The sequence below is a fragment of the Sorghum bicolor genome, chromosome 9 (genome assembly GCF_000003195.3).
Source record: "Sorghum bicolor cultivar BTx623 chromosome 9, Sorghum_bicolor_NCBIv3, whole genome shotgun sequence".
NCBI lineage: Eukaryota > Viridiplantae > Streptophyta > Magnoliopsida > Poales > Poaceae > Sorghum > Sorghum bicolor.
In genome coordinates, this window is record NC_012878.2 from 5491268 (window position 1) to 5614362 (window position 123095).

The 123095-nt window shown below is 43.6% G+C and overlaps 11 protein-coding genes, 1 long non-coding RNA gene and 1 other non-coding gene across 20 annotated transcripts; 6 read left to right on the forward strand and 7 right to left on the reverse strand.

The window, feature by feature from the left end:
• On the reverse strand, nt 14780-20600 carry LOC8071195 (GDSL esterase/lipase At1g09390). Its single transcript, XM_002440603.2, has 5 exons — nt 19735-20600; nt 16205-16390; nt 15940-16094; nt 15527-15797; nt 14780-15346 (listed from the first exon to the last, which is right to left on the reverse strand). Exons 1-5 carry the CDS (start codon nt 20204-20206, stop codon nt 15099-15101), a joined length of 1332 nt encoding a protein of 443 aa, XP_002440648.2. The 5' UTR covers nt 20207-20600; the 3' UTR covers nt 14780-15098.
• LOC8071196 lies at nt 23564-28973 on the reverse strand. The gene is made up of 7 exons (XM_002440604.2): nt 28828-28973; nt 27513-27643; nt 27335-27408; nt 26765-27241; nt 25497-26015; nt 25190-25402; nt 23564-24873 (listed from the first exon to the last, which is right to left on the reverse strand). Exons 2-7 carry the CDS (start codon nt 27604-27606, stop codon nt 24127-24129), a joined length of 2124 nt encoding a protein of 707 aa, XP_002440649.2. The 5' UTR covers nt 27607-27643; nt 28828-28973; the 3' UTR covers nt 23564-24126.
• Nucleotides 33454-37733, reverse strand: LOC8071198. Its single transcript, XM_021448460.1, has 5 exons — nt 36951-37733; nt 35731-36270; nt 35529-35588; nt 34698-35114; nt 33454-34229 (listed from the first exon to the last, which is right to left on the reverse strand). Exons 1-5 carry the CDS (start codon nt 37545-37547, stop codon nt 33747-33749), a joined length of 2097 nt encoding a protein of 698 aa, XP_021304135.1. The 5' UTR covers nt 37548-37733; the 3' UTR covers nt 33454-33746.
• On the forward strand, nt 41721-45525 carry LOC8071199 (dihydrolipoyl dehydrogenase, mitochondrial). Its single transcript, XM_002439291.2, has 2 exons — nt 41721-42066; nt 43969-45525. The coding sequence occupies exons 1-2, from the start codon at nt 41815-41817 to the stop codon at nt 45217-45219; spliced, it is 1503 nt and encodes a 500-aa protein (XP_002439336.1). The 5' UTR covers nt 41721-41814; the 3' UTR covers nt 45220-45525.
• Nucleotides 49649-53723, forward strand: LOC8080918 (macrophage erythroblast attacher). Its single transcript, XM_002439292.2, has 7 exons — nt 49649-50100; nt 50284-50478; nt 51856-51978; nt 52469-52654; nt 52907-53040; nt 53153-53339; nt 53428-53723. The coding sequence occupies exons 1-7, from the start codon at nt 49810-49812 to the stop codon at nt 53527-53529; spliced, it is 1218 nt and encodes a 405-aa protein (XP_002439337.1). The 5' UTR covers nt 49649-49809; the 3' UTR covers nt 53530-53723.
• LOC8080919 (ubiquitin-40S ribosomal protein S27a) lies at nt 54239-55005 on the forward strand. Its single transcript, XM_002439293.2, has one exon. The coding sequence runs from the start codon at nt 54349-54351 to the stop codon at nt 54814-54816; it is 468 nt and encodes a 155-aa protein (XP_002439338.1). The 5' UTR covers nt 54239-54348; the 3' UTR covers nt 54817-55005.
• LOC8080920 (probable GTP diphosphokinase CRSH1, chloroplastic) lies at nt 58981-61763 on the forward strand. Its single transcript, XM_002439294.2, has 4 exons — nt 58981-59391; nt 59846-60778; nt 60981-61259; nt 61369-61763. Exons 1-4 carry the CDS (start codon nt 58996-58998, stop codon nt 61504-61506), a joined length of 1746 nt encoding a protein of 581 aa, XP_002439339.1. The 5' UTR covers nt 58981-58995; the 3' UTR covers nt 61507-61763.
• Nucleotides 68802-71173, forward strand: LOC110430533. Its single transcript, XR_002447883.1, has 3 exons — nt 68802-69201; nt 69279-69443; nt 69613-71173. It is a non-coding gene; the product is annotated as an uncharacterized LOC110430533 (long non-coding RNA).
• LOC8080921 (peroxidase 5) lies at nt 71074-73025 on the reverse strand. Its single transcript, XM_002440607.2, has 3 exons — nt 72669-73025; nt 71858-72310; nt 71074-71728 (listed from the first exon to the last, which is right to left on the reverse strand). The coding sequence occupies exons 1-3, from the start codon at nt 72876-72878 to the stop codon at nt 71318-71320; spliced, it is 1074 nt and encodes a 357-aa protein (XP_002440652.1). The 5' UTR covers nt 72879-73025; the 3' UTR covers nt 71074-71317.
• Nucleotides 77487-81535, reverse strand: LOC110430090 (sulfite exporter TauE/SafE family protein 3-like). 7 transcript variants are annotated; one of them, XM_021447046.1, is made up of 7 exons: nt 79974-81535; nt 79787-79891; nt 78680-78710; nt 78531-78604; nt 78359-78433; nt 78138-78190; nt 77487-77895 (listed from the first exon to the last, which is right to left on the reverse strand). In XM_021447046.1, the coding sequence occupies exons 2-7, from the start codon at nt 79802-79804 to the stop codon at nt 77844-77846; spliced, it is 303 nt and encodes a 100-aa protein (XP_021302721.1). In that variant the 5' UTR covers nt 79805-79891; nt 79974-81535; the 3' UTR covers nt 77487-77843. The 7 variants fall into 7 exon arrangements, with proteins under 7 accessions (XP_021302721.1, XP_021302716.1, XP_021302717.1 ...); XM_021447041.1 differs by having other exon boundaries at nt 78680-80838; nt 81133-81535; XM_021447042.1 differs by having other exon boundaries at nt 78680-80522; nt 80679-81535.
• Nucleotides 86514-89120, reverse strand: LOC8071200 (peroxidase 5). Its single transcript, XM_002440608.2, has 3 exons — nt 88270-89120; nt 87460-87912; nt 86514-87087 (listed from the first exon to the last, which is right to left on the reverse strand). Exons 1-3 carry the CDS (start codon nt 88492-88494, stop codon nt 86674-86676), a joined length of 1092 nt encoding a protein of 363 aa, XP_002440653.1. The 5' UTR covers nt 88495-89120; the 3' UTR covers nt 86514-86673.
• Nucleotides 103692-103765, forward strand: TRNAR-UCG. Its single transcript has one exon. It is a non-coding gene; the product is annotated as a tRNA-Arg (tRNA).
• LOC8071201 (myosin-10) lies at nt 105117-113763 on the reverse strand. 2 transcript variants are annotated; one of them, XM_021447812.1, is made up of 18 exons: nt 113462-113763; nt 112522-112728; nt 112271-112369; nt 112124-112176; nt 111375-111471; nt 110409-110482; nt 109988-110105; nt 109520-109630; nt 109008-109084; nt 108369-108435; nt 107841-107906; nt 107058-107165; nt 106754-106884; nt 106543-106609; nt 106373-106440; nt 106196-106289; nt 105889-105959; nt 105117-105794 (listed from the first exon to the last, which is right to left on the reverse strand). In XM_021447812.1, the coding sequence occupies exons 1-18, from the start codon at nt 113603-113605 to the stop codon at nt 105452-105454; spliced, it is 1995 nt and encodes a 664-aa protein (XP_021303487.1). In that variant the 5' UTR covers nt 113606-113763; the 3' UTR covers nt 105117-105451. The 2 variants fall into 2 exon arrangements, with proteins under 2 accessions (XP_021303487.1, XP_002440654.1); XM_002440609.2 differs by having other exon boundaries at nt 112271-112366; nt 113462-113761.

The window sequence follows — 123095 nt, forward strand, 5'->3', positions numbered from 1 at the left end:
TGTATTGTGTATGCTATCAGGCTTGTTATTTTGTGAACCCATTTTGTTTAGGCTTGAGATTTCTCTCATCTCTCATACCTTTTCTTTTGTTATTCCACAGAAACAGAGGGTAGGGATCTCAGAGAGAGTAAGGGTGGGATGTGAAAACTGAGACAGGTAGTGGAGCTACTAGTGCATCTCTCCAGCAACTGCACCGTTTCCATGCAAATCACCGGTGAGTGATAAGAGAACCCCGCTTCTATTGGCTGCCTGTTGTTTCCCTCGATTTGTTTTCGCGTTGACTCATCAAGCTCTCCCTGCCTGCCCTACCAAAACAGCACCAGATTGCTGGGGGTTAGCTTGTTCTTTGTTTGAAATGTGTATGTTTAAGGAACTAGTAAACCATTTTTTGATTTTCCCAACAATATAAGCTTACCAATGGCTTTAAAATCAATATGAGAAGACATGGTATAACTCCACTGAAATGTGTGTTCTCCAATTGGTGCCTCAGCATTAATTTACATAGGAACCCAATAATTTTATCTCACTTGTCACTTTGAAGTATTAATTACTGTTTATACATATATTTGAATTCGTCTCGATTTGAGTTGCCGAGCAACCAGCAGAAGCTGCTCGCTCAATTTAGTGAACACACAACTGCACAGCTACTGTTACGGTGCTGGGCTTTGCTGCGGAGGTTGTAGGGAGGAGAGTGGAGAGGTTGAGGGCGTGAGCGTTGACGGCGGCGGAGAGCCGTCGCTGGCAGAGCAGGAAGACGTACAGGGAAACAGGGAAGGGGTGCTGGGCGCCCAAGGGTGTCTTAGACACAATCCCAGGCTGCCTGATTCATTAACTTGACTGGACTTTATAGTCCTATTACAATCTAGGTAACAAACGCTTAACAAACTCTGATTCCTTTATCAAACCTGGACTCTAACCCAAACTCTATCATATCTTTCCAAAATCTATCTAATCTTATCTATCTCAAACTCTAACAAACTATCCAAATTCTAGCCCTATGCGCCAGGGCTCAGCCCCCTTGCTGACGCCGGCGCTGGTAGGTGTTGCCCCCCCCTCGGGAAACAGCTCGTCCGCGAGCTGGAAGGAGGGGTAGGCTTCTCTGAAATCTGGAACGGGCTCCCAAGTAGCATCCGATGCCGGCAGACCTGACCATTCCACGAGAACGTGCCATACACCGCGACGAAGTTCAGAACGCAGCACCCTTTCTGGATGAAGTAAAGGCCTACCATGACGAAGAGGAGGCAGAACTGGTTGGGACGACGGCGGTATGCCCCGAAATGGTTTGAGTACCCCGACATGGAAGGCATCATGGATACGAGCGTCATCTGGAAGCTGCAAACGGTAGGCCACCTCACCAATGCGTTCAAGCACTTGAAAAGGGCCAGCGTACTTGGGTCCCAACTTGCTGCGTCCCCCAGGAACCAAGGACTGCGTATGACGGTGGAGCAGACGTAGCAGAACCCATTCCCCAACAGCAAACTCCAGGGCACGGTGATGAGCATCATAAAAGCGCCTAGCGTACTGTTGTGCCTGGAGAAGCCGACCGCGAACCTCTTCCAAGAACTCATCACGCCTGGTCAGGAGAGCATCAACCACCTCAGTGCGGGCATGTCCTGAGGTATATGGCAGCAAGTCCGGTGGTGGTCTGCCATAAACCACTTGGAACGGCGATGTTTGCAGCGCCGTGTGGTATGCTGAGTTGTAGCAAAATTCAGCCCATGGCAACCAGTCAAGCCAATCACGGGGACGGTCACCAGTCAAACAACGGAGGTACATGGTGATCGTTTTGTTCACAGCCTCTGACTGCCCATCCGTCTGTGGGTGAAAAGCGGTGCTCATGCGCAACTTCACCCCCGCATGTCGAAACAAATCCCGCCACACATGACCGGTAAACACTGGGTCACGATCACTGACAATGGACTCCGGAATGCCATGGAGACGCACTATCTCCTGGAAGAAGGCACACACGACCGAAGAAGCCGTGTAGGGATGGCCCAAAGGAATGAAATGGGCGAACTTAGAGAACCTGTCAACCACGGTCAGCAGAACACTTTTGCCATGGACCTTTGGCAGGGCCTCGATGAAATCCATGGAGATGTCCGCCCAAATGCGCGACGGCACCGGCAGGGGCTGCAGCAAACCAGCAGGGTGGAGTGTTTCAGTCTTGTTCCGATGGCACACCGCACAAGACCGCACGTAGTCCCCTACGACGCGGCGATCTTGCTCAACGAAAAACTCCGAACGAAGCCGGAGCAAGGTCTTCTGCACTCCCTCGTGGCCTCCTGTGTGAGCGAGCTGTAGAACATCTTCGAGGAGGCCTGACGAGGCCGGAACGAAGACACGCCCTTTGTGGAGCATGAGCCCCTCCCGAACAGTCCAGGCCTCACCATGCGCCCCGGACGCCACCGCATCGCGTCGGGCTCAGAGTACAGCATCAGCCTCCACCTCCCTGCGCAGTTCATCAAAGAGCCGAAAGGTGGGAACCGAAACAGCCGCATAGCAAGCCATTGTCGGGCCTGCAAGTGCAGCCAGCAGTGGCTCTTCGCCGTCCCGCCTAGAGAGCATCAATGACGATGTTGGATCGGCCTGGACGAAATTCGATCCTGAAATCATACCCAAACAGTTCGCTTATCCATTGATGTTGAGGAATTGTAGATAACCGCTGATCCAGCATAAACTTGAGGGCGTAATGATCTGTCCGGACAACGAACGCCTGCCCCCATAGATAGGGTCTCCAATGTCGCACGGCCTGAACGAGGCCGATAAGCTCTCTCTCGTAGGCCGCCACCTTGAGATGACGGGCAGCAAACGGCCGACTGAAGAAAGCAATCGGCGCGCCATCTTGGTGCAGCACTGCCCCGAAGCCGGAGCCCGAGGCGTCGCAATCGACGATGAAGGTGGCAGCGAAGTCGGGCAGGTGTAGAACTGGCGCCGAAGTGAGAGCAGCCTTTGGAGCAGAGAAGGCCAAATCGACCGCCTCCGACCACTGGAATGCGTCCTTGCGGAGCAGCTGCCTCAAGGGCGCTGCAATGATGCCATAATCCTTGATGAAACGCTGGTAATAGCCGGCCAGTCCGAGGAAACCGCGGAGGCCGCGTGCTGCACGTGGCCGCGGCCAAGACTGCACGGCTGCCACCTTGGCGGTGTCCATGGCCACACCCTCGGCCGTGATGACGTGGCCGAGGTAGCGGACAGCAGCAGTGGCGAAGGAGCACTTGGACCGCTTGAGGTGGAAACGATGAGCGCGAAGGACGACGAGGACGGCGCGCAGGTGCTGCAGATGTTCCGTCCACGAGGAACTGTTGATGAGGATGTCGTCGAAGAAGACGAGCACGCAGCGGCGAAGGAACGGCTTGAGAACGGAGTTCATAAGCGCCTGGAACGTCGATGGCGCGTTGGACAAGCCGAAAGGCATAACCAAGAACTCGAAGTGGCCATGATGCGTGCGAAACGCCGTCTTGTGGACATCTGCAGGGTAAACGCGAACCTGGTGATATCCCGAGCGCAAATCCAACTTGGTGAAGAACTTTGCGCCATGCAGCTCGTCCAGGAGTTCCTCGACAACCGGAATTGGGAATTTGTCCTTGACTGTCGCCGAGTTGAGAGCCCTGCATTGTTTTTGAGGCGTCGCCTAGGCGTCGCCTAGTCGTCGCCTAGGCGACAAGGCGTGGTAGAGGGCCTGGGCGTCGGGGGCGCCACGACCTGCATCGGTATGGCGTCCGCCTAATCGAGTTAGGCGTCGCCTAGGAGAAGAATGGCGTCGGGCGGACGCCTACAGCCCTGCCGCGGACGCCGGATGTCGATTCGCGGGGGAAGGGCAGCAAAAGGACCGCGGCCCCGCGGGAAATCGACCGCGCGTCCGCACTGAAAGGGCGTGGGAACTGTGAGGGCGCGGAACTAGATAGGCCCTTCGCGCGGGAAATCTGCCGCGTGCGGCATTTACCGCGACCGCGAGTGAGGGCGAGGGGAGAGGAAGAGATAAGGCGGAGGCAGAGGCGGACATCGAGCTCCGCTTAGAAGAAGAGAGAAGGCGACAGGCGGACCTCGAGCTCTGTTTGGAGGAGGAGAGAAGGCGATAGGGGGACCTCGAACTCCGCTTGGTTGCTCCTCTGTTCGTCCACCGGCCGGCCAGCCGCCCCTGCCACGGAGCCAGCGCTGCATCTCCGCTTGGCCTCCGCACCTGCCGTGGAGCCACAGTCCGCATCTCTGCTTGGCTGCTCGTCTGTTCGTCCACCATCTGCCTGTCTGTCTCGTATGCTCCCTGCCTCCTCTCTGATCTCCTCTGCAGCTCTGCTTCCCTCCTCTTCCTCTGTTTCTTTCCCTCTTCCCCTCTTTCTTTCCCTCTTCCTCTGTTTCTTTTCCTGTTCTCATACTTTGTTATATTAGAGACTAATTGGTTTCTATTGAGTGATGAGAGATTTCAGATTTGCTATTTTGCTACTTTATGTTGTGCACTAGCACTCTGGTAGCATTATTTATTAATTATGGTATTACATGCTAACACTTGGCAATATTAAGGTATGATTTGCTTCTGAATTTTAGTAGTATTATATATTAAGATTATCATATGGCGTCGCCTAGCGTCCGCCATAAACGCCTAGGCGTTGTGAAGGGGGTAGGGCGCCGCGCGTCGCCGCAGCGCCTCAAAAAGCCCTGTAGTCGACGCAAAAGCGCCAAGTCCCATCTTGTTTCTTGACCAGCAGGACTGGAGCGGAGAAAGGCGAGGTACTGTACTGGATGAGTCCCTGTTGCAGCATCACCTCACACTGCCGCTCCAGCTCGTCTTTCTGCAGCTGTGGGTAACGGTATGGCCGCACCGCCACGGGCTCTGTGCCGGCCTTCAGATGAATCCGGTGGTCGCAGGCTCTAGCCGGGGGCAGCCCCTCAGGCTAAGTGAAGACATCCTGGTAAGCGTCCAGGAGCTGCTCCAGAAGGGCGTGTTCTCCCTTGTCGGTGTAGAGGTTGGCCGAGGACAGGGCCACAGATGGGGCAGTGCAGGGCGCACCCACTCCTGTCCACACCACCCGGCGGCCCCGGAGGGTGAACGCCATCCGTAGCGTTGCAAAGTCCCAAAGTATAGGCCCAAAAGCACGCAGCCACGTGAGGCCTAGGACCATGTCGTAGGGCGCCAACGGAATCGAGAAGCAGTCCACCGTGAAGCGTTCGTTGCCGATGAGGAGCTGAACGCCGCGGGCGAGCCCCTGACACGCGACGCGGTCACCGTTCGCGACGATAACATGGGCACCATTGCTGTCTGTGAACTGCAGGCCTGTGCGGCTAGCAGCATCTGGGTTGATGAAGTTGTGCGTCGACCCTGAGTCAAGAAGAGCCGTGAAGTCGTGGGCGCCGATCGTTACACGCAGCTGCATGGTGTCGCGCACCCGGATGCCTGTCACCGTGGACAGTGAGATCATCGGCTTCTCTGGGTCGAACGCTGGCTGCTCGGTTGGTGGGTCGTTGTCCGGCTCATCGGGCTCCTCGACGATATAATCAGGCACCTCCAGATAGAATAGGCGGGCGCATTTGTGCCCTCGGACGAACTGCTCATCGCAGTTGTAGCAGAGGCCGAGCTTGCGACGTTCAGCCATCTCCTCCGGCGTGAGACGCTTGTAGGGGCGCGCAGCCGGCGTCGGAGGCGCCAGTGCAGAGGAAGGCGAGCTACTGGTCGTTGCCGGTGCCGACAAGGCTGCTGGTGGACGTCGCGTCGGGCGTTGGGGTCCTGGTAAGGTGGGCAGCAGGACTGCATTGCGACGCTCGTATGCCCGGGCCAGGCGCATAGCATGCTGGAGGTCCTGGGGATCCTGGAGCTCGACGTCCACGCGGATGTAGTCCGGCAGTCCACCCGTGAATAGCCGGGCACGCTGCGGCGAGGAGAGATCGCCTGCGTGCGCGGCCCGTGCTTGGAACGCCTCCATATATGCGTCGACGTTGGATCCGAACGGCAGCCGCGCCAAGTCCGCCAAGTGATTAGTGCTGATGGCGGGCCCGAAGCGCTGCTGGCAGTAGCGACGAAAGTCCGGCCACGATGGCCGGCCGATGTCGGTTTCCAGGACGAGGTACCACTGTTGGGCTACCCCTTTGAGGTGGTATGACGCCATCCAGACTTTGTCCACCTCGCGCGTGAGTTGGCCCCGGAAAAATTGCTCACATTTGTTGAGCCAACCCAGCGGATCTTCCTTGCCGTTGTATGTTTCGAAGGAGATCTTGTGATACTTGGGGACGGCGGCGGACTCCCATGCCGGCTGAGAAGGCGCCATGTGGGCAGAGGCTGGCAGTGGCAGACTCTGCGTAACCGAGCCAAACTGCGGGATCGGCGACGGAGAGTGAGGGAATTGGATGTGTGTGATTGGAACTCCCATGGGTGGTGGCGCCGGTGCGGACTGCTGTCCCTGCAGAGCTGTGGACGACTGCTGCAGTGCAGGGAACACCGACGCAGATGAGTCCTCGGCAGCCGTCGTGACTTCCGTGATCAGCGGTGCCGAGGTCGCCGGTAGTTGGGGAACACCCCCGAACCCCGGCAAGCCGAATTGGGGGTACCCTTGCTGGCCGTCCATGGCCGTCAATCTGGCGCCCTGGGCAGACAGCTGATGGTTCATGGCTGACATCTGCAGCTGCATGCCGTTGAACGCGGAGGTGAGTCGAGCGAGCGAGTCGGCGATGGAGGCGAGCGTGGGCGGCTGGGACAGTGGGGTGGTGGGGAGGAGAGCGCCGGTGGTGGCGGTCAGTGGCTGCGAAGCACTCGTGGCCGCGGACACGCTGGTCGACGGCGCGAGCGGCGCGGAGGCATCCCCGGTCGTTGCCATGGAGTCTGATACCACGTTGTTACGGTGCTGGGCTTTGCTGCGGAGGTTGTAGGGAGGAGAGTGGAGAGGTTGAGGGCGTGAGCGTTGACGGCGGCGGAGAGCCGTCGCTGGCAGAGCAGGAAGACGTACAGGGAAACAGGGAAGGGGTGCTGGGCGCCCAAGGGTGTCTTAGACACAATCCCAGGCTGCCTGATTCATTAACTTGACTGGACTTTATAGTCCTATTACAATCTAGGTAACAAACGCTTAACAAACTCTGATTCCTTTATCAAACCTTGACTCTAACCCAAACTCTATCATATCTGGACTCTAACCCAAACTCTATCATATCTTTCCAAAATCTATCTAATCTTATCTATCTCAAACTCTAACAAACTATCCAAATTCTAGCCCTATGCGCCAGGGCTCAGCCCCCTTGCTGACGCCGGCGTTGGTAGGTGTTGCCTACCATAACAGCTACTAACTTCTGATATGATCCATGACTGCACGCCATCCAAAAGGCAAACTAAATGATAAACTGAGGCTGAAATTCCCTGTTGATCAGTTCTGCCTGTCAGCAAAGTCACTTGTTGTCTACCAATAAACCATGTCACCGGACTCACAGTTAGGTGGCTCCGGTCGCATATAGTTCAGCCTTGAAGATTCCTCAGTAATATCAGCTCAAAATCAACAGACACATGAGTCTGCAGAACAGTAATGTTAGCCATCGCCTGATCAACAGCAAAACAGCAGTCCAGCATGTTTCAGCTAGCACTGTCCATCCATCATATGCATCTGAGCATACAGGTCCTTTGCAACTCAGGTTCACCTGAAGTTGCAGGTCACAAACCAAAACCTGAAACATTGATGTTGCAGGATTATTCACAGAATACTGAATCCAGCCAAAATTATTCAAACTTGATGCCGCATGCCTCACCATAGTCACTAGGGTATGTTTGGTTTTGGGATATGAGGGACTGGGTGGATCCATCGCTATTTTCTGGACACCATCATGTTTGGTTGAAAGGCCGGGTCTATCCTAATTTTTTGTTTGGTTGGAGGGATGAAAAGGGATAGGAATGTCTCCATTTTAACACCATCAGCCACATCCGTTAGCAGGTCCCACATGTCATGCTCTTAGCCTTCTTCCTTTGCTATTCTGAACAGAAAATGCCGCCTTCCCCACATGGCCCGAAGGGCCTCGCCAGCGGACACCACGCCGCCCTGCCCTTGACCTCCACTCCTGTGTGGCCTCGCCTTGCACATCCACGCAGCATAGGCAGATCACAACTATAGCAACTTCCATCTTTCTACGCCTCATAGTAAGAGCAACTCCAGGGCCCCTTCTTGAGCCTCTATAGCTAAATATGGGGGCTCAGGTAAAAAAATTTGCTCCAGCAGGGCCCCTACTAGGGTCCCAAAATTTAGTTGGGCACCCAAATTCTACACCTAGACCCCATTGTGGTGGAAGAATGGGGGCTCGGGTCTAGGCCCCCATCGTATAGCAATGACAGGTTCCTCTCCGGCGCGCTCGCCCGGAGCACCTCCCCGCCCGGCCATGGCACAAGTGCGAGCCATCTGCCTCCGCCACGACCGCCTAGAGCTCCTCCTGTGACTTGCCCACGCCTGGAGCTGCTTCCCCAAGGCTCCGACGTGAGCACATGCAGCCGCCATGGATCCCGCGTCAGGGAGCCCCTGCAGCTCTCTCTCTCTCTCTCTCTACCACCTTCGCAACGGCCCCAGTGACTGCTTCGTTTGGCGCTCCTCCTAGTGCTCGCCTCGGAGCAGCGGCCCCAACGACCGCTCCTCCCTAGACTCAAGTACTCAACGCGATGGCCGGATCGGGCAGTGCCTGCGGCGACCGCGGTGGCCGCGGCGCAAGGCCCATGCCTGTGTGGCCACTGGACGCACGAATCCAGCCTTCCGGACGGTCGGTGGCTTCTCCAGTCCCTGTGGGTTGTTCACCAGTCCCTTTGCTCAGTCCTCCATTTGCGGTTTTTTTTATCCACCGGTTCCTATACAGAGGAAGGAGGAGGAAGAAGAAAGAGTAACACTTGGGTCCCGTCTATCATCCTCTACTGGAATAGATATGGGGGTTTAAATTTGGGTGCTGCTGTTGGAGTAAAAGTAAAAAATACAGCACCCAAAAGTAGGGAGAGCACCCAAATCAAAAGTAGGGGCCCTGATTTGGGTGCCCCTGCTGGAGTTGCTCTAACACAATATATTACTGGATTTGGCTTCCCTGAAAGTGTTTGGCGAAGAACAACCCTTGATAGGTTGTCGAAAAAGAACAACCCTTTATATTTCTGACTGGAGGAAGTGTTTGTTTGTACTCTAGAAAGGTTGCAATTTGTCTAGTACCTTGTGTTGGAGGTACAGAGTGTTTTGTTCAGCCTGGGATAACACACCCATGCGACTGCTCTTTCATATATAGGAGATAAGTAGCACATTGATTACATTGATGGCTCATTAGAGCATTAACTAAACAGCTAACTGCCTGGGTACTTGCACAGTCACTTGTGCTGCCCAAGGCCTTAATAGCAGAAACATAATTAAGCACAGATAACTAAGTGATAACTGGGAGCAGGACTTAACTTCTACAGTTCTCCCCCTAAGACCTGCTTCCCCCATCCTTGATCTTCATGATCCCAATCTTGCTTCTCATGTCTTCAAACTTGACCTTGCCTAAGGCCTTAGTCAGAATGTCTGCCAGTTGATCATTTGTGGCGACGAACTTAGTCTTGATGCTGCCTTCTTCCACACAATCTCTGATGAAGTGTTGTTTGATCCTGATATGCTTGCTTCTGTCATGAAAGACAGGGTTCTTTGCAAGTGCTATTGCTGATTTGTTATCCACTCGCAGCTCTACTACTTCCACTTTCTTTCCCAACAATTCAGCAAGTAACCTGGACAGCCACAGAGCCTGTGTTGCAGCAGTAGTCATGGCAACATACTCTGCTTCACAGCTAGATAAGGCAACCACTCTTTGTTTAATGGACTGCCAACTGACCAGATTGTTGCCTAGGAAGAATAGACAACCTGTAGTGCTCTTGCTTGAGTCAATATCTCCAGCCAAGTCTGAGTCACAGTAGCCAATGAATCTGGCTTCACTGGATGCCTTGGTGAAGTGCAGGCCATACTCCAGACTGCCTGCCACATACCGAAGGATACGCTTCACTGCCTGCTGATGCTCTATGGTGGGCCTCTCCAGAAATCTACTCACAAACCCGACTGCAAACGCCAAGTCAGGTCGAGTATGAACCAAATATCGCAGGCTTCCAACCAGCTGCCTGTACTGTGTTGGATCAACTTCCTTGGCTGTACTTTTCTTGCTCAATCTTAGCCTTTCCTCCATAGGGGTGGCTGCAGGGTTGCAGTTCACCATACCACCCAATTCCAGTATCCTTTTGGCATAGTGAGTCTGTCTGAGGGTGATGCCATCGATGCTCTGCTGTACTTCAATGCCCAGATAGAAGCTTAAGAGCCCGAGATCACTCATCTCAAATATTGCTTTCATTTCAGCCTTGAAGCTTTCAACATCCTGCTCTTTGGCCCCTGTGATGATCAAATCATCCACATACACACCGACAAGCAACAGATGGTTTCCAGAACCTCGCCTATAGATTGCAGCTTCATGGTTGCTTTGTCTGAAACCTTTCTTCTTCAATGTTGAATCAAGCTTTGCGTTCCATGCTCTTGGCGCTTGCCGTAGGCCATACAGGGCTTTGCGCAAGCGATACACCTTGTCTTCTTGTCCAGCAACAGCAAAGCCAGGCGGCTGGTACACATATACCTCCTCGTTGAGGTCTCCATTCAGAAATGCGGACTTGACGTCCATCTGATGAACAGACCAGCCCTCCTGTGCCGCTAGAGCCAATAAGACTCGAACAGATTCCATGCGTGCGACAGGGGCGAAAACATCATCAAAATCCACGCCTTCTTGCTGGACAAAGCCACGAGCAACAAGTCTGGCTTTGTGTTTGATAACATTTCCATGTTCGTCCTTCTTCAATTTGAACACCCACTTCAGGGTGATTGGACGGTGACCAGCAGGAGGCTTTACAAGCTCCCAGGTCTTGTTTCTCTCTACTGATCGCAGTTCCTCTTTCATTGCTTCGCACCACGCTGGATCTCTTTTGGCTTCAGTATGCGAAGTTGGTTCGCCAGAGTGCGTTAGATGCAGTTCTGCGAACAGGCGAGTTGCAGGTGGCGGTGTGGGCTGCTGGCCAATGATATTGCTGACAGTTCTGTAGCGAAGTGGTTCATCCTCGTGATAAGCATCCAGTCGATCATCATCATCCTCCAGAGGCGTGGCATGCTCAATCTGAGGACTTGGTGGCGGTGGTGACACTTCCAGCGCCGCTGGAGCAGAATTAGCTTGAGGATGAGTTGATGCGGAGCCCTCTGCTCCTTCAATTCCTATTGGGCTGTTTGGTGCGGGTGTTCTTGGTGAATCTGGGAGCAGAGGCGACGACGGTGACGCTGGTTCGCTCAACTCTTCTGACCAGACATACTCAACTGTGAATTCACTGCTGTTCACAACTGATGGCCCAGATTCCGGCGAGGACCAATCCCAGCCATGTTCTTCATCAAATACAACATCACGGCTGATCCTGACACGCCCGCTCACAGGCTCAAACACCCTATATGCCTTAGCTCCTTCTGCATAACCAATAAACACGCCGGCCTCGCCGCGGTCATCAAGTTTGCGCAGTTGACTGGGCTTCCTTGTGTATGCCACACACCCAAACACTTTCATGTGTCCCAGAGTTGGTGAACGTCCATGCCAGGCCTCATATGGGGTGATCCCCTTCAACGCACGTGTCGGTGATCGGTTCAGTATGTGGACTGCTGTCATCACGGCCTCCCCCCAAAACCGAGCTGGCAAGCCCCTCTGCTTAAGCAGTGCCCTTGCCATGGCCACTACTGACTGATTGCGCCGTTCAACTACCCCATTCTGCTGAGGTGAGTGGGGAGCACTGAAGTGCCTCTTAATGCCTTGTTCTGCGCAGTAGGTAGCAAAATCAGCAACTGTGAATTCTCCTCCATTATCGGTGCGAAGCACCCTGATTTTCTGACCACTCTCCGCCTCTGCGCTCAATTTGATGCGCTTGATGGCTTCTGCTGCTGCATCCTTGCTTGGTATGAGCGCTGCCCACATGAAACGGCTAGCGTCATCGACGAGCAGCAGGAAATATCGATTCCCTCCGGGTGTTGCAGGTGTCACTGGTCCGCAAAGATCGCCGTGCACCAGCTCAAGGGGCTGTTTGGCACGGTACTGTGTTGTAGCTGGGAACGGGCGCCTTCTCATTTTGGTGGTGACACAGGTGTCACACACCTGCTCTACATGGTCAATAACTGGGACACCGCGCGCCATCTCCTCCTTCCCAAGTCTGCGGAGTGCATCAAAATTCAAATGCCCCATCCTCTCATGCCACTGCCACGCTACATCTCCTCTGCGTGCTGCAAGACAAAGTGGCTGGGCTGCTTGAAGTTGGAGTGTGTACAATCTGTTAGCCCCTCTCTTCACCTTGGCAATCAAACGGCCAGTGTGTTCCCAGATACGTAACACGCCGTGATATATCTCCACCTTGGAGCCAGTCTCGTCAAGCTGACCAAGACTGATAATGGAATTTTTCAGGGCTGGTATATAGTACACACCCTGCAGCACCCTATGCTCACCAGTTCTTCCTTCGAAAGCAATCGAACCGATGCCTTTGATGTCAACCTTGGACTCATCTCCAAACCGGACCGTGCCTCGCACGTCCGTATTCAAGTCAGAAAAGAGCTCACGCCGTCCAGTCATATGGTGTGTAGCTCCTGAATCAAGGTACCACACATCTGCCTTTTCTTCATCGCCATTGGCACCAAGGAAGGCGCGGGCTTTTGGTTCTTCCAGATTCACCTCTTGAGCAGCATAGGTGTATGTCGGCGCGCACTCATCAAGATCAACGAGCCCATGCGCTAGAAACAGAGCCCCATTATCCTCGCATTCTGCATACTGCACACGACCATTGTGGCCGCCGTCACCGCCGCCTGCGCCCCCTCGGCCACCAGCGTGCTGGCCTTGATTGCCACCGCGGCCGCCGCCACGACGGCCTCTGCCCCGTCCGCCGCCGCGGTCACCGCCACCATCACGGTCACCGTCTCTGTCTCGGCGCGGATGAGGGCAGTCCCTTGCCCAGTGGCCCTCCTGGCCACAATTGTGGCAGGTATCGCCACAGCGTCCACCATCGCAGCCGCTGCCACGGCCCTTTCCTCGCCAGCCGCCGCGACCGCGGCCACCACCGCCGCCTTGGCTGCCGCCGCGCTGATTCTTTGAACTAGAGCCAGCAGAATCATCCCCGCCGCCCTTCTTCTCCTTCTTCCAGCGTGCGCGCCATTGTTCCTCAGTATACATGAGCTTGCCGCCGACGGTGATTGGCTCGGTAGGCGCTTGCTCTTCACGGTCATCAACAGCCTTGAGACTCCCAGTGGCTTCCTCAAGCGTGAGCTTGTCGAGGTCCAGAAACTGCTCAATAGCAACCACAATCTGCGCATACTTCGATGGTACTGTACGCAGATACTTCTCCACCACACGCCTCTCATCGATGTCCTGATCACCATGAAGGACAAGCTGTCGATGCAGAGTTGAGAGGCGGAAGGCAAAGTCTTCGACGCTCTCTCCTGGCTTGACACTGATGTTCTCCCAGTCGCGGCGGAGGCGCTGCAGCGTCGCGCGGCGGACCCTGTCCACGCCGATGCGCGCAGCAGCTATGGCGTCCCACGCCTCCTTCGCCGTCCGCTTGTCGATGAGCGGAATCCCCATCTCCTTGGGAACCGCTGCGACAATCGCCTCCATAGCCCGCTGGTCGTCGCGGAACGAGACCCGTTCTCCTTCAACTGCATCCCACAGATCGCGGGCCTGCATTCGCAGTTTCATCTCTTGGCTCCATTCGTGGTAGTTTGTCTTGGACAGCATCGGCCAGTTCGTGCCGCTGCCCGAGTCCCTGTATACGACCCTGTCGTACACAGGCGACTCCCAACGCCTGCCACCGCGGCCACGCCTGCGGGATGGCGGAGATGGAGACCTCCGGCGCGGGCTCTTGACCTCCTCCTCTTCTTCTTCATACTCCAGCCCCTCTACTTCTGCTGCAATCTCCTCCTTCAGCACCCGCGCGGTCCTTGCCGCCTCCTCTGCAGCGGCCGCCGCCTGCCGCGCCGCTTGGACTGCCTGCGCAGCTGCCTCCTCTGCAGCTTTCAAGCGCGCGGCCCGGCCAGAGGAGTCTTCCGCATTGCTGACGTCCTTGGCAGTCTTCCTTCGGCGCTCAGAAGATGTCGAGGCCATGGATGAGAAAGCAGGGAAGGGGGCTCGAGTAGAAGATGAGAGAGAGGTGTCTAACCTAGGCTCTGGTACCAATTGTTGGAGGTACAGAGTGTTTTGTTCAGCCTGGGATAACACACCCATGCGACTGCTCTTTCATATATAGGAGATAAGTAGCACATTGATTACATTGATGGCTCATTAGAGCATTAACTAAACAGCTAACTGCCTGGGTACTTGCACAGTCACTTGTGCTGCCCAAGGCCTTAATAGCAGAAACATAATTAAGCACAGATAACTAAGTGATAACTGGGAGCAGGACTTAACTTCTACACCTTGGGTATCAAAGGGAGGAGCATGTGGAGCAGGGGCCAGAGAGTTCTCTTTACTGAAACGTGGGCACATGCCCAAACCTGGTCCAGACTCACAAGTACAAACATGATGCATCACAGCTAATAATTGATCATCTCCATCATTGTTCTTTTTTGTGTGTTGGTTGTACGATTCCAATACACTTTGTTTCTGTTTTTTTTTCACCATTTGGATGTAGTGATGAGAATTCCAAGGAAAAAGCACGAAAATATTTATATTTAGATCATTAGATGTTCAAACATGCTAGACATTATGTTAGTGTGGAACATTGATAAAAACAAGTATCAATATGTTAGATATCCATCTCTGTTTGTCCCACAAATCGATAAAGATATGTCAGATACTCATCTCTATTTATTGACCCAAAATTCATAAGAAAAGAATAATACATGGTAGATGGTACAGACACCTGCATCGGCGCATCATCATGTACAGTACAACCATGTATTAAGCCCTAGGATATACATATGCCCCGATTGTACAAAAATAGAAGAAAACAAAAGGAAAGTCGTCTTCTGCAACGGCTGTAATGTAATAACCTCAGAATAATTAAACTTTGGTGTGGTCAGTTTTGTTAGTAGTTTCATTTTCATCATCCTTGATAGGCCAAACTAAAGGCCAACGAAGATGCTGCATCACCATTATTCATCGGATTTTGGTTTGGGGAGGAGGCTGGTCAGCTTGACCCTGGGAATGTTGTACTCGCCACTGAGCACTTTGGAAGCCACAATGCCGTTTGCAGCATCGGTAAAGTGAACCCCGTCCCAGCTTATGAACTTTTCGCCAAGCTTACACAGGTATTTGTCCGAAGTCATGCAGCTCTCCTTGGGGTCATAGTTGTAAGGGGGGCCTCCATGACCACAACATGTCATCAATGGCTTCTCAATCCCTGGGAAAACAACAATGAGAACCATGTTAGAACGCATGGAATAGAACGGTTACAAATTTGATCTGAGATCTAAAATTGTGTCATCACAATATATATTGCTCCTGATTTCAAAACTAATTGCTTTCATCATGAAAAAGGAACTGGCAAAGGAGCAGAGACTATATAACAGATTTAACTCACCGTATTTCGTGTGGTTGGCAACAAGATCATACTTGATAGCAAACATATCCACGAAGACGATCGTTGAACTCTTCAGCGTCAAGCGCAGCTCGTCCAGGGCTTCACTCAGTAGAGAATTGAACTTCTTGCAGACATTGTTGATGGTCGCGATGCACCCATGCTCATCGAGGTCGCTGTCGTCATCCCTCGGCATCGAAAGCTTCTGAGGCATGCACCCCAACGCTCCCGTCCCATGTATCCAGAACTTCCTGGCTCCGTTCTTGTGCAACCTCTGCAGTTTATTTATTTGCAATGGTACAAATGAATAAATAGTGTGTAAAAAGACTCTTGAAAGGAAATACTAGTTGGAGTTTAGAGATCATCAGATGTAGAAGCAGCAATGTACGTCGGTGGATCTGTGAGTAACATTTTACCTCGATGGCTTTCTTGATTTCAGCAATTACAGGGGGAAGCTTTTCGAGCATCGTATGATAGGGCAAGTGGAGAACACCGTTGATGTCATTGTGCCCGATGTCCATGAAGTATATAGCATCTGGGAACGCCTTCTCTTCGATTGGGGCAGCCTCACCTGGGAGAAGATGGGCAAGTTTGAGTGAAAGGTGAATGGTCCAGAGAAGAGAAAAAAGAGACAGTTGTTTGATTAAGAAAAACAGAAGCGATGAAGAAATTAAAGCAAACCTCTGTCGATGAGGTCGAGGCACCTCTCCTTGAAGAAGACGAACTGGTCCACTTGCACGTCCAGCGAGAAGGTGGTAGTTCCCGGCGTGGCCGTTGATCCGGCGATGGCGAAGTTGACGCCGTGGGTGTAGTTGGAGCCCAGCGGCTTCATGAACGGGCTCAGGTGCGGCGTGCCCAGGCTCTCACCTGAATGAATCCGAGTGTCAGCAAAAGCCTCTGTTAGAATTTTTTTAGGCCCTGTTTAGTTTGTGCTGATTTTTTAAAGCACCTATCACATCAGATATTTGAACACATACATAAAATATTAAATATAGACTATTTACAAAACTAAAAACATAGTTAGAGAATAATTTACGAGACAAATCTTTTAAGTCTAATTAGTTACAAATCTTTTAAGTCTAATTAGTTTATGATTGGACAGTAATTGTGAAATAAAACGAAAAAACTACGGTACCTACTAATTTTAGTACTTCTAACCAAACACCCCCTTAGCTTTAAAAAATAAAAAGGAATTGTAGCCAGCAGGCACAGAATGCCAGATTCCATTGCATGTAGAGGAATGTTGAGGAGATTATTTTCAGTCATTCGGGAAGGCAGGAAAGCTGTGCGTGCGATGCTTTGGCAGCACAGCAGCAGTGGCATCTGTCATCTGTGTAGTGTGGAATGCTGGAAAGCGCGTCAGAGACAGCGCACGCATGGTGGCCTCTTTTTATCAATAAAAGGAATGCACATACATATCGCTTGATAGAACATGCATTCCATGTATGCTCGGACTGAGCTGCATCATCATCATCAGATTCCAAAGGTGCGGTGCTTTCATACACTTGTGGTTAAATTACGTGCGAATTGAAGCTGCTTTGTTCACAGCAGAGAGAGAAAAAAGACCAAGTGGCCATGTGCTTGTTGCCTAATGCCAGCATTTCTGTTCGAGTCTTTTTTGTGACAGAAGAGGAGAGTACTACTACACTACAAGTGCGTGGACTGTTCGTCTGTACTAGTAGTTGTACTGATTACTAGTAGTGGTTGATAATAATAGAGTTAAGGAGCTATGAATAGGTTTGGAACTTTGGGCTCGAGAAGAATCGCAGACAGGTTGCGTGCATTGAATGGGAGGTGCCAAGAAATGATTGCAGTTGCGCACGAAGGAAACGAGAGATTGATGAAGCATCAGGGCCCCGCATCAGCTAGCTAAGGCCCACATAAATTTTGGCCTTGTTTAGTTCCAAAAAAATTAATTTTGTAAAATTTTTCAGATTTCCCGTCACATCGAATCTTTAGACACATGCATGAAGTATTAAATATAGACAAAAATAAAAACTAATTACACAGTTTGGTCGGAATTGACGAGACAAATCTTTTGAGCCTAGTTAGTCCATGATTGGACAATATTTGTCAAATACAAACGAAAAAGCTACTGTGTCCATTTTGCAAAATATTTTGGAACTAAACAAGGCCTTTCTTTTCATTCCGTCACATCGCAAATGCATAGAGCACTGAATATAGATAAAAATAATAATTAATTACACAGTTTATATTTAATTTATAAGACGAATCTTTCTTTTAAATCTAATTAGTTTATAATTGAACACTAATTGTTAAATAAAATAAAAAAAATTCTAAACAAGGCCTAATAACAAACGCTTGGGTGGCCCCGGCGTCGGCGTGCTCCTCGCCCAACATCCCAACATTTGTTGACTGGGCCTAGTACGCGTTGGGCGTTTGGTCGGTAGCCCAGGTTGGTTGGGCGTGTCCGGCATGTTAGGAGGGGTGTCATGTGTGGTAAGGTGAGGTGAGGTCAGGTGACGGACGGGTGGTGGGTGTGCGGTCGGTGTGCCCCCAAAGCCCACTAAATTACGAACGTTCACCCATGACAAAACAAACGATCAATTTCAGACATACCTCATTTGGAAAAAAAATTTCACTCATTTCTCTTTTTAGCAACCGGTCAGCAAAGCTCACTGCGCATGCACAACACTTCTTCCGCACAGCGGCACTATATTCATAACTTCTGAACGGTGTATCTTTTTTTAATTTCGTCTGCACTGATATGTTCTACGCGACGAGACGAACAAAACTAGATCCCACTTGCACATGTTTCAAAGATTTATTTTTCCTGCTACCAATTTATGTATATTAACTTACATCATATAACTTATGCCATAAAAGTTATAAAATATAACTTATGCGAAAAACTTAAAAATCTTAAGAGCTATAAAACACCTTTTATGTATAAAAGTTATTAAACACAAAGGAACAAATTAACTAACTTGTGCCAAAACTGCAAACACAAAAGTCATTAACAAACAAATAAATAAACCAAATTTTAGAAACAGAAAAATTATGAAACACAACTTATGTAAAGTTAGACATATAAGTTACATTTAAAACTTATAAGTTATACAACTTAATGAATGGCTTAGATGTAAAGTTAGGTGTATAAGTTATATTCAAAACTTAAATATACAAATTGGTATCACAACATATTAGTAGAAATATGCTAAGTTATATGTTATAAGTTATTCTTATAAGTTATAGCCTATAAATTATATACTATTCTATGATATAGATAAATTACTAATAAAATAAAATTCTTCGAAACATATGTAAGTGGGGTCTAGTTTTGTTCGTCTCGTCGTATAGAACACAGTAATGAAGACGAAAATAAAAATAGATATACCATTCAGAAGTTATAACATTTTGAAATAAATGTTTTGTTTTTTCCAACCTGACATCGTCGCTGACGTCAATACAGGGGAGGAGGTTAAACTCTATCGTTCGTTCGTTGTTGGATCGTTCGCTTGGAATGAATCTGCTGAACGACCGTATAAGTGGATTTGGGCGTTTCGTAGGCTCCACCGCCCGTGGAGTGGAGGCAGGCGCTGGGCAAGGGCAAGGACGCCGCCGCCGACGCCGACGCCAGCCACGGCAGGCGCGCGCAACTTGCGCCGGGCCTCCGTTCAAGTGACACGGCGAGCAACGCAGAAACAAGGCAGAGGCTGGCGGGCGCGCTGTCCGCGTCGAATGCTCGGCTGGGGGTTTTCACTGAAACCGAGCCAATATTCTACTATCACTAGCATTGATTGATTGTGTTCAGATTCTTCTTCCATTCCAAACATTCTTGATTATTCTTCCTCCTTTTTTTTCAAAAAAAAATTGACTGTTTGAACATGGATCGGGGTGGGTGGACATGGCCTCCTCCTCTCAAAACACGTGGGTTAGGCACGCAGGACGCACAGCAACACGCACGCGCACAGCCCGACATTGCTACGCCTAGGCCAGGACGACGCCTTGATAGCCCCGCTAATCCTTAATTACGAGCGCTAATCGCAACGGCAGGATGTCTGGGACGGCGGCTCTGCCTGCGCGGCGCGCGTCGCCGCCGGGAAGCGGGAAGCGGGAAGGAAGACGACCCAACAGTGGCCGGGGTGAATTCATTCGAGAAAGCAAAGCAAGGATGGAACGGAATCGAGTCGAGTCGAATCGAATCGAGGTGGGTGGGATTGGGAAGAGTAGGGGGGATTTGAACTCACAGATGAAGTCGAGGATGACGCGGCCGTCGGAGAGCCGTCCCGTGGGGTGGTGGAAGTAGGCCCTCCCTTCGGGCGGCGCGATACGGATCCCCATCACCGCCGCCACGCCGCCCGTGTCGGAGTTGGAGTCGCCGAAGTTGAACAGCACCAGCCCGTCCCCCTTCTTCCTCCTCTTCTTCTTCGTCGTCGCCGTCGTCGTCCCCTCCTGCGCCTGCTCCTCATCCTCCACCTCAGCGGCGGCTGCTGGGGCCGACCGCACCACAGCGCCGCCGCCGCCGCTGGTGGTGGTAGCGCTGCTACCGGCGGTGGCGGTCGCGGGGATTGCCGGGCCCGGCATGTACCGCAGCGTGGCTAGCACCACCGCCGCCGCCACCGCGCCCATCACGATGTAGTACTGCAGCCGCAGCGGGCCCATGGACCGCTTCAGCGCCCCGACTCCGCCTCCGCCGCCGCCGTTCCCCGCGCTCGCCATGGCTCTCTTCTCTGCGTGCTCTGGTGTGGTGCCGCGCCGCGCCGCTCGCCAGTGCCAGCAAGCCCCACTCAGGTTGTTGCTAGTAAATGAAGTCAAGTGATGTGCTGTGCCCTTGCTTTCTTTCTGATGATGAAATCAACTCAAAGGTGGCCAACACGGCTTGTATATATATATATGTATATATATATATATATATAGGAAAAATAGACTAATGGCAGAATTGTAGCACTAGAAGAGGATTGCTTCCCTTCCTATGGATTTCTTTGCTTTGGACCAAATTTCCGATGGATTCGTCGCGAGAAACATCAATCAATCAAGCATACTATATATATATATATATATAGCTTCATTCGTCTCTCCGCGGCTAGGTGGTATGGCGCGAGACATTTTTTGGTGTATATATAAACATGAAAAAAGGATGAGCAAGTGGAAACATCGATCGCATTGCACCAAACATGTGGGGGGAGTCGGAGGGAGTGAGTGAGAGTTGGTGGGGGGCACTTTTTTTAAAAAAAAAAATGCCAACAAATACACTAATCCATTGCTTAGCTTTTCCTCAAAAGAAAAAGGTGACCCGATTTAAAGGTGACGTTTATATTTATATAAGTAAGCAGCCCCTGTGTGATCATTCAGTAGTGCGGTGCAGCCAACATTAGATACTAGCGCAAGCTACTCCCTCTCGCATATCTCAAATGCAAAGTCCGTTTGTAGGACATTATTGTTGTGCTGGTTTCTAATTAATTCTTCTATATGCTTTTGACGAATCATAGAATAGTACAAAACACACTGTTTTCTTTTGGGTTTTCTGCAATGCAGTGTAACATCTCTTTTGACCTCATTAATAGAAGAGTATATATATATATATATATACAATCATGAGTAGTAATTTCAGTAGGGGGGCAACGCTCTCGTACGCGTCTCAAGAAAGATGATGTACTTCTTCATGTGCCAAAATTAAATCGTACGTGTTCCATGATATAGTAAATAGATACGCGGCAGCACCGACGACCTCCTCGTGTTGTCAATTTTTATATAACTTTTTCAGCGTAATCAAAGAGTAAAAAGTATGCTAGGTTTCCCTAAATTAGGATCATATCATAGGGAGTAGTATCATCATCAATCGATTTTTTGTGCTTGAAAACGAAGCACAAATCAGCTAGCTAGAATTGCGATGGAAAAGGCGCTTTTTTGGGTGGGGGGTGGTTGATATGCCACCCGATGGCCACGGACGTACGACGAACGACGCGACGAATTATAATTCTGGGTGTTTGGTGGCACGTTGGTCTCGGTAGCTTCCTTTGGGATGCTGCAACAGCGCAGATGGAACGACCGGGCCCGGCCGGGAAGACGAGAGGGATCGGAGGAGGAGGAGCCGACCCGACGCAACGGCGACGCCGCAGCTGCCCGCGGCAGGAACATCAGGACTCCATATGGATCGATCGCCCAGCGGAGACGAATGCAGCAGGAGGCGGCTGCTGCTCTCGCCACCGAATGGAATGGAACAGCTAGCCAGCACGCGCACTAGTAGCTGCTAGCATAGCCGACGACGACGAATGAAAAGTCACGACTGAAAATATCGTTTGTTGATTTATTGTGAAAGAAAAATATGATTGAATGGCTGGCATAAGTTTGAGCGAGAAAAATATCCATCCATCCAGCAGATCGAGCAGGAACATATTCTGCTACCTAACCCTCCTTCTCAATGGTCACAACTCACAACATTAAAATTCTTGTATGCTACGCAAGACCAATGACCAGTGACCATGCGGCCAAAATCGATTGACGACAAACTCCAGCCTCTCTCTTTGTGGCTATATGAAACGGAGTAGCTAGTGCTTTGCATTGGGGAAGGAAATCAATCAGGTGCATGCATGCCCCAGTGTGTGGCATGCAAAAACGAAGCTAGCTGCTCGATCCGATCCATGCATATGCCCTATCGCCTGCAAGAAAATGTCCACAGATCGATCGATAATCATACGATGGTAATGGTAAAGGTGTCGGTGATATGCATGGGTGCACTGCTGCCCCCGGCCGGCTGGCCGGTCACGAATGACACACCAACCCTTGGCGAAAAAAGCTAGCTAGCACGAGGGAGAGGGAGATCGATCGACGACCATCTTAGCTAGAGAAAGAAGCACCAATGCAAACCATGCAAAGTTGTTCCTAGTTATTACGTACCGACACAGCTTCTTCTAAAATCTCAATCAGGCAGAGATTATATATGTGATATTTAGTATATATATATATAATAAACAAGTCATGGCCATGTCATGTGCACTACATACAGGAGAGCATTAGGCCAAATGGCACTGGTACAAAATGGTTTATTATTATATTGTTATTAGTGTTAGGACTTAGGACAGGACCCGCGCATCATGCAATTCTCTGAATAATGAACCATCAGTAGTTGGTTGGCGAGTTGGTGTCGGTAGTGAGCGAAGAAGGGCACAAAAGGCCTACGTCGGTCTTTGACTGCACTGCCACTGCGCCTGATCTGAATCTGAATGCACACAACAACTGCTCCATTTCGAGACCTGCAACGCAATGCCGGCGCGGCCCCCAAGTCCAACGTCGCATGCAAAAGCGTGGATCAGAGTTCAGAGCTAGCTGTGTTTGTCACATCCAAACTCTGAACGGGATCACCACTAAGGTCGTGTTTGAATGTTGTCGGATTCACTTTAATCCATGTGTGTTGGTGTGAATTGTGGTGGAATTTAGTTCAAATTTCATTCCAATCCACCTCAACACATGTGGATTGATGTGAATCTGACTACATCCAAACAAGGCCTAACTTTGTTTCCTTTTCCTTCCCGCTGCAATGGAATTGACAAGGGCATAATACTCCTCCCATGGTGTAGGAAGGGCCCTGGAATGACATCCACTGACAAGTCTAAGATGAGATCCAAATCGTTGGCATTTCGTATGTGCAGATGCAAACGGTTGATGGAATGGTGGTTACCACCTCACCTCACCTAAGAGTGGTTAGCATCAGCAGACGATTTAGTACAGATATACTATTTACTATATAGACACCACCAACAAAACTAGTGGCGACCTTTATCCAAAAAAAAAAACGAAAACAAAACCTAGTAGCGAAGAGTGAAACAACCTGCACCTCCTGCTCTGCAACACGCTAGGGTAGTGAAGTCAGCAGGTTGGACTTGGGGCAAGTATCAGGTGCACCGTACAATATTCGTATGTTACACAGAAGCAGTATCCAACACCAGATTGCTGGCTGATGAACTGTTCAAATCACACGTTACATGCCATGCCACCACAACCACAGCGGATGGTGGTTGGTTCAACAGCCGTTCGGGGAAAAAATAAAAGAGAAAACAATCAAGTATCGCAATCAAGTATCTTCAGTCTTCGTCTTTAGTTATCTTACTCAAACGGGGCACCACCAAACCACCCCCCATTTGTAAATCATAAATCAGTCTCGCTCTCGAACTCCTGCCTGTCTATGTAGCTTAACCAATGCACGATGGGGACATGTTTAGTTTTAACAACAGAGTACGCGAACAAAGAGATACTTGAGATAAAGCATATGGTTCCAATCCAACAAAGAAAACATTTCAACAGAACATGTGGCTTACCTACTCCGCTATCCACTTCAACAGAAGTTTAAGCACATCACGACATCTTTTTTTCTCCCCCATTCCAGAGACTAGGGTAACCAAAAGGTTCTTCAGACATGGCAACTGAAGATTCAAAAGGAAGAACAGTGCTGAACTGAAAAGGTCAAAAGAAAACCTGAACCTTCCAAATCCTATTATAAGTGGTTCCTAGTTTGCCAGATTAAACTGAAGACCACTCACTCCATGGTTGCCACGAGCCTATAACGTCAGAAGCTCAAAATGAAACCGTGCTACTTACAAGAGACGCCTTGAGGTTAACAAGAGATGCCTTTGGACCTACTACTAACTGGACGTCGTAATCGGGACCAGCATTGAGCCAATAGCAAGCATACCAGGCAGGGGTTCTGAGCAGGCTTTACTTGTCGAAACGGGCGCAGGTGGACAGGCTTTCCCGACAATCTTTTGCTCTTCACACTGATCTCCTGATAAACTGTGCGCCAAGGTATTTTCACCACCTTGTTGATGCTCCTCAGGTGGTGCTTTTGACGAGGCGATGGCAACAGTTTCTGGATGTGGGTTTTCAGTTGGGGCGATCTGAACCTTCTTCCAGCATCGTTGTTCTCCATCCAAAGCATATTTCTTGATAGTAGGAGTCATGGGATGGTATGCTCGAGCTGGAGATGGTATAGCCTTCGCAGTATTCTTGTTTGTCTTTCCATGAGCCTGGGTTCCGTAGCAATACCATTCTTTCTGTCTGTTTGTGGTGGAAGCTATGCTAGTCAGGTTCCCAAAGTCTTGCCATGAAGCCTGGTTCTTCTCCAGGTTGAGACTCTGTAGCTTGTCAGTCAGATTGTTTGTCTCACTGGTAATTTTGTCCATCACTACACACTCAGATTTTGGCAGCACATGTCTGGAGGGACGAGGGCCATGCCATGCAGGTATAAAATGTGGTGCACTCCTGCGCAGCTTAAACTTCTGGAGTCTCCTTGCTTCCTTCTCCTCATGCACCATGAAGCTATCAAGCACACATCCGTCTGCTCTGGTATATTTGAAGAGTTCGAGCATAGTTGTTCCAGGAGTGTAGTGTATCTGTAAATGCAAGTATGGAACACAGGGTCAGGGTGCAAGGATGAGATCATAAGATAAACAGCAGATCAAACCTATTAGCTATTGCTATGCCAACTTCATCCAAAGAAACAAAACTTGCTAGTACGGTAATACCTAAGATTTATGTGACCCATTTTATGTGGAATCAACATTTAGGGTCTATACCGAAATACTATAAAACCAGAGAACGGAGCAGAGACATGTTTTCCTTTAATTAAAGAAACCAACCATAAACAGTGAAACAACATTCCCCCAACTGAACTGAAGAAAATTTAGTGAAATATCAAAGAGAGCTTGCCTCTTGTGTATCTCTGCTAGAGGTCACAGGCTTATCTTCATTGTTCTGCAGTAAGATACTTCGGAAAGTGGAGTTATGTACGTTTTTTATGATATGCCACTTTACAGGAAAGCTGCCAATCCATTTATCCATACACCAAAAGTCCATGTCATTTTGGTAGTCGACAGGGCCAACCATCTCAGCAACGCCACAGAAATTGTAACTTGCATTGACCTGCTAGACCATAATTTTGGACTTGGTAATTCAAGTTCAAGGACATGGAACTGAATGAAAGAGGTCAAATACCTTTAAATCAAGATCAACTCACCGAAAAGAACAGGAAAACTGGGCACAAGGTAGAACTACTTGCAGCTATCGCTTGAGCCTCTCTGAATGCAAAATCCAACTTCTGGCTTCCAATAGAGGAAGTTGACCACACACCATACTTGATAGATTTGTGAATGTCTGCCTCATCATAGGACTTTATCACAAAGAATTTTGCATTTGGATACACCACCTGGAAATCATGTCTGTTATAGTGATCAGACCTAATGACTATTTTACCCTCTGGGTTGCCGATAAGGAGCCTTGATGTATATGATTTTACAGTTATTTCTGGGGGCATTGAACCTATTGGCTTTTTTGCTTTACTTGTGTTCTGCTGACTCATGGAACTGAACCTTCGATTAGCATAGCTACTGGTTCTTGCATATGGTTGGGATCTCTCAGTTGACTGCATCCCACAAAGGTCAGATCCAACATTTGAAGCTTCGTTGTTGTACGACAGATTTGCCTGCAGTGAAGACCGGGCAGAAGGAGCAGCTGCTTGTGGAGACTGATGTGGTGCCTAATAATAGTCAGGAGACATGTCAAGATGCATAAAAAGATAAACAAGTTTAACTTCTTTTTTGCTAAGGATAGCAGGAGCTCTGCTGACTATATATATTTTTTAAAGGAGATAAAGTCTGTTTTCTAGAAAGCAATGTAACCATACATTGTCATGCAGGGGATATCAGCTACAAAGACAAACCAGAAGGAAAATATTACACAGCAAACGAACTACAACAACATCTGTAATCAAACAGAAACCTCTGCTGACTCTATTAGCGGGGGGGGGGGGGGTTTAGACCAAGCGATGGGGGCACTACAGCAACTACAACATTAGAGAAATAATGTAGGCCAACAGGTTGGCATTGGCTCATGTCACCACAAGAAAAACGTCATAACAAGATATTATACATGAAAATGCAGCAGTTTGGAAGCACACTACCATGACATGAGACATCTAAAGGATGAATAAGAATATATATGCAACCAGAAATCATTGGACTTTAGTATACTTCTACATATGCCGTCATAAATATGGAAAAAGCTACTAATTTTATATTTTCAGTTCAGAAACAACGCACATTCTTTTATCATCCATTCTAAGTAGCTATAGGGTTCAATTATCAATAAAGGAAAAAAGAAGAAAATTATGTACAGTAGAAAGAACTATAGGCATCAAAGTTGTTAATAGGATCATGATGTTTCAATGCAATTGACATAAAAGAGCAAGTAAAACTCAACAGATTCATAGTCAGGACAGCAACATACCCGTCGAGCACGAGGGACAGGGAGTCTAGCTGGCGCCCTGGCCCCACCTGATAATTGCCGCTTCCATGGAGCTGGCCTACGTGGTTGTTCCTTTGGTAGCGAAGTATGGCTTTGAAATTCCATTGAAGCAATAGTAGCTTGTTGTAGAGATTGATTCCATGCAACACCCCTTTCTGAGGTAACAGATACAGTTTGCCGAAGTCCACCAGGAACAAACAAGCCGTTGGTGTAACCAAGAGATTGAGCAGTGCTAGCTGGGGTCCTGTCTGCTGCAGATGGATGGGCAGAACAGTAGGGCATAGGAATTGGTTGATGGTATGTGTGCTCCACAGTTTCAGCGTGGTACTCTTGGGTTCTGACAAACCTACCATCGCCAATGGCACAAGGGTGCAAAGGGTGAGATCCATGGGGAGAATGTTCGATCCCATAGTTAGGCACAACATAATACATGGATGATGTGCCTTGCACCTTGTGTCCCTGTCCAAGGATCAGGAAAATGTATTTAAATTTGTACAATAGGAAACACCAAGAAAAGAAAGCAAAAAGAAAATAGCATTCTTTAAAACAAACCATGTAACTTTGAGCTTGATTGTCACATCTTGAACTTGTCTGTTGTTGATACAGCTGAGTAGGCACATTAATTCCTGCACTCATAAGATTCATTACAAGTAAGTGACACGTTTAAGTAACTGAACTTCAGCATGAACATACATCACTAAATGAAGACAGCATCGAGACCGTGATATACCAGTTGGGGCATAAAGAGGTGGATAGTAAGTTGTGGTAGCAGGAAAGCAGAACTCCTCTCCAAATATGAGATCATGATGCTCCGGAAGATCCATAGACACTGCAAGAAAAGGGAACTGGTGCAATCTGCAACTGCAAGCAGAATAAGAACAGTTTATCACAGCAGTCACATTCTCACATGTATGAAAAGCAATAAACTGAACCAACAATTAGGACACCCACAGTGAGCTATTATTATCATGTGCCTGTTTCATATTATTCAACAATCCCCTAATGTTCTCCAATTACATTTGTCAAAAATCTTGCAACTAAGCAGCAGGAGCATTTGCACCAACAAACGAACCGTTCAATCGGAAATTTGGTGTCATAAACTACGGCGTACAGTAATCCTAATCCACCCGTCAGAAATGTGACTGAAAACATAGTGTGAAGTAGTATGGGAAACTACCAGCATGCTGCAAGCCTCTATTTCCAAACAGACAAAGCAGTGTGTAATTTTAATCCATCCGTCAGATAATGTGACAGAAAACATAGTGTGTTACCTAGTAAATAAAACTACCAGCATGATGCATGCCTCTATTCCAATTTCCAACCCAAACAGACAAACACTGTAGCACTTTGATTTGTTTGTGGTAATTATTGTTCAACCATGGGGCTCAAAAGATTCGTCTCGTAAATTCCGACCAAACTGTGCAATTAGTTTTTATTTTCGTCTATATTTAATACTCCAAACATGCGTCTAAAGATTCGATGTGATGGAGAATCTTGAAAAATTTTGGGTTTTTGGGTGAAAGTAAACAAGGCCAAAGCAGTGAAACCACACCATCGGACTATGCGCAGGACCAAACCAAGCAGCATGACAAAGAGCATAACTACTAATGCTTCTCTGGGAACACCTAATTAAGGAGCATTGGTCGGACAAGCAAGCCGACCAAATTAACAAGGAAATCGGTCCCCACAAATCCGGACCCGCCGACACGAATAGCTTGCTAACCCTATGCAGTCCATCAAAACCCCAATACATCCCATCAAAACCCCAATACAAGGGTACAACCACTCCGATCATCTCGCTAATGCTCCTCCATTTCAGCAGCAAGGACCGCCCCAAAACCTACCACCCAAACCACCGCACCCAGCGGCGAACCCAGTAAGGACATGCATGGGTGAACCGGTGAACACAAGTACACCCGACAATTTTTTTTTTGCAAAAAGTTCAAAAGTCAGTAGTAGGCGTACGTCAAATAGCCCAATCGCTTAGGGTTTGGGTGCTCGGTTTCGCACAGGAAGCGGAGAGAAGGGGTGGGAAATGGGAATACCTGGTGCGTGCTCGTCTCCGGCGGAAGGATCGACGACGAACTCGACACCTGGCGTAGGGCGGCGGCGGAGAGAGAGCGCGCGCGCGCGAGAGAGAGAGGCGAGAGGGCACCACCCGGCCAACCCCGGGGTCCCGGGGCGATTGGAGAAGGTGAACACGACTGGCGTCCGGTGGTAGCCCACTCCAGTCGGGTGTTGTTCGGTCGGGCCTGGGCCCTGGCGGAGCGCAGCCGCACCGGGCTACTCCTGGGCCGTTCCTTTTTTTTGTTTCTCCCTTTGGATCCTGGGCCGTTCCTTTTTTTCTCTCCCTTTGGATCCTGGGCCGTTCCTTTTCGCGAACTATTTCTTTTACCGTTTCTTTTTTTTTTCAAAACCATTTATTTCCTTTTTATCTTCCTCAAAAAATATTTTTTTTAAAATTTCCTTATTATTTTATTTCCTGGTATACGTGAAGTTGCTCTTTTGGGCTCTTATTTTCTTTTTTAAAAATTACTTATTATGTTATTTTCTTTTTTAAAATTTTTTATTTCCTAAAAAAAATCTTTTAGGCTCTTGAGGCCAAAATCTAGAATACAAAATGACAACTATTTTTCCAAAAAAATTGGATAGTGTTTAGTTTCATTTTGCAGAATGGTGGGTCAAAATCTAAATTTTTTTGGGCTCAAATGGAACTAAACAGGACCAAAGTAGGATCTGATGCACTCACTGCAAAATGGATCAAACTAACTCACATGGGAAAGGATGGTGGCTCAGGCCTTGTTTAGTTCTAAAAATTTTACAAAATTTTTCAGATTTCCCGTCACATCAAATCTTACAGCACATGCATGCAGTATTAAAAATATAGATAAAATAAATAACTAATTGCACAGTTTATTTGTAATTTGCGAGACGGATCTTTTGAGCCTAGTTAGTCTATGATTAGACAATATTTGTCAAATATAAATGAAAGTGCTATGGTGTTTATTTTGCAAAAAACAAATAGAACTAAAAAAGGCCTCAGCCCATAAATACAGTGTTCAGTGGTATGAGAATGTAAAGAATCAGCCATGCCATTTGAACACGTAGTGGAGAAACAAATAAATGAAGAAATCAAGAAACATGATGAATCTGTTGACTCTAAACATCAAGGTAATTTTCTTCATATGGTAAATCCTCTAGCTTCGTATGATGATGAAGTATAAATGTTGTGGTACTAGGTAATGCTCCACTCAATTTTCATCTTCCCTGACAGTTTTATTTAAAAAACCTATTATATTAATCGTACTTGCAGCTTTCAAACACCGTGTTGAGTACTCTGCTTCTCCAACCTCTGGCCTTTTCTCTGGCTTGTTACAATGAAATGGTAGCCTTTCTCCAGCGGATCTATGGTGGGGAGCAGAGAGAATCAATGGGGCCTTGAGCGGAGGAGTGTGGTGCTATTCATGGTTGAGAGCTCAGTTTCACTAGTAAAGTTGTCTTTTTAGAAAAAAAATCATGAGCGACTTTCTAAATAAAGTTGAGCTGTTTTGATAAAGTTGTTTGGTAAAACAGCTTCACCAGCTACACATGCATGGATAAAAGAAAAAAATAGAAAAGAAAACAAGGATAAGCTACTTTTTTCAGCTTCATCCCAACTCATATCTTTGTGATAGGAGAAGAAAAATAGTTTCAACCATGAAGCCGTTTTGGAGAAGAGTGTTAAAAAAACAGCTCCCGAAGTTGTTGCGAGCTGTGACAAACAGACCCTAAGTATGCACGATCCCATTCAAGTTGAGCCAAGCCCCAAAACCACTTAAATTCTCTAAACCATTCAAAATAGATCCGTATACTGGTTGGAATAGTTTTGAAGATGCTTTTGTCTTTTTTTATTTGAAAAATTGATAAATACTTGACATAAAGTTTTCGAACCTCAAAAAATATTTTAAATTTTTTAAATATAGACATAGATTAGGATACGACAAATCATGTTTATTTTGCTGATTTTTAGCTGATGCTTATTTATTATGAGAGAAAAATATTGTTTCTTTGTTAAAAAATACTACTGAAGTAGTGCTAAAAAATAGAATGAAAAAATGAGAAAAGTATCTAGAAAAGTATCCAGGTAAGCTACGGAGTCTCATTTTAAGACGAATGGGAGCACATGGTGATTCATAGGATCATTGAATAAATATTTGAGTTGCAAGTTTTCTAAGTAATTAAACAACATGTTGTATGTTATGTTGCAATATGTTTGTGCTTTGCAACGGATGACAAGATCTCTAAGGAATGTATTTTTAATTTGATGTAGATTTGATGTTATTGTCAACTTAAAACGTGGAGGTCATATTTATCATTAAATAATACATATGGAACATTAATTAGTGAATAAATTATAAGTCTAATAAAGTTTATAGAAAGGGGAAACATAGACATTCTGCATGGACGCTTCTTAGCTTTTTTTTCTCTAGTTGCAAACGTACGAGCATGTTTATCGAATAAAAATATATATAAATATGGATAATTATTTTTTCTTACATTTAGATTTAGGGCATCTTTGATCATCTAGAACTAGTTATTAGTTGGAGCTAAAAAATAGTCCAAAAGTTTTTGTTTGAGCTTGGGTAGATTTTCATTGTCCTGGCGTCGACAAATCGTTAATTACACTGACACTCTCTAGGACATTGCACTCTAAATGCTCCATTTCTTCAGTGCTACCCACACCAAGCGCAACCAGGGCATGAGCTGCCTTGTTACAATCTCTAGGGACATGAATACAATCACAACTAATAAAATTTAAGGATGTAAATGACTTTAGCTCCTCAATCAAGGACACCTGACACCGAAAGATCTTCACGGTATGATACCCATGCTTGTTTAACCATCAAAGCGTCAATTTCCAGGATCAAATGACCAATCCCCAGATTGCTGGCGGCTTGCACTCCCTGCAGACATGCAATTAACTCCGCCTGTAAATCATTCAGCAGATGATTCACCCGCCCCCAACCGGCGAGAACGACATCTCCATCACTATCCTGAATTAAGAAACCCCATCCTCCACTCCCTTCGCTTGGTAAGAAGGATGCATCACCATTTAGTTTTAGCACACCCTCTGGAGGCCGAATCCATCGCCTAACTCTATGCACTTCTGGTATTCTCCCTGGAGGCTTCGACTCTTTTGTTTCCTCCACATATATCCTGATGGCTCGGCCGATAAACTGAGCTGGGCGTCTCTTATCAGATTCCTCTCTGTCTGTAAGTACTAGAGAGTGATGAACATTAGGCATCTCTTCTCCTGCTCTTCTTGCAGAATTTTTGTTACCACAGCTCGGGAGCTTCCCAAACTTTGTAATTCTTCACACTCCTCAGTTCCCTCCATACACTATTCGTAAGTTTGCATTTTAGAAAAATAGATGACCCCCACCCTCATCATAGTGGTTACATACAGGACAAATCGTGTCAATAACCATACCTCTTCTAGCTAGGTTTCTTCTCAATGGGTGGCTGTTATGAGCTAGTCTCCAGACGAAATGCTTCACCTTACCTGGACATTTTAATTTCCAGACTTTCTCCCACATTTGATCAATAGTTTTGTTGCTACCTCCCTGAGCACTTCCTTTATCCTACCGGTGCAGCAAGAATCCCCTGCACACCTTGTAAGCGCTTTTCACACTGAACAAACCTCGATCATCATAATGCCAGGCCAGCACGTTCCCCCTTCCTTCATTCACCGGTAGAGCTAAAATGAGTTTTGCGTCTTCTTTCCAAAATGTATCCCGTACAAGGTCCACATCCCAGGAACCGGTTGTAGGTCAATGGGATCATTGACATAAGTGAGAATGTTTCCCCTTCTCAGTGTGATTGGTTGTCTTGACCACTCTCTCGGTATCCATGGATCTAACCATATTTTCAGGTTTCTACCATCCCCAACCCTCCAAAGCATCCCCATTTTCATCACCTCTAATCCTCTTAAGATACTCCTCCAAGTGTACGACATATTCCGTTTTGGTTTGGCATCTAGAACTGTCGAAGCTGGAAAATATTTTGCCTTCATAATTATAGCACACAGAGATTCAGCTCTACTCCATAGGCGCCAACATTTGCCAACATGGCTAAGTTGAAGGCATGGATATCAACTAGTTAGAGGCTTTCAGGGGCTACCGTTAAAAATTAGCTGGCTAACAAATAGCCCTACGCATGAAAACGGCCTCTTTGACATCTTGATAGTATATTTATTTTTGTATTACAAATGTTAATAATATGTCTTCTATAAACTCAGAACATTATAGACTTCAGAATGAAGGGAGCAGTTGCTGATAGTGTTAACCGTGTTTGACCACGTACGAGAAAATTGGAAGACGTAACAGAGGAAATACCACCTGGCAAGCAGCAAACCAAATTGCCAAACAAATCCGTCTTCCTGCCATGCCTTGCACGGCTAGGCATTCTTTGCGCAGGTTACGCTAGCAAGAGTTCAACACAGGCACACAGTCCTGTCTTACAGCCTAGAGACAAGAGGACGATGCCAAAGCGAGAATGACACCTAACCAGTTAATGCCAAGATATAGCGGTAGCAGCAGGCGCGTGGCCGTCAAGCAAGAGGCGTTCAAGATCCGTGGCTTGCCTACCTGGCTTCGAATTCAGATACAGATGAATGACTGCGACAAACATACTTTCCAGGAAAACCCATACGTAACGTCGACCAGTCAGGTTGCTTCTAAGCAACCAATGTTCAAACAACAGCTGGACTGGCCATGTAGTTTCGTGCTCATCTCAACTATGCTCAGTCAGCAAATTTACAATCTGCAATGCTTTTTTTTTTTGGTGTATTTCCCTGGGAGCTCTGCCAGATCAGCCTTGGCTAGTTGGCTACCACAATAAATCAATAACTATGCATGAATAAATGAATCGAATTAGTTAAAGGAAAAAAAAGAAGAAGATGAATCTAATGTACAAACACACTGGGTCAGTTGGGTCGGATGACTGACAGGACGCCCAGGAACAGTAGCTTTGCCGGCAACAAGAAAACGACCAGCAAGTGGGCGTGCCTCCGGAGCTGCCTCAGCACATGCCTCCGGTCCATGGTGGCGAGCGCACCATACACTTCAATGGGCCACCGCAGGAGCCGCCGTCGCCTCTCCTTCTCCGCCCTCATCTCCTTCCGCAGCACCGCTCGTATCGACCTGAGATACGAGTGCACGTCGTGGTCTCTGTAGACAGTACCCTTGGGACCATAGGCACCGGCGTCCCTGAGGATCTCGAGAGGATGTGGGGAGTTGAAGAAGGCAGACAATGCAGATCGCAGTACTGAGGATGAAGTATCTGAATCCACTGCCTGTCCACCGATGAGGTACAGGCCACTGCCTGCTGGAAGAAGGTGGTGATGGGGGGACAACTTCTCATCTGGTTGCAATATAAACACCTCACCCATAGGAGCATACAACAGCTTCTGCAATTAAGTCACAGTAAAATGGGTTATACTAGTACCTACCTCTTTAGGTCAGAACTGCAACAGCTGAAGTCACAGCAGAAAAATAACAGTAACCAAGGATAGAATGCAGCCACAGCAAAGGCGCCCAAAGGCTATACTTGATCAATGATTTTTTTCTCTGCAAGAATACAATCTCACCCTGACTTGAGAAAGTTCACCGCTATAATGTACTGGTGTATTCAACATGTCAACCATAATTGCATCTATGACGATGCATAATTTTCTATCAAATAGGGAATTCAGATAACGAACATTCTATGATCTAGGTTCTTAGATGCATAATTTTCTACCAAATAGGGAATTCATATAACGAACATTCTATGATCTAGGTTCCATAAATATTGAATATGAAATTCAGATAGCAAAGATTCTATGATGCAGATAAAAGCAATGAAATTTGGGTAGCAAATACATATATGGATTTACCTGGTTCGTGAGGCAAGGGTGACTGCGGAAGTTTCCATTGACAAGCTTCAGAATGCTAGCAATATGATCCGGGTAGTGACAAGAAAATGCTCGAGGAACAATGTCCCGGTGCAATGTAATGGACTGCACGTGACTTTTTGGCAAACCAAGCTTTTGAAGCAAGTAATCACCACCACACATGACAGATGGTGAACCAAATGTTATGACAGGTAACAGAGAAGCAGCTGGAGCTACTCCTCTTATTAGGAACATCAGGTTCACAAGCAAAGCCAGGCTTCCACCAAGAGAATGCCCCGTGAATCGTAACTTTGCAGATTCACCATGACTCTTTAAGTGAGATTTGACATATGGCAGCATTTGCCTGTATATTCCTTTGGCAGCCTCATATATTCCCCTGTGAACGAGCACGTCAAGACCCTGTTTGAAAAACGAAACGTATGGAATTACATAAGGCAAGAGTTCCTTCTGTTAACACAAGATATGCTGCATATGTCATGAAAAATCATGATGACAAATGTAAGCAACTAAACCTATGGGGCCCTTCTGTAAAGATTACGGGAAGGCTTCTACTATTGAAGTGAAAAAACGAGAAGGGATGTGTAGTATAAGTTTCCCAATCCAGAATCTAATATCACAGAACTTCTAGGCTCCATCATATACTTGAGATGACTTGTTGGGCAGTTGGGCAGAACAGGATGCAAGAAATATTATTTGATAAACATTTTCTAGGCTCCATCATATACTTGAGATGACTTGTAAAATGTGAGACACGTGAAACTGTAAATCAATTTAACCAGCAATTTCAAACACTTGAGATGACCTACAAAGTACCTCAAATTTAATTGGTTCAAATAGAAGGTTTGCCTGCCATGAAGCGATTGTCTCTGAGCCCTGCAAATTTAAATAAAAGAACAATGACCAATCAGGCTATAAAGCTAATGGAAGGTACTAGTTTTACCTGAAAAAGGTAAAAAAAATGACTAAACAGTTTTCCCTGAGCCTCACATATAACACTGGCCATTATTTGCTCTACCTGAATCACAAAATATCTTGTGCTGTTTTGATTTTCATCACAAATGAACCATTCACAAGGGCAAGATCTTGAAGAGTTCAGGTCATCTGCAACCGCCTGCTTTGTTTCCTCCTTTGCAGCAACCATTGAGGTCATTGAATTTGTTGTGGCCACAAACGAAGCCTCATCCATAGTCAGACCTTCAGTTTGTGCATTTACAATGGCCTGTATAGTACGATCTCGCCTACTCTCATTCTGAGAACCAAAGGGAAGAACTTCCATGGCTCGAGACTGCATATAAGAAGCGGCAGATGCAGCAATTCGGTAAGCTGCCAATGGATTTATCCCTTGGCCACCTTGGTGTTCCTGCATTCTCTCATGTTCAGAGGTAGCGCCGTATGTTGACTCTTGTTCATAGGAATGTCTGGACGGTGTGCCTATGTTTGCATTCTTCCTGTCATTGGGATTTTGGTCTTCCTGGTTACAAGGGTTTGGAAGTTTTGCCCTCTCTTCAACTGACGATGTCACTAATGTCATGTTGTACTTCTGGAGATACCTTGGCTGAGATGGTGAAGAAGTAACAAATAAAATATGAGAACCAGGACACAGGAATATTTATCTATATGATGCAAATTAGACAGCGTGTAATACCAAATTAAACATGTTGTCCTGAGTAGGAGTACTATATTACAACAAAGTCCAAATTTCAAATTGATATATTACAATAATTAGCTTCGGATTGTAACCACAAACAGGAGAATTAGCAGACAATACCAGAAAGCACAGATGCAGAGGCCCGAACTTTGCAGATCAAAGGGAATCGTGGAAAAGTCAGAATGTAAGAATCAACAGACAACAGGGATGCTAAACTTTCCGTTAAACAGTACGTTTGTACTTCAGGCGGAACAAGAAAATCGAGCCTGATTTATTTATTTCTTCTATCAAATCTGATGCTAAACAAAAGTCAGATCACAGAAGATTTAAGAATTTCACGATTTCTCATTATAAGCCTTAATCTAGAAGGCAGAAATGCAACGTTAGTAACTCTTTCGATGAAAAAACAAATATCAAACCAAATTAACCCCATTTCAGAAAAAACCAACTACTACTACTACGAAGTCATTATTTATGAATCAGAAGCAGACTTTTCCCCGCACGATCATGATCAAAAGTTGATCAAATTAACAGAAGTTGCCACGAGATCGAACGAGAGGAAAGGTCCTTATCGCGCTTGTTGTTACCTTGATCCGGGGGACCATGTAGGCGAAGTTGCAGAGGCCGGACATCCTGGAGTACAACTTGGCCTCCGCGAGCGACACCTTCCGCAGCAACCTCGAAAACGCGGCCCGATCGAGCTCCGCCTCCGCGTCAGCCACCGAGCAGCCTTCCTCGCTGTCCGGTCCGGCGCCGCACCTCCCCGCGCGCCGCTGGCTACTACTCCCGTCCCCCTCGCCCTCGCTTGAGCCAGGAGGCACCGAGCCCTCGTCGCGCGACGGCGACGGCGGCGGCGACGACGACTGCACGCGCAGTATCTGCAGCACCCAGTTGCCGCCGCCGCCCCTGCCGTCCTCGGCCTCCGCGTCCACCGCCCGCCTGCGACGGCGATGATCCTTCGCCTCCTCGACGCCCGCCGCCGCCTCGGCCGCCGCGGCGGCGCCCAGGGCATTCTCGCCGCCCCCGCCGCGTCGCGGCCACAGGCCCACCAGCAGCGGGGAGTGGAACCCGGGGCCCGGGGAAGCGGCAGCGGCGGTGGCGTGCGGCGAGGGAGCAGGCGCGGCGAAGGTTGGCAGCGGCGGCGGCCTGACGCCGACGCCGGGCACGAATCTCAGGACGTCCATGGTGGTCCGGTCTGGGTGGCGCCTCCGTCCACCGTCCGTATCTTTTTGGGCGGCGAGAGATCAACCCAAACAAACGGGAAGGGAAATGGGAATTGGTAAAAGAAAGGGATGAAAATGAAATGGAAGTTGCGAGTCTCGTCTGGGTGGCGCAAAGGATCCGAGTGCAAGAGAAGAAATAGGAAACGTGGCGCGGAGGGGCGGGGGTGCGAGTGGCTATATACGGATACGGGGAGTAGTAGTATGACACGGGGATTAGGATTGATTGCGCACGTGGATGTACTCACTCATGGTGACCATTGCGTGTGGGTCACTGGTGGACGGTGGTGACGTGGCGTTTCTAACGAGAGTTTCGTGTGTTTCTCTCTCTCTTTCTCGTCGACAGTCAAAACGTTAGGGACGCCAGCTACGGGCCGCGTACACTATCCAATCTGTATATCTACGGATGTGTGTACGGCTATTTCCCGCTCAGTGGCGGACCCGGATTCGCTCAAGACTAGGCCAAATTCTCCTAGCGAAAGGTTGAAAACTACACCGTAATTTTTATATATGTGTGGTCTTGCAACCTGCGCATACATGAATCGCAGGTCTTGTTTAGTTCCTCTTAAAGCTAAAAACTTTTTAAGATTCTTCGTCACATTAAATCTTGCGGCACATGCATACAACATTAAATATAGATAAAAAAAATAACTAATTACAAGTTTGCCTGTAATTTGTGAGACGAATCTTTTGAGCTTAGTTAGTCCATAATTAGACAATAATTGCCACATACAAACGAAAGTGCTACAGTAACCTAAAAAGTTTTCGCAAGGGAACTAAACACGGCCCCTATATTTCACGCTCATCTCCTTATTTGACGATGACCCGTACACCATTAGATGAGGCAGTATTTTGTGCCCACGGCGTAGGGATGGGTTCATCAGCTGATAGGCGCTGGCGGACACCTGCTCGTAGGACTACAGCACAATGAGGCACTAGCAAGCGACGGCACCCACTACGAGCGGCGACGTGAGTGCGCGAGCATCAGAGCGAGAGGGTTGAGACGCAAGACTAGGACGAGACAACGAGAGAGGCGTCGGTGTTTTTTATCTACCTGGTCTGGTTGAAAGTTGTTAAGATAAATTCTGATAATTATTAAAGTGTATGTAGATTATATGGATCATGACTAGGGCCTTGGCCCTAGTGGCCTTAGGCCTAGATCCGCCAATGTTCCCACTTATGTTTGAAACGCTTCAAACACAAGAGATTTCATCCTATTCTTTTTTGCGAATATCACTCCAATTCGAAAGTGCACGTAGGGATAATGTGACACGTTTTTTTGTGTTGGGAGGAGAAATACACGAGCCTGTTTATTGGTATAAAAAGTCATAGTAATAAAAACTGTTTGCTAATTTATTGTTTGATGACTGGTAGAAAAAATACAGCTTATAAGACAACGGGCTACATACATAAACTAGTCGATGGATTTTGAGATGGAGGGTGGATATGTTTATTCTTTGGAGACGGTAAACTTTACCGTCTATCACATCGAATATTTAAATACATATATAAATATTAAATATAGATTATTTATGAAATTAAAAACATAGCTAGAAAATAGTTTGAGAGATGATTTTTTTTAAGCCTAATAGTCCATGATTAGACACTAATTACTAAATAAAATGAAAATGCAATACCTATTAAATTTTAATACCTCCAACTAAACACCTTGTGGCTCCTTCTATTAACGAGGATAACTTGTCTTGCTAAGTCTTTCTCAAAAGTAAATGCCTACATGCCCACATAATATGAGGTGAGTTCAAGAAATATGAGTCAACAACAATAAGTTAAGTCAATAGGTTAAGAAGTCGCACGGACTAAATGATGACAGTAACTAAATAGGGACTAAAAATATAAATGTGATTATCTAAATTTAAGTTTGATAAATTTAATATGTTTGGCTCTTAAGTCACAATAGTCGTCTCATTATCAATGAGCATAACAACTAATATACTAAAAATTTAATTAGTCCTAAGTAGGAGACACTATATATTAAGTTGGAGAGTTCAAAAAAAAAGTCTAGCCGGTTAAATTACGCCTAACCGATAGAAATGATATGACTTTCATGTTTCAATGATAACCATAAGTTAATAGCAAGTCATGTATCACTTGATTGCTAGATATCTATAGACTGAAGTGATAAATTGGTCGGTACATAATGTTTCAATTCAGGCCTTGTTTAGATGTGAAATTTTTTTGGATTTCGCTACTGTAGCACTTTCGTTTGTTTGTGGCAAATATTGTCCAATCATAGACTAACTAGGGTTAAAAGATTCGTCTCACGATTTATAGGTAAACTGTGTAATTAGTTTTTGTTTTCGTCTATGTTTAATGTTTTATGTATGTGTCGCAAGATTTGATGTGATGAGAAATCTTGAAAACATTTTGGTTTTGGGGGTGAACTAAACAAGGCCTCAGTCCATGATCTACCTTGATCACTATTCAACCTACTACGAATGTTTGCCAAGGAATTCACGAGATAATTGTGAGTTTCAAAACACTGGTAAAGCTTCTATGGAAAATGATCTTCAACGGGTAAAAAAAACTCCCATTATATTCTACTTATAGCATAGGTAAACCAAGATACTTCAGTTTTGGTAATTTGTCTCGCAATAAGGATATTTCTGACAAATTGCATAGTAGAATGGCTTGTTGGAACAAAAATGATTTGACTAAGTTTAAAACAACTCTTATGCGTGCATCTCAGCATAAGAAACATGTCAGTTGCCAATTTTTCAAATTTGCATTTCCTTACCAGCGTCAAAATACAATAAATTAAGTGCCACTAACTTAGAGATCTATTTCTGTCTATTTTAGTAGTATAAAATTGCTATTTTTCCACTGAAAAGGTTAAAAAACACACTACCCTTCTCTTAGCCTTGCCATACGAACAACTCCTACTAAATTCACATCTTCTCAAATCCAATTCTTGAATTATAGTTCCCAACTCTGTAATGGTTCTAACAGCTTCTTGCTGTTAATTAAGAAATGAGGTTGTTGTAAAAAAAAAGCAACAAAGGCCTTGTTTAGTTTCCAAAAAATTTTGCAAAATTTTTCAGATTCCCCGTCACATCGAATCTTTAGACGCATGCATGAAGTATTAAATATAGACGAAAATAAAAACTAATTGCACAGTTTGATCGGAATTGACGAGACGAATCTTTTAAGCCTAGTTAGTCCATGATTGGACAATATTTATCAAATATAAACGAAAATGCTACAGTACACATTTTGCAATTTTTTTTGCAACTAAACAAGGCCAAAGGAGGAAAGGGAAGAGGGAGGTTAGAGGATAAGGTCAATTATGACTAGGCGCTTGGCGACTAGAGGTTACACTTGGCCGAATCATACATAGGATTTGAGCGTGGATAAATGAGATAAGACATCTGAATCATGTAAAGCACTATGATGTACTGTTGGTTTAAGGAGAGGGACACTGCTAGGTGGGAGCATAGCATTAACCTCCCCTTCAACTTACCTAGTGAAGATGGATGATCCTAACAATGACAACCTTGGCATCTCCCTAAACTTGTTTTGCATGTGTATCTCTGGTTATATCAGGCATCGTAGCTACAATATTTTGTACAAAGGGTATACACGAACTTACGGTTTCGTACTAGTGTGTAGCTGTTGATGGATTAGTAAGAGTTAGTCACGCACGACATGCACACGCCTCAAATGATTGTGGTTGGATATTCCAAGGATGATGGCCATGTCGCTGCCACTGTCTCTAGCCGAGAACACTAGGCACGCCCCGAACAACAAATTGGTGTTCAACATTATGGTCACGCTATTACTAAACGTCACACAATGAATAACTCATACCCGACCAGTATTATTATAAAAGTGCATGCCATGTTGTCGTGATATGTCAATAAAAAAACACACATGGACATAGTTTTTTTTGCACCTAACATGTTTAGGGATTAAAAAAAGTATTTTCAAAGTTTATAGATCTAACACGACGAGTTCAGATATTGCTCGTTTATTTAACTCGAAATTATTTAGTGGCAATTTGCTCTTAAAATAAACATCTTCCCGTAGTCAACCCCCTCTTCTTGTCCGGTCGCATCCGTCCTGTTGACTGCTCGCATTTACAGCTCAGATGCCCTCTTCTTTCTTGCGCAAAAGGTCACCCAAGCTCAACAAAAAAAAAAGGTAGACTTAATCGACAGACGAAAATAATAATAATAAAGGAAATAAAAAGAAATCGAAGCGAGGAGCCCGCGAGATGGCGATGGCGAGCCTCGCGAGGAGGCGCGCGGCGGATGCGCTGCTGCGGCGGCCGCAGGCGGGGGCATGGGCGTCGGCACTCAGGGCGTACGCGACGATCGAGGACACCGACGTGGTGGTGGTCGGCGGCGGGCCCGGCGGGTACGTGGCGGCGATCAAGGCGGCGCAGCTGGGGCTCAGGACCACCTGCATCGAGAAGAGGGGCACCTTGGGCGGCACCTGCCTCAACGTCGGCTGCATCCCGTCCAAGGTACTGCCGCCCTACTCCTTCCTCCCTTTCCCTCTGTGCACTCCGTGCGCGATCTTGTTGTGGGTGGACGCGTTACTGTCGCGACATGGGATAATCGGAGCTTCTAGATTCATGCTTGCTCCTGCGTCAATTTGGGCGCTAGGGTTTGCATTTAAGTTCTGTTGCGTCAATTTTGCCGTTCTTAGTGGGGCAGTGGCGGAGCCAGGATTTTACGGAGCCTGCGTGACACAACGCCATACTAATACTAAGATCACTTTTAATGTAGAAACTACATAATTTCTATATTCATTAATTAGGATATCAACTAAGTAAAAAGATGCCATGATACTGCAATTAAAAGAAAGAATGAAATGGTTTCCTAACAAGAAACCATGCTAGACAGAACCAATACATGAATAATTTCTTAGGAAGTAAAAATGATATTATATTCTTTGTGGAATGGAGAGAGTAGTTTTTATATGTATTGTCTATATAAATTAACAGACGGAGGATTTGTCGTTTTTAGTATTGTTAGTGCTGTAACAAAGCTATGTAAAGTAGAACACATAATAAATATGTAATATACGAGAAAAAAAATTAGACAACTAAAATATTTTTAAATTTTAAAGTAAAATAATACTGAGTAGGGATGGTACGTAGCTATTATTACTTAAATCTCATCGACTATTTAAGCTAATGTGTTTCATTTGCACCAATAGAGGAGCCCGGCCAGGTGGCCGGGCCTTGGCTCCGCCAGTGTAGTGGGGAATCAATTTAATGGTTCATTCCAATGCTTTGCATAGTTCTGACCTCAGGTGCCGATTAGTTTAACTGGGAGATGATTGGGTGTTGGATTGTTCGCTTTATCATCGGTGCTGCTTTGCGCGAGCGGCGAGCATGACGAGGTTGTGCGTTGTGGGCCCTGCTGGTGAGGTTACCGAGCTATTTGCTGGTACATTTTAGAATTGATTGATTGTTCCATTGTTGAAATGTGTTGGTGAGGGTGCGATTTGTGTGACTTCTCCCTTGCATTTGGCTGTGGTTTGATGCAACGTTTGGATCTCATTTTGTATTAGGAACCATGCCATGTCTAGTTCATGTAGTAAATGCATTGGAAGCACGATTGGGTTCTTATGTGTTTAGGCCTTCTTATTTTTTTCGAAAACCATTTAGGCCTTATTGCAATTATGTATGACAACTCCAGGTGTTTGCGCGATACATTGCTGACAATAACCTGATCATAACAGGGGAATGTTTCTTTTTTTCATATACTGATAATGTCTTAAGAGTGATTTGTGTTCAGTTATTCCGTACTTTGTTATACACTATTGCTGCTATTGTGTTTCTTAGATACATTTTTATTGTTGTCCATTGCTTTAATTTGTTTGTAGATGGTTATCATTGATCATGTAGTTGGAAGGTTTGTCAGTAGCTCTTTGTTTCATTACTCAGAGTGGGGCAATTAGGGTGGCTTTTCCAAAACTAGAATTTTCTTCTTTTTTTTTTGAGTATCCAGAACTATGTGGAATCACCCTTGTTCTGCAGTGGTATTATATTTAACCTATAAAATGTCACATTTCGGTCTCTTTCTACTTATGGGCAGGAAAGAAAATGTCAACTGCAATTTTCAATTTACTAGTGGTGAAGCTAGATGCCAAATTCAATAACCTTCGAGTCCTTGAGAGCTTGAGTTTTGTGGTTTTTTGTTTCTGTTCCTATACTTTGTTCCTCTTCGAGTTTTCTCAGTGACTGTAGTAAACTTTTATTCAAGCTAACCATTTTGAAGTTGATTTAGGTGCTCAGAATCCCAAAACTTACTGTTGAGGTTGAGTAGTATTTCCCCTGAGTGCCTCATTGCAGCTAGAAGATTTAAATTTCTATTGCTTAATTAACAATGCTGACCCATGTACATCAAAATTCCAGGCTCTTCTTCATTCGTCACACATGTACCATGAGGCAAAGAGTTCTTTTGCACACCATGGTGTGAAGTTTTCCAATCTAGAAATAGATCTGCCTGCCATGATGTCGCAGAAAGACAAGGCTGTTGCTGGTCTTACAAAAGGTATTGAAGGCCTGTTCATGAAGAACAAGGTTGAATACGTGAGAGGAATTGGGAGGCTTGTCTCCCCTTCTGAAGTAGCCGTGGACTTGCTTGATGGTGGGTGCACTACCGTCAAAGGAAAGAACATAATCATTGCTACTGGTTCAGATGTGAAATCACTCCCTGGAGTTCATATAGACGAGAAAAAGATTGTATCATCTACTGGTGCTCTTGCTCTTAAAGAAATACCTAAGAAGTTGGTGGTTATTGGAGCTGGATACATAGGTTTAGAGATGGGCTCTGTCTGGAACAGGCTAGGGTCTGAGGTTACTGTTGTGGAATTTGCTCGTGACATTGTCCCATCAATGGATGGAGAGATTAGGAAGCAGTTCCAGCGAATGTTGGAGAAGCAGAAAATGAAGTTCATGCTCAAGACAAAGGTAATTGGGGTTGATACTTCTGGGAGTGGTGTTAAGTTAACTGTGGAACCTGCTGCTGGTGGAGAGCAGAGTGTGCTTGACGCAGATATTGTCCTGGTATCTGCTGGCAGAACACCATACACTGCTGACCTTGGGTTGGACACCATCGGTGTTGAGATGGACAAGGGTGGAAGAATCCTTGTTGACAAGCGCTTTATGACAAATGTTAATGGGGTCTATGCGATTGGTGATGTGATACCTGGACCCATGCTTGCACACAAAGCTGAAGAAGATGGGATTGCATGCGTCGAGTTCATCGCAGGGAAGGAAGGCCATGTAGATTATGATAGTGTGCCCGGCGTGGTGTACACCCACCCTGAGGTGGCCTCTGTTGGCAAGACAGAGGAACAGGTGAAGGAATCAGGCATTGCCTACCAGGTTGGAAAGTTCCCTCTATTGGCAAACAGCCGCGCAAAGGCGATTGATGACGCTGAAGGGTTGGTGAAGGTGGTGGCTGAGAAGGAAACCGACAGAGTTCTCGGCGTGCACATCATGGCCCCTAATGCTGGCGAGATCATCCATGAGGCCGTGCTTGCACTTCAGTATGGAGCATCAAGCGAGGATATCGCCCGCACATGCCATGCTCATCCGACGGTTAGTGAGGCCCTGAAGGAAGCCTGCCTTGACACCTACACAAAGCCAATCCATATGTGATTGTAGATATGATTTGAACTGTGAGCTCAAAGCACTTCCCAAGATTTTGGAATAATTTTGTATGGATGTGGTCTTGAAACATCTAGCTTTGTCATTTGTTTCTTCGGGGAAATAGTTACATTGTTAAATTCCCATGCTTCCTGGCTGCTGCATCAGATCGATTCGTAGAAACCTGGTGTGGGTTGTACACCTTAGACTAGGGTTTCATTTCTGTTCATACAACCTGGGAGAAGAATAACATAACCTGTTTGCAGTGGGCTTACCTGTCATCCCCTTCACTTTTTGATCCAAATTTGTCTTGTGTGAGCGGATTGTGGATGTGCTTCTAGGGGCCATTTTCTCCCCCTATAATCCTGCCTTGTTCATAACACAAGCGTTGACTCTGAATCAGCTAATGCTCTCCTACTACTAATTTTCAGTGAAATCATTTTGTTATTAGCAATATGTTTGCTGATGCTGAGTTTGCGAGTCTAGTGAGTGAAATGCTGCCTCTATTCAAATAGTGCTTGTTATGATAATCGTGTGCTTATATGTCTATATGAGGATAAGAGAGGACAGAACAACTTGACAGCATGAAAGCGAGATTGACGTAGCATCAGGATGAAAAGCGAGATTGACGTAGCATCGTCACATGTGCTTAGCTTTCTTGAGAGGGGTATTACCAAGGAAAAACTGGGCAACTCCGTTGTTTGACAGGGTAGTGGAGTTATTTTTATTGGGTTTGTTGGTAAACTGTAATACACTTCAATCACATGGGGATGGCCTTCAAACAACACCATTGAGCACTATAATTAGGAGACAAAACAAGTGGCACACGAACTAGCAAGGAGGTTATGCATTCTAATTCTAAACATAATTGTATTTGGGACGATGAGCCCCTAGTTTTATTTCTGAGGGCTCGTTCTATTTGGGTGAAATCGATCACGAATTGTTTAGATCGATGATATGTTATATAAATTTGTAAAGTAATCCTGGTAGGAATAAATCCAAGTTATAAATCTCTAGAAAATCAACGAGCCCTCAATGAATAAAGTATGTCGAATTGTTCAAAAAAGGCTATATTTGCTACTACTTTGTATTCTGGACCGCTATTGTTCTAACTCAGGGCAAATGTTAAGTGAGGCAAAATCTAGCATTTATTTCTCAGAAAATACTAGTGTGGATATGAAAGCAGAAATATGTGGAGTGCTAAATATCATGACGGAAGCCCTGTCGGATAAATATTTGGGGTTACCAGCTTCAATAGGAGCAGAAAAAAGCGACTGCTTTCAGTCACTTGATCGACCGAGTGAGAGCAAGGATATCTGGGTGGAAGGAAAAACTCCTTAGTATGGGAGGAAAAGAGGTGCTTATTAAGTCAATTGCTCAAGCTATTCCAGAATATGCGATGATGGCGTTTAAAATTCCCAAAAATATCTGCAAAGGAATTACAGACGTATTTCACAATTCTGGTGGGGTGATGACAATGACAATAAGAGGATTCATTGGCAAGCCTGGTGGAAATTATGTAAACCAAAGCATAAGGGAGGTTTGGGGTTCCGAGATTTGCATAGCTTCAATCTAGCAATGCTTGCAAAGCAGGTTGGCGCCTACTCCTGGAACCAAACTCACTGTGTGCTAGAGTTTTGAGGGCGAAGTACTACCCAGATGGGTGCCTACTGAATGCAAAAATTAAGAAGGGCAGCTCATTTACATGGCAGAGTGTGCTAGCTGGTCTAGAATGTTTCAAAAAGGGTTACATTTGGAGAGTGGGTGATGGTACTCAAATCAAGATTTGGGAGGACAATTGGTTACCAGGTAGTCCTGACCTAAAAGTCCAAACGCCAAGAGGCCGCAACCTGGTGGCTACTGTTAATGAACTGATCAATCCGATTGATGCTAACTGGGATGTTGATTTGGTGGTGTCTTTGTTTCTACCAGATGACGCCCGTAGTATACTTAAAATTCCTCTATCCCAGGGGAGGGAAGACATGGTAGCCTGGCACTATAATCGTTCAGGCATGTTTTCAGTAAGATCTGCGTATCATTGCCAATGGACTTCGAAGTTTGAAAATGAAGACCAAACTGCAGTAAATGGATTGGATAACCAAGTCTGGAAAAGGCTATGGAAGCTATCCATCCCAGGGAAAATAAAAATTCATGGGTGGAGATCTCTTAACAGCCTGATTCCTTGCAAGGGTATTTTATTTAACCGGCATGTGATCGATAATGCAGCATGTCTCTTGTGCCAGACAAGCAGTGAAGATATTAAGCATATGATGTTTACATGTGGCCGAGCAAAGTCTATTTGGAATTTCCTAGGGATAGGGAGCCAAATTGACAGACTAGCTCAAGGAGGTCGTTCAGGCCAGCAGATGATTGAAGAAACAATTAGAAGTGGGGGTAATGTGCAAAGTCTAAACAATGTTGGCTTGCCTGAATTAATACTCACAGGGGGGTGGTATATTTGGTGAGAAAGGAGAAGCTTTGTCCACGGTGAGTCTATCCAAAACTCTCATAAGGCTGCTATGTCAATTGCTGCCTTGACAAGCAACTATACGAGGTTGATGCAAAAAGTTCCGAAGATACGTTGAGGATGGAAGAAACCACCTGAAGGAAAACTCATGGTTAATATTGATGCAGCATTTGATGACGGCTGTGGAAACTTCGGTGTGGTGATTAGGGACTCGGGGGAGGCTTCATAGCAGCGGCAAATAACTATTCTCCTCTAGTACTAGATGCTCAAATGGCTAAGACATATGCTTTGAGAGAGGGTCTAAGATTAGCACAACAGTTAGGCTACAGCACAATCATAGTACAATCTGACTGTTTGGAAGTTGTCCAATCTATACAGGATGGTAGTTTTTCGGCAATGGCTTCAGCTCCAATTTTGGATGAATGCGATAATTTGTGGAGAGAATTTACAATAATTTCTATTGAGCACTGTGATAGAGAATCCAACCAAGTTGCCCATGAGCTAGCTCGGCAAGGGTTTATGTCAAAAGTTTCATGTATTTGGGTCGATGAACAATTGTATTATTCCTCTTTTATCAAACGATGTAACAATGTTTTCAAATGAATAAAGCTTGTCGGATGGCTTTTAAAAAAAAACTATTCATGTGATATAACCTAGCGTGTAAATCGACTACTCTAATTTTTTCGTGAGACCCAGTTGCAAACTTAGTCGCTTCTATACACGACCGCACATTCACCCCTATGAACATGTGCGCACGCATATACACACACTACTCTTATGAGCACCTTCGAAGAACCGAGTTGGACCGACAAATTTTGAGATGGACAAAGTCACCACATACGCCTCGTTGTCGACGGGCACGTTGTCTACTATTGAAAGCATAACACCGTTAAATCCTAAAATAAATCCAGAAAATGTGAGCACCCGTGTCAAGTCAGAGACTTGAACCTAGATGGGCAGGTTCCACCACAAGGAATCCAACCAGCTGATCTATGATCAGTTCGCAATCGACTACTCTAATTGTGTGGACCCTCTCTTTGTAACTCATAGATTTTGAAACATTCAACTATTCATTGAAATCCTTTGAAAATTTTTATGTCGCTTGATGTTGCAATGAACATGTAATTTCTACTATAATAGTTCGCTACAAGTTCTAAAAACATATTTTTATCTTTTTTATTATTAAAAGATTAAAAAAGCTACTAATAGTACATGGAAAGCTAAACTATCTAATCCAAAATCACGATCCCTACTCAGGATCATCTCCACCCACAACTCTCTGCCTCTCTCCATTATCTCCTGTCCCCACCCCCTCTCTTCTCTAGAGAGTAGACCCAAGAAAGAGGAAGAGGAAAGAGATGATGGATCTAGCCATTGACACGCATCACCTGTGCCACCCAAGCCACAGCTAGTGGTGCCTTCGACAGTGGTGGGATGGCAAACACGTGCGACAGAGGTGGTGCGCTAGAGCACCAACTGGTGCATTGTGCGCGTGCCTCTCGAGTCTATCCGCAGAGGTAGTGGCGGTTGGGTCAAGTAGGGGCAATTAGGGATGGTGGCGGGGCGGTTTAGGGGCCGTGGTGGTGGTAGCAACGGTTGAGCCAGGTCGGGGGAGGGGGGGAGTTTTTGCCGAAGTTGGAGAAGATGGCGGCGGTGGGGGAAGGGAGAAGGGAGAGAGAAAGAAGTTGGTTGTCGCGGGCGCGTCTTGGAGTTCCAGTGAACCCTAATGTCCACGGCGGGGGCGAGGACGAGCATGAACGGCGACGCGGGCGAGGATGAGCAGGAATGGCGCCGAGGTCGAGGACGAGGTGCAGAGGGAAGGGCACGGTGAGAGGTTGAAGATGAGCAACTTATCGCCCGATAACTATGTCCTTAACCTTTTATGTCCTTGATTGATGTTAACATGAACTTAATCTCTACTGTAATAGTTCATTATAAATTTTAAAAGCATACTCAATCTAGAATCACAATCCTTCGACTAGATGCATAAGAAAACCATTTCATCTCCACCCTTTTCTTCCCCAGATATATCCACAACTTCTCTCTCTACTGTCTCCTCCCCCTGTCCGCTGTCCCCAACACACCCTCTCTCTCTCTCTCTCTAGAGAGTAGACCCAGGAAAGAGGGAAGAGGCGATGGATATGGCCATCGACACGCCATCGCCGGCGCCGCCACCCACGCCGCCGGCGCCTTCGGCGGCGGCGGGGCGGCAGACGCGTGCGGCGGAGGCGGTGCGTCTGGAGCACCAGCTGGTGCGCGTGCCTCTCGAGTCCCTCCGCGCCACCGTCCGCTCGAACCACCGCCTCGCCGAGAAGGAGATCGCCGCCGTCCTCTCCTCCGCCTCCGCGGCCCCCGCCGAGAGCAGCGCCGCCGCCGTCGACCACCTCACCTCCCTCGTCTCCCGCCTCCACGGCCTCAAGCGCAAGGTACTCCCCCTTCCCCCAAATCCCTCACCCGCTTCCTCTCCTATATCTCGCAGAATCGAATCGTACATGGCTGGAGAAGATCTTTTAGGGCTTTGATTTACCGTTTCATGTTTCTGATTTTCGCTGAAGGAAAAGAAGTCGTGTCTTTGTGATTCCCTGAGCGATTTTTTTAATGCCTTCCAGATGGAAGAGGGCGCACGGGTGGAGGAGCTGCAGGTGCAGCGCTGCCGGGCGCGTCTGGATCGGCTGGCGACTGCCAGCACCGGTGACGATGCTGAGTGGGAGGACATTCGGCTGAAGAGGATCCTGGTCGATTACATGCTTCGGATGTCCTACTACGATTCCGCCACCAAGCTCGCTGAGACTTCTGGTATTCAGGTATAAGAACGGCCGGCAGTTCGCAGTAAGATTTTTTTTTCTAGTTTCTGTTGATGTTTTTTCTTTGTGAATGTTGTAATGTTGACATAGAAATCTGGGATCAATATGATGTGAGAGCTTTCGAACTTTAGATATCTAAGTTTAGTATGGGTAGCGTATTGTTTCAAACAGACCTCCAACAAGGTGTAGACTTAAGGTTCTGTTTGGTTGGTTTATTTTGTAGCGTGATCCGATCACAGCGCCACCCATTTGTGTTAATTATTGTTTGTTTCGTGTATGGTGTAATCGGATTCTAGGGAAATAGATATGGCCGTCAGCACGTCGATTATACCCGATCCTGGGCAGTAACAGCTTATGTTGGCATCTACGTCAAAACAAACTTGCTTCCGGTTGCCGCACCTGAACCAAACAAAATAAGTAAATTATTTATTTCCTTCCCGTTCCCGCTGTGTAACCGTTCCTTTTACGTTGGCGTTGCCTTTGCCGAAACAAACAACACCTAAGTTGCAGTACTTTGGTTATAAACCGATAGTATGATCTTTTCAAGGCACTCCTGCTTCCACAATCGCGACGTATTCATTTGATCCAAGGGCTCAGTTTAAACATTCTAGCCTATTACCTTGTAGGTCATGCATGCCAATATGCCATTGAGGCTTTTCTTTATCAAAACCTTTAGCATGAAAGGATATTAAACCTGGGATGCACCATTCGTCTCACTACGGTAGCCTCACATGGATGACTTGCTACGTGTCTAACAATGTGCATAAGCAAACATCATGCATTTGATATGTGCTAATGAGTTTCCTCCCCTTGTTACCCACTGTCTTTAACTTTCAAGGGGTAAGGATGGACAAACAGAGATTGCTGAAGTTGTTTAAGTAATTTTTTAAAGAATAACCTGTTAAGATCCTGTATGCCATTTCAGAAAGTTTGAATATAACGATTTGAATTTCCTAGTGTCCTTCTGGACACCTCATCTACTATGATTCCCACCATTCTATATTGGTGTCTGGGCCTCTACTCTGGTTAAATGTTCTTGCCTGAGCCATGTCTTGCTTGGCTTGGCTGTATGATTCAGTTTCCAGATGTTCTATGATATGCTAAATATTATGTATGGCATTCCTCCTACCAAACAAACGAGATTACATTGGCTACTGATCTCACCTGCAACTCCTATGGCTTCCAATATCGGATTTCAATGCGATTGTATTTTACTGTTCTGTCACATTTTGGTGTCTAGTTTCTCCTGCTTCTGTTCATTTAATAGTTGATTTGTTAAGTGTCTGTGAAACAGAATGTGGCATAATCTTCCTTATTTGTCTGACCTTTCCACCTTCCATGTATTGTCCAGCTAACTTGCCAATTGTTGATATGCAGGAACTCGTTGATATTGATGTCTTCCTGGATGCGAAAAGAGTAATTGATTCTCTTCAGAATAATGAAGTTGCTCCTGCTTTAGCTTGGTGTGCAGAAAACAAGTCCCGACTAAAGAAATCGAAGGTTTGCTTGACTTTCTTCTGCCTTATTATTGATCTAATTCGATAAGCATATTACTGGTGTCAGATAATGAATCTGACTTATGATAGAAATAGAACCATTGACAAATGGCTGATTGCAGTGATGCCATGAATGTCAGACCAGTAATGATTCTTATAGTTCTTTAGACATTTTAATTTACTTCTTGAATTTGTTCATTTCTCTAATTGTTTTGTTGCTTCACAATGGATAAATTTTGATTCCAACATTTGTAATGACAGATGGTTTTATGATTACTGTTATTTCCAGTTACCATTTTCCAAAGAAACCTGATCTCACTAGTTGATTAATTGCATATGTCTTCTTTATGTATTTATCCCAATGCTTTTCTTTGTTCTATTATATTTGTCTTCTTTATGTATTTATCCCAATGCTTTTCTTTGTTCTATTATATTTTAATTTTTGTTTATGCTTTTTTATTTTTACATTATGACTTTTGCTATGCTGCCTACAGAGTAAGCTCGAGTTTTTACTGAGGCTTCAAGAATTTGTGGAATTTGTCAAGGCTAAGAATTGCATTCAGGCTATAGCATATGCTCGAAAACACCTTGCTCCCTGGGGCAATATGCACATGAAAGAATTGCAGCGTGTTACAGCAACATTGGTTTTTAGAAGCAATACTAATTGTACTCCATACAAGGTTAGCAGCATTTTCACTGTTCTCAGTTATGATATGCCACCGTGTCACGAATTGGGCAACAGTAGAAAAACCCTGCTTCTGTATGGCATCTTTGGTTTGTAGCTGACAGCCAATTCGAGCTGAGACAGGAAAGTCTTTTTGTGAATATGACCCTGTAATCAAAGTAGATTTTGTTTCCTGGCTTGAGCATGGATTTTGAAACATACTGCACTACAAATGTTTTGCATACTTGATACTGTTTTTTACTTGTAGATATTGTTTGAGCAAGAGCGCTGGGACTATCTTGTTGACATTTTCAAGCAAGACTTTTGCAAGTTGTATGGCATGACCCTAGAGCCGTTGCTGAACATATACCTGCAAGCAGGCCTGACAGCTCTGAAGACCCCGTATCCCTCACATGATTATCCCTTACTTTCTCTACAGTCTTTCATCGCTAAAATATAGATTGCTAATATTGTCGTGGTTATGGTATCATGTATTGTCCTTGACCATCTAAAGATTCTGCACTGAGGGTAGCTGCCCTAGGGAAGACCCCTTGTCCCTGGAGGGCTTCAGGAAACTAGCCGAGCCTCTGCCCTTCTCTAAGCAACACCACTCGAAGCTCGTCTGTTACATCACCAAGGAGCTCATGGACACTGAGAACCCACCTCGGGTTCTGCCGAACGGCTATGTCTACAGTGAGAAGGTACACCCTCAACTGAGCTGTTCTTTGTAAAGCGCCAGTTCAGTTCAAACCAACTTGGCTTAGCGCTTGCTCTATATTTTGCCCACAGGCGCTTCAAGAGATGTCCAAGAAAAATGACGGGAAGATTACATGCCCCAGGACAGGAGATGTTTGCGACTTCTCAGAGTGTGTCAGGGCTTTCATCTCCTAATCATGAAATACACTCTGATTTGTGTGGCTTGGGAGTCTGGAGTGAATGTACATAGAGTGGTCAGCGCATTGTGCGTCATGTTAAGTTAATTGAATTAACCTGCAATGTTAAACTGGCTGGATGTTGGAAGTATCTCATCTGCCTCTCGATTGTTGCATCTGTGTTCTGTGAGACTGACGTTTTTCATGTTCCAAGTTTCCACGCCTTCCAAAGTTCATCAACTGTATAACCAGGAGGCTTCAGATCCCATCCATGTAAAGTTCAGTTTTGCAAAGCGAAGTTATGAAAAGGATCACCAGAGTTTAAAAAATGATTTGTCTCACATTTAAACCTCAGCACGATACTGCACTGAGCAAGATGCCAAACTGATTTCATTCTGAATTCATGATGTTTGCCTTGGGCAACCTGTGCAATTGCAAATTTGCAATGCAGGCTCGTCTCCCACTGCTTTATTTATTTTTTTTTGAAAAAAAGTCCTCTATTTTTTTTTGAGAGGGAAAAAAAAGTCCTCTATTTAGAGCAGCGAAGACGGTAATGCTCAGGCACTTTCCAGCCCATTCATTCATTTACGTATGGGCCGCACGAGATGAAGCAAATCGGCCCAGCCCATCGAACACTGACTCCAGCAAGATCCAGCCGTCAGATCCTCAAACCCCTAAATCCAACAGCCCACATCGTCCGCCTCCTCTATATAGGCGAACTCAGCCGCGAACACAGGAACCCTAGACTCCACCCCCCACCCCGCCGCACCCAAACCCTACCCAGCCGCCGCCGTCGCCGCCGCCGCAGCGCGGAGGCGACCCCCCAACCGCCGCCAAGATGCAGATCTTCGTGAAGACCCTGACGGGGAAGACCATCACGTTGGAGGTGGAGTCCTCGGACACCATCGACAACGTGAAGGCCAAGATCCAGGACAAGGAGGGCATCCCGCCGGACCAGCAGCGTCTCATCTTCGCCGGCAAGCAGCTCGAGGACGGCCGCACCCTCGCCGACTACAACATCCAGAAGGAGTCCACCCTCCACCTGGTCCTCCGCCTCCGCGGTGGCGCCAAGAAGCGCAAGAAGAAGACGTACACCAAGCCCAAGAAGATCAAGCACAAGCACAAGAAGGTGAAGCTCGCCGTGCTCCAGTTCTACAAGGTGGACGACGCCACCGGCAAGGTCACCCGCCTCCGCAAGGAGTGCCCCAACACCGAGTGCGGCGCCGGCGTCTTTATGGCCAACCACTTCGACCGCCACTACTGCGGCAAGTGCGGCCTCACCTATGTCTACAACCAGAAGGCGTAATCGCTTGCGCCGATTTGCTTTACCCGCCTACCTATCAAGCATCCACCTGTTGGTTACTCGAATTGAATCTCATTTAGATCTGTCTGAGGTTGAAACTTAAATGGAGCAGTAGTATCTATCATATTGGTACCCCCTGTTACTGAGTTGATGTGATGCTGAGTTAAATTTTGTTTTCATATTCTTCTATCATTCTTGACGATTGCACCTTTTGGCCGTTTCACCATTATTCATAGGTCGATTATATTTGTATTGCATTACTGGATTAATTGCTTAGTATTGCATAATTGGATTAAATGCGTTCCTTAGCTTTCGATTTATTTTGGTTAGCCTTGAGATTGCAGCTGGCAAGGGAAAATGCCCTGGCTTTGTAGTATGTTTGTTTGTAGGAATGTCTCCAGATAGCCAGTATTTAACCATAATTCTGCTCAGTGAATAGTTGCCATCACTAAAAGGAATTTTGCCATTTTGATTGCAGAATTGCTTGTTCTTGCTCTAGTTAGGTAGAATTGCTTGCTCTGGCTGTAGTATGGTTATCATATCATGCAAATCTGATTGCAGTACCATCAAATTTTGTCGCTGTAAGCGCTGCAGTCATGGATTGCATTTCTCAGCTTCTATTGCTGGGTTGTTTCTTGATTATTATTATGACTAAGTAATCTATGAATATCAGTATTGCATGCCTGCCCTTAAGTCATTCGGGGTCTGTCCTTGATTCTTATTGGACATAAATTATTGGTACTATAATTGATTTATCTTATGACTAGGTAGTCTGAATATCTGGATTGCACGCGTGTTTTTAAGTCATTCTGGGTCTGTCCTCAAGTCATACTGGGTATAAATTATTGGTACTATAATTGATTTATCTTAACAGTATGTAGTACAATTCTTTTTTATTCGGAAAGATTGTTGGGGTTGTGGGTCGTTGGTTGTTGGTGCTAGTGCAAAATTGTTTTTGCAGTGTGCTGTTGCATCCTTTAGCAAGTTTACTATTTTTTAGGGAGCGCAATGGTTCAGTGTGCAAGTTTGTTATCTTAGCCAGCTTATATGTGCAAAAATGTTTCATACAAGTGGCTGCTCGTGACTGTTCATGTAGGCTGTTGAATTGCTCTGTATGGGCATCATTGATAACTGCTGCTGTTCTCATGAAGTAAACCTACATATATGTGGCATATTGATTCTTGTTAAGTTTTTGGGGGAACTGAATTGAGTTTTGTGTTTATGAAGTCTGGCCAAACTTGGCATTGGTGTCTTTTGTGAGCACTTAAAAGTGTCAGTGGAGTTTAGATCGGGCATGAATGAAGTTTAAATCATGCTGATGAGAGATGTTCTTGGTGCCTTTTTTGTGAAATCTTGAATCCTTTTTGGAAATTTTAGTACATGTCTGTAATTTTGGTGCTTTTTTGTGAAATCCTTTATCCTTTTTGGAAATTTTAGTACATGCCTGTAATTTTTTTGGCACGATTGGTTAGCAATCAGTAGTGAAACTGGGCATTGTCTGGTGTATTTGTCACCATTTGGTGTGCCATTTATGAGTTAGGCTTAGAGCCCTGCCATTGCCAAGCCCTGCCGTCCCCATACAAAAAGTTGTTTTGTTTGTTTGGTATACATGAGTTCACATCATGCTGCCAAACTGTTTGATTTGTTTAGGATTTACATGTCGAATTAATCAACACAACAGATCGTGGATGTCCCAACACCCAAGGCCATCGTCTGGCCACGGTCGAAACCACTCAAGTAGTCTAGTCGATTTCGCCACGATTGTTTTCAGCGAATATTTGGACACGTGCACGAAGTACTCCCTCCATAGTCGCTCAAAGAATGTTGGAGAGAGAGTTAAAGTTTTTGACTAAATTTATATAGCAAAATAATAACATTTTTTGTACCAAGTATCATTAGATTTTTTGTTAGTTATATTTTTATAGTGTATCTATTTTATGATATAAATCTTTATATATCTATATATTTTTGGTCAAACTTGAAAATGCTTTCTCTCTCCAATATTCTTGGAATGACTTATAATTTGGAACGGAGGGTGTATTAAATATAACATGGTGGGAGAATAATTTGTGAGATATTTTTTAAGTCTAATTAGTTCATAAATGAACACTAATTGCTATAATTATAAATGTGCTATAGTATATATAAAACTTTAGTCTCGAATCAAATATCCCCTAAATTTGTTACTTCTAACTTGCGATTAAGTATATTGTAGCTTAGTTTGCTTTGGGATATTGAATACTAATGTCCAATTTGATATCAACTATTTTAACTTCGATTAAATTTGTAGGAAAAAAATTAATATTATGATACCGGGCAAGTATGTTATGATTATTTCATGGTGGTTAATCATGCTAATTTGGTGTCCTAGATGTTGATAATTTCTCCTAGAAATTTTGAAGCTAGATGTCGCTAAATCTAGGTGCAACTATGTTTTAAGATGGAGAAATGGTGTGGTGAAAAGATCCTCTCTTTCCACAAATATAGAAGAGTTTAGGGGCTGGGCCAATGGAAGTGAACATTCTGTGGTGGTTTTAGGCAAAAGAAATGCCACGTTGATGGAGTAGTATACCGAGCAATTAATCTTACAACGAGTCAACGACCAGAAAAAAAGCGGCCTCAAACTTCAAATATATATTACTATCTTCTTTTCAAATTATAAATCGTTTTTACTTTTTTTGTTTATCTATTTTGCTATGTATCAAGATATATTTTATATCTGGATGTATAGTAAAATGGATGTATAGTAAAATGAATGTACTAAAAAATTCGAAGGATCTTATAATTTGAAATAAAGAGAGTAATATGCTATCTTGCACTAGGACCACATATCCTAGTCTCTGATGTGGCATACATATGTCACTAAGGGCTTATCTAACACTATAGCATGGTATAGTGCCCCATTGTCTAGCTTGATGGTAATGTTCCTTGTTATCAAAAGTGATAGCCTCAAAGCTTGTCAGGGAGGCTTGCAGAAGCTTTCATGGATTTATTTGACAAAAGAGTCAGACAACAACATGAGACGTGTTGTAGCGAGCTAAGACACATTTTACCGAGTAGGGACTCCGTTTTTTTCTAGAACCATGTATGTTCCCACCAGTGGAATAAAACAATGGAGAAAGAATTACCTTGCACTGTAAATTTAGTAGCCCCAAAAGTTTATACCTATGTGGTGGTTGAAGCCAACAGGTGTTAGCGTGCTTTGATCAAGGCTAAGGAACCACTCTCTTGTCCCAATGCTTGCTTCAGAGTTGACCTCAACTTTTCATCACACCAAGCCACCCTTACTTATGCAAGCACCTAAACCACTCTACGCTTGCTCCAGAGTTGACCTCATCTTCTCGTCAAACTAGACCACTCTTATTTATACAAGTACCTAAACTACTCTAAGAGACCACTAGCTCGGATGACATGGATCTCTAAGAGGCCACTAGCTCGGATGACATGGATAACCAACACCTAGATGGAGTCTGGGCTGGACAATGATGATGTGCTATTTTCTCCTCCTAGATGTGTTCTTGTTTGTGGTCTTTGTTTGTAGGTAGCAACACTTTGGTGTCTCTAGCTAATGTCCGTAGTGGGAATCAAAGTTGCTTGTTCTTACTATGACAAGCTCAACAATGAGGGTTGGTATTATGTGTTTGCTGGATATTGAAGGTTTGTTGTTTGGGCTATCGTGTCTAAGATTTACTCGTTTTTCTCCTAATAAATTATGTGTCTGTAAGGTATTTTGGCTTAATTTTTATAGTGGGTCAATTCTCTTCTTCTTGAGTGATTTGCAAGAGCTCCTAATCCTCTTCGAAGAGGTTTCTTCGAAAAGACCAAAAAAAAGCACAAGAAACATTACTGCACCCATAATCTTTCTCCTCTAGCATCTTCATATGACACGCACGACATGATTAACCCAACCAAGTCAACACAATCTATGATTACATCTATAAAATTTACCAAATTTCATTCTTCAAAAATTAGGTAGCCACAAAAATTTCAACTGGCAACTTGCCTTTTTCAATTGTTTTCTTGTCCTGCTCTTCCAACTGGAGGTCAGGAATCCACCAGCTTGGAGGGAAATGCTTACGTGGCAAAGCCCAAGCCAATTGGCACCTCTCCCTCTCCGGATTCCAAATAAACAACCACCCCACGTTACCGCCACGTAACAACTCCCCCAATCCGTCGGCCGGCATGGCGACCGCCACTGCCGCCACCGTCCCCGCCGGCGGCGGCCGCCCGTACCGCCGCGCCCGCAGTCGCTGCGGCCCACCGCGCCTGCACCGCCTGCGCTTCCCGGCCATAGCCGCGGCCGCGGCCGCTGCCGCTGCCGCTTCGTCTTCCCCGCCGGCCCCGTCGTCGTCCACGCTGCCGCCGCTGCCAGCAGACGGGGGCGGGCGGCTGGTGGTGGAGCTGGTGTGCGCGTTCAACGAGCTCACGGAGCGGATGGGGGAGGACCTGGCGACGTCCTCCTCGTCGCGCCTGCTCTTCCGCGCGCTGAAGCTGGCGCTCCCCGCCCTCCGCGACGTCGACGGCGGCCGGGCACTCGCGCGCGCGCTCGCCGTCGGCGCCACGCTCGCTGACCTCCAGGTAACGTGTCACTCATACACGAATGCCACCTCTCCCGTTCCATTTTTGGTGCTAAAGCCTAAAGTTCGTCTCTTTGGAGTACAGGGATGGGTTTGTTGGTTATTTGATGATCCGAAGTCTCTCTTGGCTCCAGTTCTTGTTGTATTGTGTAAAACTTGGATATTGGAACAACATATAGCTTATCTAACAAACTAGTGTCAGCTTAATTTTCCAATTTTGGTGTAATGGTTAGGCATTATGATCGTTCGAACAAGCCATTAACATAGACATTATCCGTCTCTTAAATGAGTGAAACCTTTCTGATGGGTGCATACATTAGCTTGTTGACTAACTCATGTTTCTTTACTCTGTTCACTTATCAGAACTTCTATTTCCTGCATTTTGGTAAATTGCACATTTTCCCCCATCAAGCTCTCAAATCTTACCAGGCTTTTGAATTGAGTGCTGAAAACAGATGGATGCTGAAGTCATATCAGCCGGCATACTAAGAGAAGCATTAGATGCAGGTGCTGTAAGCATGAGGGATGTAAAAACTCAGATTGGGACCAGCACAACTCATTTGCTTCATGACAGCTTAAGGATTAAGCATGCTCCCTCGAAGCTCGACGTATTGGATGATGAAAGTGCAAGCGCATTGAGAAGTTTTATTCTTTCATACTATGACATCAGGGCAGTGATATTGGAGATTGCACTAATGCTTGATATGATGAGACACCTTGATTACGTTCCTAAGTATCTGCAGCAGATAAAATCTCTTGAAGTCATGAAGATATATGCCCCACTTGCACATGCTGTTGGAGCGGGTAATCTATCGCTAGAATTAGAGGATCTTTCATTTCGTTACTTGTTTCCTCATTCGTATGACCATGTTGATCAGTGGTTGAGAAGCCAAGAAAGTGACTGCAAGGCCATAATAAATTTGTACAAGGAGCAGTTGCTTGAAGCACTGCAGGCTGATAATGAGTTACAGAGGATTGTACAGGATATCTCAATTCAAGGGAGGTACAAAAGCCGTTTCAGTACTATGAAGAAGCTAGTAAAAGATGGACGGAAACCAGAAGAAGTTAAAGACATATTAGGTTTGCGGGTAATCTTGGAGCCTCGATGTGATGAAAATTCATCCGATTGGGGCCCTAGGGCTTGCCTCAGGACATATGAAATTATTCAAGCTATGTGGAAGGAAGTCCCGGGTAGAACAAAAAATTATATAACTCACCCAAAAAGAAACGGCTACCAGAGCTTGCATGTGGCCATTGATGTCAGTGAACCTGGTAAGGTGAGGCCACTAATGGAGATACAGATACGCACCAAGGAGATGCATAGGTTTGCTGTTGGTGGAGAGGCATCTCACTCTCTCTACAAAGGTGGTCTTACTGATCCCGAAGAGGTAAAAAACTACCCTAGTTCTAGTTCTGCTCCTTCTATTACTTTACACTCAATTCTTGGTTTTAGCAAGTTTTCAAAGTTAGCTTTTGACATAAACAAGTGTTTTTCAATGACAAGTTGACAACAGAAATGGAAAACTATGTACTAAACTGAATGATGTATGGGTATTGCTTAGAACCACCATTCCCTGTTGTGTTGTCCAGGCTAAAAGGCTCAAGACTATTATGTTGGCTGCAGCGGAGTTAGCAGCTCTTCGCCTACGAGACCTACCAGGTAGTGATCGAGGAGCTGGGAACTGCAAGAACCCAGCTTTCTGTCAGCTTGACAAGAATGGGGATGGGAGAATCAGCATTGAGGAGCTCACTGAAGTGATGGAGGATCTAGGTGCTGGAGGCGAAGACGCAACAGAGCTCATGCATCTTCTTGACGCAAACAGCGATGGCTCCTTGAGCTCTGACGAATTCGAGTCATTCCAGAGACAGGTAGTTTTAAGTTACATATGTGTAGTGGTCATTTAGGTACATAATTGTGAAACTGACCTTGAGGGTGGAAGTGAGATTTTGATATCCTGTACATTTCTTTGTTTACCAGATTGAAATGATGAGAAACTTGGAGGACGATGATGATCACTACAGGAAGATCTTGAAGGAGAAGCTGCACACAATCGACAGTGCAGGTCTCATCCATGTCTATCGCAAGGAGCTCAGTGACAAACTGCTTGTGGGCTGACCAGGTACTAAACACAACCCACCAAACCGAACAGCCATCTTACTGTAGTTTTGCATGTATACCACACTGAGAAGTGACCCCAGCACTGATTTGTAAATAGTCGCCGAATGTACATGGTATCATATATGATTGAGAAAAAAGAGGGCCTTCAATACTGGCTGAATGTGGATGGTGTTGTATATGATTCAAAAAAAGGCGGGCTGTAATACTCGCTGAATTATATGATTCAGAAATAGGAGGTGCTGTTTGTTGAGTTCTTTGTTGATTTTTTTAGCTTGGTACTGAAACCGGAGCAGTGATTCAGAATTCAAGGGTTCTATAGAAGAAAAACTTATTTAATTTAATATCCAGGAAAACAGCAGGAAAAGGAGATGGTACATAGTACAGCAATAAGATTCATAACTCTAGAGCACTATTTGTTTTTCACTGCAAAATAAAACATCATGTATTGAGACCTTATATGTTAAATGTACTAATATTTGTGTAAAAAAAGACATGTCAAGTAACTGAAAACCACAGTGAAAAATTCTTTGATAATATGTTGACACTAATTAATTCATGTTGAGCAACAAGAAAGGTAGCCATAAAGATGGCATCATCTGCATTGACATTAGGGAATACTACCTTGTTTTTTTGAACGTAATTAGGACTACCTTATTGTCACTGATCGAAACTAGTACTTCAATTTAGATAAATGTGTTACATCAACTTGCACCAGTTGCTCTGTTTGCATAGAGCAGAGGTTAAAAATCTTTCAAAAAAACAATTGATCCTACTCTTGTTTAGTTCACCTCAAAAACCAAAAACTTTTCAAGATTCCTCATCACATCAAATCTTGCGGCACATGCATGGAGCATTAAATATAAATAAAAAGTTAAAACTAATTACACAGTTTGTCTGTAAATCACAAGACGAATCTTTTAAGTCTAGTTACTCTATGATTGGATAACGTTTGTCAAATAAAAACGAAAGTGCTACAATATCAAAATCCAAAAACTTTTTAGATATAAACAAGGCTATCTAATGATGGTGTTGTGTCAATGACTAATTAATTAATTAATCATCAAAAATTTAAAACTAAATAAATTAGAATTGGTAGGGGCCGCGCGAACGCGTACCGCTAATTTAGGTCATGGCTCTTCATGTTCAACCATAGACCTCGTTCAGTTAAGTACGGATTAAGGTTACACCTGGAGTTCACTTTGTGGTCCTTCAAGGCAAGCAAGATTGGAAGGACCAATTAACTAATATTAAACCCGTGTCATGTCCTCCCCGTAGCGCTGACGTTAAGCACTGGTTGACGGACAAGCTAAAAACATTTCAAGACCAAATGGGCCAAAATAATTTCCCCAAGTTTCAGCTCAGGTATTCGGAGCATTATTTAGTTTTTCTTTTGACAACAATGCCTAGTTTGTTTAACACGTCCGTGACGATGTAATCCCTCTGTACCGGTAAAGGAGGTCGTTTAGGACATGATCATTGTGGGGGTACAAACCCCTATACCCTTACGGCTAGACTCGGGCCAGGAGGCTTGGCCCATTACGAGACGAGTTCAAGGCTTGATCCGACAACCTGGAGTTTCGCGCAAGGAAACAAGATGTGGAGATCAAGCAGGATTCTAGTCGGTTAGAATAGGAATTGATATCGAATTATCCATGGCAATTGTAACCGACTAGGATTAGTTTCCAGATCTGTAACCCTGCCCTCCGGACTATATAAGGAGGGGCAAGGGACCCCCCTAGGATAGACGATTCTCTCAACACAAATCAATACAACCAGACGCAGGACGTAGGTATTACGCCAACTCGGCGGCCGAACCTGGATAAAAAGCTTGTCCGAGTCTTGCGTCACCATCGAGTTCGTAGTTTGCGCACCGTCTACCGATAAACTACTACCGTGGGTATACCCCAAGGTAGACTGCCGACCAGCTTTCGTCGACAGTGGCGCGCCAGGTAGGGGGTGTGCGTACAGCTCTCCCGACGAACAAGATGGCCATCATCCCCGACTTCGCGGCCATGGCGGGCGACTTCACGTTCACCGTCAGCCTCAACAACTTCACCGCCATGACCACGGAGGAGGTGTAGATCCGATCTGCGCCAACCACTTCTTCATCGACGTCGGCGGCGGCTTCAACCACGCTGGCTACGGTTTCGACCACACCAGCAGCGTCTCCGACCACGCCGACAATGCGTCACCTGCTTCCCTACTACAAAGAGAGGCAGATCGATGACACCGACCTGCTCAGCCTATCAACCAAGTTGTTTGGCCTACTTGCTCTGACCACGAGTCGCAATAATAATCGCCGCGAAGAACGGCGCTACGATAACCGCGACCACCGTCACGATAACAAGTCCAAAAGCTCGAGGGCCAAACAATTTTGTCGTCACCGACCAGACTTTCATCCAAAGATAAGTACACTTCTAATATCTTATTTATTTTTGGCATAATATTTTTTATTATCCTTCAAAAAACAACTTTTTGTTTAGCCACACTAGTTTTTTCTCCTACACGAGCTTTCCAGAGCCGGTACTGTCTCCGACTCCTCCCTACACGTGCACGAGATCCGCCCTCTGCGTTCCGGGTGGTCGGCAGTAGCTCTCTGGCGAGGCTGGCAATCCCACGCGTGTCTAGGTTCCGCACCTCATGCTGATTGTTGGCTAGACCAGAGCTGGTACAAGCTCTAGGATGAATTAACTACTCGTGCTAATTTTATAATAAAAAATCTAAAACTTATCTCAGTGCTGATTTTTTATCTAGAGTTTATTTATACATCATGTACTACCTATTTTCTCTATATTTATTTTTCAGGAGTTTGGCCCAGTCGACAAGCTACGCTCGGGGACTCGTCGACTATTCCCTACGCTGTGCCCGGGAACTGCTCCGACCACCGAGCACGTTTACGTTCCCAACCACGCTCGGGGACTTGTCGACTACTCTCTATGCTATGCTCGAAGACTGTGCCGACCACCGAGCACGTTTACGTTCCCAACCACGCTCGGGGACTTGTCCACCGGTCCCTACGCCGTGCTCGGGGACTGTGCCGACCACCGAGCACTATACGCTCGGGGACTGGTCGACCAGCTCACCAATTTAAGAGCTTGGGGACTGCACCGACCACAGAGCAATTGATGCTCGGGGACTGGTCGCCCAGTCCATCAGCTCGGAACTTCAAGGACTGCACCGACCACCGAGCACTCGACGCTCGGGGACTGGTCGCCCAGTCTATTAGCTCGGAGCTTCAAGGACTGCACCGACCACCGAGCACTCGACGCTCGGGGACTGGTCGATTAGTCTATTCAATTGCAGACGGACTGGTAAATTCAATTTTTTAGACCTTGCTACAAGGCTCATACGTCGCCTTCCAGCAAGCTCGGGGACTACATCGGTACGATGCATCTGGCGATGCATCTCAGTTACAGAATTTCTTTGAGGACTTTTATTTTGACCCTGGCACCACGTGCCTACGTCACCTACTACCAGGCTCGGGGACTAAGTGGGCACACTTCACCTTGCGGTGAATATGCTTGCTTTTTAAAAGACTATACTTTTAAGAAAAGTAAAGTGGGCACACTTCACCAAGAAAGAAATTTTTTTAAGAGCGCCATGCATTCTTCGAACAACCTGCTTCTTCGATGTCAATATTGATCAACTGTCTTTTGAGTTGGTCAAAATACCGTTGCAACTGTTCGGGCGATTTTCCTGCTTATTGAAGACGTCAAGCCTCACTGATCGAAGAAGCTCAAGACGGCGTGTTACATCACAATACATGGTGCTCGGGGACTAGCTGTGGGGGTACAAACCCCTATACCCTTACGGCTAGACTCGGGCCAGGAGGCTTGGCCCATTACGAGACGAGTTCAAGGCTTGATCCGACAACCTGGAGTTTCGCGCAAGGAAACAAGATGTGGAGATCAAGCAGGATTCTAGTCGGTTAGAATAGGAATTGATATCGAATTATCCATGGCAATTGTAACCGACTAGGATTAGTTTCCAGATCTGTAACCCTGCCCTCCGGACTATATAAGGAGGGGCAAGGGACCCCCCTAGGATAGACGATTCTCTCAACACAAATCAATACAACCAGACGCAGGACGTAGGTATTACGCCAACTCGGCGGCCGAACCTGGATAAAAAGCTTGTCCGAGTCTTGCGTCACCATCGAGTTCGTAGTTTGCGCACCGTCTACCGATAAACTACTACCGTGGGTATACCCCAAGGTAGACTGCCGACCAGCTTTCGTCGACAATCATGTTTACCAAGGAGTGCCAAAAAGTGATTAATTTAGGGATATTTTTCTATGTCTGCCCCTATTAAATAGCGTTACGGTTGCCTCTTGTACAGAAGTAATGAGTAGCCCGTATCAAGTAGTCGTCGTGCTCGAGACCGCAGCGAGAAGCCCGTATCAAGTAGTCGTCGTGCTCGAGACCGCAGCGAGAGCATGGATACTTCCTAGGGTGCATACGATCCCATGCTTCGCGGTTAAGATGAACAACTTGACAACGGCCACAAATAAAAGCTCTGGGCGGCAAAGAATCTGGCGCCACGATCTCCGAGTCCGCGGCAATGGAGTCCACGAGCTCCATCTCCGAGGAAAGCATCGGTGACTCCATGGAGTCCGACACCATCTCCATCTCCATCTCCATCTCGAAGGAGTCCTGCACGATGACGGAGTCCAGTGCCTCGATGGACTGCAGGGGGTCGACGGAGTCTAGCCCCTCCACAGACAGCAGCAGGTCGACGGAGTCCGCGGCGACCTCCTTCGACTCGTGCCCGACGTCGTCCGTGGTATGCGTGAGCGAGGAATCCATGGTGCGGCACGCGGCGTGCGACGTGAGGAGCGGTGTGCGGTGATCTCCTCGGACTCCAGCGCGACGGTCTCCTCCGAGTCTGGCGGAGCGATCTCCTCATACTCCTCCGGCGATCTCCTCGGACTCCTCCGACTCAGCGCGGAGATCTTGTCCGGTGCAATGATCTCCTCGGCCACCGGCTTGGACTCCATGACTTGGGCGAGCGGCGAGCCTGCCAGCGGCGAGCGCGAGTGGCGAGTAGACGAGGCGAGAGGCAAGCAGGCGAGTGGACGACGCGAGCGGCATGCGACGCTATTAATCTGGCGAGCGCAGGAGACGAAGGGCGCAGCACGGACTCAAGTCCCGACGGATGCACATGCGCGTGGCATAGGACTATAGGAGCCCAAGCGCGTGAGGGGTAGCATCGTTTATTTGGCTGACCACGCGAGAATGACTTCTTTTGCTCATCCGGACTGCAGGACCTCTTTTCCCAGTATGGAGGGAGTATATATATTTGTTGTACTCAGATTTGAAATCCACGAGCAGCAAAAAAGTTCAGAGTTGAAAACTTAGTGTTCTGTCTCCTTAAGTGCCTCTGTTAGTGGAAATCAATGTTGAATTCTAGTACTCCGTTGTTAATCAGAAATCGATGTAGATTCTAGTGCTTGTTGTTAAGAGCAACTCCAACAGTTTGCTAAAAGTACTTGATATTCTAGGATTTTACCAAAACCAAAAAAAACAGCCTCCAACAAGTTGGCAAAACTATCTGGCAATTTTGTGAGCTTGGCAAAATTCCCCCTTCACTTGGCAAATATGTCAAGTCCTCCATCACTTGGCATCACGTGTATCCCAATTTGCCAACTTATTGGAGGCTCAATTTTGTGATTTTGGCAAAATCCTAGGATGTCAAGTTCTTTTGCCAAGCCCAAATAGCAAACCGTTGGAAAATGTCTCTTTTTTTACTTGACATTTGGTTTTAAGACTTGGCAAAACTATAGATTTGCCAATTGAGTTTTAGCAAACTATTGGAGTTGCTTGGGTCTGATCTACAGTATTAGTAATAAGTTGGGCACAAATGGACAAACTTATTCTAGCATGCAAAACACCAACGATTTTTTGATTAAGAGAAAAGAAAAACATACAACACCATATTATATATCATACTAACAATAACAACAATTAGTCATATATTAATGAGTAAAATGCATGCCACGTCTTTAAACTTTTGGGGCATTCTCATCTGCATCCTCAACTAAAAAAATGACTATATAGTTTCCTATTTCCGCGGCGCCCAAAATGGAAAACCTATCCAACCTCATCGTGCCACGGCTGGACACTGGTGCCATGCCAACTTCTCAAAAGATCGTAGTGTAAACCCTAATTAATATGTATATATGTACAACTATATGAGACTTGTGTTTGAGAACTTTTAAGAAGAAAATAACAACAACAGATTGCATTGTCAAAAAAAACAACAACAACAGGTTGCAGCGCAAACCCAATAAACCTTAATTAGGGCGTGTTTATTTCAGGCCCGGTCCTGTCAATTTATAGGCCTGGAGCGAAGTAAGAAACATGGGTCTTTCATTTTAATTATAATGATATACATACAGATTATATCTATATCTTTTTTCTCTTTTAAATGCATCTATTTTTGGTAACACGAGGACACTAGAAATTTAGAAATTATCAAGTACCATTGTATTAGATTCACTTCAATGTTAAAATATAAAATAAACCGAGTGTTCGTAAATTACCAAGTTCTTGTTGGTTTCTTTTTCTTTTTTTGGAGAGTTGCTAAGTTGAGAACCGAGATAATTATTCCTCTCACTGCATCGTTAATTATTCCTCAATCCCAAATTATAATCCCAGAAGAGGTTCTAAAGAATCAACAAAGGGGCTTAGGGAACAAGGGCAATTGATCACAACACTTTACCTGGACAAGTATGGGCTTGAAGACGTCTTGTACACTCCTAGTGCCATACTTGCTTATAGGCATATACATATTTTTATTGGACTGAAATCGTATACCAGCTATACATACGTAGACTAGAAATTGGGTCCCTTGCCTGCGAGGGCCCTGTGCCATTGCACAGCTCGAACCCCCAGGACCGGGCCTGGTTTAGTTTTAAAAAATACAAAATACATAATATCGACCACTTTAGAATGATGGAATGCAAAATACCAAAATTTTCAGAATTATGTTTAGTTCCATTCAAAATGTAGAATTTATTGTCCATATGAGGGCCCCGTGAGGCTCTTTTTGGTTTTTTTACCTCTTGGAGACCAAAATCTAAAATGGAGAATAACCACTTTCTTACTAAAAATTTTACATGGTGTTTAGTTTTATTTTACAAAATGATGAACTAAAACCTAAAATTTTTTTGGACAGGAGTGGAACTAACACACTTTAGGGTCCATTCGTTTCTGGGCTGAAACTGTCTGGAACTATTTCAGACCTGGCTGGAAATGTTCCGGGCCGTTTCAGTCTAGGAATGCCTAACCGAATAGTATGTTTGTTTGGGACGCGGCTCGCTCTGTCACAGGCCGCGTGTTTGGGTAATCCTGGCGGGCTGCCGGCGACCTGCGCAAGGCACGCCCACAAGCCCAACCGCCGTATAACGGTGAGGATCTGCCGATCTGGGCGACCTAGGGACGTCTAGTGAGGCCAATGCGTTCACTCAGCTCAGCAGCGCCAGAGAACGGCGGAGTGGGGACAGCTTTCACACCGTCACGCGATCGAGGTGCTCGACGAAATGGCCACTTGGCGAGGCTCACTCAAGGGGGCCGTTCGTTCAGAAGACAGCAGCCATTCATCTTTGGCTCAGCGGAGAGGTCGCTTCAGGATGCCAGAGGTCGTGCCCCAGGTTGTTGATGTGCAAGAGCCAAAGAGCAGAGGAGTGATATGGTAAGAGGTCCCTATTCCTGATCCAATGTCGTAGCTTTCAATTTCAGGAGCTTCACGGGTTATATGTCTCTTTGCAGGAAAGTCAGTGAGACCTGTGTTCCATGTCAATGCGACAATGTCCTGCACAGAATATGAAGGCAGCCGTGCACAGATACTGAAATGAAAATTTATGCCAAGTGGAAGAGCTCGTGCAGGACTCGGGGTTTTTATGGCCATCACCACCTACCTGCAGGAAGCTTCATGTAATCCACTCTCCATATGCATTCTCTGAAAAAAACAGCACTTTCTTTTGACAAACCATCTGTTAAACAAATTGACTTGTATCCTTAAAAAAACAAATTGACTTGTATTCTTAACCAAAAAAAGCAAACAAACAAATTGACTTGTTCATCTGGACGTTACTCTCGGCAGGTTATTTGTTTATTTCTGAAGGGGCCAGCTAGGATGCACTGTTGGTGTGGCGACTAATGGTAAATTTGCAAGACAGCTGTTGAAACGGCATACTTTAGCTTACATTTGTACTTCAGGTCAAAGCTATTCTTATCTCAAAATTAATGGTTTTCATATCAAAATACCATAATAACTATGCAGAAAAATCAGGGGTCAGATATGTTAATATTAGACAAGTGTGTGCACACGCACACACCCAATGAGAACCCCCATCTTCAGGAGACTTGTTCAAACATGTTTAGCAAGGGGTTGGCATCGCATCCTCCAACACCTTTGAGAGCAAAAGTTGCTTGTTAATAAGGCAACGGAACGTCATGTTTATAATTTTCATGTATTGATGCTTGTGGAGAAAGGAAAATATAGCTCCATAGTGCAACGTCGCAAGCAACAGAAATGTAAACAGTCCTTCCTGAGTTACTGAAGGTCACAAGCAATGCCTGTTTAAGGCTTACTTTTTCGTAACCATTTCAAATCAGAATTGTCAGCATTGAGCCATTGACTTCATTGTTTCCCCTTTGATAATGACAATCCTTAGCAAACTGGAAAGCTCTATGAATAATGATGATTTCAAAAAAGCAGAAAGGGATAGCTATAGCAGCTTACAGTGATGACAAGCTTTCTTCACTTATAGTTGCTGTTCCATGTTGTGGACAAATCAAAAGCACAATGACTTTCTAACTGTTATCTGACATGGCAATGAGTTGTACTAACACCATACAAGCATCAATGGTTTTAAGTCGTATTTTCCTTTATGATGGAAAGTGCATTTTCCTATGCTGAAGATTTTTAAATTTGACTGCATTTCATAACTTTGTGCATTTTTCCATGAATATCTTCATATTTTTAAAACTCTGTATCAGTCCCTTTCTGCTAATGGGTTACGAAATTTCATCTTGTTGAATTATAAATTTCTCTTCTGCAAGAGAGCAACTACATAGCCCTAAGTACTGAGTACATATTGACAGTCATTAAACACAATAGTATTTATGATTTGCAATATGGATTAAACATTGTTTTAAATAGTTGGATTCAATGATAGTCACTTTCAGTTGCAATGTTAGAGCACTTACGGAAAAAACTGGGTCAAATGGATTTGACAAGTTGGTGTGTACATATCATCCATTGATTGGGCAACCATCCAGCATGTTATAAATGCATGATAGCCATGTTTATCGCCTCTTTTTTTTTTGTCATATACTTTTATGATAAGGATGATATATGCTGTGCAGATTTTTCTTGGTCTTAGGTTGAATTGGTAACTGATGAAGGTCCCATGAATTGACTATGAGGGCGCTGGTCCCTGGCTTGCTACCGACAATTTACAAGTACTTTGTAGGACGATTTACCAACAATTATTTTGGTCAAAACACACGTTTAATCAATTTTTTGTATCACTACTAAATAATCAGATGGTCATACATGTTTGCCACGGGAAAAAGTATTTGGTACAGTTTTATTTTTATCCTCACAATCAAACACCAGAGTCAATTGAACACCACGCGATGTACAACAGACTGCCTACTTTTTTCTTCAGTTTTTGTGCTGTCTCCGTGTTCATCTAGTCTAGCAAGCAAGTTATACAGCTAATTTGCTCATCACTTATTACAATATCGATCACATCCCACACCAAACACACTGCACGCACATGAACTGACAACCGGTATGGTTAACTTGCAGCCACTCCAGTGAATCCTGAAGAACCTGACTGACTGGCAAGAACATCGGTGGCGCTAGCAGGGTTGATAACCCTGCAGTTGCGCCTGATCTCGCCCTGCGTCCCGGTGAGCACCTCGATCTTCCCCATCTTGACCATGGACTTGGCAAACTTCCTCTTCCATGTGGTCTCGTTGCGCACAAAGGAGTCCACCAGCGCCTTCATGGTTGCGTTGGTTAGCAGCGCAGCGTCCGACTCAAAGAGGCCGAGGTTGTTGGTCAGGCCGACGTAGTACTTGTTGTCGAACTTGTCGGGTGTGATGATGTCCATGAACGTTGTCGTGTTCGGGAAGAACTGGCTGCTGTTGGACGGGCAGATGCTCTTGAGGAGAAATGCGTAGGCTTTGCTCAGCGCCGGATCAATCTGTACACAGCAGCAGTGGATATGGATAACCAGGTAAGAACTAAGAGGTAAGAACTGCGCTAATACAAAGGCAGAAGCTTGAGCAGCCTAGTTTTTGCTTTTCAGAGAGGGAAGTGTCACTCTTATTACCCCGTCAGCTGAGCCGCTGAAGTTGTAGAGCCGGTCGCCCAGGTTGGCAGGTCCGGCGAAGCTGCTGCAGTGGGAGACACCGAGGGTGTGTGCACCGGAGAGGACAACCATGTCCTCAAGGGTGAGGTTCTTGGAGGCGAAGCGGTCTACCAGTTGGGTGGCATTGAAAAACGGCGGAGGCAGGTTGTTCGTGGCCTGGGTGGCATTGGATACCCTGCCGTCACGGCGTCCGGACGGCACCTGGTAGCCGAGGCCACCGGTGAGCACGACGCTGTCCCTCGCCGCGAAGGCGAGGATGTCGGCGCAAGAGACCACGCCGGGGCACTGCGCCTCCAGGGACGCCTTGGCGCGGTCGACCACGTCGAAGAACCTGAGGCTCGGGTTGTTGGCGGGCGAATCCTTCTCAGCCGTGTTGTTGGCCGTGGAGTCGATCAGCACCGAGCCGTCGCAGCCCTGCAAGGAGTTCATTTGAAGCGTCACTCAGGTATAGAGTTCTTGCTCTTTGCTCTGCTTTTGAATAGACGTCGTGTTCTAGACTTCTAACATGGAATGGAAATAATCATATGTATCTAGTCTAGATACCTAAAGTCTTGCAAAATACTTCTATACTGTTATCTTTTCAAGAACTTCTTTACATGAAACCTTACTAAAGTCTATGTAGAGAAAAAAGAAAAGAAAATGCAATGGAGGTTGCAATTTAGGACATGCTGATCAGTATCTAGCTATATAGTACGCTGCAGACGATACTACATCGTTGTACATGTGCTTACTTTTGTTTTTTTTTGATGAATATGAATAATCACGTGCTTACTCTGACGAAGCAGTCATGGAAGTGCATGCGGATGAGCGCGGGAGCGACGCCGGAGCTGTTGCCGAACGCGGCGGCCACGGTCTGCTGCACGATGCTCTCGGCGGAGGGGCACGTCTTGTTGTAGAAGCCGACGTCGAGGCGGGCTGTGACCGAGACCAGCAGCGCCGCGAGGAGCGTGGCGACGAGCAGGCAGCAGCGCTTAGTCGTCATGGCTACTGCAGGGAGCTCGTGCTGTTGCTGCTGCTGCCGTTTAGTGATCTGGATGCATGAGCATGGCTGGGTGTCGCCACAAGAGGGGTTTATAGTGAGCTGGGACACGAGTTGTTGCCGACCTTTAGAAAATGGAAGAGCAGTTTTGTCACAGTGGAAGGCACTCTGAATCTTCTCTGAAAATAGGTGAGTTGTTTTCTTCTACATACACTGTATTGGCTCTCATTATCTGTGTCTGTTTTTTTTTTTTTGAATAACGAACTCCATTGGTGTTAAGTGCAGTGTACATGGATGAGATCGATCAGATCCCAGTTTGCACTCCTAACAGGACACTTGACTGTGATGTTTGTCAATGAGCACAAGAAAAAGGCAGGAGAAGCTGGCCTTGTTTAGTTCCAAAATTTTTTAGAAACTTAAGACAAAAATTATTCAATTATGGACTAACTAGACTCAAAAGATTCATCTCGTCAATTCTGACCAAACTGTGTAATTAGTTTTTATTTTCGTCTATATTTAATACTCCATGCATGCGTCTAAAGATTCGAGACGAGGAATCTGAAAAAATTTTGCAAAATCGACACTGTAGCACTTTTGTTTGTATTTGACAAAAATTGTCCAATCATGGACTAGGCTCAAAAGATTCGTCTCGTCAATTTTGACCAAACTGTGCAATTAGTTTTTATTTTCATCTATATTTAATACTCCATGCATGCGTCTAAAGATTCGATGTGACGGTAAATCTAAAAAATTTTGCAAAATTTTTTGGGAACTAAACAAGGCCAAGGTATATCCAATTCGGTGGTGGTTGAGCCTTAAAGAATCTTCCGTGGATTGTCTGAAAACATGTGAAAACATGTGCTTCAGGCTCTGGTCCACGTTCAAAGTGGCCAGAGTCGTCGTCAGAAGCCGTCACATGACATGAGGGAAGCCATAAAAGTACGTTCGAGTTCTGCCTTGTGAAAAAGAAGATGATTGTAGGCTTTTATTTTACTTTTACTACTTTTTTTTGGCTTTGTGCCCTATAAACTTAATTAGATGAGTTCTAAACATGTGAAAGGGGCAAACCTTTATGCTTCGTTCCTTTGACGTAAACAGGCAAGATCCATTTCCCGTTATGGGTCATATACTTACATCTCATAGGATGATGTATCTCTACAGTTAATGAGTTTGACAACAATAGTATATATTATGTGTATTATCTAATTCCAAAAGTAAAGTCCGAGCCAGCAGGTATGTATGTTTATATTTTTGCACATTGTATACCAACAATCTCAATCAAAGTGAGGAGGCTCTGTCAAATCAAGTTTTGCTTTCTGCAATCCTCAGACAAGGAATTAACGGGTAATGATGATGATTCTGGCAGCATGCATGGATACGTGGAGAACGAATACAGATGCTTTGGTTTGGTTTTCTGCAATATCTCTGTCAAATCAACACTTGCACGTGGAAAACCAAAGCAGCATCGATCTCTTTTCCTTTGGAGAACGAATAGATGATCAGCAATGTGCTGGAAGACCAGAAAGATGGAACAAGTCGTCGTGATCGGAAACAGTGACATCCACGAAACATGCATGGAATAAAGGAAATTAGATATTGAATATTGGCAGCTACAAAAGTGTACTAGTAGACAGTTAATCTGCAAGTGGCAAGGAGCAGCTATAGCTTGAAAACCCTTTAATATGAGGAAATTTAGTTAGTACTAAGTACTATGGGCTAATGCCTTCAAAGCCTTGACTCTTCTACTATATTGACCAAACATCACGGATGCAGGGTACACGTACTGCAAAATACCGTGGTACGCAATTTTTTCAATTTTTTTTATAAAATGACAAACAAGGAGGTTTGATGTCATGTGATCATCCATTTTCAAAACATGGACCATTCTACCAACGCAGCTGATGAATCATGCATGCATGTGCCCCCATTTGACTGAATCCGGAGGTTGCATTGCATCTGCTTGCCTTCTTGGTGATATGTCTCCTCTTACAGTAGCCTGACAGTAACCCATCAGTGGCTGTCTGTCCAGTAATTGCTCCATCATCAGTACCAAAGTTGCCTCAGCAACTGGACCATGCTAAGACCGGATACCACACTTGACAATTGCCCAACCATATTGCTTGGTTAGTCTGAAAAGGAAGAAAATGATGAACATCCATCACCTATTGATATGGATGTGGATCCTGTGTCAGATGAAGAGAGCCAACAGCCAAGTACTGAGACAGAAAAAGGACGGAAATATAAACAAAGCAAGGCGCATCTAGTGTAGCTGAGAAAAATTATGGGGCACAACCAACTGCTGATGGTGCTAATTTGAGCACTAAAATCTCATCTCCAAAAATGCCCATAGGGTACTGTTGCAGCCATCTGTAGGAAGGCAACCAACTACTGGTTTACATGGAGATCATTGGGTTGCTACTCCTATGATTCAGCACTATAGTAAGGCAAGCAAATACACTTGTACAGCAAGCAATAACTACACTTGATGAAAGGGTCGGCTGATTTGTTAGCTGGCTCGACAATTAATTGTAGTTAGCGATTCAGGAAAATGACACAGGACGTGTTCCCTTGCCGTTTGAACCCGTTGAAATGAAGAACAAAAACTCCAAGCAGTTGAACATGGATTGTCCCTCACCAAAAACTTGTACTAGCAACCCTGCTATGCCCTACTTGCGCAAGAAAAAAGGAGTGCGTCGGCAGGAGACTAGAACATGCTGGAATGTGCCTCAAAGCTGAAGGCGTGCAACAATCTTGAGGAGGCCTCTCAGATAGACAAAGATATTGATCCTATTTCATCACTTAATTATTCTTTTTATGATTTCAATATGACTAAAATTCACTAGTAATGCTGGCATTTTTGGGCTCTTCGGAAGATATGTAGCATTAGCTCTTGTGTTAATTAATTTTTTAAGAGTGTTGAGGGATCTAGACAAATAGCTCCACTCGGCAAAGGCCAGGATTCAGGTAGTGTAAATTAAATTTGACGGGCATTGGCATTCATACCCCCACTTCAAATCAGGGATTCAGGGCATCCCATTTCCATTAGATGTCCAACGGAAATACAGAGAGTTTAGACTAAGAAGAAAAGAACATATAAGAGACCTTCATTCATACCCCCACTTTCAGGGATTAGTATGGTTTTGCCCCCTTTTTTTTAGTTTTGTGTCTTTTGCCCCTGTTATTTCAGATTAAAGGTAGACTTTGCTCCTATTGTACCGTGTGAATTCTGAGATAAAAATGACAATTTTGCTCTGTCGGATTTGCCCTCGCTTTTGTTGGTTCTTCATGATTTTACCTCTATTTTGAATTCAAAGGTTTAGACATTACTTTTGTAGATTTTTTTCAAAGATTTTGGCAACAAAATTTGACACAATTTACTGTCTACATTTTATATCTGCATATATATGTACGTGCATGACCGTCTTCGCTCACGGTAAGAATCAGATGCGGCAGGAGAATTGCAAGTAGACATGCATATATACATATATATATATACGCATACGCTTGCCAAGGCATATCCGGATATCTATCCCTAGCTGCTAGCTAGGTTTGGCGGCATCGATGCTAATTGGCGATTGCAAAGTGTGAAACAGCTCATATGGACCACAAAACCCATGGAAAATCGAAGTTCACATGCAATGCATCTCTGGATGCCAACTTTTGAAAGCGAAAACTAGTCATCGGCTCGCAGCAGTCCCCAATCGTACTTCCCAGCAACAAGAAAGAATCATGTGCGCGCGGCAGCTTGTTGAGCTACACTGATGATGAGTAGATGACGAGGCTGCTCCTGGACTAGGTGAGGTCCCTGATGAATAGATGAGAACCTCTTGGAGACCACAAGCATATATATATATATATGCATACACTGATATGATGTCGGTCTTTTTACACGGTCTTAATTTGTTTTTGTATTTTTTTAATCCTAGGTCACCTGACACCGGTACAAACCAAGGGTGAACCGAGGCTTTAAATTAATTAGAATCATAAAAGCAACTCCAACAACTTGACTATTCTTGTTGTGCAGGCTATTTTAGAACTTGTATATCAGAAAAATAGATGTGGTATTTGGTTTTGTAAAAATAGAAAGTTGGCTATCTCTTGATTTTCGGTGGCGATATATAGCCAACCACTGACATGAGCTATCTAATTTTGTAAGGTCAGTCTCAATGCATGTTTTATGAGAGTGTCATGCACATTAAATAGGGTGCCACATAAGCAAAATTGCTGACTTGGCAGGGTCATTAAATGAAGGAGTTTCATCAGATGAGAGAGGAGTTTCATCCTCATGAAACTCCTATGGCTCGGTTACCTAGTTTATAGTCTTGGTAACTGTATTATGAAACTATGCATTGAGACTAGCCTAAGACAACAAAGCTGTTGTGGGCCTCTTCTTTTTTTTTAAGAAGTTATCTATTTTATAAAATGACTAAACAATGAAATTTGGCTACTAATTTTAGCCAAGCTCTTGGAGTTGCTCTAAGGATAAATTCACAAACTTGTAGAGGTATAAAATCACAATTGCACTCTACAACAGAGGCATAAACACTAGATTCCCCATATTTAGTTCTAGAGGAGAATAAAAAACAGTTGGAGGCTTTGGAGAATGGGGAGTGAGTAAAAAGGAACTTGACCATCTTACCTCTAACCACATTTGTGGCAATATGGTAGAGGGACTCTTTCAGAAGATGAACTAGTGAATAGCGCGCGCCATCGCGCGTATATGCAGTTACAATGATAGTTTGAACTTGAAAGAAGTGCAGTGAATAAAAAGTACAAAGATATATATTTAAGATGTATAATATGCTAGAATTGGGCTCATAATTATAATTGGGTAATATAAAAAGTTTAGGTCATGAGACATTTTTCCTCAAGAGGGTTTCCTTTTGGGTGGCTGTCTGGAACTCTTATAAGGCCTATAGGACCGGTATAGTAAGTGCACGCTGAGGATGTTTGAGGTGGGAAGCAGGATCAGCCACACGTTGAAAAATGGTGATGCAAACATGCTGCCGATCGATGGCCTCTGTGCAACAAGCAAGAACCACGAGGTCAGAAAACGATGAAAATGGACATAGAACTAAGTCTGATTGTTGCACGCTTGCAGGGCGCGCGCTATCGTATTGCTCTGTGTATTTGAGGACACTGGAACCTATGTCCAACCAGTAGAAAGATCTAATTATGTTGTGTTTCATACGTGGGTGTGTGGCCAATATTGTAAATCTCTATAACCAGACACTAATCTTTTATAATCTAACAATGTCATACCTGGGGAGAAGGTCCAAGGTCCAGTACCATGGGGAGCAAGTAGTAGTGTAATTCTGAAAACATATGGAAGGAAACAACATAGATGCTAAAATATTTTTATTGAGAAGGCCTAACCAAACTGGGAAAATATTGGAGACAAATCATACGAATTTACACACTATCCACTGAATATTAAACGAGGTTGATGTCAACGTCTAAATTTTAGAATGTAACTTTCTGACCTGAACAAGGAATGCCACCCATACAAATGAAAGAAGATCAACCTCCTTGCAGTGAATGTTCTCTATAAGTGATGGCTGAAACAGTGAAAGTTTTCTAGATTATAAAATCTATTTAACTACACTTTGAAAAGAGTGCAGCTGAGTATATATATGATCATTAGATACTTATCACCTCATCTGATGAGAGTTTTTTGTCTACTGTCACACCTGGCCCAGTACGAAGTGGTTCATACTCTGCTTCCTCACCTGAACGTTTGGAAAGGGTAAGAAATAAATTCCGCATTTGTGACAAATGAGCACATTTGTTTCTTTCTCTCTTACCTGCAGTTTGCTCCAAACGTTTCACAGCCTCCTGGATATATAGTAGTTCACATCCGAAGTTATGCATGTAGTTAAAATGAGCGGAGCAGTTAAGTAAATAGTTCCATAGTCGGTGACATTACACAACTATAGTAGGTTACATGTAACTGAAACTACGATGTAATATACAAAAACTGGAAGCATGCATCTTGCTGGTTGTCATGACCTGTTGTAGGAACATAAGGAATTAATAAACGATAAGGAAGAAATAGTTTCTTGGGACAAAGTACGGTGGTAGGTTGGGTAGCAAGTGTGTAGCATATGGAGATCAAATTTATATTTTCAGTGCTGCTTGCAATTAGACCTTTTTCTGCAGCACTAAAATGCAGATTTACTTTCAGAATCACAAATTATTTAAAAAATACAGGAATAGTAGGTCAAATCTAATTGCAATTATTTATCCGTTTCCGTTTGGGATTGGGGTTGGATAATCGAGGTTGCTCACTGTGAATAATCATGTCACCATGGTTCTCCTATGATTTGGTTGCATGGTGATCAAGGAACCATAAATTAGCGCCACAGAGACTTTGTATCACAATTGCAATAAAAAACATCAACACTTAAAGTAAAAATCAAGTTATGCAATACTAAGGATCAATCGGAGAACACACGTAAAAGGCTGTCATATATGCCAATCTTAAATCTAAATCTAGGAGATCTCTAAAGGCAATAGAAATTGATTGTAATGTTATCACAAATTTTCACTCTTGAACGCTGAGACCCTATTTTCAGCTACATACTTCAAGTCAGTTATAGCATCAAAATATTTCTCATCATCTGTATAGACTTTCAAATGGCACTAAATCTATACACAATTTTCAGTATTGTGAGTAGCCATTTCTCCCAAGTACATAATTGAGAAGTTAAAAAATCATATAGTATTTCATCTTGCTACCTCCCCTGATAATTTCATTTAGTATAGCAGTACAAAGGACAATTTAAGATTTTCGTGATAAACCACACAAATAAGCCATTTCATGACAGAGACTGTGTACAAAATTTTCATTCATTCAAGAAGCATACTACATTTAACTCTTGTTAATAGGCTAAAATGGCAACAAACTGTACCTGATATAGCCTGTCCATCAGCCGCAGGGGTGTTGGGCATTACTCTAGTAATGTGCCATCGAACTAAAATGATGTTTGTTGCTCAGATGTTCCTTGTGGTTATCTCTAATGATTAACACCTTGTAAGAAGCCCAGAAACAAAGATCTTACATAGGATGGGATTAGGGCCAATAGGAAGAAGGGGTACCTGAAGAAAACTTTTATTTTCATAATTTCAAACTAATCTAAAAAAACCTGTTGAAGACCATTATTTGATTTTTAAGCATTAGCATCATATAGCATGCCTTGAAGAACAGAGGTTTAATTTGCTCAAGCTGTCATCAAACACAACAGAGAAGAAAGCAGCACCTACATAGCAACCATAAGTGATTTATCTCAGAAAAAAATAGCTGCAAAATGCAAAGATGGAGGTGAGTGTTATTGGAAGTTTGAAGGCACTCAGGTGCTGCAAGAGTAGTACGAATTGTTCCTACACGCAATATTGTCCAAATGCTATCAGAGTATATTTTCTCACAAATCGCTCATAAATCAATACACTTAGCATAAATCATGAAAAAGGAATCTGAGACAAGGAAAGCTAAAATGCATAAACAATAATAGACCAAGGAAACCTGCCAAAACAGAGAGGTTATTCATACCACAACGAAGATGAAGTAAGGGAAGCCTCACATCTAGTATTACACAGAGATCTAGTTAGGGGATGAAGGGATCCAGTAGCAATGTGGGATGAACAGATCTGGTAAATGAGATGGAAAAATAGAACAATTAGGCACACTTTATTATTTGTTGTAAAGCAATGAAAAATTCAAAGTGTCCAACCGAACACATTAGATATGCATTTCTATCAAAACGAATTGAGTATTTTCAGTGACTGGATTGAATAGGGCATCACCATCTTGCTGCTGGGGTATCTTACTCTCTCACATGTTATCCATTTTCTTGTACCAGTTGGAACCTACTCTGCTTGCTAAGATGATTATATCCTCATCGATCAGAGCCAATTTGTCTCCATACCTGAAGGATTTGTCCATTGTTTTCTATGTCACCTGAAACTATATTTCAGACCGAAATATATTAGTTACAAACTTGCTAATCACAATCCAATACCATAGGATACAATTGGCAGCTTGTTAAATTACGGAAAACAAATTAGTTGATTGCATGTGCAACGTCCTTGATTTGAAATAGTGACCATAAAGAGCACTAAAACAAACTGTCAAATTTGTTAAGCTGACTTACATGAACGAACAAGCACACAACACCTAATTTTTTCAGAACATGATACAAGGGTACCTTACTTAACTCTTGTGAAATGCTGAAAAAATAAAATATGTTTTCAGGCATACAGGTATGGAGCACCGGATCTGGCTGTGGAGTCGTCGGAGCAGCCCATGGTACACCCGTGCAGGTAGAGAAGAGAGGGCGCCTGTGACCGTCGTGGGGGTGTGTCCGCGGCTGTGGCCACCGCGCGTGGGGGCGTCCACGCCTGCCCGCCGCGCCGCTGCACCACCATGCCGAGGGCCGCCGCGCTGGGGCCGGCCCTGCGTGGGCGCCGTGCAAGGCACCTGCCCTAGCCACCGTCGCCGCGAGAAAGGAGGGAGAGGGAGGAAGCCGGTCGGTATGCCGCCATGCCAGGAGAAAGGGAGAGGAAGGGGAGGCGTGGGCAGGGGCGTTGGTGGCGGCGGCGGCGTGCTGAGCGACGGAGTAGAGGAGGAGAACGAAGAAGAGGAAGCGTCACGTAGGAAAAGAAAAAGAAGCTGGCGACCCGGAGCTGGAGCCCCAAATATATATGGGAGGGCTGATTCGAGGGAGAAGCCAAGAGAAGCTAAAGATGAGGCACAAAACAACACAGAAATCAAATAAGAAGCCGCTTTTCGCAGAATCTATTGGAGGCAATAGAATCTGCTCCAACAAACTTCGGCCACAGGATGGAAGATCGAACGGCCAGATTTTTTTTGGGCGACGTGGCACCTGCTTCTCCCCCTGGAAGCTGTCGGCTAATTTAGAAGAGAAATAGAATGATCTTATGTGTTATATAATATCTCATACAGCGAATCAAGTTCAAAAGGAAAAAACAAAAATAAAAAGGGAATAAACTAAAGTAAAAAATAAAAGCATTTTTTGGAATAATGATCTTGGGACCCTAAAAAAATAAATTCTTATTAGACTCATCCTTAGAAAAAGTCTTGATTTTATTGTCTGATCAGAAATTAGAAGACGAGATTGCTCACAATCCTTACTCAAAAACCTATGTGGAGGAAATGATTTTTTGTGGCATGTTAATGGGTATAAACTTACTCACTTCTAATACAAGGAAAAGGAAGAAAGTGACTTTTAGTCAAATTTAATTATGGAATAACGTTGATGGTTTTCAATAATGGCTAGTTAGTTTCGGTATATGGTGATGCACCGGAGGAACACAAGGATACTTTCTTGACTAATGTAGCTGAGCATCTCCAACAGTTTGCTAAAAAAACGTTTGCCAAATCTTGTGTGTTGGCAAGTTGCTAAAAGATTTGGCAAGTGAAATAATTTGTCATCTCCAACAGTTTGCCAATTAGATTTGCCAAATTATGAAAAAACAGACCCACCACTATAAACTACCAACTACCAGATCGATGGATCCATCGTACCCGCTACAACCGTCGCGAGGGCACGCTGTTGTCTGTGGCGCCGTCTCCTGTTACCATTTAGTTCAACCTGAAAACTAAAAAATTTTCAAGATTCTTCGTCACATCGAATCTTTCGGCACATGCATAAAGTATTAAGTATAAACAAAAATAAAAACTAATTGCACAATTTACTTGTAAATCGCGAGATGATTTTTTGATTCTAGTTAGTCCATAATTGAACAATATTTGCCACAAACAAACGAAAATGCTATAGTAGCGAAATCTAAAATTTTTTCGCATAAAAACGGGCGGCTTCTAGTCTGACCTCTGACGAATTCTCAGTTGCTTTACCTTTACGAACATCGTCATTTAATTAAATCATTGGCTGTACAAAGTGTCTCATCCATCACTATCAGTAGCAACATGTCATCACGAGCAGCTCTGCAGCATCTCTGCAGCAACAAGCAGGACGGCAGGAACAGGCCAGAACTTTCACATGTCTGGCGGGAATGGCACCGATAGGCTGAATCGCGCGATGGCAAGCGCGTCCGCGCGGCGGAAACTTACGCGCGCGGGTCAGATATTTGGCAAGCGAAACAATTTGGTAAGTGGGAATACCAAACTGTTGGAGCAAGTTTTTTTGCCTCTTTTGTTAAATTTTTTAGGATGGCAAGTGCTTTAGCAAATTGTTGGAGATGCTCTACCTTACGTGGTAACTTTAATATTATAAGAGCCCACACGAAAAAAAAATCAACTTACAATGATAGTTGGCTTTAGGTTGATAGAACTTTAGTCTATAAACAAACTAGGAGTTGAAGTTCAATTGCGCTTAACTAGAGATATTTCTAATCACACGTCGATAAAGTGGATCTTCCCTTGCATTTAGATTAGAGTTGGGGGTGTCTACTTAGAGATGATTTTTTATTTGGTTAAGGAGGTGTTGATAAGTGTGCCCCTAAGAATGTTTTTAAGATTAAATCTAAACGCCAGTACTAAAACTATATCAGTGGTGCCTACAATAAAGAGTTTTCATGACGGGCCAAAACTTGTGCATGAGATGAGATTTCTTCATCAATTGTGGACGCACTAGCAAAAGCTTCCGACCAAGGCCTTGTTAGATTTTCCGTTATATTGAATCTTGCGGAACATATATAGAACATTAAATACAGATTAAAATTTAACTAATTGCATAATTATCTGTAATTTGCGAGACGAATCTTTTGAGCTTACTTAGTCCATAATTGGACAATATTTGTCAAATATAAACAAAAGTGCTATATTTTTCTTTTGTAATTTTTTTTACAACTAAACGAGGCCTAAATTTCAGGTAGGTGGGGCCCACTTCACGTGGGAACGCTACAACCACCGGGCCAACTGGCCCAAATCTGTTTGTACGGGGTGCGGCGTTCTGGGCCGAGTTCTGGCGTGTCGTGTGCAACTCTGACTGGCGGTGGCGGCTGGCGCTGCTCAACTGCGCGTTCCGTTCCATTCCGTTCCACTTCGACGGCGCGTTGCTTCTCCACCGGAGACGGAGAGAGGGAGAGGGGGGGAGTGCGCCGACGCGAGGGGCTTGTGAGTGAGGAACACGGCGTGACGGTGACCTAGCAAGGGCAACGTCAGTCGAGTGAGGCTCGCTTGGAGCAGTGCCATTGCGGCCACGTGTGGGAAAGCCGCACGCGAGGTGCTCGACGAAATGGCTGGGGTCACAGGGGTCACTGGAGAGAAGGGCTTCCTGCGAGCGGCTGCTACTGTTAGGCCAAACTGTGCAATCTGGGGGAAGGTTTCAGGTTTGTCGAGTCCGGGACGGTCCAGACCGGCTGTCCATTATTCAGGTTCAGCCATCTTGGGAAGAGCTAGGCGTTTTTGCAGGAAGGTCAGTGAGAAAATGTCCTGGAAATTTCCCTACCAGAACACTGTAAACACATGTGACCCTTGCTTCATGTCAATGATACATGCATTTTTTTTAAAAAAAATATAATATGGAGTGTCCATTCTTATTGTCCAGCTCCAGCCTCCAGGAGAGTAGAAGTAGCTTCATGTAATCCTTTGATCCATGTCATCATTTGTGCAATTACTCTATATCCATGATCGGTTAAAAAAATTACTGAAAATTTTCAAGTTGAATTGTTTCTCTGGATGTTCCTGTCAGCAGGTTAATTCTGAAGGAGCCAGCTAGAATGCACTGTTATTAACCAGTAAGCACTATTGTGCTGTGGTGATTAATCCCAAATTTATACTGCAACTGGTCAAACGGTATGCTTCCACCTTAGGCCTTGTTTGGATGTTGTCGGATTCACCTCAATCCACATGTGTTGGAGTGGATTGGGGTGGAATTTAGTTCAAGTTCCACTCCAATCCACACCAACACATGTGGATTGATGCGAATCCGACTACATCCAAACAAGGCCTTACATGTGTACTTTGGGTCGAGCTCGAGCCATCATTGTTTTTTCTTTCAGAATTCAAGGGCTAAGCAGGCCCAAGGGTTTCATATTACCATAATAACTATGTTTTTTTATTTGCAAGGAACAATAATAACTATGTGAAAAACAGGAGATTGAGAATAGGTGGAAATGGAATATAGAAAGATCATTTGTTACTGTTATGCACAACCAAATAAATCTCATCTTCAGGAAACTGTAGCTCAAAAGTCAAAAGTCATGCATATATTCTGCATGTATTTTTTTCCCCATCTTCAGTAAGTTGCTTGTAACTTAGGAAACAAAACGTCATATATTCTGCATATAGAGGGGTTGCACCTCATATTTTTTCCCATCTTCAGTAAGTTGCTTGTAACTTAGGAAACAAAACATCATGCATATATTGATACTTGTGCAGGAAGTTAATTATGAAGGTATGGTGATATAGGGCAAGGTCTCAAGGAACATAAATGAAAATGAAAAACAACCCTTCTAGTCACAAGAAAAAATATAGGTTCATGGTTATGAGTCACGTTTCTAGACTCATCAGCTAGTTGTTCCTGAACAACAAGACATGATCCCAGCATTGACTTTACTTTTCCTTTTCCCTTTGAGAACAACAACGTGTGGATTTGGAATCTTTTGATGCCAACAGAAAACTTATCTCCACCATAATTGTTCAATGTTTGGTTAGATCTTGCATCAATATGGACCAGTTGCTCTCCTACGGTTGCTCTATTGGCCTATTGGGGATAAAAATATATCAAAGGCTACCTTAACTACTGTTGTTGTCAGAAAGGATTGGGATGACCGGATGAGTGCTCAGTCAAGTCAACTAGGTCCATATTTTTTATGAACGTCACTGATGAGAAACGACAAAGGGCCAATTGGATCAAATTCCATATGCTTGTTTGTTAAGCTTTCTTTAGTTGTAGTTGTTGTGCCATGTTGTGATTAAGTTTAAAACTACAAGGACTTTATAACGAGAGTCTGACATGGTGCTGACTAATTAGTTGTATTAACACAACTGCTCAAGTATACCACAATGACATTCTGCAAGCACTTCAATGGTTTTGTAGTAGTATTTATTTAACATGGAAAGCGTCTTTACCTCAGAGCTCAGATACTGAAAAATTGGTGATTCTCGTAACTTTGTGTGATATATATTTCTCTTAGCATTTGCAAATGGGGCATGCATCAGCTCACGTTGGCACTTTGGAATATGAAGTTCCCTTTTGGCAGGGTGGAAATAATCTACGTATTGTTGGTGAGATGGTTATTAAGCACCTAATATTTAGGATTTGCAGTATGGATTAATATATTGTTTTTCCTCAAAAAAACACTGGCATTGAATCAATAGTCATTCTCAGATGCAGAGCACTTAGGGATAGACTGGGTCAACTGGATTGGTTCATCTCAATCTAGAAGACTCTTAAAATAGATGCCTTCCATGTTTATCGCCTTAAGCTTTGGGCATATTTGGATAAGGAAGGTATATGCTCTGCAGATTTTCTTAATTTTGGATAATAACTGGACAAGGAGGGTTGGCCACCCGGTTAGTATTGACAATAAGGTTTGCATGGATTTTGTAGAACTAATTTTGGCACGGTCGCACAGATCCACTTCTTCCTCACAATCAAACTCCATGCACAAATGAACAACAAAGCAACTCACAACAGAGTACAAGAGTGATCATGCTGTCATTTTTGTTCAGTCATATAGATTGCATGATTTCTCCCAACCAATGTAACAATCAAGCTTACCAAGGAAGTCTGCTCATTACTTATTGCACTTTCACACATTCACACTGGACGTCACTGTGCACAATGCACATACATGTACTGACAATCGACTATTAGCTTGCAGCCACTCCAGTGAATCCTGAAGAACCCGATTGATCGGCAAGAACATCAGCAGCAGCATTAGCAGGGTTGATGACCCTGCAATTGAGCCTGATCTCTCCCTGCGTCCCGGTCAGCACCTCGATCTGCCCCATCTTGAGCATGGACCTGGCGAACTTGGTCCTGAAAGTCGCCTCGCTGCGCACGAAGGAGTCGACCAGCGCCTTCATCGTTGCGTTGGTCAGCAGCGCCACATCTGATTTGAAGAGCCCCAGGTTGTTTGTCAGGCCGACGTAGTACTTGTTGTCGAACTTTTCCGGCGTGATGAGGTCCATGAACGTCGTCGTGTTGGGGAAGAACTGGCTGCTGTTGGACGGGCAGATGCTCTTGAGCAGAAATGCGTAGGCTTTGCTCAGTGCCGGGTCAGTCTGTACACAACAGCAGTGGATATGGATAACATACTGGGTAAGAAACTTTGCTAAAAAAAAAGGGTAAGAAACTAGGCCCGTTTGATTACCTTTGTTAAACTTTAACTCTTATCATATATATGGATACATGCATGAAGTACTAAATATAAACTATTTATGAAACTGAAAACATAGCTAGAAATTAAGTAATTTGCAAGACGAATCTTTTGAGCATAATTAGTCCATGATTGGACACTAATTGCTAAATAAAATGAAAATACTACTGTATCCATTAAACTTTTACACCTCCAACCAAACACACGCTCTAACCGAAGTGTTAATTATGCTTAGTTTGTAGAGAGGGAACTGCTGTTATATATGCTAGCTTCTTACCCCGTCAGATGAGCCGCTGAAGTTGTAGAGACGGTCGCCCAGGTTGCCAACTCCGGCGAAGCTGCTGCAATGGGAGACACCGAGGGTGTGGGCGCCGGAGAGCACGACGAGGTCCTCAACGGTGAGGTTCTTGGAGGCGAAGCTGGCTGCCAGTTGGGTGGCGTTGAAGAACGGCGGAGGCAGGTTGTTGAGGGCCTCAGTGGCAGTGGATATCAGGCCGTCACGGCGTCCGGCGGGCACCTGGTAGCCGAGGCCGCCGGAGAGCACGACGCTGTCCCTCGCCGCGAAGGCGAGGACGTCGGCGCAGGAGACCACGCCGGGGCACTGCGCCTCCAGCGCCGCCTTGGCGCTGTCGACCACGTCGAAGAACCGGAGGCTCGGGTTGTTGGGTGGCGCGTCCTTCTCCGCCGTGTTGTTCGCCGTGGAGTCGATCAGCACCGAGCCGTCGCAGCCCTGCATGCATGCAAGGAGTTTAAAGGTAATATTTTTATTTAGAAAAATAAATATATTAATGTCTCAGCTTGTGCATCGACTAATGTATATAGCTGTTCCTTATTACAAGCACCAAAACAAAGATCCACGCAATATCGAAAACAAAGTTTCGTGGCAAAGCTGAAGAAGGTAAAAGTTCCAAAAGCAACATTTATAACTCGAAATTCTGTTGGTAATATTAACATGCATGCAAGGAGTTTAAAGGTAATGTAGTAGTGAAAAGTATATATGTCTAGCTATATATATATATATATATATATATATATATATATATATATATATATATATATATATATACTGCATGCGTGTACTACTTACCCTGACAAAGCAGTCATGAAAGTGCATGCGGATGAGTGCCGGAGCGACGCCGGAGTTGTTGGTGAACGCGGCGGCCACGGTCTGCTGCACGACGGTCTCGGCGGTGGGGCACGTCTGGTCGTAGAAGCCGACGTCGAGGCAGGCGGTGGCCGAGAGGAGCGACGCCAGGACGGTGGCGAACCGTAAGAAGCGGCGCTTCATCGTCGTCGTCGTCGCCGTCGTCATGGCTAGCTGTACGTGGAGCTCGTCCGGCCTGTTGCTGCTCTTCTAGTCTCTGGACTCTGATGCATGGCTTGGTGAGGCACGGGGGAGTTTTATAGGATGTTAGGATGCTTTGCCGGTCCGTAGGGAAAAAAAATGGCAGTGCAATTCACAGGAAGACACTTGATAGAGACAGAGTGGGGTTTTCAAATCGTCGAATCAGCACTCTGAATATATATTCGCCCAAAACAGGTGAGTTGTCTGTTTTTTCTTCAGCTTGTTGAATTCTTTTTTCATCGCTAGGTCAATTTTGTCACTCAATGGATCGACATTTAATCAAACAATAAGGCATATTGAAATCTGTGATACTAATTTGGTGGTTGAGCCTTAGCTAGGATATGCGACTTTGTAGGTTGACAATGCCTTAAAGATCTAATCCTTGTTCAGATGGTGAAAGTCATCGGAAGCCTCTTCACATGAGTGAATCAAGTAAAGCTTTTGAAACCGAAAGAGGGTTATGGTTTTTCCTAGTCCATTTCTCTTGTATTGAAAGCTATGGTCAAAGGCGCTCTCCGGTTCTGCAATACACCTTATATACTATGGTATTGGACACAGTTCTTTGATTTACTATGCAATATACACCTAGATCTTGTTTGGTTCCCCTTGCTAAATTTTAGCGAACTAAAATTATTTTAGTTACTCTTAGATGACTAGTGAGGCTAAACTATTTTAGCTCCTTTTAGTCAGTGTGTTTGGAAGTTTAGCTACTAAAATGATTAAAGTTAAACAAACCCCTAGTATACTATGTAATTGACTATTTAGGAACTTTGTTGGAGATCCTAAGCTTGTTTTGCAGGGATCATGCTAGTCCTCAAAAGCCTAAGTTTACTTATAAGACTCTGTTGTAACTCTCATTTGATGAAAAATGTGGTTAGGTATGGTTGCGGTAAAAACAGCTCTTTGATATTATGCAATTACAAATAAACATGTAAAATTTGCCAATGATGATGATTTTTTGCTTGCTCTTATTCTCTTGAGTTTGAAAGTTGTTAATATATATAGTAGTTCCCCTCGTTGAATCCTAAATTAGATACTCAAGAGAACCTTTATTGAAATCCCGTTACTGTTTAACTGTTCATATACTTATTATTTGTTAGTACAGTGATTTCGCCTAAAATATGTGATGTGTTTCTAAGTTTATTTTCTTGCTTCTAATGGGTCTTGTGTTAACAACAAACAAAAATGAAAATAAAAGTGAGGTAAAAGTGATCCCCATCAAGTAGATTAAAAAAGATTAGCAATGCAAGTTGAGACTTGAAATTAAGGAACACTCTAATACAATACGACCATCACACTATAGTTAGAGCAACCCTCACTACTACGTACACAAGTATTTTCGTTAATGGTATTTTCACCGTCGCATCTACTAAAATTGTTGTTGATAATATATCAACATCGATTTTTAAATAAATTGGTGGTAAAAATAAATTTCACTATCAGCTTGTTACCATGAATTGGCAATAAAAATAGGGTAGGTTTTCGCGTTCGTGACATGAACTGCCGTGAAAATAAAAACATGGCCTACTAAGGCACATATCACATGAAGTCCTAGCCTCTTGGCCCCTACCCTCCCACGAAAAAAGAATCATTCTCCACCGCATACTTGCCCCTTGGCACCATGCCCATTCCACCCCTAGTCGAGGTTCATCCAACCACGGCCTTGTTTAGATGTGAAAATTTTTTGGATTTCGCTACTGTAGCACTATCGTTTGTTTGTGGTAAATATTGTCCAATCATACACTAACTAAGGTCAAAAGATTTGTCTCATGATTTACAGTTAAACTGTATGATTAGTTTTTATTTTCGTCTATATTTAATGCTTCATGCATGTGCCGTAAGATTCGATGTGACAGAGAATCTTGAAAACTTTTTTAGATTTTGGGGTGAACTAAACAAGGCCCACGATGCACTGCACCTAGTCACCGAATCTTGTTGGGGAGGATGCCGGATGCCAGTAGCAACACCATGGGTTTGTGGACCTAGCGTGCGTGGTGCCACTCCGAGATGAACCCCTTGTCTCGTCGTCTCCTTCTTCCTCCTCTCCTCTCCTCTCCTCTCCTCACTTCACTGGTGCAGCACCAGGCCAAGATCTAGGATGTACACCGCCGACTTTGGGCATTGAACAGCTTCGAGGGCATGGCAGGCAACACTAGGTAGTTTTAAATTTGTAAGCAATTATCATTGCTAGTTTACAAACGGTAGTGATGAACTTCATGTTGACCAACAATGATTTTCATCGTTGGGTTGTTAAACTGACGGTGATAGGGTTTTTTTTACTGAATCGACAGGGAGCCCTCTACCTATTTTTTTTCTTTTTATATTAATGAAAGAATAATGAGTACAGACAGTTTTTACAAATGTACGGAGTTAAGAAACAGCGTTAAAAATATTTGTATACAATATTGGTGCACTCACAAGTCGTCAAACCATTACGTGCAACCATGTCATTTAATACATTTCCACATTGTTGAACTCCTCAAGCCATTCCCACCGTACCACTACCTAACCCCGACAATGTTTTTCCTGAAGCAAAAAAATTCAGCTGCATGCCAATCGTGGCATTCGGGTTGGCCTTGTTTAGTTCCAAAATTTTTGGCAAAATGAGCACTGTAGCAATTTCGTTTGTATTTGACAAATATTGTCCAATCATAGACTAACTAGGTTCAAAAGATTCGTCTCGTCAATTCCGACCAAACTGTGCAATTAGTTTTTATTTTTATCTATATTTAATACTCCATGCATACGTCTAAAGATTCGATGTGACGGGGAATATGAAAAATTTTGCAAAATTTTTGGGGAACTAAACAAGGCCTAACCAAAAAAAAGGTGCTGTCTAACATCATGTGACAAATATGGCTTACATACCTTTTTAATAATAACGGAAGCGTCTACATATTGCCAAATTTCATTTGGATATTCAGACAATTTTCCAATCACCAACTCTCTTGATGCATGACAATGGATAAGCCGTGTGTGCATCATCACAAGTAAACTATATCCGCGCGCCATTGGAATGATTTCTAACACAATTATGATTAGGATGGATTAATTAACACACGATGAATTTATTGGTGTAGCCGCCTGTAACTAGCCTCGGACATGCTCACACGGTCGGTGTTGCCGCGGTGTCAGTTCAAAGCAGGTCACATGTTAATGCAGCACGGTAGTCATTCTAGCAGTGTTTTTTCTCTCACAATAAATCAACGAACAGTATTTCAATCATGACTTTTCAGCTAAACGAATAGGCCATATATGCTCGATTCAGCACCTGAATTGGTTTCACATGATCGAGACAAGAGCGGCGACGACTATTGCCACCATTTTCATTGCTTTGCTATGCAACACAAGGCGCTGGAAGCTGGAGTGAACACCATGCTGCAGGTGGCCATGGGCATATATTCTGGCGTCCAAGAAAAGCAAGCTGATGGTGAGCTCGGAGGGTAACGACGGTGATCAAGACGATGGACAACGCAACAAGTGATTCTGCTGAAGAAATCTGGGGTGTGGAGGTTTGGCGTCCTGCTTAAGCCAGTAGTACGGTAGTTGGTTTACGTTTTGGGTGCGTTAAAACAGATGGTTGGTTTTGTTTTGGTAGTAGCTTTTCTGATGCGCATGTAGTCTAGCGCCCCTTTTTTTTTTTCTTATTCTCATCCTGATGTAACCTCCTTGCTGACTCTTGTATTTCCGTTCTGTGAATGGAAATGGGGTTCCCTAGATTTTTTTTTTTTTTAAAAAAAAAGTAGCACATGGCCGCTGAGGTCTGCCACACACGCCAGTGTACCGCTTATGGAGAGTTACTCTTATGATGTTGCACACGCAAAGACCGACACACGAAAGAAAAAAAATAAACATGTTTTTGACATATAAACAAATATCTTCTATACATTTTGTAGTGTCCACTTGTGGAGAGTTACTCTTATGATGCTGCACGCAAAAACTGACACACGAAAGATAAAAAATAAACACCTTTTTGACATATAAACAAATATCTTTTATATATTTTTTTAAGAATTACAAATACAATGTAGAACCTTACCTCTATGAACATCTTTGAAGTCGATAAATTCTCAAGATTGACGAAGTCAACACAGAAGCCCCTCTCTATTGATGTGAATGTTGCCTATTACTGAAAGCATAACGTTGTTAAATTATGAACTATTTGCTTGATGGGAATCGAACTCATAACTTGAGATGATAGATTAGTTGTTTCATTACAATCACATAAAACAACACTTTTGACTCCTGTCTTTCTAGCTAAATTGTTCTTTGTTAAAATCACTCCCCGTTGAAGATGCCAAAAAAAATATCTTCAAAGGAAGTTTCAGCTTCCAAATGAACTGATTAAAGGGGGACCTTGATTCATCAAATACTGATACACAGGCTGTACCAAGAAATAGTCATCATTATGTAGGTCCCAAGTGAAGATGTCCCTCCCATTGGAAAGTTGGATATATTGGTTATTTTAGCTACTAGTTTATTCCAGACAGTCAATTTATCCCCAACTAAAGCTCTTTGAAATGAAATATTTAGTGGCACCTAGTTCATAACAGCAACCACAGTAATATGGGGGCATTTGACTATATTATACAGTCTTGGAAAATGCTCCTTGGGGTTTATAACATATCCATGTGTTCTCCCAAAATTTGGTTTCTGAGCCATCTCTTAAGTTGAAAGTTCCACATCCCACAAAATCTTCCATGACCTTTAAAAGACCTTTCCAGAAGTGTGATGCATTAGGTTTAATTTGAACTTGTGAAAAATATCTTGTACTTAGATATTTATTTCGAAGCAAGCTATGCCATGTGCCCTCTTCCTTGAGTAGCTTAAAAAACCGTTTACTGAAAGCCATTTATTTTCAAGTCACGAGATTTGTTATATACATAGACCCTCTTGATCTTTAGGATGACATAAGATGTCACTTAGCAAGGTGTTATTTCTTTGCCTTTTTAGAACACCTATTGGTATTTCAAAGAAATGCATTGGCCTCCCGGATCTGAAGACCATGGGCGCCGCGCTTAGACTACGCTGGGAGTGGCAGAGACGTACCGACCCCTCCGTGCCGTGGGCGAGACTACCCTGTCGCTCAGATGCGGCCACCATCGCTATGTTTCGCGCCTCAGTTCGGGTGGAGCTCGGAGTGGCGATCTTGCCCGCTTCTGGACGGATAGTTGGCTGCCTTGCGGACCGTTGTGCCTCGCCACGCCTGACCTGTTCAACGCGGTCGGCCGGCGGCGCCGGGAACGCTCGGTTCGTGATGTGCTGACTGCCAGACGATGGGCTCACGACATCACGAGCGCTAGGACGGCAGCAATGATTGCTGACTACTTGATGTTGTGGGATGCCCTGCAAGAGGTCGAGCTACAGCCTGGGATCGACGACAAATTCATCTGGAGATGGAGCGCCGACGGAACGTATGGTGCGGCAACTGCTTACCGCGCTTTCTTCCACGGGACCACGGGGCTCGCGGGAGCCCGTGAGGTTTGGCGAGCGTGCTGCCCCCACAAAGTAAAATTCTTCTTCTGGTTGGCGCTACGTAAGAGACTGTGGACGGCGGAACGGAGATGGAGGCACGGCCTTCAGTAGCATGCCGACTGCCTCCTGTGCGGCCAGGAGGACGAGACGTGCGATCACCTTCTTGCCGCATGCGTCTTCACGCGAGAGATATGGTACCGCATCCTAAGCACGGTAGGAGTTCAGCACACCGCGCCATCGCCGTCCGACACGCTGGTCGACTGGTGGCTCGGGGACAGGAAGGAGCCTTCACGGGGTTTTTTTAATTCACTTGTCCTTCTAGTTTCATGGGAACTATGGAAGGAACGGAACCGACGGACGTTCGACGGAGTTTGTGCAACGGCAACACAAGTTCTGCATCGGATCCGGACTGAGGGCGAGAGCTGGATTGCTGCGGGGTTCTCTAAGCTCGCCCCTCTTTTTGCGATAGCTTCAGCTTAGTGAACATCGCCCCGAGTAGCACAAATAGTTTGTTCAGTCGGTGCTCTCTGTTTGTGTGTTTTGTTTGCTTGGGATTGGCACCTCGCCTAACCCCTAACAAGCCGTGTAACAAACTCTTTCTTCCCTTAAAGCAACACGGGCTAAGTGCTCGTTTTCGAAAAAAAAATATGGGTAAGATGGTAAGAACTGAATTGGATAAAACTAGTATGGCCCCATAGGACATATGTTTGGCTTACCAAGTACTTAGTTTACGCTTGAATGCTTCTTCAGTTACACTCCAATTCGTATTACAAAGTTTATGGTGGTGCATAGGGATTCCTAAGTAGAAAGGATATGACCCTGTTTGACATCCAAAGAGTTCAATATACACTCATTTTTGTAAAGTTCAGCATCTCCATAACAAAAGATTCCATCTTATGGAAATAGATTTTTAGGTCTGATAATTGTTCAAATACACTGAGCAATAATTTCATATTCTTAGCTTGCTCCATATCATGGTCAAAAAAGGTTGTATCATCTGCATACTACAAGATAGACAATCCGTCGTCCGCACGATGAGATATGACCTCTAATTGGCCATCACCTTTTACCCTCTTAATTAATGTAGAGAGCATATCTGCCACAATGTTGCTTATAGCATACTAGATCTCGTCCTTTTTTCTTATTTCTTTTGTAATGGCTCTATATACCGCCTTTTGTAGCAAAAGATGGAATTTTATTCTAAATAAACATTCTTCTTAATGAAATGTGCATAAGTCAGTGTTCTTGAAAAAAAAAAACTAAATAAACCTTCCTTTATTATTTAAAAAATATCATCTTTCAGACCAGGCTGGGGGGCTGCATCACACGATGCATGCAGACTTGGATAACAACCGGAAACGGTGTGCCTTTTCTTTCTCTTGTGATTCGTCTATGATCAATCGACAAACACAGTCATGATGATCTGAAACAAAAACTATGTCCATTGAAATGGGACGACTACCAAGAAATTCAGTAGGTTGAGTAGTTATTTTCCTTTTTCCTCAAGCACAAAGAATTATATGGCGAAAGGAGGGGATAGATCCCTGTTATTTTTCTTTCACTCTTATTGAAAGGAAATGAAAATAAAAATGATGCCGTGAAGCTGATGAAGAAAGACACACGGAGCAAGCAAAGCATAGCACTAAAGAACATCATCCATTCGAATGCATGCATGCAATAATATATGCAACTAACCATCAGGGACTATTAAGAACTACCGTCTTATATATGCGATTGGTGTGTACACAAACAGTCAAACCTTTTGGGGTATATGACATGAAAACCTTATCCAGCGTTGTCCAATTCCTCAAGGCACTCCAATCACCTAATCCCCTGATTAAGAACGCTGGCCACGGCTGAATTACCGGAAGTGATGAGATGTTTATCAGACTATCACTATAGAATTTCAGAATAAGAATTAGTGTAGGTCTGCTGCCGGGTGGAGGTTTGCCGCTCACCGCCTTATCCGCCATTTGCACAATTCTTTAATGAAACTATATTCCTTTTAATGAAACACAGGCATAATATTCCACTTTTGAATTTTATTTTGCATAATTCTTTAAAAGGAAATAAAAAAGAAATATTCATGTGACGTATGGCCACCTAAGTTAATTGTTCTTGTGATGATCATTTCGATAGAATACTTAGCCAATCTACTCAGCTACTCGACATGACGACTAAGCTAGCAAACCATACAGGTTGCAAGTAGTACTGTACTCTGACCTTTGTTATAATCCCTCATGTGGAAACTTGGAATGGTTCCGCCTTAGGACCATTAAGTTTAGGATTCATATTGAAACTAATTAAATGTGCGAAGTATAGCAAGCTTAAAAAAATGCCCTGCCTTGTTTAATCAGGCAGACAATATCTGGAGGCAATGTTATTGATTCAGCATTTGCCGTCACTGATAATTAATATAACCTTTGTTTTCAAATATACTTGGTCGCTTTTGAGGATGAAATAGCCAAAATATCCTCATAAATTTGTATATAAGTGCTTCTATAACATTTTTGTCTAGGTAGAAATGGGAAATCACGTGAATTTGAAAAACTTTACCAGTTAATCAAAACTAGCCCCACATTCTCAGCTGTCTGTGTACAGGTAAATAGTGCAGAACAGAGATTAAAAGTAGAAGACACATGAACAGCACCGAAGAGCAGATCGAGTAACTACCTTGTAAACAGTAATGGTCTTTATAGCCAATTTAGTTAGAATTTTTGTGTGGAGAAGAGAAGGGGAGAAAGAAGGCTTAGCTCTCGTGCAAACAATAAGCTAGGGGTGTATGTATATGCAATGATAACAAGTAAATGTGGGGATCAATAGAAAAGAGAATGTGGGACACGGATAAAAAAATAGTATCATAAAATAATAATAAAAAGAAACAAGTATTGTATAGTTTGACTCTTGTATAACTTATAACTAAGCATTTGGCTTTATTATTGGATCCCTATGGCCGGTAAACAACGCTGGGAGGAAACACGAAGAAGGTGCTTGAATAGTGCTAGAGAACTGAGGAACATCTCAAGCGGAATGAGGCTGTTTTTTTTCTTTTTTGTTGAGTGTCTGAAAATTGCTTCTGCTACTAAAAAGCAAAAAAAGGACAACCAAACATGTGAAACCTATAGCTGTTTTTTTTTTTCAAAAGCAACTGTTTTTTTGTGTAGTACAGTTTTTGAAGCATTTTGGACCTTATTTCTGGCTTTCGGCTTTCGTTTTTCAAAATTGGTGGAAATAGAGAGTTGTTTTAGGGAGATAGAGAGAGGGGTAGATTTTATACTTGTTTCACCCAAATAGCTTACACCTTTTTAATAGCATATATATCTCACAATAGCTTTTTTATAACTCACAGCTAAACCAAAATAAGCTATGAATAGTGACAATAAAACGTTGTGAACAGTAACATAGTGTAATAGAACCATCTAAATTATAAGAAATTAAGTCTAAAAGCGTCCACTTCCACGATCAAGCCACATATGTCCATATAATCTTGATAGTCCGTGAAATCTTGACGGATATCAAACTTTTCAACCATACAACAAAGATTATAACGAGTTCGGTGATCGTCATCCATACATTACATAAAGTTCACATATAAGTCGATTAGTCGGAGTTCAATTAAAGTTATTACAATACCAAGTCTTTAAAGTAGTAGCGGAAGCAAATAGTTTCAAAACCACACATGCACTTAGTTCAAATTACACTTCCAGGTTCTGATCAGTCCCACAAAAGCAAAAAAATAAGACAGAATAACCACGTCCTTGGTCTATGCATCACCCAATGCTGGATTGTAACACCCTAAAATTTATCATTTTTGAAATAGTTGAAATGATTTAATTTTGCATTTTTGTGTTCATGGAATATAGAGAAATAATATTTTTTCAGTAAATTAAAATTTATCATAGGATTAGAAATATGGTTGAGCATTCACTGGAAAATTTATTTTTATTGTGATGAGTGATTTGACCAAAGATCAAAAATATTTCAAACATAATTCAAAGTGATTTTTAAAACAGTTTTGAAAATGGCTTTGGAATAAAAGAAATGGAAATAGAAAAATAAAAAGACAAAACCCCTCCTCTCCCTCTTCCTGGCCTGATGGCCCAAATCCCCTCTCCCCACTCGCGTCCCGCCAGTGCACCTCCCCTCCTTCTGCTCTCAGGGGCCGAGAAGCTCAGCCAGCCCATGACCCGAGCGACGCCCCACTTCCCCTCTCCGGCCCAAGCCAGCGCACGCGGCCCACTCTCCTCCCCAACCCAATGGCCAGCAGCAGCGGCGCACCCTTTCCCCTTTTCTTCCCTTTCGCTGACACCCCGGGCCCACGCGTCAGTGTCACCTCCTTCTTTCCTTCTTCTTCTCCCTCGCGTAGCCAAGCCGGAGACGAACTCCATGGCCACCGAATCCCGATTCTCCCGGGATTTGGCGTGTGGAGATCGGAACCGCCCTATAAAGGCCCTAAGACCCCGCCGCGACCCCTTTTTTGCTTAGAGCACGCTTTAACGGAGCCCTAGCCACCGTTTGCATCACGTTTTGGATCTCATCGGAGTCTCCGTCCGCCACCCGCGTGAACCGCCCAACTCCGAGCTCTTCCCGGCCTCGAAAACCCCCTAAGCGAGTTCGTCTTGACCTCCTCTTGCCCGCCATGTCCTTGGTTTGGGGTTTAGGCCACAGTAGCGCGCGTTTTCCTATCTCCGGCGAGCTTCGGGGTGAAATTCATGGCGTCCGCCGTGGGAGGTTCACCGCCGGCGGCCGGCCGCTGCCTGCCGTTGCCCTGGAGATGCTCTGGGACGTTCGATCGACGATCAACGGCTGTAAAAAGAAGGTAACGTTTCGGCTGGCAAATTTGCTAAAGAGCCCCTGCTCTATCTTGGAATCAACCCGCCATCCCTTGGCGCCCTCGAGAAAATGTGTTTTGACGTTATGAAAGCGTAAACCAACTCAGTGGGTTCAAAATACGTTTTCCTATATTTACAAATTTATCATTGAAATTGATTTGGTCATAAAATACTCGTTTTAACTTCGTTTTTGTCCATTCAAATTTCGTTAGATTCGTATTTATGAGCTCTACATGTTAGAAGTATTTATTTTCTGTTTTGAAACTTTTTATTTTCGCAGTAGCTTTTAATTAATTATGTATTTATAGGAAATCTTAGAAAATTCATAACTTTTCCGTTTTAGCTCCGATTTTTGTGATCCTTACGTTCGTATGATCATAGCGATGCGTAGAATCTTTTTATAAACTTTTCATACTATTTTTATATGATTGGTGTACTATTCTAACTGTAGCCTTGTTTGCTTCGTGTATGTTTGTTGTCGTATGTTTGTGATCGATGATCGGAATTAGTCGGTGAGCAATTCGTGGTGATCAAGAGTGCTTCAGTGATCAAGATCAGAGCTTTGGCATCAAGTAAGACCAGCAGGACTAAAAGGATCAGTAAGAGCAAATGGATTAAGGCAAGTATAGCATTTGGATTTTATTTCTGTGACTATGATCCTGTGACTAGATTAATGTTAAGTAATAAACGATAAAAATGACTTTTTAGCAACTTGATGATTTGTCTGTACGTGATCACCCGGGACAACAGTGCAACTATGAGGGCTATAATGGCTCTGGCTTTAGTTCAGTATGAAGACCTTTTCTAGCTTGTTAGAGGTTACCCGAAAGGGCGGAGGGGCTGAACCGTTTTGGGTATAGTGCGAGCCCCTGTCCCTATGTGTATAGGTTGCGCGTCATTGTGCCATTCGGAAGGGGGTATCTATATCTGCGCGCAAAGGAAACCTTGCGGCCCTAACATGTTAGACGAACTTTTAAAAGGCTTCATAGTGATCCCTGCCGACCTTCCTTGGAAGTGGGTTAAGAGACTGATCACCTCGGGCGAAAGAGTAAATCATGACTCATGGATAAAGATGTACAACCTCTACAGAGTGTTAAAACTAGTATACTAGCCGAGCTCACGGTCAGGAGCGGCCTTGGGGACATCTACATTAAGGGTGATGATTCCTATGTGTTAAATATGCTCATTATTATTGTTTAATGCTTTACTTAATTTATGTCACATTGATCATGAGATTTGTGGGAGCTATACAATCTAGTTGCTATACTTGTGGAGTTCGGTATGGACTCACTCTTGCTATTTTCTCCAAACCTCAGGAGAAGTTTAGGCTTGTGATCAACCAGTCAGTTGGATCCTGTAGTGTGGAGTTAATACCCGAAGTTGGAGTTGTCTATCCGCTGTTTGTTATCAAAGGTTATCTCTTTTATATTATGTACGTTATATATTTATGCATTGTCCTTTGATATTACCCCTTATTTGTAGCTATATGTGAGATTTGGCTTCTAAGACTCACATATGGTACATATCTGGTTTTGTTCTTAAAATCAGGTATTACATGGATGGAGGCAATTAATGTAATACCCGTAGTACCTTTGACCATCTACAAAACAACATGGGAACAAAGCCCTGAGTACGAGCAGGTACTCAGCTAGACTTACCTGTCTTAAACTGAAAATAAATTGACGCAAAGGATCATGTAAGGCTTTATCAATGGACGAGCTTGACAACACTTTTGTGCAAAAGCTTAAGTCCAAATAAGTAATTGTAATCTTTTTTTATTTAGCTCAAGTTAATAATTATCATCTAGATAACAATAGTAACCGTTGTAGATGTAGCATTTCCATCATCATCATACTATAACCATTCGAGTGTTTCATAAACATTACTACGATAACATAGCTCAAGTCAAGTGTTCACTATTCAGGAGCGATGACGATTCGAATCGATTTCTTACCAGCTAATGATTTATTCCCCACACAGACCATGCTTCTCCCTCCGGAGTCACTTTGGACACCGGACGCACTATTCTTTATTTAGCCATCTGCATGCCTCGATCAATGTTTGAGACAGTTATTCAGACCCAAGAATAATTCTTGTAGGACAGTTTCAATCTGAGTATTTAGCTACAAGCAGTGGAAATGTAGATTCCTGTGAGCTAGTCACTATAACAAGCACATATCATCTTTAGGCCCTGTTTAGATTGTAGATAAAAATTTTTTAGATGTCAAATCGGATGTGTCGGAAGGATGTCGGGAGGGGTTTTTAGAAACTAATAAAAAAACAAATTATATAGCTCGTCATGAAACTGCAAGACAAATCTATTAAGCATAATTAATTTGTCATTAGCACATGTGGGTTACTGTAGCACTTAAGGCTAATCATGAAGTAACTAGGCTTAAAAGATTCGTCTCGCAATTTTCAACTAAACTGTGTAATTAGTTTATTTTGTTATCTACATTTAATGTTCCATGCATGTGTCCAAAGATTCGATTGGATAGATAAAAAATTTTTGTATGGAGAACTAAACAGGGCCTTAGCCAATGAGACTGCCCAGTGATAATTACATGGGAAGCAGTAGAAGAGAAATGCACTGTACCTTCAAGGGTTCACTTGGCGTGGTCGACAACATTGAAGAGCCCGAGGATTGGGTTGTCGGGGATTACATTCTTATCTGACATCTTGTTCACTGTCGATTCAATGAGCACAAAGCCATCACAATCCTGCAAGGTGTTACTCAGCTAGAAATCCTTGCTTTCGTCCGCTCATAGGAATAGGATGAGTACATACAAAACCCAGTGAAACAGGGAAACTCAATGACCTCATCAACCAATTTTTCATCCCTTCGATCCAAACCCAGCGGTGGAACTGAGGAGTGACCGGCGATCTGTTAGGCTATGGCATATCGTTTGTAACCGTCAACCTACTGCAATAAAAATATAACTTATGTAACAGTCTACAGCCGTGCAAAGGAGCACAGGAACCTAACAATCCATTTGAAATGTGCAAACACATGCAGCGATCACAGATTGTCACTTCCTCATGTAATAAATCAAACTCAAGCATAAGACCTGAAGAAACAAAAGCACACATATTCTACATGCAGCTCCCCTGCTCTTGTTACTCTTGAGATCAGAGTATTGGAAGGACTTGGACGAGACAAAATGCCTCATCTTGACATTAATATGTGAACAAAGACGGGCAGCAAGACAAAACACTTCCTCTTTGTTGGTACTTGGTGATCTCACTGATTTCAATTGTATATTTAGTTCATTTAGTAGAACCGCGGGTATCCATTTGGAGGGCTATCCCCATCCATAATTTTTTTAGCATTTTTTTATGCATAACCACTCTGTCAAATAGAATAAGACAGTTCATGTCTGACAAACACTTTAAACTCTTGCACAGAACAATGAGAAATCTAGCATAGTAATCATTCCAACTCTGTACCTCAACATGAGTAAGTCTATTCTAAGTAACTTCAGACTACTGCAATCTAATTCCAGCTCAACCAGATAACTTTGCAGTGGATACCTTTTACCTTTTGTCTGATGAATAGAGGTCCATGAATCATCCTGAACTCTATTGCCTGAGGATTTTTTTTTTATCAACTCCACCTGGAATGGTAAAGTTTTCTCACATTTTAGGAAGAATAGACGAAATGTAGTAGCAAGCAGTACAGATAGTGTGCATGTGATGTGAGTGCTTCCTAGTTCCTACTTCTTCCATTGGCAACAACATCTACCGCATTAAGGAGCTAAATTATGAAGATACATTTCATAATGCATCTAACGAAGCTCATTTGATATCTGTAATTGGTTAATAGAATTGGTTATAAGAGACAACCAAGACGACACCCTCACAAATTTGTATTTAAGTGTTTCTATGGCATCCATGCAACATATTTTATATGGGAGATTATGATTCCAGAGATGTCAAATTCCAAGATACAGGCCTGTTCGCTTGGATTAGGAAACAAGTGGCCAAGTAACAAAGACAAGTATTAGGAAACAAGTTAGTACTCCCTCCATATCATAAAGAAAGTCGTTTAGGACAACGAAACGGTCTCCAAAGTCTAACTTTGACTCATTGTTTTTATAAAAATATTTATCAAAAAGTGGTATATGTATACTTTTATAAAAATATTTTTCAAGACCAATCTATTTATATGGTTTTCACATTTTCAAATTCAACAACTTAAAAGTTATTCATGATTTATATTCTCAATGTTTGACCCAAATCTTGTCCAAACGACTTTCTTTATGGGTATGCAGGGAGTACATACAGCATGTGTAATGATCTGCCATCTCCGTTTTAAAACATAACTCCTTTTATTTTAACTAAATCAAGCTTTCTAACTTTGATCTAAATTTTTGGATTATTAAATAAATGCATTATTATGACAAATTTAATGGAGAATTTAATGGCTAATTTGATGTTTAGATGTTGGTATATTTTCTATAAACTTAATCGAAATTGAAAAGGATTGACCTAGAGCAAAGTTAAAATGGTCTATAATTTGGAATGGATAAAGCAATACGGAGTAGCCGAGTAGGCATAATACCCTATAATTTAGAAGTTCGGTGACAGTGCTAAATCCTTTGACTCTCGTACTCTTTTGTGGTTGTCAATATTGGGTTCATCACTCTCACCGAACTTCTAAATTATAGAGTATTATACCTACTACTTTTTCTGTTAGTTTTTGCTCGACATATAAATTGGATCAAGCACCCTTGAAGTTCGTTTTGGCACTGCTTGAGACGTCAAGACCTGCAGGTAGATAGGGCGCATGAAATTTACAGAGATTTTATTTATAAGTTTTCGTAATATTTACTTTATCATTAGACAACAAACACAAAGGACCGCATAGCGCAGTGGATTAGCGCGTCTGACTTCGGATCAGAAGGTCGTGGGTTCGACTCCCACTGTGGTCGGTTATTTTTTACTCTCTTTTTTTATGGCTAAACGTATTGTCGCATTGGTGGTTATTTTTTACTCTCTTTTTTTTTATGGCTAAGGCCTTGTTTAGTTGGCAAAATTTTGGTTTTTTGGCTACTGTAGCACTTTCGTTTTTATTTGACAAACATTGTCCAATCACGGAGTAACTAGGCTCAAAAGACTTATCTCACAAATTTCAGATAAACTGTGTAATTAGTTTTTATTTTTATCCTTATTTAATGCTCCATACATGTGACCAAAGATTCGATGTGACGAAAAATCTTGAAAAATTTTGCGAACTAAACGAGGCCTAAACGTATTATCGCATTGGTGGGCGGTGGGCCTCGTGGGTTCGACTCCACTGTGGTCAGTTGTTTTTTACTCTCTTTTTTAATGGTAGGTCTTGTTTAGTTCACCCTAAAAATCAAAAACTTTTCAAGATTTCCCGTCACATCGAATCTTGCGGCACATACATAAAGTTCACCTTAAAAACCAAAAACTTTTCAAGATTTTCCGTCAGATCGAATCTTGCAGCATGAAACATTAATATAGACGGAAATAAAAATTAATTGCACAGTTTACCTACAAATCACGATACGAATCTTTTAAGCCTAGTTACTCTATAATTGAACAATGTTTGTCAAATAAAAACGAAAGTGCTACAGTACCAAAATTCAAAAAAAAAATAGAATTAAACAAGGCCAGTTCACTCAAAAAACTAAAAGCCTTTTAAAATTCTCCGTCATATCGAATCTAGCGGCACATGCATGGAGTATTAAATATAGATGAAAACAAAAACTAATTGTACAGTTTACCTGTAAATCGCGAGACGAATCTTTTAAGTCTAGTTACTCCATGATTGCATAATGTTTGTCAAATAAAAACGAAAGTGTTACAATGTCAAAATTCAAAAACTTTTTACATCTAAACAAGGCCTAAACTGTCGCATTGGTGCGCCTCGACCCACACTGCAAACTGCATACTTTTTTTTCAATCTCAAAAAAAAAAGACTGCATACACTTCTAAAATAATACTGGTAGCGGAAACCCCAAACCAAAATCAGCCAGCACTACAAGGTCCCCTGTTCCCCGTTTGAAAATTCGCCAGAATTAACACGAATTCCCCTGTATGCAACATATAAACTGTGCACCAGCTAATCAATACTTGAAAAAAAATTGAAGCGTCCTTTTTGGTAGAGTGGTAGACTCGTAATCAGTAAAACGGCTAGACTAACCGGGTCTTCGTTAATCGTTAGTGAATTTTGTTGCAAAAGAACTAAACGTGCTTATACGGACTCCTGAATCCTGATTAGACTCATGCATTCGGAATGTATGTAAATCTCAAACCTAACAATCCCAAGGTTCTACAGAGCAATTTCTGCCAAATGTTCGAATGTTTGTTTTTTGCATTTACAACTGTTACAGCAGTGTTGAGTATACATGTAAGATAAAACATTCATGGCAAGAACAAACAAATAGCAAATGCCTTGCCCAGGTTACACCAGCTCAGTCCGCATATCCTAAAAACAGTGACAACCGGAGAGTGCAACAGTACAATCAAACAGCACTATGTACACACACATCAACCAGTGTGCATTTCTTGTCCACGCAAGGCTCAGACAAATAATACATGTCAGTGAAGCAAACCGAATCGAACCGTGTTCTGTTTGTCGATTCATGGTGTCAGCTCTTGAGGTCCTCTTCGAGCTCGTCAAACTCCCACCCGCTGATCTCCTCACCTGAATACTCTTTGTCCTCTTTCCCGAGCTCTGATCCCAGGGTTGCAAGCTCCGCATCTGAATCGAAATGCTGCTCGGGTTTCATGGGGGATTTCGGTGAGTCGACGTGTGCAGCTTTCGGGGTAGAAGGTGCCTGAAGAGGTGAAGGACTCAGTTTGGATCCATCAACAGGTAGTGGCTTCGCTTGCTCAGATTCTATGCTTAGTGTTGGCCTTTCTATAGATTCAAACGATTCCCTCATTTTCTCAATCTCCTCAATTAAGCTCTTGACCTCTGGGTCATCTCTCCTGAATAAACATGTGATGTCACAAGGAGTAAGATCACGTTGGTGCAAACTTGAAAATAACCCACCAAATAAAGAACATCAGAATCAGATGGTACCTTGAATTAGCCCCTTGCTCAGAATAAAACAACCTCTTTATGTGATCAACTATGCTGAATGCAATTATAATCTGAAAAATTTGTAAATATCATCAGACAGTGTGTCTAGTTTTTCTAAGGAAGGAGGCCAAACAAGTTTATAAGCTATAAAACTAAAGAGTTTCTTTCGTTAAATAATACATATGGCGACTGATAGATGTCACTTTGACTTTGGATTTTCCTTCAGATATGTCAAATCATGTTATGTAAAGAAGTGAGAATGAACAAGAACTATGAGACCAGGTAAAAGCAAGGGACTGGGTATAACCTTCTTTTCTGTTTCTAGATATTCCTCTTCAAGGGATTTACGTGGATTTGTCCTCTCAGATGCTTCATCATCCCCATGTTCTTTTTCCTCTTTCCTACAAGGCAAGTAAAAACTGTAACCACCAAACGAATTGGACATCAAGGTGCATTACTAAAAGAGGAAAAAGAATTGAAATACCTTGAGATTAAGACAGCCAAGTTATCGACATATGTTTTGATACTCTCAATCAATTGGCTTAGGACTTCCTGATAAATACAAAGAAAAACTTAATTGTAACAGAGCAAACAGAGATAGATACCATACTGCATTAATGCCTCTAGCAGACATGAATAACAAGTTTCACTTACCTTGAATGCTGAAAGATGATGCTTTGTCAACTTCAGAAAATCACTCACACATTTCTCCAGCTCATCACTGAGAAGGCCAACATATTACAAATATAAAACAAGGTGAGCACATAAGTTCATTCAGAGCAGTTTACGTAGTGGAACTGTTCAACAAAAGACAAGTAACAAATAATGAAATAACCACAAAACCATACAGGGAAAACTGCCATACCATGTTTTCTTGTCCTTCTGTTCATTGTATGAGGACTGGAGCTTCCACGAGTCCTCAAGGAAACTGATCCAGATCTTAACAACATTGGATTCCACATTACATAAGGCGATGGATTTCGAGAGGTCATCCTCCTAAAATGATTTGGAAAGAAAATGCAACAACCATCATCTTGAGAAACAAATATGATGGAAAAGAATGACACGCCACAATTGAAAAGGTATCATGGGAGAAAGACAGCAATGCACAGTTCTTAGAATATTATTCAAATAAGACTGAATCAACCACAAAAAGTAAACGCCGGCACCTTTTTTTTCAAGCTAAATATGATTTGATTGTTTGCTTCGTCAAATTGGTCCCTCTCTTCCCTAGTTTGCTTGAGCCGTCCAGCAGCAGCATTTAGTGATATATTGACCTGCAAATGAGGAATACTGTTACAAAAGGACATAGTTCAACAGAATTATCAAAGTGAACTTCTCAAATTTTGCAGAGCAGTTAAAGAGAAACAACACATTAGTCTGGTGATTTTTTGCAACATCTCCATCAATTGTAAATAATGTAATTAGAGTGGGATAATGCCACCTGCAGTACAACTAACTGTACCTATCATGAGGGTACTCCTATTGAGTTTCATGGCTCCTCTATTCAGAAAAGAACTAGACATTATTTTAGATAGAGAGACAAAAGAACAGCTCTTGTGCCCAGATTATCAAATTCTGTGTCACCAATTGAATGTCTTGGCAATCCATTGCATGATTTGCAGCTTTCATTTGAGAACAGGGATCTTTTCGCAGGGTCATCTCATCATTAGTCACAATTTATTACCAACGAACCAATATAATCATATCAATAGTTTGGTGACAGTCCAAAGTTCAGACAAGATTTCACACAACAATATAATACCAATAGATTGGTGAGAGTTCAAAGTTCAAACAAGATTTTATACAACAATATAAGTCCAATATTCTCAACATGATGTTAAATACCAGCAGGTCGTAGATGGCAAGGCATTTGAATACTCCTACACAATGAAACTACACAAACACATATCTTCACAAAATCTTAAAAGTTACAACAAGGAAAAAAATACCTTTTTCAGCTGTGCCTCAAGCTCATCTCTTTGCTTTTCCAAATCAGTAATCTCATCAAGCAATTCCTTTATCACGCAAAGAAAGCAAAATAAGGACATCTTATTTGATTACACTATAAACAGGCTGGGAGACAGAAATAAACACTAAAGCATATGCATGTTTGTCACATAGTATACATGAAATTTTATGAAAAGAAAATTTGATACTGTGCAGGTGGATATGTGTGCTGAAACCTGACACAATCAAAATAAGTATGCATAACTGCTTTCCTATTACCCTATAGCATAAAATGGGTAGAAGAAGCTACATATATGATTCAACAGATGCATGGCATTTGATATATCTGAAGTTCTAAACCAGGGTCCTGTTTTGAAAGTAAAGCATTTTCTGTGAATGTATGGTTTCCTATGAATCCCCTATCAGTTCCTATGCTCCAAAAGGAACTTCTGTTGATTTCCACTATTTTTGAAGTCCCAAAAGTGCATCAATGCCTTCCAGATCTGTGTGTAAAATAGCTAGTACCCTACCTTTTCAGCAGCACTGACTTCATTCTCTTTTTTCACACGAAAGTTGAGAGCATCTTCTTTCTGACGCCTGGTAAAAGATCAATTGAAAAATCACATCAAGTTGCCAGTAACATGACTTGGATATCTCAGATTTTCAAAGAAAAATGGGTAAAATTACAGAAAAAGAAAATTGGAACTACATAAGGACACTTTCATAGAAAGTTAACAGCAGATAAAAAATGGTGAAGACTGAAGAGATTATGTATAATCAGCAAACTACCCATATATACAAATATAAGTTGTTAATCGCAAGTACCAAATGTTGAAAAGTCCAGATACCACCAGAAACCCCAAAAAAAAGTGCTAGTTCTGGGAGTCAGGTGAGAGCATATGGCACATTACAAATCAGTAATTCACAATGTCAAAGCAATCATAATGTAGTAGTTTTCTTCATCACACACATACACCAAAAAAAACTGATTTTCAAGAGTCTTGATAAAAAAAAATTGTGAGCATGAACATATGACAACGGAGAAAAAGTTTCAACCAAAGAATAAAACCAAAGCAAACATTGAAGAATGAATTATATTCTGCTCACATGATGTTGTGCAAGTGCCATAACAAAATATTTCATACAGGAAAAAGAATCAGAGGAAGAACCTGTGCTCCAAAATACGCTGTTCTGCTTTGGAGGATGAACTTGCCAGGGAATCTGCCAAAACCTTTAGTTTATCCACCTGATAATTTGTGGGTGCTGTTAGCATTGCAGACCATGGATATGCAATCATAAACAGAGTACATTATGAGGAGCAACTAGAATAATCATAAACAGAGTATATTATGAGGAGCTACTAGAATAATTAGGTAGACCTGAAAGTCCTACAGAAACCAACAGCCACCAAAAAAATTAAATAAATAAATAAATAAATAAAGTAGACAAAGCTATGAGCCTTTCCATAAAGTAAAGGGATGCTTTTACACTAAAGTAAAGGGGGTGCTTTTACACTAACAACAACAGAAAACATAGGATAAACCAAAGAAAGTTGAATAAATGTAATAAACTCCTCAACAACCTAATGCTTGCGATGATTAATAGACAAAATTACACTCCATAAAAATTGAAGGGACCACAAGTCAAAACTGAAAAAATCTAAAGATAAATACGAACATGCCTTCTGAGAATGAATCTCCAGGGAGTCACCAGGAGTGATTGATTTCTTCTTCAGCAGCAGTTCTTCAACTCTAGAGCATAAACGGAGTTCACTAAGTGCTTCTTTGAAGGCCTGGAGAATACAGAGATCAAATCATCTGCTTTTAGACCTTAAAAAGAAATATCACTAGAACAGCAGAAGAAAATAAAACAGATTAATGAACACTTCAACCACCAATTCAGATACTAGGCAGTAATAAGTAGGTGTACCATATGGATGCACTACTACAAAGGAATGCTTAAATTTAAGAAACTTGTAATTGTATGATGGTACTTCTAAGTTCTAACGACAAATCTACATGCGATTTTCATGTATTCCAACTACTTTCCAGAAATATATATTGTATATTGATAGCCAAATTTAGAAAGTTTCGCTACATGTATCTCCAAAATAAGAAGCACCAGATGTAACAGAACAAGTAGGGATTACCTCAAGATTTGCACCAGGAATCTTATCTGATGTTTTATCTTGATCTTCAGTTGATTGAGATCGTGATTTCTGCTTCTCGTCTAGTTTTCTCTGCAATTCTAGGGTTTCAGCATCTATCCTGAAATAAAATATAAGCTGCAGAATAAGCTAATTTAACCTGAAACCATAGACAAAAGCATATCTCAAAGTATTTGGGCCTTTTGCTGTTGCAGAATGCACAACTCTTTTTGATACAGTCCATGATATTTGATATTTCAGAGATTTGGTAGAGGCCTTCAGGTGTGGTTACTGTTTAGTTTGTACACTTAGTTCCTTTGTTATGATTGTATTGCAAAAAAAAAAGTACGTGTAATTAAGATACCAGAAGAAGCTGCAACTACTCATTATAACATATTCACAAGTAATTAGCATATTCTATCACCTCACAATGTCAGCATTTCTCTTTAGTCCTGAAATGATACTTTGGGCATACTCAAGCAGCTCTTCACGCTTCACCTGTTCACACAGATACAGTGAACCATTTGGCACTTTACAAAATCAAAAGAATAAAAAAACATAACTATGTGTGCATTTGCATCTCAGGAAATGCTTCAAAAACCATACCCCACAGAAACATGTATCTATTTTAGCTTAAGTCCTTTACAAACAGTATCCCAAAATTTATCCAGTCTTTTCCAGAAACACTGAAATCATAAACCATATAGGCACTACATTCGCTTCACCATTTTTGAAGCTAGGAACCAGAACATGAGGGTTTGAAGCCTAGATATGAGGATTGAAAAAGGCCAGTTGAAAACCATATTTATATCAGACATTAGGGACTCGATTGATGTATGGCCACAGGTCAAATATCAAGAGTAAATGAGGGCCCCAAGTCTAGATAAAAACAATCACATAACTAAATCTAAATTCTAAGGTAATACAGTAACCTCAAAACCAGAGTGTCTATTAGTCTCTAGTATTGACCAAAATCAATATGGTATTAAGCCTTGACTAGTGTATCATAACACTAACTTCAATTTCAAAAAAAAGGCGAGTGCGGGTGTTAAGTGTATGCAAACACTTACATTATTTTTTTATTTAAAAGATGTATATAGTTAGGCAGCTATTTTGGGAGAAAATGAAACACAGGTTGGCACTCCTGCATTCAAGACTCAAAAACATGGATGACATAAATGGACCAAAAAGCAAAAAAGTTTTAAAAAAAACTCAGGTCTAAGGAGAAAAGCTCCATCTAATGGTTGTATCCCACAATGGCGAGTTAGGCAACTAAGTAGCAGAGATATCTATTAGATACTGCTAGTTTCAACAATTAGAAAACATACGTTAATGTCATGATTTTTTTCTAAATACAACAGATTCTCCTAAACGCAAACCAAAAGCATACCAGGACTTCATCTTTGTATTCTGAAAATGCCTTGGCCAAGTCTTGTACATTATTCATGATTTCTTTGTTCACTTCTTTCCCTCCAGTAAGGCATATGCTGCAGGAATCAACAGCATTTCAATTTTTTGATACAGTAAATTACAAAATATTCACTGGTCGGAGAAGATTCAATAGGAACGTAAGGTGCATGAAGTACTTGAGATTGTAGTATTATAAAATGCATGGAAAAACTATAGCCATCAGTTAATGTTACTGAGTCTTCAACAAATAAGGGTTTAGGCCTTTGTTAGGGCATGTAATTTCAGCAGAATGTTAACTAGGCAAGCTTACTTGCGCGTTTTAAATGGTGAACCCAACTGTAATCTTGGAAAAAGAGAATGAGAATGTAAAATCAACCATTTGTTAAGATCCTATCAAAAAATAAACCAGTACAATTAGTGCTGCAAGTCAGCATATATACAAAAATCCATAGAGGGCAGATCAAAAAAATGTAAGGCAAATGAAACAGTCTATCAAGATGTGCCGATGTGGGAATTGCTAATATAGAAGTGCAAGTATTCTATGTTTCTGAATCTCATGAAAATAATACTACCAGTCTGCCATGCTATTCCAGAAAAAAACAGTTTGAATCATTCATTCAGATATTTAATGAATATAATGTTGAACAAAGAAATATATGAATCCTGTCACTTTTGAAAGAAAAAACAAAGATAAACACATATCAAACAGGTGATTTCATATATACTCACCTGAATATTTCCAAAAGCAGTGAAACTTCCTCCTCAGAAGGAGCTTCAAGAATCTTATTATACAAAAGATAATTAGTAGTTAGCAATAACCTAAGTGCGAATAAACAATAGCAATGTTGCTAGTAGAGAATAGTTCAACTAACTTACCATAGACAGTGTAATACCTTCAAGTGCTTGGCTGTACAAGAATACGTCATGGAAATTCATAGGTGCTCCATCAATATCAGCATCATAGAACAAAACCTGCTTTCAAATTTTTCATTTTAGGGAGGACATGTGTACTGAGAAAGTCTACAGCAGCTAAGATATGTACAAGCAAATGGAGAAAACTCAACAGTATCAAATAACTATGTGAAATAAGCAGTCATGATGTTGAATTTGTGAGTATATAAACTCACCATTGGTGCTTTCAAAGTGTCCATTTCACCCGAAGGATCATGAGCTTCAGAAGCCTCTAAATCTGAACCTCCATGTTCAGCATCAACATCTTGCAGTGCTCCCAACCAACGTTTTAACAATTCAATTCTTTCACCCCCATGGCATGACACTGCAGCCTCTTCCAATCGTGCTACTGTTTTCTTGAAACTTTTATAGTTCTGAGTGCCCTGCAGATCACCCAGTAACGGAACCAAATTAGACCAAAGAAGGCCGTCAAGGACTCATCAATAGTCCATATATGCTACACTACAACAAGAAGTATTAACTTCTACACTCTCCCTTCCTTGGTATGCCAACGATTCCATTCCATGTCTCACAACACAAGAACAGGAAATTATAGCATAAGCATAAAATCATCTCACTCTTAACATATATGATAGATCTTTGAACTGGTGCATACTGGAGAGCCAAGTAGAAAACTTCAATTTGTGAACAGGCCATCATGGTTCAGAAGTTCAGATCATATACTAAACTTAACTGTGATAAAACCAGGACTAAAATGCTGGTTTATCATTTCAAACTTCACGTGATCTTACACCCATACATGAATGAAGGAGTATAAAATGCCACACCCCCTCGTCAAGGACTTCAGTAGCACAAGCAAGAAAGGGGCATTTTCGACACACTCGAAGCACCCAAGCTTCAGTTCCGAGCAAAGCAAGATAGGGGCACTGGCCGCTATAATCACCACTGCACCAAATGAAGCTCCAATTTACAAATTAAGAGCTAAGGGCAACGCATTCGCGTGCAGTTGCAACGAATTCGCCCCTCGAAGCAGATAGAGCCATGTTCAATTCGCGCCCCTGCCCAGGCCTGCCCCGCATTCGGATTTGGGCAAGCAGAAGGGGACGCCTAGTTACTGGGAGTGCTAGCTAACAAAGGGGAGGGGAGCAATCTCACCATGCGGTCGTGGAGGATGTCCGCGACGGCCTGGCCGGCGTGGTGCGCGACGGCATCGGCGTACCCCTTGACCGCGCGGGCGACGCCGCTGCGGCCGCCGGCCTCCACCGCCCGGCTCACCGCGCTCCGCAGCCACGAAGACATCTCCGGCGAAGCGACCTTGCGGGGCGGCTACAGCTAGGGCTTGGGGTTGGGGTTTTTTGGATTTGGAAGGCACCGACCACGGCGACGCGGAAGGCGAAGACCACTGGAACTGGAGTGGAGAATGCGGCGAGAGGGGAGGTGGTGCGTCAGCGACGTGCTCTTCGGTTTGGATGTTGTGTGGGCCCTGCTACCGGTTCACCCTGCAATTTGTCTGGCCTTTTCCTCCTTTTCGTTCATTCAATAAAATCGTGTAGTTGACCTTTTTTATGGGGAAAAAATTGTATCGTTGACTCTTGAATCGCGAGTCTTAACTAGCCTCCGGAAAATTTTTGCCTTTCTTATTTGTATTTGATAATTACTATCTAATTATAAATTACTTAAGTTTAAAAGTTTTATTTTATTTTTTTTTAGCAAAAAGAGAAGCTCTATTAGCTAGCCATCGGCAAATTACAATTGATATTTATGAAAGGCAAAGCGCACGCAAGCACGTGTCATTGCCAAGCCACAGAGTTTACAACATCTAGCTAAAGAAGCTAAGGCATTTGCTACTTGATTACACTCTCTCTTAACTTTAACTTGGGAACACTTCCACTCGTTCATCAACTAAGTCAAATTTCTCAACTCCCCTACAATTTGGATGATCTCTAATCTGTCTACCGGTTGGTTTTTCCAGTGAAGATATAACTCTTGCACAGTCTAATTCGATTATTACCTGAGATAGACCCCAGTGATTTGCCCAACGAAGACCTTCCATACATGCAATGATTTTGGCCTCAGCTGCACTTCCATATTTTTTAAAGTATTTCCAAGCAGTAAAAATTACTGTCCCACACCTATCCCTTACAACTACACCCACACCGGCTTCACCAGTTAGCTCAAGGTAAGAGTCATCCACATTCAGCTTGACCCATCCATCCAGTGGAGGCTCCCAATGCTGAGTTTGTCGGGCGGCATGGTGACCATTGGAGGCACCTCTTCTATTCTTCTGGATTTCCTACTTTCCTTTTTTATCCTGCAATAGAGCTTGGCCTGCTGCCTCAAGGCTGCCTATGTAGCTTAGCAAAAATTCGACAGAGGTCGACACAGGAATAGGCCCCGTCTCATGAGTAATGCTATTGTGTACATGCCAGCACCGCCAAAGAAGGAGAAGGATTCGTCTGCATGCTTCCATTGGTACCTGTCCAGCAACAGTACCAACCAATCCTTACCAGTATATCTGAATTGTTCATCATCCGGTAGGTGCCAATGTTCAGACATGGCAATCCGAAGAGCCCTAGTTTCGTAAATTATAGGTAAATTATGCAATTAATTTTTGTTTTTATCTATATTTAATGCTCTATAAATGGATCCAAAAGTTCAATATGACAAAAATTCTTTAAAAAATTGAAACTAATCAGGCCTAAGGCATGTGATTGGGCTGCAGCTGCATGGGTTTTTGGGTTGGAGGTATTTAAGTTTAATATGTACTGTAGTATTTTCGTTTTATCTAGCAATTAATTATTTGACTAATTAGGCTTAAAAGAATCATCTGTCAAATTATTCTTTAACTATGTTTTTAGTTTTGTATATAGTCTATATTTAGTGTATATATATATATATATATATATATATATATATATATATATATATATATATATATATATATATATATATATATATATATATATATATATATATCCAAACATTCAATATGATAGATATTAAAAAATAACATGAGGAACCAAACATGGCCTATATATCATAAGAAATCTTTAAACTTACTCGTGTATGGAGACAGTATATAGCAAAATGAATGTATCAAAACAGTCAAAACGACTTATAATTTAGAATGGAGGAATTAAGTTGATTTGACTTTTTAAATTTGCATAACTTTTTTACATTTGGACCTATTATGTTTAGATGTATAACAAAAGTTATATATCTAAAAGAACAAAACAATTTTCAATTTAGATTGAATGGAGTGGTATTCTTAATTGGATTTTTGCATTAGATCAAATTACAAGGTAAATGTTGCTCAATATTTGAGCAATGCAAAAAAAAAGGTTGTTTCGTTTCCAAGCTAGATTTTGTCGCTTCATAATTTTTACTTTCCAAATTAGATTTAAGATGAAATAGGTAGTGTCATACTCAAACATTCAATTCTGTGAATTTTATTTTTGGCTTCAAGTTCATCATGCTCCAATATAATAGACTTTTTGGCAGTACTAAACTAGCATGCATGTCTATTGGGACAAAAAAAGCACTTCAATCAGATGTACACCATACCGCTTTACGTCCACACATCCTTCACTTCACCCCTAGTATTCCTGCCACAGCGGTGGGTAAGGTCATTTATACGCGCATGTCCCATCCATCTCTCCACACACACCTCATCGCTCATCATCATTTTTCTTTCTTTTCTCTCGTTTTGTTATATCTTCTTTGTGTCATCATAGATTGAGTGGTTAGAGGCAATAGGGGTAGGTACGTCTAGTAAGGTAGCCATCTCATCTAGTAGGCCCCTTCTTTGTCTCAATGGCTAAGGCTTATAATATCTTGTGACCTTCATTATACATGAAGCATGGAGATGGTGAAATAATCTAGATGGATAGAGGGCATGAATAGCCTATAAAAGTTTCTCTACAAAGTGCACAAACACTAGAGCAAGGTAATTAGTAAAATAATAAATCCTAATAGCACTATTTGTACTAGCTTTTATTCACCCAATAAGCAAGCCCATACGCGATAGTAGTAGCAATTGAATTCTACCCTAATTCACTTCACCAAACTAGAGCTACTAGCTACAAAACTACTCTAGTTAGTTCCACAAAAGAGCAACTAAACTAGTGATTCAACTAACTAGACTACAACTAAGCTAGAGAGCTACAATACAAACAACTACCACACACAAGCACAATATATGAATAAAGCAAATGTGGAGCACAATACTAAATCAGGCAAGTGGTTAAGACAAAGATTCGGTTGCTTACCAACAACCTATGTCCTCATTGTGGTGAGCCTCAAAGTGATGATTCACATGCTAACTAGCCACTCAAGCTAGACCAATAACTTGAGTGCCTCAAGAATCAAACACAGGGAGCACTCCAACTAGTCTCACAAGCATAACACTAGTGTCTCCGTGAACTTCCATGGGGATGAGCACAAGAGCCCCTTGCAATAACTTGATCGAAGGTGAAAATAATCACCACAAAGCCCCTCAACTATCCTCCGAACTCTAAGCAACTAGGTGATGGCAATCACTAAGAGTAACAAGAACAATCAAAGCTGCCATGCTCGACTAGTGTTATGAGATGCAAATCGACAATACAAAGGCACTAGAGCCTCTCCAACTCACCCAAATGTGATCCAAACTGATGCAAGTGAGTAGAGTGTGTTCCATAGCTTTTAAAAGAATGTGCACAAGTGTACAGAGTGCCAAAAGAGTGGCCAAAAGAGTGGCCAAGGCCAGCCACAGTCTATTTATAGATCCATCTTCAAATCCAATCGTTATCTCCACTATGCATAATTATGTCCATGCACTAGATATGTTTGTTGAGCACCTAAGCGCTACACTTGATGTCTCCAACTGCTACATTCCAATGACTAAGAAACTAACCATTGGCACTATTTAAGCTCAAGTGAGCATGTCTGGTGCACACCATAACATTGGTGTGTGTAGTGCTTCAAGGTGTCCCAAATACACATTCTCTTGTAGTGTAGTAGTGCACCATCTAGTGGTACACCAGACATTGCTCTCGTTTTATTATAAAATAAAATAATAAGGAAAAAACACCAGTAACAAAAAGGCCACCCCTGTAAAGACAAGTTGTCTGTTTGTGTGTTAGAATCTAGAATTCATAAATAGGGATAAAAACGGATTGGATACGAACGGATATCACTGATATCATATTTGTTTTTATATTTCTGGTCGGATTCAGATTCAAATATGGATAATGTCAATCATATCGGATAAGATACGATTAGATGTCAACATCATAAATATACGACTTAAGTATTCAGATATAGATACGGTATCAGATGTTCAATATTCGAACTCGGATACGGATAGATCTGAACTTCTCTAAACGAAATCGGTCACCAATACGGTCAGAAAATATTTGTACCATTTTTGTCCCTATTCGTAAATCATCATCATCATTATTCAAGCGGAGTTTTGTGAGCTGCTTTGTCGTCGTACCTGTGGCACGATGGCACCCCCTCTCTTGGATTTGAATGGATGTTTTTGCAAACAACCGTGCTTACCGCATGGTGGTAGCTGTATCCATAACCAAGATTATATGTAACCAAGATGCCGCTTGCGCCAGCAACGTGGGATTAATATATGTAGGATGCTCTAAGAAATACGGGCATCTCGTACGTAGTATGCTCTCCTTGCACCGCAATGCATGATTGGACTAGTTGGCCCGACGTTGTTTTCTCTCAAATTTCCTTTTAAAAAAATATCTCCTACAACTAAAAAGAATAAAAGAAAGAAATTTTTTCGTGTGATATTTGGTTGGTGTCATCTTTGTATCTCCTTGCGATCCCGCGGTCAAAAAGCGATACGCCGATGGGTGGCACTAATCTCGCAAGCACACCCACACAACCACCTCCTCTAAGGGATGAAAACGGTACGGATATTTTCCGATCGTATTTGAGACCGAATTCATTTACAGGCGTTTAGATCTATCCATATCTGAGTCTGAATATTCAACATCTGATACCATATCTGTATCTGAATACTTAAATCATATATTTATAATGTCAATATCTAATCGTATCTTATGCGATATGATTGACATTATTCGTATTCGAATCTGAATCTGACTAGAAATATGAAAACAAATATGATATCAGTGATATCCATCTGTATCCGATCCATTTTCATCCCCACTCCTCTCCCACGTTGCCTCCTCCTCGCACACGCCGTCGTTCGTGTCATCATCCTCTCCCATCTTAGATCCACGGTCGATGGAGAAGGAAGTAAACCTTGTGGCCATCACACACTCAAAAGGAAGGAAATCACGCCTCCCTCCGCTTTGGCATTAGCCTCGCATCCCCTAACGACGACCGTGGTGCCGGATCCCTCGACCTCAAGCGAACCGTTGCCATGCCTCCCCGACACAGCCCACGCCTCTCTGCCTCGGCCTCGACCTCGGCTCCACCTCCTCCAAAGACAATTTGTCTCTCCACTCCCCAAACTGCATTCACTCTCTTGCTCCATGCCGCATGTCCCTGAGCTACCGTCGGGATAGATCAACCACCGGGAACCATGGGGATGACTCCGGCGGGACTAGAGGCAAAGATAGAGGTGGCAGAGGTGGTGGCGAGGAAGATGTCGACTACAAGAAGGCGGAGTTTGGCCCGCTGCTCGGCTTCGACATGGAGGCGGTGAAAGGTCCTAATATGGCTAGAGGGGGGTGAATATCCTATTTAAAAATTCTACAAACTCACTAGAGCAAGAGGTTAGTAAATAACAAAGCGAAGCTTTTTGCTCTAGCTCTAATGGGGTGTTTGCAAGCCACCTATCCAACAATTCTAGTTGATATAATCACTAGGCACACAAGAGCTATGTCACTACTTACACTAGAAAGCTACCTAAAGTTTCTATACAAGTAAGTAAGCTACTCTAGTTTGTGGGAATGTAAAAGAGATGGTTTGAACTTTATACCGTCGCGTAGAGGGGATGAACCAATCAACAATATGAAGTCCAATCACCGGGAGAAATCCAATCAAACACAATTGAGACACTAATTTTTCTCTCGAGGTTCACATGCTTGCCGGCACGCTACGTCCCCGTTGTGTCGACCAACACTTGGTGGTTCGGTGGCTAAGAGGTGTAGCACGAACCTCGTCCTCACTAGGACACCACAAGAACCTACCCACAAGTGAGGTAACTCAATGACACGAGCAATCCACTAGAGTTACCTTTCGGCTCTCCGTCGGGGAAGGTACAAAAACCCCTCACAATCAGGAGATGGCCACGAACAATCACCAACTCATGCCAATCCTCCTCCGCTGCTCCAAGCCATCTAGGTGGCGGCAACCACCAAGAGTAATAAGAAAACTGCAGCTAGAACGATCCAAGTGCCACTAGATGCAATCACTCAAGCAAATGCACTTGGAATCACTCCCAATCTCACAAAGATGTATAATCTATGAAGGAGATGAGTGGGAGGTGTTTGCTTAGGCTCACAAGGATGTCTAGTAGTCAAGAATGCCAAGAGAGTGAGCCCTAAGCCAGCCAACAACTATTTATAGACCCCTCAAACAAATAGAGCCGTTGGCTCTCTCACTAGGTCTAACTTGGGGTCACCGGACGCTCAACACCTGCGTCCGGTGCTCCAACGTCAGCCGCGTGTCAGAAACCAACGGTAACCTGCAGAGCACCGGACGCTGAGCAAGTTGGCACCAGACGCGTCCGGTGCACACCGGACCCATGCGTAGAGAGCTCCGCAAACTCGCAGGGTCACCGGACGCAAGCCACCGCATGCACCCTAAGCGTCCGGTGCTCACCGGACTGAAACTCAGAGAGCTCTACAAAACGGACCTCACACCGGACACGGACCACCGGACGCACAGGCCTGCGTCCGGTGCCTGTCGTCCGGTGCCTGTCGTCCGGTGCCTTACCCTAGCGGGGCCAGGCACTGTCTGCACCGGACGCTCAGACGCAGCGTCCGGTGCACAGAAGCCAGCGTCCGGTGAGTGTTTTCTCAGCGAGAAACACTCCCACGACTTCTCCAAATTTCCCAACGGCGCAATAGAAAAAATGCACAGAACCCATCCTCTCTCTACCCTTCAAACTCCACCTCCTTCTCAAAGTATGCCAACACCACAAAGTGTGTACCAACAAGTGTGCACGTGTGTTAGCATTTTCACAAACATTTTCTTCGAAGGAGTTAAGTTAGCTCACTAGGTTCTAAATGCATGCACAAGAACAATAACACCTAGTGGCACTTGATAACCGCTGAAAGGTCCTTGTTTGGTTTTGGTAATTGAGTGACAACTTAGGTGGACTAATAGTGTTTATGTGAGATACACAGGAGATTAGTCCACAGGTGATTATGTGATGATGGAGGAGCTCATTGCATATGAGACATGACATGGAGTCATGTGACCAAGGTGGAGAAGATCAAGATGAGGCTTGGCTTGATGGACCGGTTGCAAGAGTGAAGGGCAAGTCGGAGGCTTTGAAGCGAGGGACCGCGTGTGACGGTGAAGCTTGAGCAAGACTTGGCGCCGATGGACCGAGGCAACGGTGAAGAGCAAGTGAGGTCAAGATCGATGAACCAATACGGTCACGTGATGATATGAAGTGGATCATATCATTTGGTGATTGGTTGGTGCATGTGTTGCATCAACATTGGAGGAGATGGAATGGAAAGCGCAAGGCAAAGGTATAACCTAGGGCATTTCCATTTCACCGGTCATAGGTGTGTAGAGAAGTTTATGACCGGATTTAGGATAGATGGCCGTACTATCAAGAGGGGCAAACTTGTTTGCATATCGGTCATCTAGTGCCACTTGAGCGATCTAACTTTGCATACGTGTTAGGATCGAGTGGCGTGGCAAGTTTGAGAGGCTAACTCCTTTGGGAAATTGTTTGTGAAAATGCTAACACACGTGCACATGTTGGTTTACACGTTGTGGTGTTGGCACACTTTGAGAAGGAGGTGGAGTTTGGAAGGTAGAGAGAGGATGGGTTTTCGAGAAAATAAAGTGCATATTTTCTATTGCGCCGGTGGGAATTTTGGAGAAGTCGCGGGAGTGTTTTCTCTCTGAGAAACACTCACCGGACGCTGAGTGCGGAGGCACCGGACGCTGGCCTCAGCGTCCGGTGAGCTTGACCCTGCTAGGGTTAAGCACCGGACGCACTCTGAGAGCGTCCGGTGGTTAGCGTCCGGTGTGAGGGGTTTTTGCAACCCTCTCTGCGCACGAGTCCGGTGAGCACCGGACCGTCCGGTGCCCATCGTCCGGTGGTGCTGTGCAGGCGCGCGTGCGAAGTAGCCGTTGGCGGCAACGGTCGACTTCAAACGGCTAGTGACACGTGGCGGTTAGCTGAGCACCGGACGCTGGGTGTTGAGCGTCCGGTGGCTCCCTGTGAGCGTCCGGTGCTCACGTGTTTTGCCCAGTGAAGGGGCAACGGCTAGTTTAGCCCTTGGGGCTATAAATAGAAGTGGTGGCCGGCCTTGGCCGGTGCTGAGCACCCTTGGGACTTAGTGTCCATGCTTGGGGAGTGCTAGGAAGGCCTCTAACTCACTTGTGCTTGCAAGAGTGCGAATCAATAGCGAGTGAGTGATTCTAGTGCGTTGCATTGAGAGATTGCATCGAGTGGCACTAGGTGTTCGTGTTGCAAGCCGGTGGTGCTTGTTACTCTTGGAGGTTGCCACCTCCTAGACGGCTTGGTGGCTTGTGACTCCGTCGAAGCACGCAAGGAGATTGTGCGGTGCTCCGGAGAAGAGATTGTGAGGGGTACGGTGCTCACCCCGCGGGGATCGCGAAGAGCAACTCTAGTTGAGCGAGACGTGAAGAGCGACAAGTGGTCCGGCCGGGTCAAGTGCTAGAGCTTGTGGTAAGCACTCCACGTGGGAGAGTGTGACTTGCGGGTCACCACTAGCAAGAGGACCGACGGCAACCTTGGAGCTTGTCTCAACGGGGACGTAGCTTGGTGGCAACCAAGTGAACCTCGGGAGAAAATCATCGTGTCAACATTGTTCTTCCCGTTGGTTTGCAAGTCCCTAACACAAGCTTGTTCTTACATTCATATACTTGTGCTTGTGTAGTTGCTCTTGTAATTAGTTAGCTTGTGTAGCTTGCTAGTTACCTTCTTGCTTGTGTAGCTAGAAGTAGTTCCCTTGCGTGACTAATTTGGTTTGTGTAACCTTGTTAGTCACATTGCTTAGTTTGTGTAGCTAAGTAAGTTGCGCTCTCTAATTTGGCATTAGTTGCCTTATTATTGAGCTTGCTAGTGAGCTTAGGCTTTGTGCGCTTTGCCTCACTAGTTTGTGTAGGAGCTCCCTCGGTTTGTAAAGTACTAGTTGCATAGGTTTGTGTGACCTTGCTCCTAGATTTGTTTAGGTGAGCTCTTGCTTAGGTAGCACCTTGCTTGCTTGTTTAGGATCTTTTCAAGGTGCTAGAGAACTTAGATAGAGGGGTGTAGTCTTGGCTAGACCGATAGTTTTAATTCCGCATTTGTTTCGGTTAGCCGGCGTAATATATTTTAGAAAGGACTATTCACCCCCCCCTCTAGTCCGCTATCTCGACCCTTCAACCGCTTAGCCAAAGAATTCCCCTCTTTATAGTACGGCTATCTATCCTAAATGTGATCACACCCTCTATGGTGTCTTGATCACCAAAACCAAAACCCTAAGCAATACCTTTGCCTTGATCTCCATAGGGTTTTGTTTTTCTCTTTCTTCTTTTCCAAGTTGAGCACTTGATCATCTTGTGGTCATCACCTTCATCACCATGATCATCACTTGCTCCATCACTTGGCATGTACCAACCTCAT

What these genes read in the sequence shown, in the direction of transcription:
- LOC8071200 (XM_002440608.2), bottom strand. Translation starts at nt 88,494, where the DNA reads ATGACGACGGCGACGACGACGACGATGAAGCGCCGCTTCTTACGGTTC. An exon ending in TTCATGACTGCTTTGTCAGG is followed by an intron (nt 87,913 to 88,269) that starts GTAAGTAGTACA and finishes GCATGCATGCAG; the next exon opens with GGCTGCGACGGCTCGGTGCT. An exon ending in TCAGCGGCTCATCTGACGGG is followed by an intron (nt 87,088 to 87,459) that starts GTAAGAAGCTAG and finishes TGTTGTGTACAG; the next exon opens with ACTGACCCGGCACTGAGCAA.
- LOC8071195 (XM_002440603.2), bottom strand. Translation starts at nt 20,206, where the DNA reads ATGGCGAGCGCGGGGAACGGCGGCGGCGGAGGCGGAGTCGGGGCGCTG. An exon ending in AAATCAAGAAAGCCATCGAG is followed by an intron (nt 15,798 to 15,939) that starts GTAAAATGTTAC and finishes AATAAACTGCAG; the next exon opens with AGGTTGCACAAGAACGGAGC. An exon ending in TGCCAACCACACGAAATACG is followed by an intron (nt 15,347 to 15,526) that starts GTGAGTTAAATC and finishes TTGTTTTCCCAG; the next exon opens with GGATTGAGAAGCCATTGATG.
- LOC8080921 (XM_002440607.2), bottom strand. Translation starts at nt 72,878, where the DNA reads ATGACGACTAAGCGCTGCTGCCTGCTCGTCGCCACGCTCCTCGCGGCG. An exon ending in TCCATGACTGCTTCGTCAGA is followed by an intron (nt 72,311 to 72,668) that starts GTAAGCACGTGA and finishes AACTCCTTGCAG; the next exon opens with GGCTGCGACGGCTCGGTGCT. An exon ending in TCAGCGGCTCAGCTGACGGG is followed by an intron (nt 71,729 to 71,857) that starts GTAATAAGAGTG and finishes TGCTGTGTACAG; the next exon opens with ATTGATCCGGCGCTGAGCAA.
- LOC8080920 (XM_002439294.2), top strand. Translation starts at nt 58,996, where the DNA reads ATGGCGACCGCCACTGCCGCCACCGTCCCCGCCGGCGGCGGCCGCCCG. An exon ending in CCACGCTCGCTGACCTCCAG is followed by an intron (nt 59,392 to 59,845) that starts GTAACGTGTCAC and finishes TGCTGAAAACAG; the next exon opens with ATGGATGCTGAAGTCATATC. An exon ending in GTCTTACTGATCCCGAAGAG is followed by an intron (nt 60,779 to 60,980) that starts GTAAAAAACTAC and finishes TGTGTTGTCCAG; the next exon opens with GCTAAAAGGCTCAAGACTAT.
- LOC8071196 (XM_002440604.2), bottom strand. Translation starts at nt 27,606, where the DNA reads ATGGATCTTCCGGAGCATCATGATCTCATATTTGGAGAGGAGTTCTGC. An exon ending in CTGTCCCTCGTGCTCGACGG is followed by an intron (nt 26,016 to 26,764) that starts GTATGTTGCTGT and finishes GACTATTATTAG; the next exon opens with GCACCACATCAGTCTCCACA. An exon ending in CAGTTTTCCTGTTCTTTTCG is followed by an intron (nt 25,403 to 25,496) that starts GTGAGTTGATCT and finishes ATGGTCTAGCAG; the next exon opens with GTCAATGCAAGTTACAATTT.
- LOC8071201 (XM_021447812.1), bottom strand. Translation starts at nt 113,605, where the DNA reads ATGTCTTCGTGGCTGCGGAGCGCGGTGAGCCGGGCGGTGGAGGCCGGC. An exon ending in ACATCCTCCACGACCGCATG is followed by an intron (nt 112,729 to 113,461) that starts GTGAGATTGCTC and finishes GGTGATCTGCAG; the next exon opens with GGCACTCAGAACTATAAAAG. An exon ending in AAGGTATTACACTGTCTATG is followed by an intron (nt 112,177 to 112,270) that starts GTAAGTTAGTTG and finishes TTGTATAATAAG; the next exon opens with ATTCTTGAAGCTCCTTCTGA.
- LOC8080918 (XM_002439292.2), top strand. Translation starts at nt 49,810, where the DNA reads ATGGATATGGCCATCGACACGCCATCGCCGGCGCCGCCACCCACGCCG. An exon ending in CTGAGACTTCTGGTATTCAG is followed by an intron (nt 50,479 to 51,855) that starts GTATAAGAACGG and finishes GTTGATATGCAG; the next exon opens with GAACTCGTTGATATTGATGT. An exon ending in CTAATTGTACTCCATACAAG is followed by an intron (nt 52,655 to 52,906) that starts GTTAGCAGCATT and finishes TTTTACTTGTAG; the next exon opens with ATATTGTTTGAGCAAGAGCG.
- LOC110430090 (XM_021447041.1), bottom strand. Translation starts at nt 78,746, where the DNA reads ATGCATAACTTCGGATGTGAACTACTATATATCCAGGAGGCTGTGAAA. An exon ending in ACGTTTGGAGCAAACTGCAG is followed by an intron (nt 78,605 to 78,679) that starts GTAAGAGAGAAA and finishes CCAAACGTTCAG; the next exon opens with GTGAGGAAGCAGAGTATGAA. An exon ending in AAAAACTCTCATCAGATGAG is followed by an intron (nt 78,434 to 78,530) that starts GTGATAAGTATC and finishes TCACTGTTTCAG; the next exon opens with CCATCACTTATAGAGAACAT.
- LOC8071199 (XM_002439291.2), top strand. Translation starts at nt 41,815, where the DNA reads ATGGCGATGGCGAGCCTCGCGAGGAGGCGCGCGGCGGATGCGCTGCTG. An exon ending in TCGGCTGCATCCCGTCCAAG is followed by an intron (nt 42,067 to 43,968) that starts GTACTGCCGCCC and finishes TCAAAATTCCAG; the next exon opens with GCTCTTCTTCATTCGTCACA.
- LOC8071198 (XM_021448460.1), bottom strand. Translation starts at nt 37,547, where the DNA reads ATGGACGTCCTGAGATTCGTGCCCGGCGTCGGCGTCAGGCCGCCGCCG. An exon ending in CAAGATATTTTGTGATTCAG is followed by an intron (nt 35,589 to 35,730) that starts GTAGAGCAAATA and finishes TTAAATTTGCAG; the next exon opens with GGCTCAGAGACAATCGCTTC. An exon ending in TTGAACCAATTAAATTTGAG is followed by an intron (nt 35,115 to 35,528) that starts GTACTTTGTAGG and finishes TTTTTCAAACAG; the next exon opens with GGTCTTGACGTGCTCGTTCA.
- LOC8080919 (XM_002439293.2), top strand. Translation starts at nt 54,349, where the DNA reads ATGCAGATCTTCGTGAAGACCCTGACGGGGAAGACCATCACGTTGGAG.